Genomic DNA, 136,705 nt, shown 5'->3' on the forward strand with positions numbered 1-136,705 from the left:
GGTGCAAAACCTTGCTCATTACCTGAATCCCAGGTCACTGTGAGAGTAATTGAGCGGATTTGTGAGAGCTTCAAAGCTCCAGGCTTGATTCATTAAGGAGACATCTTTCCCCCGGTTGTTTAAGGCATTTCCTGATCCTGATCAGAAGTGTGTTTCCACCACAGTGCCTTTGTGATAACATAAAAAATAGACGTAAAAAAAAGAGAAAGCCTTTCAAAGTTTGAGGAATAATGTGACTCTTCACAGCTTTTAAAAACCTCTTTTTCCATGCCCCTGTGATAACTCTGAAAAAGTCTAATAAACAGGGACTCAATTTATCTAAAAAATGAAGTAGCAAATGGAATATACCTTTGGAATAGACAGTAGACAATAGACAATAGCTGCATGTTTTTCATTATTTCTGCTCCTTCTTAGATCTTCAAGGTTGGTCGTTACTCCTATAGTTTTAGTGCAATAAATAATACTCTAGATGTTTTTGGAATAGCCAAGTCTTACATTGCTGAAGAGGTTTTGAAAGAGTCGACAGGTTCAAACAATACTTTTTTAATTTCAGTTCTCTCATGACAAAAAGGGATGGATATGGAGGATTTAATATCAGACAAGGCCCTAAGAGATTACCTATAGTCAATACTTCTCTCACAGTTGACAACAAAATGGACCTAAATGTGGTGTGCAATAACAGCTTCTCTATACCATCTGTGTGACGGCATTTCAGAGTGTTTCCATGACAACTTCACATGAATTTTCACAGTAAATCTTTTAGAATATCTGCAGTTGTGAGGCTTGTGATGGAAGTCTATGCATAACAACAGTAAACAGACTCAAAACAAGACTGTAAATGCTGCAACACATCTGATTACTCAGCTTACTAGCAACAGAAGTACAGAACAACATGTCTGAATGGAAATCAACGTGAAGACTGGGTGAGCAGTCTCCTTTTTTTAAATTTTCTAGAAAGGCGATGACATTTTTATTCACCATTGTTTTGTTGAAACTATGACACTGTTTCCTTCAGCACAGTGGAAATGCTTTATTTTTTAAAAATACCCTTGGAGGCAGTTGGAGGTGGAAATTGCCCGCGGGTGTGCGTGCATATAAAACGGTAATGGGGACAGACGGACACAAAGCGCTGTTTGGGTGCTGTGCTCATGAAAGGGCAATCCGCTGATTGAGCTGTCACATTCACAGATGCAGTAATAAAACTAAACAGGGCAATTACTGTAGATGGAGAACAGTAGACGGCGGAGGGGGGCATGCAATATGTCCTCCCCTAAAATACCCTGATGGGAGACAACGAGACAAAGCAAATGTAGCCTTCTGTAATAAGACTGGAGGGGGGGGGGCTCTGCTAATGTTAACAATGACAAGCACAGAAACATCTCAGTGGATGTCAGTGAAGCTATCACCTAATCTGAGAGACTTAGTTACTGGCTGTCTAAACCTGATACCGTCTTTGGAAAATGAACCATTTATCAGAAAACTGTTCAACAGAGGGAACATCAAAAGCATTTTTTTTTTTTTAATTTAGGAAAGAAAGAAATAGCAAAAAAATTAATAAAACACAATGTCTGGCAGGATGACTGGCAATGTTTGGCAGGATATGATTATCAGTAATGTCTGGATAGAAATAAACTACTGCATTGCCATCTAGTGTACAAATATATGAATAACATACATTTGGTTAAAAATCCTCTGTATGGTTTGTATTTAAGAGGCACACATGTTAATACAGCAACCCAGTACTTATGATTAAATGTTTGTACGATTAAGAAGTAAACAAACGTGATAAAAGGAATCTGGGCCGGCACAAGGTGACCTTATAATTGCACATCTGTATTTTCAACAGACTGACTGGACCAATGCAATACATTTACAGTCAATGCCACCTATTAAACAGGAAGACAGGCTCAGGAGTTGATGAGGTAATCATGATCACATTTATTATACATCCAGTCAAAACTGTCATGAACTTTGTGGAGCTCAGATATGATACTGTATGTAAATTGGGTGAACAGGGTATTAATAATAATTAAAAAAGATGTATACTGTATGTCTAAAGCCATAATTTCTCTTGTCTGAGAAGCAGGATGCTTAAACGTGTTCCTGCTCTCTCTCTCTCTCTCTCTCTCTCTCTCTCCTTTATAAAGGCTGATGTCTGTGGGGTTATGGGCTCAGAGTCCTGGGCCTCCAGCAAATATGAGCTCCAGGGCAGCCTGGATGTCACCATCTGTGGCCTGCAGCGCCCTCAGCATCAGATCCTCATCCTGGATCCCCATGTCCCTGAGCTGCTGCATCTGGGACTGCCAGCGGCCCTAGAATAACAAAAAACACATTCACTGAATGAGTATTTTATCCAAAGACCAACCAGTCTAAAGCGACAATCCTGTTCAGTCCAGCCTCATTTTAGCTCTGCATAAATGATTTACCGCTGCAGTGTATGCCAGTAGGCCAGTTACCATTTAAATATAGTTTGATATTTCAAAGTATATTTCCTTAATGAAACCAATATGTTAGGTTTAGTCTGTGAGTCGACCTCCTCACCTGTAGAGCGGTCATGTTGGAGGCCTGCAGAGCTTGCTGTAGAGCCTGGCTGAAGAGATCGTTACTGACCGGGGTCCCTGCTGGCATCGGGGCTACGCCACTGGAGGGGTCCGACTATGTGAAAGACAGAAAAGAAAAAACAAAAGATGAATATATGTATCTGCAATAATGTGTCAGAGATTCTGTTTTCATTGCATATAAATGTATTTAATGTGCAAACATTTTAATCATAAGTCATTTCGAAATTGGTTCAGTAGTTAAATAGCGAAAAATAAGATAAGATAAAATAAGATATTCCTTTATTAGTCCCGCAGTGGGGAAATTTACAGGATTTACAGCAGCATAGAGGATAGTGCAAACAAGAGACATAGAGAAAAAACAAGATCAAAAACAAGTATTATAAATAAGCAAATAAGCAGTAAAAACAGTAAAGAATATAAAAAGAAAAAAACAAAAAGGTAAAAAATATTAAATAACTAAAATATTATATATACAGACAGAATAACTATTAAAATGTTTCTTATTCCGAATGTAAATACACCTCACCTGGCTTGAAGTTGTTGGAGTGACCGCACTGCTGTCAGGAGTGCTGGCGAGGGCCAAAGCTGTCGCCAGCTCGCTTTGTGTTATTGGTCGAGGGCCCGTCGCTCCACTGTGGCTCAGAGACACTGGTCGCATTCCCCCGGAGCCTCCTGCTCGGTTGGAGGGACCTGCTGGACTTCCCTGTCACACACATTAAGATAAACAGAAATAGCCCCTAGCATCATCAGTTCTCTTTTACATGATATCTGATGTTGAGTGTCGAGCAGAGTTACTCACAGACTGGAAATCGTCCTCGTCGTCAGACATGCCCTCAAACATGAAGCCCCCTGCCAGATAAAAAGAAGATTTATAGTGAAAAAAATTGATTAAAAGGGCAGAAAATGAGTTGTACAAGCCTCTTTTAACATATTATAGATTTTGCCTGTTTTTACTGCATCATCGTGCTTCCTCACCTGGCATATCACTGTAGGAACTGGCAGAGACGTTGCGAGAAGAGCTGCCGCTGGATTGAGTGGGCATGCTGCCTGCCACAGAGTGCAGGACTAGGATGATGGCATTGACGAGGGCTGGGTGGGAACTGATCAATCTACGGAAATGACAGAAGAGCTTGGCTGTGAATTTAAATTACCTTCCGTGCTGTACTCCCCAATTACGTGTCACATCAGAGCCAATAACAAAGAAAAGCCACACTCACACATCCAGCATGCTAGGGTCTGTGAACTGCACGAACAGATCTTTGTCTTGGAGCACACCTGAACACGTAAAAGGGCGTTAGGGGAAATGTTACCATTTGCATATTTGCATGGTACAATGAGATGGCATAGCAGTATTAAGCAGGTCTTACCGAGAGCAACCGGGTCCGACCTGAGCCCCGGTGTAGCCACAATGATCTGATCCAAAGACTCTTTATTTGTCAGCATTTTATATACCTAAGTGTGGGGAAAGACAGTTAGTCCCATTTGTAAATGTAGCATCAGGGGTAAAAAATCTACAGAAACTCAGTTAGTGTAGAAAAGTTGCAGGAATAGTAGCGCTAGTAATTGTTCATATAGTCAAACAACACTTAATGAACAATATGTTGGCTGTTACTGAACATTATTGAGTCTAATTTACATTATTATACTAAATCAATTCTAATTTAAATTATACATGACTGGTGCTGACAAGTATTTCCATCCACATCTGTGCCAATCTAAATGGATCAATATCAATAAGGGAGGAGCTCATACTGTATCAGTTTATGGCAAAGAAATATTTACATTCTCATCTGATCTGTTGGTTTTCTAAATCTGTTTGTGCCTGGTAGGTTTGCGCCACGGTAAGCTGCCAGTCTATAATAGCTAAACCTGTTCCTGTTGAAGAGAATCTTCAGCCAGCTCGAAGCTGCCAAGGATCCTGTTTACACGTCCACTGAAATGCATCTAGAGTGATCCAATCAGAGGTAAACGGCTGAGAACACAGGGTGTCTGTACGCAACGGACTGAGGAGAAACATCCAACCACCCAAGACAAATACCCTCAGGTCAAGGATGTGCTTGTCCAAAAATGTGTTAAGTCCAAACACACCAATGCATTCCTGCATTTGGCAGTGAAGTACAAATTATTTACCTATTAATTCACTTTTTACTGTGTGTAAGGCATGGCAAAGCTACCAGATTTGACTGGATACAGTGTATTGCCAATGTCAGATAACTCAGACAAGTTTAGATTGAAGAAAGGATGAATTCAATTTAACCAACTACCCTCTTCTATAGCTGTATGGCCACTTGCAAATGTGCAAATATATATATACACAGTCCCTGTTCTCCTAGGTATATAATTCAATTAGAAGAGAAGTTAAATCTGATCACAAGAGGTTAATCAGGGCGCATTTCAGATTATATTGTAACGGCAAGTCTGAATGTACCTGAGTAGAAGCATAACTAAAGCCTAATCCTTTGCCATTCAGTTAAAACTGAAGGCTGAGAGATTGAACAAAAGACCATCGAAAAATTAAATTAAAGATAGTTATTTATACACATTCTATCTACTACCCTAAAATAATGATCTAAACTTAAGCATGTAGGTAGATCAAATGGGACATAATTTAAACTTCATGGAGCACATTTTGTTCGGGGGTCATGGGCAGCATGCTGTGCTCGTTCCTGTGAGTGTTCCCTACTCACTGAGTCTCTGTAGGCAGAGTTTAGAGAGTGAAGAGCAGCATGAAACACCCTGAACTCCCTGGCTGCAGTTGCTCTGTTTACAGGCTCTAGAAAAGAAACACACCCACACTTTAAGTTTCATTGACAGTACAGCTTAAACACAATGTATCCCAATGCTTAAATGACAAACATGCATACCTGAATTGTTCGCTGAGTCTGGCCAAGTCTTTTTGAGGATGTGTAAGGTGGATCCCGATTGAATCCCACAGGCATCCAGAGTCAAGTCGTCCTTCAGTTTCCGCCCACAGTGGACCAGCTCTGATACGAGACATGAACAGAGACAGAACATTTAAAAAGGACAAAAACAATGTGTATACAACGTACAACAAAAGCACACAAACATTGAAACATTTATTAAACAGCTGATTTATTTTGCTGCCCCCGCGACCCGGCCCCGGATAAGCAGAAGGAAATGGATGGATGGATGGATGATTTATTTTTACACACCTATTAGTTCAGGATCTGGGATGGTGTCTGGGATCTGTGCTGCCACCAGTTGTTTCACAGTAGCGATCCTGTATCCTCCAGGTGGGACATCCCCTGGCATCATGTCCGGGAAGTGGAAGGTGGATTTGGGCCGATCCACCAGCTTCAAGGACAGGTGCCAGTCTGAAGAAGCCATCTCTAACTTTTTTCACAAACAGAACACAACCTTAACATGGCGTACAGATGTGATCAGTAATTACTGGTGTGAGACTGAGGTAGCTACAGTACCAGTCAAAAGTTTGGACACACCTTCTCATTCAACTACTTTGAAGAATCTAAAATATAAAACATATTCTGGTTTGTTGAGCATTTGTTTGTTTACCACATAATTCCATATGTGTTCCTTCATAGTTTGGATGTCTTCAAAATAAAAATAAAAATAAGGAAAAAACATTGAATGAGAAGGTGTGTCCAAACTTTTGACTGGTACTGTATAAGTAAAATGATATATTATAATTCCACTGTGCTTTCATTTGAAGATATATCATGTAAAATAATGACACTTCTATTTTAGTTCAGTACCCCATACTAAAAAAAAAATAAACATTAGACGAATAACACAACGATTAATTTAGAGGAGGGACTCATTTATCACCTCGTTTATTATTTGGGGGGTTTTGACATGAAACGTGACGTTAGCAGACCTTGGCAACCCCGGTTAGCTGCTTAGCTTCGCTAAAGAAAACATGCCGATTAGCTCAATTAAACGTTAACTATTCATAAACTGTGTCTGGTAAAGAACAATCACCTAATACAACCAACAGACACGTCAGTCATAAACACCACTAAAAGTGCTGTCTTCGTGAAAGAACAGCACACTCACTCACCATCTTTGTTGTTGACACTCGATTCACTTCCTGGTTTTGGTCACGTGGTGAACGATACGTTCACGTCCACTGGTCCAAACCGGTTTTTTTTTTTAAACATCCATGATCCAAACCAAGTTTTTTTTTTTTTTTTCCTTTACCTCTCCCTGTCTTTCATTGTTTTTTTTTTAACCATTTACAATCCTAAATCCTCACCCTTCTTCTCACTCACTCCTCTAGACAAAAAGAAAACTGTTGAAGCCAATTTAAATAATCAACCCCGGCTTTTATTGACACTATGTGTCCATAGTATGACGTTACCTCTATAGTTTTAAGTATACAATATAACCACCTTCACAATTTATTTTCTTGCTCCATATTCAAGATTTTCTTAGGTTGTCATGTCTTGGGCAAACGTGATTCCAGACAGTCATTTTATGGTCCACATGTCCCATTTTATCCTCATCTAACTCAAAGTATGCAGTTTAATATCTGGGTGTTTCAATCACCATATAGGCTGCGGTTGCAGTGATGCGTTTAAGGACCATATGATAAATGAAGATACAACTTATCCGGTATAAAGATTAAAATAAAAATACTTCCAGCTGCCCACAGACAAGCTCAGTGTGAACTAAAACGCACTTAAATAAATGCAGTTTAGTCTACAGTATGTGGTAATAAAACGAGGGAGATATCGGTGTGTTCATAAATGGTTAACTGGGGGTCGGGACTCCAGAGTCAGTTTTCTCCCCTCGGCATGACATCACTGCTGGACAAAGCAGCAAGGAGTGGTTACTGAGGAGAACCGTCCCAAATCAATGGAACAAACCCACAGACTGAGACATAAACCCGACGACCAGACAAAGCACTAGTCCCCTCGGCAGCAGTTTTAAGAGGAATTAACTACTCCGGGAAATAACATCTGCTGCTCCGCGCAGAGAAAATAGTCCCCGCCGGTGGATGGTTGGTGCTTTCTAAGTTTCGCCCTCCTAACATGGTAAGCCTTAAGATATAATGTGTCTGTGAGAAGAGCTAACGGTAATGTTATCATAATAAAGCATAACTTTGAATTTGTGTTATTCTCAAAGACGTTCAGCAGCTGTCGGGGAGCAGAAGAACCCCTTGAACTCCACGTAGGATAAACTGGTTCACATAGTTGGCTCCATTCATTGGCTCCATGTCATGTCTGCCAATTGTGTTTGTAGTTTGGCTAAGCTACACAGAAGGTGTACAGTTTCACATAATCTGTGAATGAAGTCGACTGCGCCCCCTCTTGACGGAAAGTCAACACTGCAGCAATGCAGTTAATCTGTGTGATGGCAACTTCCATAACTCAAAATGTGGACATAAAAGTAATAGTTACAGAACCAGTCAAAAGTTTGGACACACCTTCTCATTCAATGGTTTTCTTTATTTTTTATTTTTTATTTTTTTCTACATTGTAGATTAATATTGAAGACATCCAAACTATGAAGGAACACATATGGAATTATGTGGTAAACAAACAAATGCTCAACAAACCAGAATATGTTTTATATTTTAGATTCTTCAAAGTAGTTGAATGAGAAGGTGTGTCCAAACTTTTGACTGGTACTGTATGCGTTTGCATTTGGGCCATTTCGCTGAATAGGTGCTTTTTTCCCCCAGGAGATAATATGCATATTTTTTTCCCCCAGATAAGTAACTGTATGAACTCTCATTTATGAAGCAAAGTGTCCTTCTCTTTGTCCTGATTATACTACATCATGTCAAACCTCAAAAACACTGCAAAATAGGATTTCAGCCTGTCCCCATCTCTAACACTACAATTTACCATGAAATATAATGATTAAGATCCTTTAAACATGCTTTTTTGTGTGACTCTATTTGCAATTTAGACTTTTAATATATTATCTCATGAGAAATTGATAATATATTAGTTAAAATACACATATCCGTTGTGTCCTCAGTGAGGTTTACTCCCTTTCTCTCTCTAAAAAAAAAGACATCACACAAGTCACATGATTAGCCTCATTAGTCTCTTGAAAAAAGAAGCATTGTTGTTTGTTTATGTATGTCAATCTCAAAGTACACTCCTGTTACCTAAATTATTTCTTATTGTTAATATATTGTTTTTTTGTTCATTTAGGTACTAAGTCTTCTCATGCTATTAGAATTGATGTCATGTGGCTACTTTAAATGCATATGCCAATGTATTTGTGCTAAAATACCTAGGAAAGAAATGAATGAAGTGAATGTAGCATAACATTTGATACTTAAACATGTGTGTTAAATGTGTAATGAAAAAAGTAAAAAAAAAAAAGTATCATTTTGAAAAGTTACAACATGTAAATGGCATTGGTTGGGCAAAACTGCCTGTTTGGCACTGGCAAGTGATAGGATTGTTTCCCCAGTGATGCATTAAGGTCATATGTTAGTCCAATTGTTGCTTTTTCTTAATAAATCCTCACTCAGTCAGTGCAATAACTTAGTCCATACAACTACACGTATGGACTTGTATAAGCAAAAACATATATAAGTATGCTTTCTTCTCTCTCTCTCTCTCTCTCTCTCTCTCTCTCTCTCTCTCTCTCTCTCTCTCTCATTCATAAACTGTACCAGAATAAGCGAGGTGACAGTGGTTTCCTACTTGAAGTTCAGAACCCCACAAGGGGACCCAAGACAAATCTGAAGGGTCAATAAATAATTAACATAATAGAAAAGTATACAATACGTATACAATACATCTTCCTGCTACACTGTATTATGCTTATTTCTTTTCTGACCTATGACAAATGGAAAGGTTTCGGAACCATTGGGATAGGAGATGCTTTACTCCAGACTGTAATGAGGAGGCTGCCTGGCCTCGTGCTGCCTTTATCACATGATAGTGCAGCTGTGGTCTGTTGGCAGGTGCAGCTTCCTGTGAAAGTATGAGGAAACCGTTTGGATTTGTGTAGGAAATGATTTCTGACATAGTGGAGAGATAATGATGTTATTTGACTCTGTACAGCACGCTCGCTCGCATTTTATCTTGCCAGGGCTGTGATTGCATTGTTCATAGTACTATTTCATCTCCATATTAATACACATATATGTCAAGCTGCCTTGAGATAAAGGTCACTCTCAATTGGCTACTGTGGCTTTTAAAAAAAAGTAGGATGCTGGAGTATAGGTCACATTGCATACTGATCCTATACACTTGTCTGGTCTTAAGGAGAAACATAGGCCCAGTTCTCACTGCCTCATGCTACTTATCAGTGAGAAAAATAATGTACAATCTAATACTGCATTATCTTATATTATTGGATGCTGTATGACACTGATGCATGGCCTAGTGTGAATGGTCAATTTGAGTGCTTGTAGTTAAAAAGAAAGTTGTCAAGTAAAACCTTCACACAACGTCTGACCCAAACAGCTTTGAAGTTTAGTTTTCTTTTTTAGTTTGACAAACTACTGTATAGTTTGACAAAGTATTGCACTAATTGACTTCATTTCTATGGGGAAAATTTCCCTCCATGAAGTGAATTCAGTCGACCGAGGGATTGCTAAATTCTCCCCACCGCTGCCATATGGATTTGAAAGGCTCACTTTCACCCGACGACGTAGACCTTTTATGGAACCGGTTTCCTCCAGGTTGGAAATGTCCCCATAGCCAAGGGTTGAATGGTTCCCAATGGTTTGAGGAGCTATGGCAATGGTGCCAGCCATATGCCAATGAGACATTTAAGCAGAAGGTCAGTAAGATTAATTATTTTAATAGTTTTTAAGAACGGCTTTGTCATGTAGGAGAAGAGTGGACTAAAGAACAGTAGTGTCAGTAAAAAGACAAACTGTCCGATTTGCTCGAAAGAATACTGCAATGGTACAATGCCCATGGCGAAATAGTAAATCTTAATGTTCTGTGATACTTCATAGTCATTTCTCTTTCCTTTTGACCTCAGTAAGAAGCTTAATAATCCTTAGCGCAGTGTCAGAATGAAATACACGGGTGATTATGGCTCAAAAGCTGCCGACCAATCACTAAACGATTTTCAAGACATTCAGACTGTTACACAGTCATTCACTGACGTTTATTTTCCATTTTAATGGTCTTCAACTTAGAGAGCACCGTTATTAGTTCATTTCTTGAACAGCATTAAAATCTGAATAAAGTACCAGGAATAGTTTTGGTATGTTGGTTTGATATAGTGATAACATAGCCTTTTTTTCAAAATACAACTTTCAATAATCATAAAACTTCAAGTTTATTGTGTCATTATATTCTTAAGGTTGCTGCTTGTAAGTGTGGTCAGCTTGTTTTGAACTCACGACATTGAAGGGACTTGTTAAAGTTCAAGCATAAAATGAAAGGAAGTATAAAGAGTTAACTTGCTGGCATGGGGTCGGAAAAAGTGCTTGAGTCATTCAGTAAAATTCCCTTTGATGGCTTCCTGGTGTCTGGACAGCACAGGCCTAGTCAGACTGTGGTTTGGTGTGTTGGCACATTTCAGTTCATGCGATCCTCAGGGCACTGAGCAGATATACTTACAGTAATCTTGCCCCTTCTGCTCTTTCCTTCACGGAATATTAATGCAGATGTTTGAATGCCTGTGCAGTGAACAACCCTTATTCTCTGCCTCTGAGGGTAAATATCTTGGGAGATTCAGATCGTGTTACAAGCATCTCTTTTGAGTTTGTCTCCAGCAAGCTAATGCCGTCTGTGAGTCCAGGGAGTGAATGTTGAGTGTTCTGTTATGGAAACTTAGTGATGAAGCTGCACTCCTGCCCACATCCTCTCTGCTGAAGCCATAAATGGAAAAGGTTTTGGTTCAGCCTGAGGTGGAGCTACAGCTTTCATCAATATAATCATTCATAGTAATAAAATACCCATACTGATCTGTAAGCGGCCCTCCCCAATTTCATTGTATTTCTATTTGTCCAAAATGTCTAAAAAAACAAAGTCACCTGAACTTGTAGTTTGTAGATTTGTGTGACATTTAGCTGCCGTAACGTTTCTCTATTTTTGATTGGTGGGGCTGGACAGCTTCTAGCATCAGAAAAAAGTTGAGAAACAGCCACAGTGGTCACTGCAAATGTTGAATAAGAAGTGGAAAAAGTTAAAACAATTTTCTCAAGTATTCGAAAAAACTTTTAAAGGCGGATATATGCTTGTTTTATAATATTGTCAGACTAGTATTTTCTGTTTCCTTGTCAAACAACTGCATTTATTACTATCAATGGTCTTAAAAACAGAAAGAAAAAAAGTGTGTGTGTGTGTGTGTGTGTGTGTGTGTGTGTGTGTGTGTGTGTGTGTGTGTGATATGTGTGTGTGTGTGTGTGTGTGTGTGTGTTTGTCAACAAACACAGAAATTAAAGTGACTGTTTTTGATCCTTCACTCTGGATGTGAATATTGTAAATGACAGCATTGTGTGATCACAAAGTCATACACTATTCTTTTTTTGTCAACAAACACAGAAATTAAAGAGAAGGAGAGAAGAGATTTGACTGTTTTTGATACTTCACTCTGGATGTAGAACATTTTAAAGATCTAAAATCTAAAATTCTTTAAACAAACTTCTAAAAACACAACTTTAGATATTAAACATTTTCACACATCAAAATATAAATATTTAATTATCTAGATGGCTAGTATCTTCATTTATTTATGGAAAAGAAGATTATATTTTCATATTTATGGGATTTCTTGATTAATGGGTTGACTCACCATCATCACAGATACTTGGCTTTTATAAAGAGGAATTGAGAATGAAGTTAAACAGGAAGACATCGATTACAAACCACAAGAAAATGAGTGTAAAAAAAAAGCATGATCATGTGCTCTTGTGCTAAGAAAAGTTGTCACACCAACTCAGTTATTGACAGGAAACCAACAGTTTTTTTAACTGTTGGTAGATTATTGCTCACATTCCTTTCTGCTTGCATAAATGTCTTGCATATTATAACCCAATACAGATATCTGGAGAAGATATTCAACGACTCAAATGACTGTAGAATCTTTCTAGATATGTTTATTGGTGATCTAGATCAATGAAGTAGAAATAACCCATTTGGTTGAAATGCTGAGTCTGTTTTAACATCTTCCCTTCTCTGTTTTTGTCTTCCTCCTTTTTGTACTTGACTAACTTGCATCTAATACATTCTGTGTATCCATCTTTGTGCAGTGTGTCCCTCTAGCTTTGAGATATTCATGAAAATCTGATATTTTTCAAATTGCAAGTTATTAGTTTTGTGCTATTTTATTATGTATAATTAAAAAAAAAAGATCCTAATGAGTTCAGTTTTTTATGCTCAGAAATGTATGTGTAAGACATAGCTATAGTCCACAGATCATAAACCAAAAGACATGCAACAATCAAACATGGACACTTTGAAACTGTAGCAGTGAATTAGATTTACAGCCTTGCTTTTGTTTACACAATTATTTATAATAGTTGACTCTTGAACATTGGCTTACTATCAATGTTTTATCTAAAACACAATTACAAGTAGTTTTTCTCTCAACAAATACAGATACAAAGAGTGACCTCTACCAATCTCTCTGAGAATGATACCTCATAAATATTTCATGCTTGGTGGAGTGGAAGTAGAAGGACTGAGGATAGTTTTGTCTGCCTCTACTCACTCTTTAAGTAGTGTTTTCCCTCTAGAAAGCAGAAAGAATGAGTTAGCTTGGCAATTTCCTGTCAGCTTTGGAAGTCCCCATTTGTCATCACAGCTCCACTCCTTCTGAAAGAGAAAAGCCTTGAGGGGGCCGGAGAAAAGAAAGAAATTGTCTAATTCAGATAAATTTGTTAATCTAGAGAAAAAAAACCAAAAAAAAACATCTATACTGTCAAACAGACAGCTTCATGAAAAATGTTAATCTCAAACTCCACCCACTTGAGAGACTAAGCAATCTGAAACAAAGGCGTATAAGACACTCTTTTATGTCTCACTTCCTAATCAGCCTTCTATCCGCTTCTAGTCTTATTTTGCAGTGCTATTGTGTTTCCATGTCATTACAATCTTCCACCTCCTCAGACGTCTGTGTGTTTTTTTCCCCTGCAGCGCCGTGTCTGAAGAAGTTGACCTGCGGTTTGGAATCCACCCTGGAGACCATGCTGTCCCTCCTGCTTCCCGCAATGCTGGCCGTCCAAGCTATGGGTGGGTGTCGCCCCTGCCTGTGCCCTGCCATTAGATCAGAATCACCGCAATGGGGGAAAATGCCACTGACTGTTAAACAATATGCCCTGCAGGGTCTTTTAGTCTTCCCCCTTCAAAGGCTTCACTGGACAAAACAACAGTTCAAATGAGGCTACTCCCAAAAATAATGTGCCAATACTTTAAAAGTTATAAACCCTCCTCGTTTAAACTCTAAACCATCCTGACAAGTTGACAAAGAACATATTCTTATTGATATAGACTTCCTGCCTCAGGGAGTAAAAAAGGACATTTTTCATTTTTAAGTTGAGTTTACACAGGGTTACAACTGCGTGTGCTTTTTATATATTTTTGTGATAATTCAGCCTGTAAAACAGAATAGCTTTGACCTTTTCCAGACAGGTGAGGAATAGAGCTTGAGGCTAGGGTGAGGCCCCTCGATGAAAAGTGCTCCAAGTGCAGTTTTCTTCTGCTGTGACTCAGGCAGTGGGGTGTGGAAGTCATCCTCTTATATTTATAACACCGGGAAGCACTGTGGTGGTTGATGTTGCAACTGAAGATTCATAACTCATGCACTCAAAAGTTTTACTTCAGTAGAAATGGTTGCTCGAAGAAAAACCTGTGTCATCATAAAAGGAGAGACAAATAGCCTTTGCAGGCATGATAACGTCTCAAGACACGGTGAATAAAGAAGGGAATTGGTAATGTCAAAAGAGGGATCGGCAGTGCATATATTTTAACACCAGCCTTATCCCAGTCAGTGTGGGGCTAACACATAATGTAAATTAAAATCTGATAGCAAATGCTATTTCTTTATATTAATGAGGAGCCTAAAGAAGGAGGTAGTCAGCTCTGAAAGTTTTTTTTTTTTTTTTTTTTTACAAACTGGACTCTGCATACTAGATACTACATACTACCCACAAAGTTCACAAAAAACTTTAAATGTCCAAACCACCATCATTTAAAACAAGCTATTTTTCGCCTTTTCTGCTCTCTGGTTGAGCAGACACAACCTCCTATCAGCCATCAGTAGCACATTTCAATCTTGACTCAGTGGACATGAGTGTCTTCGGTGGTTCATTAGGGACCTATTCTCTCCAAGCACAAATGGGCCTGCGGCCTGCTCATTACCGGCTGTGTGGCATCCACTAACTCGCTCCTCTCACCGGGAGGGAAGAGGAGGAGGAGGTGTCGGGGACTGATGGAGCTCTTTAACTCACGGGTAATGGGCTATTGTAGCTCACACAATGATTCAGTTTCTCTCTGCTAACTGGAGCACTAAGTGAATTAGCTGGAGTCTAGTTTGATGCTATAGTCTGCATATGAGACATTGTATTATGACACAAAAACACTACTTGCCTTTCGAAGTTTATTTGACTTAGTGTACTATTTGTAACTTCAACTGTTCCACCATCTTCAAAGAGTTAAGGTGCAATACAGACAAAACAATCCGACTTCATTTTTCATTCTGTTTTAATTAATCTATGGAGTGCAGTGGAACAAACTTTGTAACATTGTTGACAGACATATTTATGCAGTCATATTTTTTTTTACCAGTATAGGACAACAGTAATTATCTGAGTAACTAATTAAAGGTCAATTTGGCTGCCTTTGATTTATAAACGGCCGTGTTGTGGCTGCTGTTGGTCACCCAAACAGAAACCCTGCAGACTTGTGTAATTATATGAGCCGCTGTGTGTGTGTTTTTGTATGTGTATTTGTGTGCATGTCTATGTGGTTATGATTCAGGGTCTCCCAGGTCCCCAGGTCCCTCCCTGGGATTACTGGCTGTAATCTTCCCTGTGTTCAACCGTGTCATTTCTCGATAACTCCTGCAAGTGCCCATATCAGTAGACCCGATTCCACTTTTGTGGTCTCTGGCGACACACTTCCTATCATGAGAGCAGTATTTGTGGAAGAAGAAAACACAAGGACAGCACACGCCAACACTGTCATCCCGACGCAGTAACATTGTCTGTGTAGCTCCCAGCTGTATCCTGACTCAGTAGTCAGATGATGGATCATTCTCTGTGAAAACGCTCCCTGATGTTGCACATACAGTGCTGCACAGCTGTTGTGTCACTGCAGCGGGGAAGAGGCTTGTCTGTGAGGGGGGGGTTATTGTGTCTGTGCTTAAGTGCACTATTGAGGATGCCAAAGTAAGAGAAATGTGCGTCTCCATCCTAGTCTGGCTTTGACCCTTGACACTGCCGATTGCTTATAATGGCTTCGTTTTTTTCTCATTTCTCGCTCTCATTATAACCCACACTGGTTATACAAATGTCAGCAAAAATGTGTGAAAAATGTCATTGCATATGTACAGTAATGACTGAACAGTAGTTGAATACAGTAGCATCCTTGGCTCACTCCAGCACCGCACACAGCAGTGTCAGCCAGTGGCAGAGCTAACAGGAGGCTGTCTAGCTAATTGCTTGTTGTTGTCAGTCTCTGTTCAGTTAGCACAGCCGCTGGGCTGCCAGAGCTCGCCTTGTGCAGCTCTTAGCGCCCAAACAATGAAAAGACAATTGTATCCGTGTAAATGCAGAAACGGAAAAGCTGACCCAATTTCACTCCCAGTGATGGGAGCTGTAAGGTAATTCAAATTAATTAGCATAATTGGATAGATTGCATCTAGCATAGCAGTCAGCAGGCACACATTATGGCGGGGCTGCGGAGCGTGAAAATAGGCCGCTCATGTCTGCATCTCTGGTGTACTTTTTAAAGGTCTGCTAACTCTCAATGCCCTCTTCCTGTCCTCCTTTTCTCTTCACAGCAATTGATTCCGCGGAGAGGGGACACTTTAGCGTGTGCGGAAATTCAATTTAGGGTTATTACCCCATATCTGTGATGTTCTTGCTAATTTGATTGCGTCCAGTGAAGTATCCTTTTAAAAACAATCGAGGACAGGCTCAACAAAGATTGGTTTCGCCGCAATGCATACATAATGAGCAGCCTCTGTTGGCCTGCCTCTGTCTCACCGTTTCCCCAGCTCTTCTTTTTTTCCTCACAGTGCGCTCACTGTAACTGAGTGCATTACCCAACAAGCACCTCATGATTATTTCAACAAGTCCTTAAAAAATTTTTTTTTTAGGACTTAATATGCCGAGATTGCAGTTCTGGAGGGGAAGAGGGGCCCGCAGCCATATGTGGGTCTGTTGTGTGCCTAGTGGGCTGTGATGAATGGGTTGAACGGATGCTGGTCTGTGCTTGGAAGGCATCACAGCCGCTGACTCGCTGAGAAAGTAACACGGCAGCTGACACAAGGGAGACACCCGCCTCCAGGGTGTTGCCCCGGTGACGTGGCGGTGGTGATGACAGGCGCAAGGGGCTCTGTCACCAAGACGACGAACAGCTGGCGGCAAACTGACCCCATGCATGACTCTGCAAAGGACATGAACCTGTGAAAGAGCTGGAAAAAATCATTTCATAAGACAGCAGATGGATAACACCTTCCTCATCAGAGAGATCAGAAAATATAAGTCTTTCTCATCAACTCTTTCTGGCTCCTCTGTAATGATGACCTTGGTGTTTGTAGGCCATTAGGATAAATTAGCTGCACTCGAGTCAGATCTGACATTGTGACCCTCCTACTACTTGCGATGCTTCATTTTGCACCACACCGCTCCTCTCCTTTCCATCACCGGCCTCCTGCTCATCAAAGTCTCTCCGTCTCTCAGGTTCGCAAGCCAGAGACTTGTCCTTTATCTTTCCACTGTTCTTCAGCCGGCCATATTATCTGACTGCCGGAGCCCATTAAGGGGTTATTGACGGGAAATGAGATGTCATACATCTATGAAGGAAGCAAGACAGAGGGAGCAGAGATAGGGAGCAAGAAACGGAGCGGGGAAAAAAAGAAGAGAAAATGGCACAAAAGTGAGTCCCATCTTGATTTATGACTGGAAATAAGCAATATCAGAATCCTTGTCTTCCCTATCTGCCATCACCTGTTTCTCTCCCTGAGTGAGGGAAGTCACACTCCCAAATGAGTTCCTCGAGCAAAAATGTGGGAGGAAGAGATTATGTTCAGAGCTTAATGTTGAAAGTGACCTCTTTACACAACAGAAGGCTTCAAGTCTCACTTAATCTCATCCATATTGTGCCTCTTCCACTGAGGGTCCATTTATATAAAAAAAACAAAAAAACAAAAAAAACTGCTCCAGACACAGGCTCTTTTTCAGATTGCTAATTTCCGACCAAGTCATGCATACTATGCACACACCCCTAATGTTTTCCAGATGCAAATTTTTTTCGAAGGGAGTATTATGGACATGTACGTCTGCTCCTGACAGCACGAAATCAAAAGCTAGCTCTCCCCTCAGACTTTTTTACAGGGATTGGTTATATCATAAGAATAATCGGTATGAAAGGGCTCACAGATCCTTTGAGCAAAAATCCTTTGATGTTCAGGTGGTGCAAAATGGCCAGAGTGGAAATGTGTTGAGCTGCAGTTACGTTCTCCAACAGAGGGGGGCAGTGTTGTAAAGGCATATCTCCTCTGCTTGTCCTCTAGCCCGAACGAACCCTACTGTCATTGCAGTCTGTTAGTATTGCACCTGTTTACTTTGCTGTGTCAATATTGCCCCCCCTCTCCATTGCTCGTGCTCAATTTTCTCTATGTGTGAAATCATAGTAATTCCTCCTTCCGTGTCATAGTTTTCTACAGGGTTTGAGACGGACCCTTTAAAATATGTGTATTTATTGTATTTAACAAATGGCTCCACTGATTGGCTGTTCACTGTCTGTTATTGAGTCACCGTTTTTACATGTGTGTGGAGAAGCTGCGAGGTGCTAATCTTTGTGTGGCTGTAGTTGGTATTTGACTGAGTTCGGTTGAAGTGAAGTTGTATTGATTATTGAGCTGGAAAGGCCATTGATTCAGTATTGAATTGCATGTTAAAATGTATATCTTCATGTGTGCCGGACATCAATATATGAAGCGCATCTGAAGTCAGTGAATTGTGGAAATAGTCCTTGCAGATAGCTGTAGAAATTACTACCTTGAATACATCTGCTTGCCTATTGTTTTTTTGTGTGTGTGTGTGTGTGTGTGTGTGTGTGTGTGTGTGTGTCGACTTGAGTACCCGTGTACTAGTGCCGTGTACATGTGTGTATTTGTTTATTTGGCTGTTGCTGGTCATGCTGATGGGAACCTCTCTGCTCCAGAGCAGCTTTGTAACAGCATCTCCATTGTAGTGTCAGAGTACCTCGTGTCCAATTCCTCAGACAGTGTGTTGCTGTGGAGCTGTCAGGAGTCATACAGGTGTGGAATATCAATGCGTTCTCTGGCCTGTGGGTGTCTGTTTCTGCATGAAATTGTGTGTGGCAAGGTATGTGTGTGTGTGTGTGTGTGTGTAAGACTGGATATTGTTAAGAGTATATAGACTAAGGCAATCCATTGCAGTACATGTTTAATTACTTCTTGTTACTGCTACTACACACAGTGCGAAGTTGTTCCTCTCTAGTTGTGAAGTCAATTAACAACGGCAGAACTGAAATAACCCTAATTTAAAATCTTGCATTCATACAGAACTGATCATTTCTGGCACGAGCAAGATTCGTATTTTGAAATGTGGAGTATTTTTTTCCCCAGAAGCGATAAGCTGATAGAGTTTTGCAACTATCAACAGTTTGATACAACTCACCACCACTGGAGCATGTTGTGGCTCTAGCTGAGCTAGGATATAAAGTAAGGATGATCAAAGGAATAATTTCAGCCTCTGAGAAAGACTTTTCTCAAGTCCTCTCTGTTGAATTGCTTTAATTTGAGTATTGTAGGCTTGAAATGTGGCCATAGGAAGATTATTTTCATGTCTGTTAACAGATTATAAATTAAACAGGTTTCCACAGTGGGGAAAAAAAGCAACAATTGAATCATTAAAATTCTTGCAGCATTATACACCTCTCTGCTGTTCATTTGTGTCCTCAGTATGTTTCAAACAGTCATATTACTACCAAAACCCTGTTGAATGCAAAGTTTTCCATCTCAGTATAGTTGCCCCATAACTCATGACATTATTTTTTCATACTTATATGTTTGTCAATCTCTGTGTCCATTGGAATTGTTAGAGAAAATATGTGGCACCACATTGGAATTGTTAGAGAAAATATGTGGCACCACTTCTCGAATATCATATCTAGCTATATGTACTTGTGTTTGGTTTTCTGAAATGGGTTGAGCTTGCCCATATTCCTACATCAGCCGTTTGTTGACTCATGTTTGGGGCTGCAGGATAAAAAGTTAGAAAGATTCATTGTAAAATGAGTAAATAGAACAAGGATGCAGCTCTCTGCACATTCTGCTGTGCCACACATTTGCCTGCCTGCAGAGTGAGTGCATTTGTGAGTGAGTGACAAGACGAAAGTGAGTTACTTTCCAGTAATCAGTCCACACTTTGACGTTTAGAGAGTCTTATTTACAATATTGCGCATGGTGTCTGCACCTGCATCGGTCTGGTTGGTTAATTTGTGGTCTGTAGATTCATATCTTACCTGGATCCTTGCTTCTGTTTTGCATTTTATGAGTCTATGTTCATTTGGTTAATTAATCATTTTTTATGCATTAATTTTTGTCTTTGTTTAGTACCTTTTTTTTTTTAATTTTACAAAATCAGATTTTAACAATGTATAAAGCTGCTGAAAACCCCAAAATACAAGAATGATATACCAGGTGTATATGACAATGTTCACAACTGTTTAGTGAAAATGTACAGATAGAAACCAAAAAATACAAATACAGCAGAATTTTATCCCAACACCTTTCATTGAAAGTTTATCATGCCTTTCTAGCCTTCTAGTCATTTACTGAAAATATTAATATATATATGTACAATTGTTGCTATAAATAAAACATGAATGAATAGACAAACTGACAGATATTTGATTGGTTGCTGATTAATGTCACAGTGTGGCATTTAGCCGTTATTGATTAGATATTACCACAGCTCTCTTGCTATGTTAAAATGTCTGCTGTAAAAAACAAAAGGCCTGTTAATAACCACAGTTTAAGTGTGCTTGTTAAGGAGTCACTGACCTACTTACCTTACTTCATGTAGTGACCATACAGTAGCTATTCAGTTCCATATCTTGTTATTTTAGTGAAATAGAAAATCTGAGGTGCACCTGAGCTGTTCAGGTTGAATTCAAGTTGTAAAACCAACACAGTTATGATTTGTTTTATTTTAGGTGTGCTCATCACATCAGTCAAATAACAGTAATAATAATCTCAGTCCATTTATTGGATTTTGTGTCTTTTTAAGTGCATATGAACTCACTTCTCCTATCAAATACCTACGTATCTGCCAAGGATGATGTGATTTTTATTTACCAACAGCCTTGTGAGTCATCCTCCAAGCACCCTCCCCTATAAATGCTATGATCCTCCTATTTGCTGTCTGCTTACATCCTACGCCGTCTCTGTCTCGCACTCAACCTCCGCGCTCACCCCACTTACCCGGCTAGCACCGGCTCACTATACAAATAACGTCGTGTAGAGGCAAATCCAGCATCGCCCGTGCCTCTCAGACCTGGGGAAAGCAAGATGGAAGGAGGTTTGATGGTGACAAGGTGGTGTGTAGTCTTGAAAGTGGAATGGAGAGCAGTGTGAAGATCACTTGCAGCCCTTTTTCTAGCCAGCCCTCTGCCTCGCTGCTAAGCAGGGCCCGTTGCCAGCGCTCGCGAAAGGCTGTAATGAGTTTATTTCATGTCGGCTGTGAAAGTGCCCGTCTCTGTCTCGCAGGCACTCAAACAGAGCTGAGGCCCATAAACACAAAGTGCAGTGTGTAAATCCCCCACAGCCTGACGTCTCCCGGCCTGCCCTCTATGGCTTCTGAGCATCTCTTTATCGTGAGGGAGAAGGGAGAGGCGAGATCCCCACTTACCCCTGAGCTGACACAGGCGGGCCTGGCTACAAGGTGCTGCCCGGCCCCCCTTCACCAAAGACCACTTGTGTTGTACACTTTAACCTCTGCTACTTACACTTGTCTCTTTAGAGAATGCATGTTTTTTTTTTCATGTCAGGAAGCAGACCTGAGGAGAGACGATCAAACACTCGGCTACCATACAGAGCGGGCTGTTTGGTGTAAACAGCGGCGGATCAAAAAAAAAAAACAGCAAAGTGCACAGTGATTCACTTTGGCTTGTGGTATTTCACCTCTGACGAATAGGACATTGCATGTGCGCTTTCCATGACGTCAGCTGGCCTAGCTTGCCCTCCTCTCCTGTCCAATGCCCTCAGTGCGCTGCAAAACGCTTCCCCTTGAATTCTCTTTCCAAGCGCAGGTCGGTGTCTCTACACAAGGTCCCCGTGTAGAGCTGCGTCCTCCCAGGGCCTTGGGAGCAAGCGGTAGGTCACTGGTTAAAGAAGCAGTGAGTGAAGAGATGTGGAATTAGAGAGGAGGAGTTTCTATCTCTTTCTCCTCTGTGACATGGCTTTGGTCCGTGTTGAGGGATTAGTGTGTGAGGCTCCACCACAGCCTCTCCCTTGGCTTGTTTCCAGATATTATCTTTAAGTGTGAGCTTGACGCTCGCCTCTCTTCCTCTCTCTGTTTCCCCTCCCTCCCTCCCTTCCCCCTTCCCTTTCCTGTATGAACTCAGTGGTGTGAGTCATCCCAGGCTGCTCGGGGAGTGATTTAATTGCTCTCTCTCCTCCTCCTTCAACATGCACGTCTCAAAGAGGGCTGTCACTGACCCTCCACTCCTACAAAAAAAAAAAAATACAAAAAAACACCAGCGACCTATTCGTTATCGCAAAGGTTGGGCCACCTCCAAAGACAGCATAAATACACACTCCTAGAAATTTGCTCGGTTATCCCTTTTTGAATGGCGGCACAATACCGCCTGCTCCTGCCATGCTTTGCCCTGATGACTCTACTGTATTGTTTGCCGTGCTGTAGCCCAGCAGAGTGAATGTGGGCACAATATGGGCGATATAAAAAACCCCCGCAGCACCAAGAGAGCTTTTGTAATCGCAGTAAAGGAAAAAAAAAAAAACCCTCTTCTGTTGTCGCCATGGGGGTCAGATAATTGTTGTGTGGCTGGCACTTGGCTGGAATGGAGTCTTTATTCACTCCAGGTCAAAATTGTAGAGCATCATTTTCCCTCAAAAAAAGAAATACCCCATGATTGTTTCCCCGACGTTTCCTGCTTCTATTTTTATGTGAAGCAATACTTGAAGAGGAAAATAATATGTCTGATAAGTGTCCATCACTTAAATAATTTTTTTATACCATTATTATTCAATTATTTTTCATCTAAAATACTCATTTCACTCTGAAAGGCATAACAGTTTGGGCCCGACACCCTGGTTTAGAGGGGGGATTCATGTGGTATTTGGAAAGCAATCTTTCTGCACTTGTGAAGTTGACCAGTAGGTGGCACTGTTCCTACAGACGAGCTGCTTGTTTGTGGCGTGATCGTGATGTGGAGGGGCTACCTAGCTGGGAATGGCTGAATGTGATTGAAAATAGGTCTGCCTTGACTTTGCAACACCCAGCCATGTATGAACCCACTCAGATGAAAGACTTGTTTGTTGTTGATAAGGGGAAGTAGTCGGTCAAATCTGCTTCCCAGCATTTCCACATTGATGCTGGCTGTGTGATGGACAAGAGCTTAAAAAAAAAAAGGGGGGTGAGAAGGCTAAAATGCCACTGTGATTACAACAATTAGAGAGGCTGAGCATAAAGCAAAGTGTATTGCTCCGGGGGCCCTGGCTGGCTTTTTTTCCCCTCCCCTGTGATACTGATGAGTGTCTCAGAGTTGTACAAGAGCAGGCAGAGATCAATGGAGAATGCTGACTCCTGAGAATACTATGGATGTACTCTGGACTGCCTGAGATGGCTACTAATTCAGAATGATTATGCAGTGTACTCTTTGCTCTCGGCCTAGTCTAGACAAACAATGTACACAAGTGCACACACACACACACACACACACACACACACACACACATGCATATGCACTGATGCACAGAAAAATCTTCTGCCTTTGAGTAGAAGCTTTTCGAGAAGAAGCGCAGTCACTTTTCATTCTCACAAAGAAACCCCCCCCCCACAAAGTCTTTTTAAAATTTTAAAATATTTAACCAAAGCTATCCAGATGTTGGGTGCTTCCATGGCTGAGTTTCAGCACACCGAGCCATCGCCAGGAGGCAAAAGCCTTTAGGAACGCAAAAAAAAAAGTCCCAATGCCTACCTCCAGATCCCTCCTCTTCTTCCTCCTCGTCTTCATCCTGTCTCACCTGCCCTAACATGCGGCATGTTTCTGAAGCAGTCACAGCAAATATTTCTAAATACTGCATTGGTATTTTTAAAATGTTATCTAATATAATTAGTTTTCAGTCTGTAACATTTGAACACAGCACACGGAATTCATGCTGTGATTCAGTAAATACTGTATGTTTATACTAGACCTGGGCAAAACGGTATTTACTAACACTGTTTATTGTCTATTTTAGTCTACCTAGTTGAAAAAGTCAGAGTCGTGTGTATTTAATATATTTTGCTGTAACAGCATACCTGACATTTTCTAATACACCTCTCTCTAAGAGGTTATTCAATTCAAGTAATAATCTTTTAATTAACATCACTCATATCTGTATGGTCTGTATATATAAAATTTCAGTTACTGTGGATTCTTTACTGTTTTTTAATTGCTCATTTGCTTATTTATAATACTTATTTTTGATCTTTTTATTTTTTATTTTTTTAAACTATGTCTCTTGTTTGCACTATCCTCTATGCTGCTGTAATCCTGTAAATGTCCCCGCTGCGGGACTAATAAAGGATTATCTTGCAATAATAGTTAAAATAGTTAAAATAGTTGTTGTTTTTTTCTCTGTCTGTAAATATAATATTTCAGTTATTGTTGTTTTTTCTACTGTTTTTTTTTATTTTGTATTGCTTATTTATAATACTTGTTTTTTTTATTTTTTTTTTAGCTTGTCTTCTTCTACTATGTCTCTTGTGTGCACTTTACGCTACGCTGTTGTAAGTCTGCAAATGTCCCCGCTGCGGGACTAATAAAGGATTATCTTATCTTATCTTATCTTATATGTGCCTATTCCTCTCTTCTAGCTGTGATGGAAGTGCAAGTCCCTGAGCAGCCAGTGGTGGCGCTGCACGGCAGCGATGTCACACTCAACTGTTCCTTCAGCCACGCCAACCCCTTCAACTTGTCTGATCTGAGCGTCTTCTGGCAGCTGACAGACACCAAACGCAGTGTGCACGGGTACTGGGAGGGGCGCGACCAGCTGGCCGACCAGGCCGAGAGATTTGCCAACCGTACCAGCCTGTTCCCCGCCCAGCTGGGCCTCGGCAACGCTTCGCTCCTGCTGAGCAGGGTGGTGGTGGCTGATGAAGGCAGCTACACCTGCTTCGTCAGGGTGCAGGACTACAGCAGCGCTGCTTTGCTGCTGCAGGTGGCCGGTGAGTCAAGCTGTGACGTCTATGATACGTGTAGAACAAGATGAACACACACACACACACACACACACACACACACACACACACACACACACACACACACACACACACACACACACACACGTGGTCAGTTTGATCAGTGGATACACACAAAGTGGAAATACACACAGTCACAAAAAACAATCAGGGACGGACTGTAAATTAGCTTCAGCTAGACAGATGATACAAAGTTAATTAAGGCTGTTGCATTGCTTTCCCTTATGTAACATTGTTTACTTGTATTGTTCCTGTTAAATATACCAACACACACAAACACTGACTTTAATCAACACTTATAATTGATGTTCACTTAAATTCTCTTCCACAATCATTAAGTCTTTCTATCAAGCAAAAAAGTCACAAAACAGACAACCTTAAGATCACTTTTGACATTTCTCAAAAAAATCCCTGATATTTTATAGATGAATGATGAATTGAATAATAAAGAAAAAAATAACTGAGGGATGAATTGATGATAAGATAGTTAGTTGTATTTATTTTAATTGAGCCCTTTTGTTTTAAAGGGACATTCAAGCAATTTAGTATAGCTCTTCCATAAAGATGGGGCTATTAACAAGAGACCGATTAAAATATGTAAGCCCTTTAATCTTGACCTTTAGTCCGTGCCGTGGTAGGGGTTAAACTCCGGAAAACGTCTACATGTCCCATTATGCAACCTATTAGCATATTTTGTTCGGCTTCTCCTGCCTGGTAGCTGCCTTTATCCATATCTGCCATATATTTTAATCTTCACACCCCCAGATTGTAATGCAGGCTGTCTATAATTTTCCACAAATTCAAGCATTGGTATACAGAGTTATCAAAACGCGAGATTAACATAAACACATAATACACACACACACACATACACACACAGGTTTCATTGTGTATAGATGCAGGGTAATTATAATGGTCCCATAAACTTATATATACTCTTTTATTGCCTAATGTTTGTTTATAGTTTCACTTTACACTTGAATTGATTGTACTGAAAGTGATTTGACCTCAGCAGTTATACAGACATATACACTAATAGTGTTCAGTAAAATGTTATTTACAATTACCTATGGAGATGGTGATTTATGATCATTTCCTCTCTTCTCTGTGAGCAGGTGATAAATAGTTTCCTCAGGGCTGTTGGGAATGTTTTTGGTCAATAAGCACCGATTGTGGTCTGTCATGGTCAATATCTGCTGACTTTGATTATTAGCTGTTGTTACGCTCAATCAGCCATCACTAACATCTTCTCTGCTGTGTGACTACATTACTCGCCTTCACAGCTGAGAGCCTTTTATTTATTTATAATGACACCGTGTGCCTTTTCCCTCCCTTTCCCATTGCTATATCTGTTGTTGGATTGTTCCTGTTTTCTCCAAGAATGGATGTGCATTAGGCAGTGTTAATGAACAAAAATTTATTTTCCTCCTGGCTTGGGGAGAGAGAAAACAATCCCTCCAACAGTGACGAATTGGTTCCATTTTAATGCATTAGATTTATAGATGTTCTATTTTTAGCCCACATTTAGACTTCCTTTATGATGTGCTGGAAGAAAATGAAAGGATCCCCAGTGGATATCCGCCTGTCAGTCAAATGGACAGCTGGGGAAGTTAGCGTGTACCACGCTAAATTCGTCTTTGTGTTGAGAGTCCACTTTGTGTTGAGAGTCCACTTTTCAAATAAGCAGGCAAACTTATTTCATCTCGCCCTCAGCTCCACCCCATTGTTTGCTGTGCAATGATTGGCTCTGGGAATACAGCAGCCTATTTCTCCCCCACCTCTATACTCATGTTTCAGCTCAAGGGATTGGAGAAGCGTGATTTCAGCCGAGTCGGACGACTCACCCCTCACCTCCACCCCTCCACGCTCTTTTCCATGTTATCCGCTGAGTCGTCCCAAATTTCTGAGCCTGCCAGTTTCACCCGAGGCCCGTCCACCTCCACCTCCACCTCCACCTCCACCTCCATCTCCCGCCTTGCAATGTATTTCCCTTTCTTGGGAGCGGATCGGTGCTTTGGTTCTCTAGAGAGAGCGGCATTGAGAGTGTGAGGATGCAGCATCAGGATGTGCCACAGATGCTGTCTGTGTCTGTGGGATCTTAAGCACTGTGTTATGCTAAGCTCCCTAAATATAATTAAGAATTTAATGGGAATCATGTCAAACAGTTCCCAGGGTGACTCTCACTACAGAGACTTTGACTAAATTCAGTATGTGTCTGCTGTTCTCTAATGCCCTCTCCATCCCCGCCCCCCCCCCCCATACCTCTTTTTCTCCCCCCCCCCCCTCCTCCTCATCCTTTTCCTGTGCACTCATACCTTGTTTCAGCCCCGTACTCCAAACCCGTGGTGACTTTGCAGTCTGAATCCAACCTGCGACCAGGTGACGAGGTGGCCCTGACCTGCGTGGCCTACGGTGGTTACCCAGAAGCTGGCGTGATATGGCAAGACGGAGGCGGGCGCAACCTGACGGACAATATCACCACGTCCATGGTGGCCAATGAGGAAGGGCTGTTCACTATCACCAGCGTGCTGACAGTTGTGCTGGAGCCCAATAGCACCTACAGCTGCGGACTGATCAATCCACTGCTGGGCGAGGAGGGCTACGCCTTCGTCACAATCACAGGTGGGTGTTGGTCTTCATCGCTCTCTCTCCATAAATAGCTCTCAGGTCTTTCACTCAGCGCTGTCACCTTCATTCGGTGCGCAAAGTAAAAAAGCTAATATTTACTGACTTCCTGTAGTGTTTGAATGTTACCAGCTCAGGCTAATCTCTTTTTCAGTCATGCATAAGCAGAGTTTCTTATTAAAGTCTGTTATGCTTTTGTGAATCAATCCATCAGTCAAATCTTTATGCTGTTGATACTTTTTTTTTTTTTTTTTTTGTCTTTCTGTTTCCTGCCAAGTGTAACAGTTCAGCTCCAACGAAATGACTGAGAAATAATGAAATGTCCAATTACGGTTTGATAAGCGAAACCCAATCGGTTCTTTTGCATCGTTAAATTAGATCAGTGGGTGATCATTTCCCTGAGGAGAGTCATTACATATTTCAAAAAAGGCAATACAGTATTAAAAGATCGACAAAAGATTGTGCTGGATGGAGTGATGTGTGTCCTAGCAGCTGTCCACAGGAAATGTTTGCCAACTAGGAAGTAGATTGATATGTTTGTCATTCTCTGATTGTTTGATCTAATCTTTAGCTGGGTGTGTGACAGTACCTGTTTGATAGGTCTAATGGTCTCCTCAACCTGCCCACCAGCACCACCCACACCGCCCATGTCCCCCTGGTCCTGCTGGTGTACTCTTATGTGTTAAGTGCAGGGAGTGTGCCGTGTAAGGTGGGCCAAGGCTGGGTCTCTAATGGGAGCAGCACTGTGTGAAATGGCTCATAAATAAGTAGAGGTGGCCTGTGCCTGCTCTGTGGGCTGGAGCTGGTGCTGAAACCTCGGGCTGTTGAGGCGGAGGTCGAGGCAGAGGTCAGGGAGTGCTGCTCCACTGGGCTGGGAAATGACTGTGCTGTCTGGAAACAGGATGGCCGATTGGCAAGTCGGGGCTTGCTGGACGGCTAAGGGAGGGTGGCCTTTCTAACAGTTTGGTTGGCCTCTTTGAAAACAGCACAGATAACCAGTCAGAGGGGCCATTGGGGGGTAGTGGAAATTCATCAAACGCATAGTGAAAATGAAATATGACTGCGTGGTACCAGTAGTAAAGTAGTCTGTGGCTGCTATTACCCTTTGACCCTTGCTGGATTGATGCACTGCTTCAGGTTTAGTTGAAATTGATATAATCGTTTTTTGTTTTTTTTACCTTCAATCTCCATTTTTTTTGTCTCCTCGATTTGCCCTCTACAAATGAAACTCTCATTTTAAAAGAAATGCTGATTGAGTCATCTGGATTGGTAATTTAAATAGTCATGCATTTTAGTCTCGTCTTTTTTTCCAGGGAATTGCGAGTTAATGTGAATCAGTGACAATGACATTTCCATTTTCTGTCTTTTTTCAAGGATGGCAAGTCAATGTGAATCAGTGACAATGACGTTTCCATTTTCTGTCTCTCCTTGTCTTCAGTCCCATGGGGTTTAAAATCATACATTTTTAGCCAAACCTTATAACGCTGCAGGTTGGTTCCCTGATGGTGGAGATTTTGACATTTCAACATAGCCACAAACAGTAAGTTATATAAAAAAAGTTGAATCATCTAGCTATATTCTTCTTAAATGGCTTCACAGTGTAAAACATAGTGGCTTGATCCTCGTGGATGCAATAATTTCATCATAGTCCAATGTCCCTGTCATCTCTCTTTGGAATAAAAAGTAGCGACAAACAGTTAAGAATACTTGTCAGCCTGGGTACCCTGCTGTGCTGTGTTGTGTGGAGAACAGGCCTTCTACCGTTCACATTGTCATAGCCAGTGTGACAATTGCTCTTAGTGGATGAATCACTCGAGGGAGAGGACACGAGTCTAAACTCCCTGTGAGTGATGGAATGGCAGCATTCTTCTCCTTCTTTTTTTATGTGCAACCCAAAAACTGTCAGTCTTCGACAGTAACCAAATAGTGCGTGCGGTGCTTTCGGAAGCTTTGCACTGTTTATTGTGGATGAGAAACATCGTGCATAGCCTTAATCCCTGATTGTGAAGTACAGAATGGTCCTCGATAAGGGCTGAAAGGTTAGTGCGGCAGGAGTTTGTTAATGGGGCCATCACCTGGACTGGATCCTCCCTTTTGAGAATGCTCTTTTTCTTAATGGTGCAGAGAACCTCAGGGTAGCCATCTAATTTGTGGACTCTTTTGCATTGAACAAGCAAGCTCATACATTTTTTTTTTAGCTAATGGACCAAACATTTTCTGTTTCTGTCCTCTTAAATGTGAGGATTTAATACCTGTCTTTGTTATACATGATTTAAACTGTATATAAATATAAGGTCTGAAAGAAAAAGACATTTGACATTGACCTGTCACCTTGGTCTTTGGGGAAATGTAATGTCCATTTACAAAAATATATATTATTTTTGTCATTTTATAGAAAATCAAAAAAAATCATCAACAGATTAATTGGTATTGAAAGCAATTGCTAATCGCAGACCTAATACTGTAAGGATCATAGCAGTCTCTAAAGGCTTTGATTGTCATTACTTTTACTCAGTGTCATGGTCCTGCTGTTCCCCCAAATTGAAAAAACTAAAGCAATCGGTCGGAACAGATCCAGTCAAAGAAAGAGTCCAAGAGCAAAATGGATGGTTAAAGACACGTCCGGCCAAAAAGCATAGAGTTATTGAACTGCGATGAAGTAAAGATTGAAAGAGGGACGGCGATAAGAGCAAATCCAGAAATAAACTGAGGAAAGCCCTTAATTACAGCCGTGTGTGTGTTAATCTTGATTTTCAGGAATTGGGTGTACATAAATAAGACTAGTTTCTCTGTAGCAGCACCAGCACAGCTTGATGATGGCCCAAGTTGCTGGTAAACACACTGAAGATTTACAGTAATTTTGTGTGCCGTTATACTAGGGGGCTTGTTTGGAATGAAAATGTATTTGCATTTGTTTACAACAGCTGTTGTGTGCTTAACAGCTTCTGTAATTAATTTTGACCCAGTAGAACTCTTCTGCTGTGGAGTAGCAGAGTATGGAGTATGCCAAGCTCGAGTTGATATAGGGAAAAACACACTGGGTTCCTGTATACACTTACAAACACAGAACACTGCCAACACACTCAGGAAGTGGAGGATCCTATTATATGAATGGGTCAAATCTGCTTAAAATTCTTAATGGACTATGAGAGGGAGGAAATAAAAGATACACAATGATGGACGATAAAAGGAGAGAGTGAACAAGCATGTTTTGAATTTCACACTCTCTCCAATCTATGATTGAAAAATTGCAATAGTAATACAAATCTCCCCCAAGTCCTAACAGGTGTCTGACAAGGTTCAGTTTGAGAAAACGAACCCTTTTACACACACTGAGCAGAGCACTATGTGGGCTGACATGAGCCACACTTTTAAGAGTCTGTGTTAAGTCACCCATGTTATTCTAACCTCTTTTGTAGTCACCACCAATTGAACTACCTCACCAGAAGCAATCTGGACTGTCAATAACATTATGCACACGCCACATGCACCCTATTATCAGGCATCTCAGAGATTTTTTTGTAAACACGCCCTGTGGAGTGCTGGAACAGTTTTTAAGCCGGGCTCTGCAATGGGCAGTGTTTTTGTGTGTAGCTTGGATATTGATATGTTTTTTTGCAGAGAGCAGCAAGGCTTAGTTGCTGGGAGACCCATAGGAACAGCTGGTATTAATGAACAGTCCAATGATGGAAAGGAGCAGCTTCAGTCCTCAAATGAACCGTGGCCAGTCTGCTTGCCTGGCCGGCCTGCTTATGTACCAACCCCCCTCCCCCTCCTCCTCCTCCTCCTGTCTTTATGACTCGCACTGTCTCACCCCCCCGGCCAATTTCGACCACTTTGTTCTACTCACAAAAAGAATAATGTTTTTGGATTTCCGGGGGATTAAGACTCTATATCCTATCATTTTGAGACTGATCCTTTTTTTTCTGAATGTGGAGCTTTAGCCGTGTATCCCATCTACTGGAGCTGTGTGATTGCTGCAGTGTGTTGTCTGATGGCTGGGTTTCAGGGCCTGTCAGTGGAACAACCCCTCCAGCGCCACCCCCACTTCGTCTGCTCCCTCGCTCTCTCAATGAGGATGGCGCCATTTCCCCGGCATCTCTCTCCGTCTCTCTCTCTCTCTCTGCTGGCACAGCATTTACAGCGAGCAGTGTGCGGATGGAGATATATAGAGTGGGGAGAGGAAGGAGACAGAGAGATGAGGCAGGGAGATAGAGAGAGAGGGAGCTCGGGAGACAGGGTTAGGAGGGGTGAGAAGTGGATGACAGAAAGCAAGATGGAGACGAAAACGTTTGCTGAGCTCGGAGTTGTGGCACTACGGCCTGACAGGCAGGAGATGGACTCGCTGGAGGGGGGAGGGAACTCACCCCACATGGTGTGGAAGGCCTTTTTTTGCTGAATTTTACAATCTAGCTGGCATTCTCCGGCTTTCACTTGGCAACACAGTGGCTCGGCGGTTAGCACTGTTGCTTCACAGTGAGAGGATCCCAGATTTCCTTCCCAGTCCCAGTCCTGTCTGTGTGGCATTGGCTTGCTTGCCATGTGTTAGTGTGGGTTTCCTTCCATCCCTTGGTTTCCTCACACGTTCATATTTTCTGTAGTTCTTGTTATAAATAGTCCATTTTTTCTATATTTTGTCACGCAGACTTAAAAATGTTAACGTTTTAGAATTTTGCTAATTATTTAACAATAGTAACGATAATAATAATACATTTTATTTATAGAGCGCTTTTCAAAGTCCTCAAAGACACTTTACAAACATTAAAATCATCATTAAAAGCTACGCACTAAAAACGTAGAACGCACAGCATTCGTCACGCATTAAAAGCAGTTCTGAAAAGGTGAGTTTTGATTTGTGATTTGAACATGGAAAGATCGTTGCATAATGGACCCATAAAATAAAGACCACTAATGCAACACAATCTCTTTTTTATAATGTGGTACAAATACAACTCTTAAGGATGTATTAGTTCAAAAATGGCACTTAATGTTTAAAAGGAAAAAGAGGTACAGTACATTAACAAAACTTAACTTCTAACAGAAGTCAGTGTTATTTGTACCTGCAAATGTAAACTGCTGTTGGTGTGTCGTGCCTTTAGGGGGCACAGCTTGATGAAATTGCATGGGCCACGTTTCAGTGGCTGTGCATCAACAACACTGTGTGCCCTTGTTTGTCAAATGTTTTTTTGTTTTTTTTTACCAACTCTCATGGCTTTGCTGCTACTATTAATCTCCCCTGAATCTACACCGACCCCACCTTCTCTAAAGAATTGCCCAGCTCAATCAACCTCATCAAAGGCCCCCGTGTGTAGGAATAAACATGGCCGCTTATTTCATGTTCATTGGAACGCACACGGTCGCTGAGAGTTTTTTTTCAAAGGTGACTTATTCTACTCCAGGTACCGCACTGTTTTTGTGGGGCACATTTCCCCCCGAGGAGACTGTTTGTTACTCTATGATTGTGAAGCATGTGCGTCATAAACCAACCTTCACTGTGGAAAAATCAAGGTTAAAAAACATCTTTAATTGCTATATAAACATTGACCTTTGCTGTGAAGATGGAATCTAAGACTTTCACTAGTGGTAGGTTGTCTGCGTGAGGGTATTTAGCTATTCATTACACTTAACGGTGTTTTTCTTCATTATTTGTGTCCCAGCTTGCTTTTTCTCTTTTTCTCCCTTTTTCCCCCGACTGTTATTATGCCTTCAAAGCTTGACCCCTGCATCACACTGCCATTTAAATAGCTACCTGCCATGCTTACTCCAGTCATTAGCAGCTCATTCTCCTTTTGTTTCTAAGAAGTCCCTCACTGAGTGTTTCCACTAAATATTATCATGTACGTTACATTTTCCCCGAGTATCTCTAAAAATGTTGTGTGGCTAACATTTTTGTGTCTTAAATTGAAGTTAACGCATTGCCAAAGGGCCAAGCAGAAAGATGCAGTGATCTACTGGTTCATTAGAGCAACTGTCGGGGTGAAATCGCAGTAATTCCAATTATTCCTGAAATATACAACAAACATGTTTGTGCCTTTCTCCGGTAGGACCTTCTATCAAAAGCTCTTTCGATCAACTTCGTGGTAATATATTGCCCAGTATTATGTTTTCCCTTCCAGCTTCTGTAACAAACCACTGTGCTAGCCCTTGTTCTCTACTGAACAAGGTCTAATTTAAATGCAATTAACAGAGCCTTCGGAGAAGCAGAAAACAGCAGTATAAATGAATCTGTTGTCAGTAGAGCAGCAAGCAGGCAACTTTCCCGACGGAGCACTATATTAATTAGTGTCCAGTTCACAAACAGGCCTTCTTTCTCTTGCTGAATGCTTGCTCTGTCTTATCAGGAGCCCAGCCAGGGAAAACAACCGAACAGACAGATGAAGTAAAGTAGGCAATCTAAAATAAATTCAGGTAGGCAGCAATGGCACCATTGTAAGCACATTAATTCCTATCAGGATTATTAACCCGGGCCACTTTCCGCTGTCAGTGCTCTGAGATGTTTGAGCGTTTTCTGCTGGGCCATCGGTATAGGAAATTTTATCCCTGTATTATGGGCCGGACAATGTTATTTGTCATGCTCCCAGTCTCACTGTTAGCGACTCTGAGGGATTGTTGGGTTGGATTCAGTCGTGGGCACTTTCTGGTCTGTGCGCTGCTCTTTTAGAACGGCACTATCCGAAAGATAAAATGAGCTCCTCTCTTTTGTGCTGGGATTTATTTTTGCTTTATTCTGCTTCCATTTTTGCCATCTTGACTTTTTGGCATTAAAGGTTTGTTTTTTTGCTCTGGTTCTGCTGAAAGCTTTTTTTTTTTGCCACAATTAAAAGCCATTTTGCTGTAGTATTTTTTCATTGAAGATTCTTTTTTGTCTACTTTTATTCAAGCAGGGTAATCCGATTGAGATATTGAATCTCATTTACAAAAGGGGTCCTGGCCAAGAAGGCAGCTTAAACGTTTCAGAAGCACCACATTAAGACGCAGTAAACAGACTAAAAAAAACGAAACTGCAAAAAGTTAAACAACAACATATGAAGTTTCAGATAAAAAAGAAACATACTCAAAAAAAGAAAAGAAAATTGCATCAACCAAAGAATTGTCATTCAGTTTAAGGACAGGTTTGGCATTTGTTCTGTAAGAAAAGGTCATCAGTGTCTGTGTGTGGATACATTCTGTACAGTAAGTGTTGTTTTTGTGTCTGTCACGTGCAAACACCTTGAGTCGATTCCTGTCTTCTGCATTTCAACATGCGTATGATCCAAAAATGGCTCCAGGTTAGCTCCTAGGCCATCGTATCATGGCAGTGTTATCTCCCCCCCTCTCAAACAGAGGTCTGACATCTTTATGCCCGTCCCCGGCCTGGTCTTTTTCTCTGTCCTCCCACGCTTTCCTTTTCAGGACGCCGTATTTATGATCACAGTAAACTGACAAAAGCCCTCTTCTCTTATTGATCGGGCTCATTTTGATTTGGAATCACAGCAAGGACTATCATTGGGACCGGTGGGGCCCTGCAGTGTACATTTCACACAGCTCCGTCTAAATCCTATAAGAGGGATTGGTTTCGCGAGGTCTGGCATCAGTCTTGGCTTCACGAAATATGAAATCATATTCGTTTCAGCTTTTTCAGAGTCACTGGGAGAATAGCCACCAACAAACAGCTGGGCACGCCTTCAAAGTTTGCTTATTTAGTTATTCAGCCCGTTTATTTGATGTTTAAACTCTGCACCCGATAACGGCATGAATTATTGTTCTGCAAAGGATGTTTGCAACCTCAGTAAATTGCTGTGTTCTGTGCATGCAAACAGTCCAAATTAGTGGCTGGCTAAACACAAAGAGCATTGTCTAGCAATATAATGTATTTTCAATTAGGAGGCCTTGAGAGATTTAGCTTATTCTCAGGATAGGTGGCTCTTTTCTTCGATGGCTCCAAAGACCAGTAATTGATTACCATGTGTGAAATGGAAGTTAAGAACGGCCTGAGTGTGGCTGTGTCCCAGAGGACGGGAGTTTTCAAACAGGTGTAGTGTTGGTACTGGCTCACCCCCGCCTGTACTGACAGCTTGACTTGAAAATACGGTAGCACCCACCGACTCACTGCGTGATAAGAAACACCTATTACAGAGCCCTTTATTTCAACCCCAGTGTCAAATATCACAGTAATGACTGTGATTAAGCCATGCTGCGTTCCTGCTCCTCATGATACCAGTTTGAACGGACAGCAGCTCGCGATGACTCACACCCTCTTCAGGTTGCATTAATGTCTTCCCACGGGCTGGGACTCTGTAGCCACGCCTGTCTCCCCGGAGCCCGACAACTTGCAGCTCATTACAGACAAACTGTCCATGAGGAAACAAACTCGCTCCTCTTACCTTATTAATATTGTCAACTGTGTTTAATTTCATCACTTACATTCTCACGTCTGTTGCCGCAGTAAGTGCAACTCTCCGTCAACAGCCGAGACAGCTCAGTGACCCACACCGCAAGAGTCTGTCATATCTATAATGTATCTGTCTCGACGCTTTCACCCACTTACTCTACCAGATGAAGAGTGATGCCATTTGTAATGTCGGGTCGTTTTCCTGATGCGGTTGTTAGAGGGGTTAAGCAATCCAAACAGGGTTACACTGCTAAGAGTCTCTCAGAGTACCGTGGCTGTGTGTTGGGGAACCGAGTGATTTAGTTCAACCAAGCTGAAGGCCGATGTTTGGAAAGGGCGTTGGAATTGAACCATTTGAAAAGGTTTGCTGATGCGTTAAGTATGATTTAAGGAAATATTTCAAGATTTTGGGAAATGCACTTATTTGCCTTTTGCTGGAGAGTTAAATGAGAAGATTGAGAGCATTTACTTTGGACGCTAGAGCCAACAGGTAGTTAGCTTAGCACAACGATTGGCTTTAACCAGGCTAGCTGGTTAGCTATTACCTTTGGATAGGCTACCTTTGGCCAGGCTCGCTGTTTTTCCTGTGTTTCCAGTCTTCATGCTAAGCTAAGCTAAGCTAAGATAAGTGGCTGCTAGCTGTTGCTTTTTTTAGCAGAAAGATATGAGAGTGGTATTTACTTTCTATTCTTACTCTGAGCCAAAAAGCATACAAGCCTATTTCCCAAAATGTCACAAATTCAATAACACACATACTTTTTTTGCACTATGCACTGCATACTCAAAATACTAAATAATTTCAAATTTACAATGAAATATCTCATTTGACCACCCACATATTGATTGTGTTGTTCCGGGCTGCCAAATGACTCACTATAGAGACAAACTGATGTCCTTGGAATTCAATATTTCACCTCATCTCCGTGAAGCCACGTGACATAGAGTGATGACATTGTGGGCTCGATGATGGAACTGGTTATAGTTTTGAAATATGTGCCGCTTCAGCAGAGTGATGACTTACATCCAGAGATGAAAGTAAGTGTGTCCTGTTTTGTATTGTGTACCACGAGAAGAATTAGTGCTGGTACTCCAAAGCAGGAAAAGAAGCTGTCAAGGTTACAGAGTAAAATAGGATTCAAGTTGTAATCCTGTACATTGTAAATCTGCCACTGATTTACAAGAATGTCCTAAATAATGTTTCTCCCAGAATTTTCTTATTTATCATATGTTTTAAAGCAAGGGGCAGACAGCTTCAAAGGAATGGCAGTAGTGTGCATCATAATGGTGTCAACGTATGATAAAAAGGAGGAAAAGAGGGGAAACTCATTTTTACAGTTACCTCAAGGTCTCCCTGTCATTCCCTTGCAGTGAGGCTTATTGTGTAACCAACCAAAGAACAATACAACGTGTCAGGATCTAATTGCTGGTAGAAGTAATGATCTCCCATTCTGTATGTGTGCAATTAAGGTGGCTGTGTTGGACACATTAGTCATCACATTTAGAAAATGGGACTTACTTTAGAGCTTCTCAGTGTTTTTGAAGTAGTTTGGATGTGAAATTGGTACAAAACTAACTATTACACTCTGTTGGTTTACCTGTAATTACAATCAAGCCTTGCTTCAATGTAAAAGTGGGCTGTTTGTAAACTTGTGACTGTAGTTACCCATGCATCCATTGTTCTGTCTGAAGAAGATTGTATCAAGGTCGTGGCCCAAGTGAAAGAGTCATTTTTGTTTTTATTTCCCCAGAAAACGCTTGCTTAGCATGCATGCTGTTTATAGCGGTGGCCTTGATCACATTCATTCACCTGGGAACAACCACAAACTTGTCATACACTGAGCAGTATACAGGAGAGTTTTAAGGGTTAGTGCCTAACTCAAGGACAGCTAAACAGTAGCCTGCAGCCTTTTAAATTGTTTTCTGCCATGTAAACTTTCAAAAAACAGAAAAGTATCTTATTTTCCCATCAGTTTTACCCTTCCTTGCCTCTCTCTCTTCCTCTTTCTTTTTCCGTATTTTGTTCTGTATTCATCTATTTAAGGCTAGCAGCCATTGTTATTTATTTGTTGACACTTTTATCATCATAAGATTCTCAAAAGTTGAGCAATATCAGGTTTAATCTTGCTCCAAGCCCTCAGTATAGATGTGGAATCAGAGAATAAAACGTCCTTATTTGTGCATTAGCTAGACTTGTTTTAGCCATAATGATTAGTTTTGGTGGGAAGTGCTACCTTTGTGGGACATTGGTATTAACATATTGTCCCTGACTCCTTTCTCAGCCAGCAGCTGAGCATTTTCTCAGGCTAAATGACTTAGCTACGCACAAGTTGTGAGACTGTGATTAGCTATATTCCACTGAGAGAGAGATTTTCATTCTTTCAGCCTGTCCAAGATATCATATTTTGAAAGTGCTGGAAGGAGACAAAGTATATTTAAGCAATAAGCCATGAGAAGCTGTACTTGACAGTGAATATGGAACAGCTTAAAGGCATTGTTAATGACATTTTTAAAAGACCTGTCAAAGCACTGCTCCAAGTAACTTTTTCCTTTTGTAAAATTACTGCAATAAAAAAAAGAATGTAAATGTGCCATTAATGTTATATTTTAATGTAATTTCTGCAATAAATAATCAAACTTTTAAAGGTTTGAGTGGTGGTTTAAGGTTACAAGGTATTTTCCAAGAACTTCAAAGACACTAAATCATCAAAATTGAGTGAAGAAACTTTTTCTATGATTCAATAAATGACCATACATTTTTAAAGGAGCTATATGTATTGATTCAGCTGAGCCCCTGTTTGACATTGGAAATATGTATCAGTATTTAAAAGTATTAAAAACTTTCTCTCCAAGTCTCCAAAGATCCAGTATGCAGTTATTTATTTAAGATAGCAATCCAAAAATCTTGATGTGAAACAAAGCTACGTTATGGCCTTTCGGCTAAATGGGCACTAATTAGACTACTCTGTCCTCAAATATGAAACTGTATCCCTGCTAGCACCAATAGTGTTAGGGGGCGTTATTATTAATCCCACTGAATTTCTTGGCAAGATCCTCCCTGCGTAGCTGGTTGAGACGATTGATTAAGGTTATGTATTGTAGTTATGGTAAGGATAGCCCATTGGTCAGGGCGTAGGACCTGAACAAATTTGCTTACCGCTACCTCGGTTAGCATGGACGCCTGACCAATCAGAGCACTTGAATTCTTCGAAGGGTGGATCGAGTCAAGAAAAGGAGGCGTTAGTCAATAGCTAAATCAGATCTCTGACCTCCCTGAAGACAACAGCTGTGTCGTTTCAACAGCGTACATTTAAACTTAGCAAATTATATTGCAATTATGTGGAGGGGTTTGTTCTTAAGATGAATGGCTAACAGGAAGAGCTGACCTTCTCCAAAGTCTGAGCTTGGTCCAACTTGAGTGCTTGGAGACTATTCATCTGTCTCTCCAGTAACCACCAAAGACTGCAGCGGAGGAAAATGAGAAATGCTGTTTTATAATGAGAGCCCTAGGCAAAGACATACAGAGACATGTCTTTTAAAAAATCTGTCATTATATATTCTCCTAGTAATACTGCAGAGGGCGAAGCATACTAAGAACTTGCGCTCTTTGAAGACTTCCAAGCAGTTCTTTAATGTTTTGATGGAACTTGCTTTACCTTGTGACATAGGGTAAATCTTATATCCGGGTCATTTTGTATTCAGATTTTATCATGTAAGCAGAAACTGTTCCAGTGTGTTTGAGCTCTATGGCTTTGTTTACTCATAAACAAACACTGATACTTTAAATCAAACATCATCCACAACGGCTGTAAAAAAAGATGGTGATTACAGTTTTACAACTAGACTGAGCACACTTGATACAAGTAGTAAGTGTTGATGCTTTTCAGCTGTCCCATTACCGATTCATAGCAATCTAAAGAGACAAAAAGCAAACATGAAAGTCTATTACAAAAGCTAGTGCAACTAGTCGCTGTGTTCCTGACTTAAATGAACACTCGAATGGATGGTTCAATAAGTGTCATGTTTTAGTTCATGTGGTGGGTGATATTTCTTACCCACTTTGCACTATACTGATGCAACACAGGAGTTGTTTCAGCAATAGGTGTGCACTTCACAGACTGTCTGCAGAGAGTTTCAGGCTGCAGTTTGTACTTGGTGCAATGAGCCATTGGAATGAGCATAATGTTGTGGCTCATCTACCATGTTAGTGTGGCTCGCTTGTATAGGGACTTAATATTATTTACTGTTTGTCTTTATGTGTCATTGAAGTATTCTATGTGTAATGAGCCCTGTTTATGCTTTTAGCTGTGCACTTTATCACTTAAAGTCGTTTCCCACAAGCAGCATGTGAAAACTCACTGATACAATAACGAAAGTAGGATCAGGATCTAAGTTTAAAGCTGCACCATTAATATTTTTATATTGGCAATGGATTGAATTAATTAATGTTATGTGAAATGAGTTGCTCGTTGTAACAAACCCACAGAGAATTCTAACCTCACTATGCCTTTACCACCAGCTCTACAGGGCTCTTTAGGAACTTTCAGCTCATGGTTTTGGGATTATTTCCCACAATTCTATTCTTTGGTTTGATCTCCTCGCTCTCATTCGTGTTGTTTCCAGCAGCAGCAGAAAGCAGCTATTTGAAGCAAAATGGCTCTGATAAGCCCAATGTACACAACTTGTAGAGCACCACAATTTGGCAAGCTGGCAATATTAGCCAAGTAGCTGGTGAACATTGAGCAGCTGAGACCAAAACAGAGCTACAGGCGATATATTGTATATTGTATAATATTTGAATTACATTTGTGTGCGTTGCCAAAAACACAGCTGCAAATTAATTCTTATATTACATGTTAATACATAGCTGTTTGCCATAACAGCTTGTTTAGATGATAATATGTCAATATTGTGTTTACAGCTTATTGAAATGCCCCACAGGGCTTGAAAAATAATTAATCCTGCCTTAAGAGGACCCAGATGTAGCTCAGGTGAAGAATTCGTTTTTTTGTTTTTTGTTTTTTTTGCAGGATCAATGCATACACTTAGTTTTAAATGGCTCTTTAATCCTTTCATAGCTATTTGTCCTTGTCACTCTGCTCTCTCAGCTCCTCTACTTGGCATTATCAACTAGCCAGATAGTCTGTTTTGGTACTGATAGCTGTCACTAGTGATTCTCTCCTACACATCCTCAGCATCTCACTGGCAGCTCTTGCTTAAAAGCTAATTAGAAATTTAGACACAACATAACGTTGTAAACCGACTATCTACCCAAGTTCCGCCTGCATTGCAAAGATGGCCAAGTGAAGAAATGGAGCAACGAGAAAGAAAAAAAAAAAAAGAAAACCCCAAAGAAAATCAATAGTCCACTCTGCCTCCAACATCTTAATGCCACTCTCAGTGGAGAGGGGTGTGTGGAAGTGATGGAGTCTCTGTCAGTTACTAGACATCAGAGGAGTTTTTAATTGAGGCCCCAGTGGGGCTGGAAGGGACATGGGAGATGTTGAGAGAGAGCTAACCCGGGCCAGTGTATGTGAGACGATATTGTCGCCCACTTTCATCCTTCTCCGGGGACTAGCATTTGGCAGCATGACATGAAATTTACATCACAGTACATTCTAAATATTAATGGTATATATTTTTCGCTCATCATTTCCATCGGATGAGATTCCAATTCAGGACAGAATGGTACAGTAACATTTTATTACCTGAAGTTATGATCAATTAACTGTTAATAAAGTTTACAGCAGTTGTGGAGGAGAGTTTCATACCTGGTGGAAATTAAGAGTGTGTGTGTGTGTGTGTGTGTGTGTGTGTGTGTGTGTGTGTGTGTGTGTGTGTGTGTGTGTGTGTGTGTGTGTGTGTGTGTGTGTGTGTGTGTGTGTGTGTGTGTGTGTGTGTGTGTGTGTGTGTCACAACAGCTGCAGCACAACAATGTGTAGTGTGTTTTTCTTCCACAGCAGTGTTGCCAGGGCTACTTGTGTCAGCTATGGAGCACATTTTCAAACATTGCTTATACTTGCTGACATGTTTCTACATGATTTGCTCCTGTCTCTATTGAGCTGTCTGACTCCATTTATTCACCCGCCCCTTTTCTTAGCATGCAAGTGTGCGTTTGTTTTAGTGTAAAAAAAAAAAAAGAAGCGTATGCCCACGGGTAAACATGCAGTAAGCTAAAGCTTGACGTGCAATTTTATGTGACATTTAATATCCATTCTGTACCAGAACAAATGATCTAGCAAAATTTGCATCTGGCATCATATCTCCACCGTGAAGTTTTATTCTGGTTGTACTGCCCACCTTTACCTCAGGCCATTGTTTATGTATTCCAGCAGAGAGATATTGTTACACACTTTCACATGTAACGTAGCCTCTGCCTTGCTAACACGACAACCATGCAGTTGACTCTGAGCTGTATATTCAGTTAATTAGCCAGTTCACTGGGTATGGAATTTCCTTCAACTGTAAAGATGAGAAAACTCCCTCTAACCTTGCCCCTAGCGTATCTGAGTAAGACGTGAAATCATTCCTTTAAATGTACCTGTGAGTTAGCTTCGCCCTGCTGCCCTCCCAGACGAATCACTGACTGTCGTACGTTGGTCTCGCTGTATATGACACTTGACAACACTTGAATTTCCCCCATGGGGATCAATAAAGGAATATAATAATACTGTAGGAATACACAAAAAGCTTCTTGGCAGTTATTGAGATTACTTCAATAATTCAGTTTCACTCTTTTTTTTTTTTATGGCTCTATGACATTTTTTGGGGGGGAAAAAAACAAACCTATGATGACCTTTTACTGATGTCCTATCACATGAATTATTAATGCCAGGCACATGTTTCTGTGTGAGCATGTTTTTTTAATAATGTGATATTTGTATAAAATGCACACATGATTTACTAATATAAATAGTTGCTAGCCCAATATGCACAAGTAGTGTTAAAAGTCACCAGTGGTCCATCTTAAAGAGGTACTCCAACCAAAACCTATATTTTGAATATTAGATACTCATCCTCTTATGACTTTACGTGGTCCGCCCACCTTGTTGTTCCACTTCCTGTTTTGTCTCTTTACTTTTGGTTGTTATTATTGTTCGTAGTATAAGCAGCAGTGAATAAAGATCAACTTCCCCGGCTTTCCAGGAACAGTGTTGTTCCTTAGTTGCTTTGTCTTCTGTCTCGAATGTCAGGTGATGTGGTGGTTGACTTTTACACTGTGATCTCTAGGCTCCAGCTTTATCTTTTTAACCTGTTTTAGCTGCTTTATTGATTTCACATCCTGAAGATTTCCTATAAAAGCATGTCGTAGAACCTTCTGTCTTTTTCATTTTTCAAGAAATTAGATCATATTTATTCAGGGAGTACTCTGCAACGAGGAGTAGCAGCATGGGTCGCGGCTTAGTCCATTTTAACTCTAAGCGCAGTCCGTCTCTTTGCCTCATTGTAACTTCTCAGCAGTGTGCGACCGTTGGATGGCAGGTAATATTCACCTTCATCGATCAGACTGAAGCTTAAAGATTAAATCCATAGCACTGCTCTATAGGCAGAGTACCTCTGGACTGGGAGCCAACTTTCCACCGAGGAAAGGTCAGTAGCAGTCTGACATGTGTGAGAGACAGCTTAGGACTTGAGAGTGGACTAATACCACAAAACCTCATTGTGATTCCAGCCCAGTCCAGCATTCACGCAGTTACCAGCTCAATGCCTGCTTGCTTGCAAACCCACAACCCCAAACTCATTCAACCGCTTGTTTTTTCCCCCTTCTTGGGTCGCGTGGTCACTCACCCGCTTACCCCATCCCTCCAACCTTCACTGACTCACTAACTCATCCTCCTTACTCTCCCGCTCACCCCCCAACACTTCCCCCACCACCACCAGATGGCTTTTATAGTTCTCCCGCTGAGAAAAAAAGAGGGCTGTTAGAAACTTTATACCTCTAAATGCAGAGCCATTACTCTGTTTTAATGTGCACGTCTGCACATCATACACTCGTGCTTGCCGCGATCCCACGGCGTCAGGGGAAGGGCAATAATGTCAGACAAATTGTGTAAGTAAATGGGCGCTAGGTCGTCCTAGAGACGAGCGCAATGCCTTCCTGCATGCCAATAAGACAGTGAGGTAGCATCTCGCTGAAAGGCAATTTATTGAAATGCAAAAAGAGGAGAGAAGGCTCGGAGCAAAGATGCTGACAGGACAAAAACCTGTCGCCATCCATCTCAGTTTGCCAAGTTTTCCCTTTATAAGTGAGCTTCTTGTCCTCTCCCAGAGAGGAGAGGTCTTTTCCTGGAAATATTGCAATAACAGCTGGTGTGCCTGTGTGGTCACACGCTTGCCATACTGGGACTGGATGGGGACAGTTCAGAGGATTTGATGGAAACCTTTTGAGGTTGATAATAAAGGCTTGTAATTGAACCTGAAGCTAACACAAATTAAAAGTAATTCGTTCGATGTAAGTCTAATATTCATGCTCAAGTTTTTCCACTGTGGCCTTGTCGTCTGACACAGAGGCCAACTTCTTAACCATTAGACCCTTGTTATTGTTTCTGCCGATCTCTTTCCTGTAAGATCGGCGGCGCTACATAAGAAACTGAATAAAGAAGTTTAGATCATCAATGTCGGCATGCCTGCTCGCACTTGCTGAGGTAGTATGCATCAATCACCTCGCCGGAGTTGGGTGAATGTGATTTAAGTGTGCGCTCCTGTTTTGTCTCACTGAGTTTTATATCTTATTCACTTTAATGTTTCTTCCCAGCCTTACTGTATTGTCTGAATGATTGTCTTTATCTCTGCCATGTGACTCATGTGATTGTGAGAGAGATATATAAGCCTATTTCGAGTGCTGAGTCTGGCTGTGCCTCTCCGGTCTCTAGGGCTGTATAGGCCCTCCAGCAGGGCCGGGCCCTGGTGCTGCTCAACCCCTGGGCCACCTCGTTCTTCTCTGATCAACACTCCTCCTCTGAAGGTCCCCCCCCCTCTCTCTTTTCCTCTATTTTCACTACCAGGCAGAATAAGGTCAGCTTGTTCATCCTTGACAATGAAAGAAAAACCTAATTGACTCTTCCTCTCCTCTTCCTCATCCCTCCAGCTTGTCTACAATGAGCCTTGAGGCTCTTTTTTAGCCTGAAGCCATCCTTCTGTCAAGGGATGTTATTCTCCTTTGGTCACAGCTTAAGAGGCTAGGTTTCTTCTAGGCAGGTAAAACTGGGCTGACAGTTGGAGGGAAAGCAGCTTTGATCTCCACCGTCTTCACGTTGCAGAACCAAGATGACAGGCAAGGGAGTCTTAGGAGCACTTTATTCCACCAAAGGTGCTGGAGAGAAAACACTCAGGCTTGTAAAAATGCCTGCAAATCTTGGCTTTCACATTCACTGAAGCCCAAACAATACCTAAGCCGGCCCCTTGCGAGTCCCCTATAGTGTCTTCCAGAGACTAAGGGAGCCTCATTTCTCACTGGTGATGTGCCCTGTGTTAGAGGCTCCATATGGAGCTGGTGTTTTATCATACTCTCGCCTGCCCCCATTAAATATCTATTTTTACCTTAGCGGTCTACCGTGGCCTCCTATGATACACAAAACACCTACGGCGAAGCACCACCCATAAGAAGTAACAGTAGAGGACGCGCCCCAGGTGTGGTCGATATAACCTGTAAAAAAAAAAATTGTTGCCAACATTAATTGAAGTTGCATTTGTAGCTACCAGTTGTACCTTTTCATAATATATCATTTTTATATACAAGTTTGATAGTGCTCAACAACAACCAACTGCAAGGGATGGACACAATAACAAATCACATTACGTGCACAATATAATAGAACATAATACAACAGCACCATTTTATAGCCTCTGAAATTGCCATAGTGTTTACTCGATGCCTTGCAGACACATTTTCAATAAAATCTGAACTTCTGGTAATTTGATTTTAAGGAGACTACTATATTGCATTTGCATTATATTGTGAAGGTGATCCTGTCATTGTGTCCACCTACTGGATCAGTATTGTATGAGACAGATGTGACCTCTACAACGTTATTTGTGGCATTTTGTGTAACCAAAGTTGATTGACAGACCTATGACAAATAATCACTGTAGATTTGTGATGTCACAATGTGGCTACGGGGAAGGATTCATGGCAAATGGTTGCAGCAAATTCTGTAACCACTGCATGCGGCTGCAGATAGTGCTGACATGTAAATGTTATCAAGTGCAGTTTTACTGACACACACATCAAACATATATAGTATATATATATATATATAGTATATAATAAAAACTAATTCATAAAGGAGGCACACAGTTTGGATGTGCTGAAATGTGCAAGGTTGGCAAGCTTTCATGTGGTACTAAATTTTATGAAAAACAATGAAAAATGTAGTGTTTAATGTATTTTATGTACGCTGACATGTTTATCCATTTTATGTTTACTACAACTGGCATTAAGTGTTGACATCAGCAAAAGTGGAAGCAAGTGAATACCGACAGGAACCCCGGTGACTCTGTGGTATTTAAATCAGTTATAATGATTGTCATTCTCTATTATATCATAATGGTTCGTTACACACACACTTTTCCACTTCTTTGATGTGTGCCACACATTCATAGTGTCAAGAAAACATATGAGTGGAGTGAAGTTTGGCCTGTTTGGTGCAGCTCTGAAATCTGCAGACTCTAGGTAATGTGACAGTGCAGCCAGAAGCACTCCATCCTTACCCTTGCACAGAGGGAATAGGGAAAGGGGGGAAAGGGAGGATAGGTAAACAGAGCCATTAGAGACAAATCTATTTCTGAAGAAAACAAAATCACATCATCAAACAAGAGAAAAAGAAAAATATGATCCTGCAGCCCTTTGGGCCCCGGCGTAGCAATGATAGCCGACTATGGCATTTGTCTTTATCAGCCTGCCTTGAGGGAGGGAGAGTGTGGTGGGAAGGTGTGAGGATAAAAGGAGAGCTAGAAAGACAATGGAAACAGAGAGCACAGCGTCTTTTTTTTTTTTTTTTTTTTTACTCGTCACAAGGAGCCAGACGCATTTGTTACTTTTCTGACTTCTAAGACGTGAACAGCTTGTTTATGATTATTCCTCTTTAATACATGTTTTGTGTTTTTGTTGTTAGAACAGAATGGCTCTCAGATGGTCATTCTTTAAATATAACAGAGTGACGGGCTCTGTGGACAGTGCAGCCACAGCATCATCCGTCATGACTAGCCTGGGGAGGCATACGCAGCTTCATCAAAATGACAAGATTGACTTTCCAGATTTCATCCTTTTTCTGTGACATTTGGTTGTTTATCCCGCTTTGCAGCACTACCAGAGAGTCTTTATAGGGCCTTGTGTATTTAGGGTGTCTTCTGAAAATAGATTTTGTGTATATGGTTAGTAAAATCAATCAAGATTATAATAATTATGTGAAATGTATGACATGTAATATACAATAATATCTACCTCCGCAACAAATTGTCTCTATATTATATTGGAGGAATTCTTTTGGATCTGTTGCTGCCATTTAACCAAGTAGTATTATTAACAACACTGAGTATCAGCCATGCTGGCAGCTCTGTGGGGCTGTACTTAGGCACAGCGGGGCTTTGGGCTGAATACTAATGTCATCATGCTAACATGCTAATGTTAAGCAGGTATAATATTAACTATATCAACCATCTTAGTTAAGCTTTTTTGCTTGCTAACATTTGCAAATTGTCACTAAACACCATGCACAGCTGAGGCTCATGGGAATGTACTTAGTTGTGCAGCTATTTGATCATAAACCAAAGTTATGGACAATTTACAATTTAAAAAAATGCTGCCTGATGAAAAGTGAAGGGATTAACCAAAATGATTACAGTTTAAAGGTGCTCAAAATCCTCAAATCAGGAATGAGGGGGCTGATCACTATTTGATGCCTCCTGTTTATTGTGCAGCATTATTTATTTATTTAACTGTTTAACAGCATTGTGTACTCTGTATTAAAATGAAGACATGAGAAAGTATCTTGACTTGATAAATATCTATTTATTGACCCCCTTTAGAGACACAACTTACAACTCTTGTAAGACCATTTTAGTGGTGAATAGAGACATTTTTTTGAGTGTTTTGCATCATCTAATAGTAGTTGAGATATTTCAGTCTGGCATTGCCATCAACAACAACAGCAGCATGAAGGCTGAGCTGACTTTTTAAAATCACCCTTTTCTATTGTTGGTAAGTACATGTTTCTCCTCTTCCTCCCTTCTTTCATAAATTCTGTTTGGTGGAACAATCGGATACATTTGCTTCTCAGCATGAGATGGACTGTATTTCCATTTGAGAATTGATCATTTCCAAAAGGACACCTCTGTTTGCCCTCCATCTTGGCTATCCTGTATTGTAGCCTATCTGTAAAGCTGATGCCAAGTCCTTACAGACGCTTCATCATTTTCCTCTTTCCAGTGCCAGTCATTTTTCAGCCTTTTTTTTTTTTTTAATTATTATCTGCCGTGAGCGGGCACTCTCTGAGGGAGGCCTGTTTGTGCTACAGCCAGGCTCACAGCTATTTAGTGGCTCTGCTGTTTTCTTTTCTTCTCGCTCTGTTCAGTCTGAATACCCAAGGGAAATTTGGTCTCTGATATCTTTCTTTGTCCTGCTGACCAGTTTCTGTTCCTCCTCATCAGTGTAGGCTGTTTGCCAACATACTGTCACTCATTTTGTTGTCTAATTGTCTCCAAAGTAATTTTTGTGTTGTGCTGAAAGATATATAATATTGTGCAGTAAAAAAAAAAAAAATGTGTAAAAATATGTACCATGCATATTTGCTTCATTTTTGACCTTTCTATTCAACATCACTGAATATTGACATTAGCTTCCTGTTGTATACTGTTATTACTGATATAGGAGACATTAAGAAGTTGGAGGACATTAAAGCAAACGCAGTCATCTGAGCAATGCGTAGCAATAAGCAGAGGGTTGGGATAGTTGGCGCCAACGTCCTCTTAATGCTGTGCCAATGCTGTTAGAATGAAACGACAACTCAGTCTTTTGCAACCGCTAAGCTATCTGCCATCTGGACTCAATTGAGAGACTCAAGTGCCTTAATTGGACACTAGTAAAGAAGCTCTTACTTCGTTCGCATTAAGCAAAGGTTGTCACTCATTGCTGTTTTCTCTGACAGTCCTTCTGTTTTTGTAAGTCACGCGTCATGCGGAGATGATATGACTTGGCTGACGATGATGACAGAGATGTGTCATCATGTTCTGCCGTCTGGATTATTCAGGATTTATATGACAACAAATGAAAACAGCAAAAATTGTCAAATTGTGAAATAATGGCCATGGAGACAGCCGTGACAGTTGTGATCTTATTTTAGCTCTGCGAGAGTGAATAATGAGGTTCTCCCTTCTCTCCCTCTCTCCCCCCCCCTTCTCCCTCTGCCCTTTGCTTCAGGTCAGAACATGGCGTTCCCCCCGGTGGCTCTGTGGGTAACTGTTGGCCTGGCTGTGTGTCTGCTGCTGCTGCTCGTTGCCCTGGCTGCTGTCTGCCGCAGGAAGATCAAGGAGAGCTGCGAGGAGGCCAGGAGAGAAGGTGAAGCGAATGGAAGAGGAGGAGAGGGGAAAGTTTGGGGGAGAAAAAGGAGGGAGGGGTGGCTCTGCACATTCAGCACCAGTGTATAGTCTCTCAACGAGTGCAATTCATTGGTCATGACTCTCTTGAAAGTCCATGTTTAATCCTCTAGGTTAGAAAAAAGCATGTTTTTGGTCCGACTTGCCTTCATTAGGGGCAATATGAAATATGAATGTCAGAGCTGTGGCAACTTTGGAGCTATGTGCACAAAAAATTAAAATCATGAAATGATTATGTGTTGGCCTACTGTATACACAGTTCAAGGGCCTGATGAATAATGGATGCTAACCTAGTATATTCTCAGGCCCTTTCAACCCTTCTCAGGGCCTTCATTAAAATGCAGAATGACTCCTTAAACTCTTCACATAGTGGTCCAGTAGATGATATGCATAATTGCGACATGTTGCCTAGATCATGTGGGAGGCGCAAGGAGGGCGGGGGAGATAGAGCAGAAAGCAGTGATGAGATGTTAGCTGCTCGAGGAACATTGCAATTCCAGAGGGAGTTCTGCTTAATGCGTATGGGCAGGATCTGGAATGGTGGGACACATATCTTCAGCAAAGAGGAACATCATTACTCGGGTCCAGTAATTAGCGTGGCGAAATAGCTGAGGATCGCCGCAAGTGCAAAGAGAAAAAGTTTTGAAATGAGATAGATAGTGCAGAGCCACCAGCTCTGCTGTAATGAGATCCGCTCAGAGTGAAGGAGACATTTAAATAAAGGTCAGCCAGTGTCTGCACCACGGCCCAGAGGTTTAAAAATAAATATGGAAGTGACACAGACTCAGAGGAAAGAGTAAATAGCTCCGTGGAACATATGAAATCAAATGAAATGGAAAGAGAGAAATATAATGCAGTTCCCCCCACAGGCAAAAAAAAGGCTCCTAAGGTTATGTGGCCCCTTTTTCTTCAGTGTGGCGGAATGGGAGCTGCGTTTCCTGCCTGCAGCCTGAACACCAAAAGGCAGGATTGATCATGTGGTCATCCACTGTGCGCCTTATTGAAATGTTAAGTCTCATTCTGTCCCCCTGCAAGCAATGCTTCTGGAGTCTTTGGTGATTCCCAAGCACAAACCTGAAGAGTGTGAACGCTGACTTATTCGCATATCATGCAGACTCTTATACTCGTGATAGAATGATACTGTATGAATACAGATGTGTGGGGGGGCTTAAAATAGGATTGCTATGCGCGTATCTACAGCTGTGGGGAGGACAGGAAGCTGGGAAGTGCAACCTAATTGTGGTTGTCTTATCTTTTAATGGCGTTCCGGGCTATGGCCAGATTGAAGTTGACTCTCTCTTCACTGTGTCTGGGTAGCGAGGGTGGAAGGGTCAGCGAATGTGGAGAAGTGAGTAAGTCATTTTTCTTACCTGTCATAATGTATGTGGAGCACCCGGAATGTGTATCGTAAGAGAGCAGAGCAGCTTGTGGACTCTGAATTCCTGGGGCAGCGTTGTATCTCAACACCAGCATGGCTCGGCGCTCTCTGTGGTTTCACTTCTTTCATCCTTCACTTCTTTCCTATCCTTACATAATTACTATGTATGTGATATATGCTCTCAGCGTCCATTTCGCCGAAGCATATTTTACATTTAGATAAGCATGTGATTTAATCAGGCTCGCGCTTGGTTATCATGTGTAGGCGACGTGGGACAGATCTCCGCTGTGTGACTGATGAAAGTCACGAGGGATGTTTCTCCCTCGGGGTTTTGACCACAGTGATGCACATATTTCACAGGGGTTAACCCCTTAGGCTTACCGTAGACCAAATGCTGTTGATTGATCGACTTTTGTGTGCATGCGACTCAGATTAAATAACAGACTAAAAGTTTTATTTAATTCCCATTCTATGGAGCAAATAGAAGCAGACATTTATAAAAACCCTGATCAAATTGTTTGCAAAAGAAAGCGGTTTGTTCCTCATGCTTCCGACTTTTTTTTAAATGAGCAAAATTCAATCAACACGAGTTAATATTCAAAGGGAGAGAAAATGAATTAAAACCTCCACAGCACAAACGCTGCTGTCATTAAGCCTTATGTCCTAATATGCACAAAGGTTTTCAAAAGAACGTTTTGCTACTCTAAGGGTGCAAGAATGAATTCATTAGGTCGACTCATCAGTGTATTTATAGTACAGTAACTGTACTAACAGGCCATTTGCTTTTTTCTCACATTTGAAACACTTGTGATGTCACAACAGTGTTTGAGGAGATTGAGAGTAGTGCTGCGCCGCTTCTGTGTAGAGGAGACATAGAGGCAGAGGAGAGGATGATGAGGAACAGTAACAGTCTTCTGGCTTCAGTGAGTAGCTTTCTTTTCCCCCCTGACTCTCTCGTCTTTTATGTGGTTTGTCCAGCTTTTGTGCTGAAGCCATAACCACCCTTCTTCTTACCCCCACACAGCTGGGATGCAGCCAACAGGGGCATAAAATTGTAACGCTTACATTGTACAAGGGAAGCAGTTCTCACTCTTTGCCCTGTGGATGCCCTCGTCTTCAGCCTGACTTTAAATGAGCCTCTCTCACTCCTATCAAAGCCCTGTCCCCAAAGGTATTCCCACTGCCGCCACAGTGGTGGGACTGTTGGTCCGTTTGGAGGTATAGAATGAAGCAAGGGAAGGTAAACAGGCTCACACATCTATATGAATGTTACACCACAGTTCTGGAGATGTGAAGTAGTGGTTTATTTTGCTTTTTTTCCCCAGGTGCTTTTGTGGATTTTACTCTCAAAGTGTACACATTATTTACAAGTGCACAACTCAAAATGGTATTCTAGACGTTCAGTTCAAAGTTGCCAACACAATATGAACTTGTCCGCGGAGGAAAAAAACCTCTTCTCTGATATTGTCTTGTAATAATATGTGGATATATATACTGTGGACTACAATAATGTGTTATTCTTTCAAATCTGATTTCAAAATATAACATATGTAAAACAGAGAAATAAGTGTGTATAATGTGGTTTGAACAGACGTATGCATACTGTGTACAGCCTGTTTGAATCTGGACACTAAGCATGTTCTACTGCTGTAATAATAGGGATTATAGTCTCTCTGCTGTCAAAGAAAACCAGGTAAACGTATAGGAATATAAACGTGGATTGTGTCTTTGAGTCCTTGACATTCAATTTGGTTCAATTATCAGTTTAATCTGACGTATCAGACACTAAATATTGGATCAAAAGCCCAATTGCTGGGAAGACCGTGCCATAGAATAAATATCAGTCGCTTGGATACCCCTGTCTCAGGCCTATTTTTAGCCCATATGTGTGTGCGCACATGCACCCCACGTGTGTAAGCGTGACAGCCATCACTGGGTCGCCTCCCTAACTCTGTTGACAGTGGGTTTTCAAAGAGCCAGCAGCTAAAGCCTAATATGATTACTGTCTTTGCGAAAAAGGCTGGATAGGAGGTTAAGGGGTGGGTACGGCTCTGTGTGTGTGTCTTTGTGTGTGTGTTTTTGTGTATGTGTGTGTGTGTGTATGTGTGTGTGTGTTTGATGTGGCATTGTGTGGAGCCTCGTTGTCATATAGCTCTCTCACCACAGCTTGTCCTTTCAGCTGTGAAGGATCAGCTCACCATAGGCTTGTGATGAAGTGACTGCATTGCGTGCCTGCCTTTGTACTGTGCTTCCCACTGATAATGGCTCCTCTGTCTCCCCACAGCTGAAGAGGCCAAGGAACTGGAAGAAGAAGAGTCAAAGACAGGTCAGCCAATCCACACCTGGGCAACCTCAGCCTCCGCATGTATCAGGGACCTGCTGTATGTTTGAGCTATAGCACTGCTGCACAGGTGCTTGGGTCAAAAGCTGGTCAAGAAACACTTGAAACTACAATAGTTAAAGTTCCACATCCTTTAGCTATAACCAATATTGAAATACTAAAATATATTTTGCATTCAGCAATCAGAGCAGTGTAATGATGCAAGGCTGTAAACACTGTCAGGAACAGGCAACAGTGCATTTTATCCACTGGAGCGTGGATCAAGTGGGCAGGAACACCACACTGAGCCTATAAACAGGGCAATTAATTGTACACGTTCAAAATCCCAGACTTGATCTAGAATTCTAATGTTATTTATTTGTACTGTGCAAAGCATGAGTTACATAGATATCAAATAATACAACCCACACACAGTTTAGCCTGTCTTCTTTAAAAAAAGAAGTCCAGGTGTGGCAGGATGGTAGGGACCCAACAGAACAAGTAACTGAATGTTAACTTTGTATGCTGAAGTGTGAGGGAACTCTGATGAAGCATGAGTGCACGTGAGAAACGCTACCAGCTTCAGGCACTGGATCCGTTCAACACAGCAACCCAGTGGCATAACTCTTGTGTGTGTGTGTGTGTGTGTGTGTGTGTGTGTGTGTGTGTGTGTGTGTGTGTGTGTGTGTGTGTGTGTGTGTGTGTGTGTGTGTGTGTGTGTGTGTGTGTGTGTGTGTGTGTGTGTGTGTGTGTGTGTGTGTGTGTGTGTGTGTGTGAGGGAGACGGGCGCACTAATTTAGTGATGCCAACAAGCTGTTTTACATTATACGTTCCCCCAAAGCTACAGCTATAACAGTGAAATCTATCTTGTCTATAAATTTAATGGTAACAAGTTCCAAGTTTCACAAAATGCCAGCAATAGCGCTGCCGTGTCCTGCACTCAAATGATCCTGTTTACCGAGCCCAATTGATTTTGCAGTCCTGACTAAAATGTGTGATGCATAATATTGTCACAAGTTGCTTTTGAATTTTTATGATGAATCATCCAGCAGAATGGACAGACAACACCTGTGACAGTCCCTGCACCACTTAATGCTACACAGAGTCTGGCAATTGCATATTTTTTCAAAACTTACTATTTTGATTCATTTAGCAAAGGCAATGCCCAGAAGGAGCTATATAGAATTGTTTTCCCCTCAGTAAAGAGACATTTCACGACTGTTCAAAGTCAAGCATTTATGGAAATAACAATGACCAAGACTAAGATTATACGGCCATACTAAACTAGAGTGGTTCTTCCAGCTAAATGTTAAATTCATGCTGACATTCTCACAATGACAAGTATGATGTTTCAGAGGAAAGAGTAAATAGCTTTACTGTTTACTTTGGGCTAAATGCTAATGCTAACATGCTCTCAGTGCTAATGCTAACATGCTCTCAGTGCCAATGCTAACATGCTAATGTTTAACATGTTCAGCAACTTAGTTCAGCATTTTAGCATGTTAGCTGATTACCCTTGATCACAAAGTGCACCGGAAGCTGGAGATGTTACTGGTTGCCTGGCAACTTCATGGCAATAAAAAGACTCCAGCAAGTTGAAAGAACGGCCAAGAAATATTCAAGCACATAACCCCTGTAACACTGCAATGTGTTTTTTCTTGCAGTTCTGTTTTTGTATGGTTTAAACAAATGAGACATAACAGCTAAATGTTAATCAGTGAGCTTTAGAGACAGATGGACAGAGCCAGGATGGATGTCTACACCTGTTTCCAGACTTTCTGTTAAGCTGTGCTTATCAGTTGCTGGCTGTATAACTTCATATTCATCATACAGACTCATGAGTGGTATTAATCTTCTCATCTAACTTTTGGCAAGAAAGCAAATTAGCATAATTCCCCATAACTCAAACTGTTATTGTTATACATAATCAGTATAGTTCACCTATATGTCAGGAGATTCCTATAACTTTAAAATAAGTTATAGATTTTGTTCTCATTACTCATCTTTTGCTTTTCATAATGCTAGTTAACCAGGCCAAAATGCTTCTCTGTGTGCTTCTTTTTTTATGTTGAGAGTGATGTGATTTCTTTCTTACCGTGACCCTATGAGCCCAGAATTAATTTCGCTATTAGCAAGCACGGCAAGCTTCTTCTGCCTGCCCGGCCTCAGCGACTAGCCCTCACAGTCCTGAGCAGTTCTCCCCCAAGCGTTAATGTCATTAGAGTTATTCATTTGACTCCTTCTATAGTCTGATTGAATTATTTAGCCTTTCTGTGAACGGCAAAGTTAATACCATGCGATTTTAATAAGCTGAGAGGTGAAGGAGAGTCTCTGAGTGAAGGGGGACAATGACTTTCACTCTCTAATGCCTCTCTCATGAATGTTTCAGAGAGATCTGTGCAGCCAGGAGCAGGGTCAGCCATCCCACACACACAGTGGTGAGACTTGTGCTGCATTTCCACTGCATGCTACAGGACAGCTCTACTCAACTGGATTCACTTGGAAATGTTTTTGGGGGTTTTTTCTTAGCAAAAGTTGTGTATAGTACTTTTTTTTATTAATCACCTCTGTCAAGGTTCGCGACATGGGACATCTTGTACAAACCCACCATTTTTATATTGCCAAGCTACCATCATTAGTGACCATCATACATTTTTTATTCACTCGACACAGTTTTTCCAGAATGCAATGTAGTGCAAAACTATGCTGCACAAAACCTACACTACGGCAAACAATTGAGGAAGTTCAGACGTTCCTCTGTTTGGTAGCCGATGAAGGATACAGTGAATGTTTTGTTGAAGGTGATGTCCCCGCAGAATCCCGCCTACGTAGATGGGGGTACTACCTGCAGTGGAAAACGAAGAGCCAGGGCTCATAATGCTGGGAGACTTTAGTATGCTTGTACTCCAGCGACATGGCAGCAACTTGCAGCCACCTTTGCTCCCGCTGCCTCTCGTCGTCGCCCATGCACCTGGTTGATCCAGGAGGACGTTGTGGGCGGTGAGCTGGTTAAATCAAGCTAATGATTCTGCCTTCTGAGATCACTATGTAAGCACTACAGACAGGAAGCTTTGTTTTGCCACCTGGCTCCTATTCACTGACAAAAGCAGAGGTTCCTGCATGAGACAAAGAGGCTGAAATGAGCCCCGCTTTAATAAACCCAGGATGATGGGGAGCAACGGTTGTGTGTTATCTTAATGAGCTGTCCAAAGGAGACCATGCCTCCACTTTCAAAGCCAGCCTGATTGTAAGAATAACTAGTGATAACTAGGGACCTGGGCTCATTCATTTGCAATGGGCTAGGATCCTTTTGTTGCCTTTACGGCGGAGGCAAATAATGTTTAACAAACAGTGGAGCTCAAACTCTGGATTTATTTGCAGGTGCTAAAGCCAAGAGCAAACCCCTTCACACACACTGACCGGTCTACACATACACATACATGCAAAGGGACACACACACACACCACACCGAAAGAAGCACCGGTATACCAAGCAGCAACTTCCAGGTCTGAAAAGCGAAGACTATACGTAAATGTCTTGCAATCGTACTTGTTTTTTGCAACTCGTCTGGTTTATGAGTTTATGGTGTCAATCGCTAAATTAAAGTCTTCAATACAGCATGATGTTCATTTCATGAGTAATCGTCCCTTTCAGAGTCAAAATTGACGACGCAGCAAGGTATGCTTTAGGGCGTGGCTAACTTTTGATTGACATGTCTGTTTTTTTGTTTTTTTTACCACTTTAAACCGTAAACAGTCTATTTTCATTTCATGAAAGTTAATTGTACCTTACTTGGTTGTCTTTAAATGTCCTATTTAGCGTAAGGTTGTACTTAGCTCCAACCTCTCGTGTCATTTCTGGTTGCAAAAAGGCAAGATGGCGACGGTAAAAATGCTGAATTTCGGGGCTTCAAAATGGCAGTGCACAAACCAATTGGTGACGTTACAGTGAATACATCCACCTCTTGTACAGTCTATGTGCTACACACTAATCTACATCCACATGCATGGATGTGTGCAGTGGGTACACTTCTTGCTGGCTTCATCCCTCACCTACCCACCTTCTCCCTGGAATGTGTTCAATAATCTGAGCATGATGTGCTGTTTAGAGTGGGCAGCAGTCACACTAGTGCAGCTCCTCCTGACAGCAACTGGCTTTAGTTTCTGTGCACTAGCCCCTGTCTCCCTAAATCCGAGACTCCAAGGAGTCAGGCCTTAGCAACAAGGAGGAAGAGAGGGTTAGTCAGTGACCCAGTTCTTTCATAGACAAAGAATTGTCTGAAAGGACAATTTGACACACCCTCTGAAAAGGGAGCTTCACGCGAAAAGCAGTTTTCCTAACCCTTCTTAACTGGGGCAAAGTCCCATGAAGGTGGAAGGTTAGGGAATATCGGGCCGTATAAAGCTTGAAAGCACAAGGAAGCCACACTCCTCACCATATTCTGGTTCCTTCATGCAAAGGCCACTACTGAAAGATGGATGACAGTTGCTAAATCATATTAAAGCTTCAAGCCCAGTAGCTCATCACCCTGAAAGATTTTAAGAAGCTAGCTTGCTAAGTCGGTGGAAAGGTGACTCTTGAGCAGACAGACAGAAACAAGGACAGATGTACCAGAGACAAAGTCACCTCTGTGCTTATTATATCCCCCTTTCTGTCCTGTCTATTGAGTTATTCACATAGTAATGAAAATACAGCACCTTAATGTGTGAGGAACATAATATACATCCTATGTCTCTCATGGGAATCAAAGTGTCGCATCTTGAGTGAATGAATTACCTTATTAAATATTTCAACACAGAGTATGGCGGTTATGTATGTGCAACTGTGGCTCAGCAGTTGGGTTGTCCTTCAATCAGAGGATCTGCTGTGCTGTGCCTGCACTATATGAATGGGTTTCAGTGGTTAGACAGTTCTGATGGGCAGGTATGGTAGCCTTGCATGGTAGCCGCTGCCATCAGTGTATGAATGGGTGTGAATTGGTAAATGACATGTAGTGTAAAAGCACTTTGAGTGGTCATAGGACTAGAAAAGTGATATACAAGTACAAGTCCATTTACTATTTACCATGTTCTCTGGAATAGCATATTTTTTATTGCCTCAGGTATTGTTTATCCATTATACATACAGTCAATTTGAATATAGTAACATCCATTTATCCATAAAAACAGCATGGTAAAGAATTTAATAATTTTAAGCAACAAGTAACAACTAAAGAAATAAATGTAACAAATTAGTTTAGTAAAATATGGTTATTTTTTAGCACTAGTAGCGCTATGGAGCAATCATTTTACATTTTACATTTGCAGGCGCCTCAATTCGCATCCTGCAGTTGGTTTCATACTATTCCACTGGCAGACGGTGGCAATATTGTGGCGTAATAGTTTCCCGCATAGAATGTAATTTCAAATGCAGTTTGCCAAAAATACCAGGATGTCCTATTCTGCACCTGGTCACATTTTGCAGCATGCAAGCCAGCATGCTTTGGTGGCTATTCTAACCCACAATCCCCTGTGCAGTGGATAAATGAGCAAGATAGTCAAAGTTTCGAGGTGCAACGTACTGCATCAGTAAATACTGTGTAAGGGCAGCTGCAGTATGTACTAAAAGTAGAAAGAAAACATATGCAGTTAGAAACACAATGAGGGTTGCAAACAGTGCATGCACTATTTAAGATATTTTGTTAAAATTGGCTTTGCAAATCCGGAAGGAAATTAAATCAACATGTTTATACCTAAAGGACACTCCCATTGGGTTTTAGTGACAAACACTGAATGTAATCTTTTGAATGTTTGCAAAAAGAAAACTCTACAGGGCACCTCTTAAGTTAGTTTGTTTTTTCTTATTTTCTGTGTCGATATAAATGAACAGCCCAATCCCAGCTACAGAGTATAGTTTGCAGGTGGTTGAGTTATAAATGCGTACTGGAAAAAAACAAAACTTTCTAGACACATGGCATTACAAGCCCAAGGCTTATTTAAAAAGTTGCATAAAGTATTCTTATAACATAACCCAGTTTGACAGACCTGCAGGTCACTAACACACCATTCCACATTACTTCAGTTTGAATTGAGAAGGCCTTGGAAAGCAGCCCCCAGGCAGCTCTGCTTGACATGCCCCCCCTTTTTACTGGCAGCACATATTCAGCCACTGGGCTCTCCCAGCGGTCACACATTACTGACTAAAGATATGTAAATAGAACATTCATGTTGCCTTCATTATTAGATGTGGGTCACTGGATAACTTCAAGAGCACTAATTAAAAAAGCTCCGAGCACACCACTGCTTAGTAGTTGCACACACACTACTCAAGCACTGCACTCATGTTCCTTGCTGGTTCAGCACCGTACCATAAGCTTCATGTTTACTACTGTGTTGTTTCTATGGGTGAACCCAGAGAGAGGGTGTTGTAGGTTGAAGGAGAATCGCATGAATCATATACATGTACCGTATTTTCCGCACTATAGGGCGCACTGGATTATAAGGCGCACTGTCAATGAATGGTCTATTTTCGATCTTTTTTCATATATAAGGCGCATTAAGCGAAACAAAACAGTCAGTCAGTCAAACTTCCTCCACTTCCGTACCATTGATTCATTAATGTTGAATTCTCTCGCAGCTGCTCTATTCCCATGTTCTACTGCGTGACTGATAGCCTTGAGTTTGAAGTCCGCGTCGTAAGCGTGTCTCTTGACAGGAGCCATGTTGGGTCCTTATACACACACACTGTAATATTATGGTGAAGCACAGTATGTATTACTCCGCGACGCTCCTGACTACGGTAGCCGTAATGCTGCTGCGGTGCGGCTTTGTAGTTTACCAAAGTCGTACTAAAACATTTTGACAGAGCGCCGTGTACCACACAAAACCGCTTCGAGGTCAGTAAACACAACCAGAATTAATCCATATATAAGGCGCTCCGGATTATAAGGCGCACTGTCGTTTTTTGAGAAAATTAAAGGCTTTTAAGTGCGCCTTATAGTGCGGAAAATACGGTAGGTTTCAAATAACACTGAATTCTCTAATTATGTACAAAGTCTTATTTCCTGTAGTTGCTTCTTTCTAGTATTTCAACCTTCAACATGACAAAGGGTGAGATTCCAAAAGGGGATTTTCAGTTGCTTAAAAAAAACAACTTTTCCTCTCTCCTTTCCTCCGTCCTTTGCTTTGAGTTCGGCAAGGAACTCATCAAAGATGTGCTGCACACTGAGCTACTTCTGCAACCTCTCAGAGGTTATCTGCTGGTCCGTGAGGAAAAGGCCAACTGATCATTGTCAGAAGAGATAGAAGAAAGAAAAAAAACAGCTCCTAAATCATTTGGAATAATGAATGTTGTCACAGTTAATACAAAGCAGTCAAAGCACTCAGAGTGCTGTGCATCACAACCACAGGCTAAACCCACTGCTGGCTGGTTTGCATATCAGACAAAAGTACCAGTGTAAGGAGTGCTTTTGTGAGAAGACAGGGGTGCTGTAGGAGTGAAGGCAATCCTTTTCCTGGGATGAGTCCCCCTGTACAGATGCCATTTACATCCTCCTGCCATCCAACCCCCCTCCCCCCCCCATTCCCCCTTCTGTCATGTAATCTACGCTCCTCTGACAGCACAGCCAAGGCCCGGTGGGAGAGTGCCTATCCATCTCACTACCCCAATCTGCCTCCCCTGTTTGGTTCCACATGAGCACTCAGCTGCTGTGACTAATTAAATAAAGCGCTATGCCCTCTGCTTCCTGTTAGCCATGGCAAGGTTGGTGCACAGAGATGGAGCAGAGGAGGAGGAGGGTTGCTGAAGGAGGAGGGGGACGCGATAGCAACAACCAGGCCTGTAATGATGCTTTGGTCCATGAGAGAATAGACAAAGTTACATTAATGCTGGCAGGACCACTTTACCATCATTGTATTTCTCACAGAACTTTCAATGACAAAATGTTTTCGAGCTGAAGTATTTATTCTTGTTTGTTTTCCTCTGTTTCAGCCATGACATTACTGAACAGCTAAGGCAGAGAGAATAAGGGTGAGTATGGGCTAAATGTTTATTCTGTGTGTCTTTAAGTACACCTTTGTCTCTATGTGTTGCTCAGTAGTCACACTTTTTTTTTCTGATTATCCCAATTGCCTGGTATTCTCAGCAGTAATGCTCTGGAGGACACAGTGCCTCTGTAGGATATGGGTAAGTGCTGCTGTAATGAGGCTAGTCTGCATTAATTCAGCAGACAGTCGGGGATATGGGAAGTCTTGACATTTTGATTTTAAGGAATCACAGGGTCACTGGCTGATGTGACAAATCAATTTCATTTGATCAGGCATGCAAAGCATAAATCCCCTGGCCTGCTCAAAGCCACTGTAAGAGTCTGATTAATGGTAAACATTTAAGTGTGAGTTGTGTCCTTCTATTTTGTTCTGTCTGAAACTGTGCATATTTTCTGTCAAACTCATGAAGTTTTCGATCTGCCAACTTTGTCTTGTGAGTTGCTGTGGCAGACCATTTTGGAGTATACAATACGAGCCTTACATAATAGGTTTAATAGCATGATTTGTATGGATGTCTCAGTCGAATGTAACAAGCATAGAGAGAAAGATATACTCAGGAACTTTCCCAATATCTCCTTTTTACCGGTTGGCATTGGTCACAATGACATTGAACACCTTTTCCGTGGAGAAAAGCCTTCAGTTTTGTTCTTTGCACAAAGAAATAATCTCCAGTTCTAATATTACTGATGCTATTGCGTCCCACTAAGCCATGCCTGTAGCTGCCAGTAGCTCACCAATACATGTATTGGTTAAAGCACTGTTGGTTGAGTGACACTTGAATACAACATATATCTATAGAAATATAGTATAATAAATATAAAAATGTCCCCAATTGTAGCAACACAAAGCATATTTTTCAGACAGATTCTTTGCTCAGTTATCAAAATCTACAAGAAATATATGCTTATTGCAACAAATATATATTTCTTAGAGTTAAAAGGCTAAATTGACTCTGTATGTGTACTGTGACCAGGCATTCAGTACCATGGACAGTTCCATTTCTCACTCAGTAGAAGACTGTGCTTGAAGGAAGGTGAGCAAGCTAATTCAAGTGAAGTTGATATTGCTTGTTGACATGGAAAGATTTCCTTTTTTGCATTTTTGATGTTACTGAAGTGTCCATACCCAAGAGGCAGACAGGAGAGTGCTTTGATTTGGATATATGTCTGGGTACTGGTGCTGTACTGTACTATGTGGATTGACTCACTCATGAATGGCCCCTGGCAGGTGTAGACTGGTCTGTCCTCCCTGTTTTAGCTGCTATTCAACACCATTTTTACAGACCAGAACACATCCGGATGTCGCGTGGAGAGCGGGAATATTTAATTAATAGGGCCCTCAGTTATGTTACGGTATTTGCGTATCATCACCTTGCTCAGTCTCCAGTTGTGAAAACAACTTTCTCCTGACCATGTTTAATTGTTGGGTGGCTAGTTGATTCTCAATGATGGTGTATATTTTCCCCCACTTATATTGTCGACTGCATAGGTGTATTCCTTATTTTTTAATGTTTCCCGTAAGTAGCAGGCCGACCTGGGACAGCGGTATAATAGAGCTATTTGGGGGAAAGCTACAATGCTGTAACCACCAAAGGACTTTAGTCAGGAGGCAAAGGGAGTTTTTTTTTTTTCTTCTAAAGATCAAAATATTTTTGTCCTTTTTGTTGTGACATGGTTTGCTGATATTTTTGGAGACATTTAAGAGGCGCTCCATCAATTTTGATTTGAAAGATAAATATTGAAGTTTTTGTCGCTCCCCTTGCCCCCTGACTAAAGCTGGAGTGATAACAGGAAGGTGTAGCTGGTCTGTCTTTTGTCAAAAAATGAGACACAATTTTATCAATTTAGTTATTGGACGATTGGAAATGTATTCTGCTAATAATTGAAACGTGTACTAGAAGTCCCCACCACTGTTTAAGAGTCACAGTTACTTCACTACTATGTCACATTAACATACAACATACTGACACTGTGTCTGTTCACTGTTCCTCTAAGTCTTCCTTAAATAACCAGCAGTTTGGTGTCAGTGGTGTGAATACATTTTATTACTAGGCTGGACAGTTACAGCTTGTTTTGATTATACCCTGACTGGTCATTGCCATCAAGCCGCAGCGTGCAGAGTGTGTAGAAGATGGTGGAAGGTGCGGAAAGTCATTTCCTGTAACTAGCAAAAAATAAAGTCTGTAGCAGTCAAAGAGAGGTCATTAGTCTTTACTGTAGTATCCACTGACCTTCACCGAGACTGTTATTGCTAGGTAATATCCTGCAAGCCCCTCAACCTCTCTGCTGCTGAATCATCCCGGATCAATTATTCTACTATTTGTGTGGCAGTTTTTCCATCGATTAATGCATTTATGCGGAGCGCGGCATATCTTATTTAATAAAGCAAGGCTCTGCATTTAATTAAGTTGTTTTTAGAGTGAGGCGGCACTTTGTTTTCATAAACCTTTGCCTCATCGATACATGTGTTCATTTGTGACTTATGTTCACCCACTCAAACTTTTATTGTTTCATTACTGGCAGCCCAGCACAGATAACAGAGTAAATGACTATCTGCAGCACAGTCAATCTTTTGTAGATTGTAGCCATCGTTAGTGGCTCTGTGTGCAAATCGTAAATACTACATACTGATTATTATGGCAACTTTGTGGTTCGGGGAACTTAGACATTAGTAGACAAAGTCATGTTCAGTGAATAAAACTTTCCCCTGTTCTCCTACTAAGTACAGAATTCTGTAAGCAGGCTTTAAAGGAAGGATGTCAGATTTTCTTTATAGGTAATCTTGATTTTATACCCATAACCTTTATGTATGTAGCAGGATGGTTGGTTGCACAAATGTACCTTCCACTTCATAATGACCTCATAAAGAGGTAACTCTTTACAGGCCAGGACCACTGAGCGAGCCAGCTGGTTATTTTCCAAAGTTCTCTTTTTAGTTTTAGTTTACATTTTCCTAGTAGAAGGTCACTCAATGATTGTTGCGTAACCACAGTGTCGAGTAATGCTGGTTCCAGCAACATTTGCAACACAGGGTATATCAGTCTTGTTGTTCTTTGGGCACAGGAGTTGGTGCGTGACATCACACAACTGACTAAAAAAAGAGTTATATCTTTGAAGTAACATTGTCTAGAGAAACCCAACAACTTTCCAGGTGAAGTTCTGCATTGACTTTTGTTCGTAATTTTCAATGTTCTTGTTCATTTCCATGTGTAAAGGGTCAATAGAGAATGATATTGTGCAGAACCCTGTCCTAGACACAGATGGCTGCAAATGAGAAGAGAGTAAATATTCAAAGGCAGACATGAAGGGAATAAAGAAATGAGGGGCAGCATGGACTATCCCTGTTATCTGCCTGATGACTTTTGAGGAATTGTAATGAGAGATTCCTTTATTTCTCTTTTTAAAGATAGGCCCTATAGGTGCAGTTAGTGACACTAAATGGTCCTTTTCCAGCTCTTTCAGCAGTGTTGTGAAATATTGATTTGATATACCCCTATACACTTAAACCTTGAAGAATATATCTCATTGTTATAGTCGTTTGCAGTAATAGCTCTGGGTTTACTCTGTTATAGTTTTAAGTACAGGAGGCAAGGCAGTCTATTCTCAAAGGCTGGGGACAAAGTGAAAAAGGGGTTTAATGGAATGAAATTCGAAAGAACACGAGTCTAAATTAAAAGCTTGCTGCAGCTAGGTATGAAAGATGGGACGGAGCTCCCTGATAACCAGTTTTTTTTTTTTTTTGTTGGAGGGATTAAGAGGGAAGGACTAGGAGAAACAGGGGGCTCCTCTACTTCCTTTCTGCTGTACGTGGCATGTGAGGCCCTGCAGACACTGATGATGTCAGACAGGACGCTTATGTTGGCCTCTCTCCAGGGAGGTGTCTTGAAGAGGAGTTTGACTCACTATTCCAGTATCTCTGATCTCTGCATTATTTATGCTTTTGTCTCAGACATTTATCAGCATTTTTATACCTCGCAGCCTCATTCTACAGTACATCTCCTGTGATGGAATAGGCCGCAGCAATGATAGTCTCTGAGGGGGAAGCCAATAACTGAATAAAGTAGCTCATATTGATATCAGAAAACTGTAGAATGGACAAGTGTGCTGCATATAGGTCTCTGCATACTGTTGAGCACCTTGGCAAACATCCATTCACATCAAAATAGTACATTGAAAAATAAAATATAATGGGGAAAATGCTGTGCTGGCTCCTCTTTCTTACCTTCATATTCATTTTTGAGACATGAAACTGGTAATATGCGAGCTGCGGTAGGAGTTGCGCAGCCACTGAATCGCTGATCAATGACAGCTAATGAACACGGCAGGAGTTCTGCTCTGTTTGCCTCTCGACAGAGAGCTGCCTCCTCCAGAGAGCTCTTTTTCTCCTGTTTTTTGCCAGAAAAGCACAGGAGCCTTCATTGAAACCAACTGCCTCTGGGCTCAATTAACTACCATAGATTACTCATAATGCAGATAAGAGACTGTGTACAAGATCAGCTGTGTGGCAAGGTTGAAAAACACACACAAATGGTGCATGCATGGATACGTACAACTGGGACACTGTGGTGCTGAGACATGCCATCAATGTATAGTTGAAAAAAAAACCCTGCTCCACAAAAAGGGCTATAACAAGCAAAATAATGTGCTTTATCCACTTTAATTAAAGTGATTATCCCAATAATGAAACAGATGTTTTCTGCTCGCACAAACAGATATTCTTTGCAGTCATTTTTATGGACATCAGATGGAGCAATGAAAACTGAGGCTGTCCTGAATCTATAGTCTCCACGATAGCCTGTAGTTCCGTTAAGCGTTGCATATATATAGACACAAGCAGCAATCATGTATGTTTTTTCTATGTTGTTGCCGGCTGCATGGTGATGACATGGTTTGCTTTTTGTGTGTTCACCAGTCCATGGCCCTTGTAATATCATATTAGCATCACTTTACATCCCTGGACCCTCTGCTGTTTTGGCAATGTGATGATGTCTGGGTCTCTAAAAACTCAGAATTTTTGCACATTGGAAATGTTATATTCATGGCAACCAACAATGCCGAGTATGGTTTTAAAATCTAAATGAGTCACAAGTAGCGGTTTTAAATGAAACCCAGCCTATTGTTTTACAAAGGATAGCTATCAGAGAGAGTCTGTTCAGCACCGGAGAATTTACAGATGGCACAAATCTAAATACTGAAGAGTCCGTCTCCCCCCCCCGACTGTGATGGGAATACGCATGCATCATGTTGCTTATACATGGTGAGATGACTTTTATGTGTAGCTTTTTGAAGTGTGCACACATTATCCTGAAACTGCAGGAGAAGTGGCACATGCTCATATAGTGGGAGTTTAAACCTGCATGTCTCTGTATGCCGACTAACTGCTTCAGTGTTTCTTATTAGTTTGTTTTTTTACCGTAGACGTAGAGTAGCTAACGAGATGAGGAGGACCATGATCAAAGATGCAGATCAAGCTATTCGAAATCAAGTGCCCAGAAATGATGCTGTTGAAATGCACTTGATGATACCGATTTGAGTGTTGCCTTTAAACTAAACCATCAGAAGTGTTTTATTGTGTCGCATGCAGCTAAATATTGGTGCATTAGTGAATATTTAAGCTGCCACTCGTTTAAAAATCAATCTTTTACTCCCATTTGCTCTGCTTGGACATTATTTCAAAGGACATGTGTATTCAGACCACTGTTAATAACTTTTGGCTTTTTTTTTGTCTCATTACTGTCTCCAGTTTGAGCAATTACCTGATTGTCTGTGTCATTTCCATGTCTACGTTTTAGAGACGGCAACAACAAGGTGTAGAGACGCAGTAGGGTATCAGCAATAGTGCATCGGGTATCAATGGCCGAGTGGTATGAAATGAATCCCAAACTATTTTACACATCATGAAACATTCTCACATGCAACATTATTCAAAAATCGTTTAAAAAACCAAAAAGATATATTTGCACAATGCAACTGAAAATGGTAACTGTCCATATACTATGGTTTGTTGTTGTGTTGTCACTGCAAAGTGCCGATTTGACCTCCATGCATACCGATGATGGGCTAAAGTGTGCAATGAAATGGGGCTGAATGTAAACCCATCAACATGTCACAGTCCTTGAGCAGCTGTCAGGTCTTCTCCGTTCATCTTATAGGGTGACAGTCACCTTCATGCTCCATCAGGGAGCAGCACAGGTGGAAGAAGGACGTTCATGAAAAACCTGTGCGACTCTTAATATTCATCTAGATTAACATCCTGAGAATATTAGTGGTTTAGGGTAAATGACTGACTCTCTTCTTGAGGAGGCTGGCGTCCCTCTGTGAGCACAGAATAAACTGTGACTTATTTTACACTCCTTCTACCTTCCTCCTTTTCTACTGAATCACCTCGCCTTTGGGGCTTACCACAGGAGTCTCTTCAAATGATCCTTAAGACTGAAGTGGAGAATCAAGATTAATGCACTTTCACGTCCCACCCAGGCTCCAGGGGGGAAAAAAGTCTTATAATTAACACCAGGGGGCTGCAGGTTGCTTTAAGAGAGAGGTCGAGGGTGGGGTTCTTTGAACCATAGAAAAAGAGCTGATAAAGGTGTGAGATTTTTCACAGGGTGATGTATGCAGTTACTTTGGAATAGTAGTGGAGGGGTAACAGAATTGCCTGTCAGACAACTCACTCCGGCTTATTGTTATTGGGAAAAAGTGGATGGGCCTGTAGCAAGAGCTTTGGCATTTCTGCATCATTCATAGTGATAATTGTTATACGTTGTGACCTATGTGAATTATCACTTGGGCAGACGACTTAACTTTTTTTCCCGGTACCGTGTAGGCAACCCATTCTCATTCCCACTCGTCACTTACATACGGTACCCCTTATGATTCCTTTCACCTGGATAGTTTGGCTCGACTAGACTCACTTTTGGTACAGGGTCATTTTCTGTATTTCGTTTTTCACTGGATACCCCCTCAGTCTACGCAAAATTCTCAGCTTATCTCCGTAGAAACGCTGTGTTACATTGACTCGACTTCATCAACGCCATACTAGATGATTTTTTTCAGTGGCAACCCTACAGGGGAACGACTGCACTTTGTTTATTGAATGGCTTAGTTTTGCAGTCTGCAATTATTGCACAGGTTCTAGCAGGATGACAAGTCACCGTTTTGTACCAAAAAAAATCTCCATTTCGCGTCACTGCTTGCGAAGGGAATGTTAGCTAGTTTACAGTGAGAAAACATGTTTGTCTGTATACCTGATGTGATTTTGTGGTGATATTCAAGGTTTCATTTTAATTACTATGTTTTTTCTACTTATATGAATTATTGCACACATTAAGATGTAAAAATGAATAGCTCTGTGAATTAACCCAAATTTCTTTATTGTTATTATCTAACCATTTGGCAGTACCTACGCAGCCCACTAGAAGGTGCTCTGAGGCCCACCAGTGGTTGAGAATACCTGAAATAAGGCATTTGTTGTAATGTAAATGCATCCATAAAAGCAGATCTTTGAACAAGCTATGAGTAGTATCATTATCCATCCTTGCACAGAGAATTTGTCAAGGTGTGTTTGATCATCTGGTAATGATCTTTAAGTATCACGAAGTTTAGCTTCTTTCTCATTATCCTGAATACTTCTCCAAGGTTATTCCCCAACATTTACTTTCATAGTCCCATGCCTGCTGTTTGTCTTTGATAGTTAGTCTGATTGTTGTTGTTTCTGTCTGTGCAGGCCTGCTGTTTTTAGGTTTTATGTTCCACCCGTATATAAATATAAAAACAGGGCACAGTTACCGACAGGGAGAATGAAAGATGGCACTTACATTTCAATGTAAATGAGGAAAGAAATGGGCACAGTGTGGATTTACAACGGTTCATTAGATTGAATCCACTGTGCCGCTGTATCTTTCACGTGAACAATCACCTATAGCCCGAGCAAATTAGTGTGCAATCTCGTGAACCAGCTGTAAATGAATCCGTCCATCAGCTCCTGTCTCAGGTGTTGGAGAGAGTGCGAATGGTTGTGCACCGCCTCGGCTGCTTTGGATTCTCAGACGGAGAGAAGCTGTTTGTTAAACACTTAAGTTGGAGTTTACTTTCTGATTGCCTGTGTTAACAATCCCAGACAAATTCTTCTTTTCTTTTCAGGCTGGTTGTTCTGTAAGATTCTAAATGACTGTGCTGCAGATGCTCATCCAGTTTCTCCATAAAGGTCTTTCATTTCACCTCTGACCTCTGGACCCAACAGCTAGCATGACTCCTCTTTGAAATACAGATCATTAGATCCCCCAAGGGATATGTATATGATGAGACATTTCATGTGTGCATGTGTGTTGTGTTCATTTGGGTGACGGATGAGTTGGCAAGTGGAATTACCCTCTGACAGGGAGCAAATGGAAGTGCACTTTCAAATCTAAGGCTGCTCCGTAAAACAGATATTCTCCTGCAAGTCTTGCAATATGCAAAGACTCAAATAATTTAGAATGACAGACTTTAATAACTGTTTCAGTTTTTGCTTTGACGTTTTGAAGCTGTTAGCAATTCCCCTTAGGGTTTTATGTAGGATTTAACCACATCACACTGGCCTGTCATGTGTAAAATGTAATAAAGGGATGATAATGATTAAGAGGTAGGAGAAGCTCACTATCGGAACTATTTTTGTCTCTCTGTGATGAAATATCAGGATAGACAGAGGGAGCGCTTCAAATGTGAGGATACATGCGCGAGGAGACAAAGCTAGTCAACTTTACAGTATATCTAAATCAAAACGTGTACTCATGACAGGTTTAGACAAGTGCAGCTATGATCTTAATGGGATACAGAGCCTGAGCAGGGTATTTCATGTTGGATATCTCACCAGGAAGCACAAATTAAAACGATCCACAAGTTCACTGTTTTCATTTAAAAGTCCAGTCGCATGCAGTCATAGCCGACCGGCTTGAATGATGTATCTAAAAGCCGAACCTCCAAGCATATAGCCGACTATATTGCTTTTAAAAGCTTCAAGTAGGGGAGCTTCATGTGTGACATAATTAAATTCCACCCAAGTTAATTCAAACTGTTTAATGATGCAGGGAGAACAATTTCTTTCGCTTTGCCAGTGGTGGGCTGGTCCGCAGGGGCTACGAGTGAGAGGAAGCATTAGAAGTTCAGAAAGACACTCGTGATACAGAGGGGAGGATGTGTAGATGGAGACAGACTTGAAGGTTGTAGTATCCTTGGAAACGCAGCTTCCTGTTGGTGTGATTGTTCATTTAATAATGCAAAATTCCCTTTGTTTTTTGTGGATTTTACTTTTAATTATAAAGATGCTAATAGACAATTATTAGTAATCTGCACGAGACCAACATTTTAGTAGTGGGAGTGCCTCTGCTTTCTGTAATTGTTGGGTTTGCTGTCAGTTACTGTAACCATACTGCAGTGTTTCATTATTTTTCAAAGCTAATAACCTCTCCTACGGTGAACCGCCTGACATTATACCTATTGTGTTTTTGTGTTTTTTTTTTTTTTTTTTTTTTTTTCCCAGGAGTCGGGGCTCCGTGGCGGGGAGGAGATGAGTCTCGCGGGTAATCCCACTCCATCTATCCATCAACCTGGAGACTATTTGCAGCGTCCCCTACAGAATGTCAAAGCCTCGCTGAGCGGCAGATGAGTCCATCATCCTCTTTCTAAGACTTTCCCCTCAAGTTTCCATCAAAACACATAAACACATCATGTGGCGTCATTTTCTATTGCCCTCTCCCTTCCCTTTTCTGTCGATGGAGGGTCGCGGCGGTGAGCGAACACAGTTGAGCGAGGTTGTTCCATGCAGCATGCAAAACAGAAGCTCTTTTTGAAACCCACAGGATGTGACAGGATCCTTTCTCCGTGGATGACATCACTCAGTATGGGCTGTGATGGGGCATGTGCCAGAGATCTCCTAGGAAGTGAGACAATTAAAGAGATGACCCTGCCTCAGTTGCCATCACTGTCTTTCTGCCAGAGAGAGAACTTGGCTCTCCCATTACTCCTGCACTTGCTAATTAGCGTCTGTCGCTGGAGTAACTTGTACCTGTCAGTGTGTGCCGCCCTCCTATATTCAGTAACTTGAGGGAATTGAAATTGAATGCCAGCTAAGCTCCAACAAACTGCAAATGGCGCATGGGATACACCCTGATTCTCTCACTGACCTGACAGCCTTATATGTAAGAAATTGTTTTTAATGAACACAAAGTATCGCAGCAAGGTTTTTACTGCTGGTGTGGAATGTTTCATCTCTTCCAGACGATTGGACGTACTGGTCGTTTTATTGCATTTTTTTTTATTAAGCTACTTCAGCAAGTCCCTGTGCCATATGTCCATGTATGAATGCCAAAGCTATTTCTGTTCCAGATAACCCAGTGCCTATTTACATTAAAGAGACATGGTGAAACTGCCTGGTCATTGGTAATTATTGGTCCCATTCCGGGGGCCACTTTGTGCCTGTTCAGGCAGAACAAGGTCGAGTTTATTACAGACATTTCTTCACCCACAGGATTAGCCATGCTGCTCAAATTCATCCTTCCACTTTTCCATTAGTTGATTTATCTGCCGACTAGACCATTCTACGTAATGAGCAAAACATGAATTATGGTCAAAGCAATACAAATATTTCATTTACATGCAGATCAACACTGACATGTTGAATTGTTCCAAGTTAGATGCAGTCCTATTTTAGGGCTAATCCCTCTCTGTTTGCAGATGCTCAGTCATCCCAAACATTTTACTTGTTTTGAATAATGGATTTTCTCTGTGATTGTTTGTTGCTGTCATACGCGAAATAGCTACTTTGCATCAAGTCTGACTTATAAGTAGTGCAGAAATACCTCCCCAAACACACACACAGGCACAGCAGCACACGCACATGTGTCTTCCTGCTAAGCTGGATGAGACTGTTGATCAAACCCCAGGCTGTGCCCAAACGCACAGATCTCTCCTTACAGTAGCCCTTGACCTTGCTGTGTGTCCTCGTGGCCCAGACACCCGCCTGAAATTAAATTACAGATTAGTGGCTCCAGGCCCAAAGAGGGGTTTATTTGGTTGGCCCCTCTCTGAGAAGTGCTCATTCAGGGAAGGAAAAAAAATGTTTTGGGATTTAAGGAAGTAAACGCCTGAAAATGTCTGGAAGACATTTTCTTTTGACTGTGAGCGCATGAGCCAATGGTCCCCTAAAACTGAAATGTCTGCAAATACTACTAAATCTTACATTGTAGTTAAGAAGGGACATGGGGCTAGTGGAAATTTGGGATTTGGGAAATGAAAAATTGGTTTCTTGGAAGCAAAATAAAAGTAAATTAGAAAGAAAACCAAAGTCGAACTGAAGGAACTCTGATGAAACAACAGCTCACTGCTGAATGAACACCTTGGGAATTAAAAAATCATTCTTGTGAGACAAAAGGAGCAAATGCCAAGCCCTCATTAATTTAGAAGTCTGTCAAGCCTTTCAGAATCCTTAATACCAATTTACATTCACTTCCAACAACATTCAAATACGAGTGACCATCAATTGGTTACAGTAGGAAAAGTGAAGTTCAAACAACTCTGTTAATAAAGTTACTACATGCAACTTCTAACGTAAGAAGAATAGGTTCAGATTTCTTACTAAAAAGATTGCCTTTGGAAAATTCCCACTTGATTACTGAAGCTTCATATTTGCTTCTCAAGTTCAAACACCCTGAAAGCTGCTAACGTGTTGTAGCGGTGTTTGTATGCAGATACAATGCTTACTGAAATTTAGAGGTGGTGTGAGTTCATAAAAGTCAGTAAAGAAACCCAAACAGAGGCAAACAACAGAGATTTGTCCTAGGCAGCACAGGTTCTGGGAAACGTGTGTGCTCACATTGGCAAAAAGAATGTGCGGGTATACCAACGTTAAAATACTAGTTAAAACTGCCATGCTCTTACATATAATCATACTTCACGTACTAAGTTCGAGCATATAATTGGGAACACATCGGTCGGCGGGTTAATGGCCAAAAAACACAGACTGAACAAACACTGCAGCTGTCAATTTCACTCAAATAAAATGAGGCAGAAATGTTCTATCAATGCAGACCGGATCAAGCAGTATCTTGGAGCGTGAGAGAACACCGATGCAGCTATTTTTCAGAAAGCTCTTCACAATCCGCAGAGCTCACATACGCTGGCTCAGACTCTGGTCCAATCATGCCGTAGATTTATATTAGCACTTCTGCTACTCTGCATTTGACTTGATTTGAACATGAGGTCCCAATAAAGTAGTCCTCTGAAAATGGGCCAGATGTGCTCCTAAATTTTAGTACACAGTAAATGCTTTGTGTGCTCTTTAGTGAATATCCTCCTTTATCTTTTCTCCCCAATTGTTTAGTAGATACTTCAACGTAAGCATTTACATCCTTTCACTATTACAGGAATCATTTCTTTCCCCTCTATCAAAAAGTGACTGCAGTCAAATGGAGAGGAAGCAGCTGTCAGCTAGTGGGCCCATGTTCTGTTTGGTTCAGGACACCTGAGGTCAGTGGCTCTCAGTCCAAGTTCTCCGCGCCCAGAGCTCTGCTGGTTCTATTCTAGCAGTCTAATCAGGGACTGTTTCACACCAGGGACAGCAAGTGAATGCAATTAAGCACTCGGTAGTAAAGAAGAAAACCAGGACCGGGATTGAAGACCACTGCGTAATTGGTTTATTCATGGAATGGTGGGATACTCTATCACAAGTTATCAAGGTGCATGTAAATAGCTTGGGCTGTGGCCAGTAATCAGTTAACTCTGGATGTAAGCCCGGTGTGTAAACACTTACTGCGAATTCTGCTCACTGCGAGCATCCTTGCATCATTTTTACGATCTGCTGGGTTTGTTTACCGCTTAAGGAGGAAACACTGCCAGCATTTTACGCTGTTATATTTCTCCTGAGGAGGTTCGATAATGTAGTTAGTATGCAGAGGCGGGAGCGAACATAAAACAGGCAAATCAACTGAGATAGCGATCCACCATTATGAGGTTTTGAAAGCTGATGCTGTGACCAATATTAACGCTCTGAGAATATTCATGTTACCTTTATAATACATGAATTAATTAATCCAAATTTAATTTGAAACATTTCGGAACAATCAGCTATTGAAATAACTTCCAGAATAACTATGTGATTATTATAATATGCTGTTTCTGTGGAATTATTATAGGATTTCCAATAATGTCAGACTATTCATCAAGTTCTTTATAAGGTTTCCAAATAGGAAAACTAAAAAATAATGTGCGATAGAAATATTGTATAAATGGGTAAGACACAAGTACAATGATCGTTATAGAAGTGGGGTTTTGGGAGTTAACGTAGTATCAGTGCAGACAAATTCAGACAAATGTACCTCCATGTTTCATTAATCACTTTTGTGGTGCGATGACACATTCATGTTTAAAATACTGACCTTTAATTATACCTCATTAAGCCAGTAAGTATAATGTGTAACGATAGCTGGGAAGAAAAGCTGTACGTCCCTACTCGTATATCTTCAAGGACAAAGGAGTTGCTTTCGAGGTTAGATCAAAATTCCTTGAGTGAATCACATTGTGAAAGTAAGAAAAGAACCAAAAAAAAACTTGAAAGCACCTGAATTCATAACCTTCTGATCCTCCACCCTGAATGGCAAGCAGCCTTACTGGGCATGAGATGTTGACATAAGGATTTAAGAGAGTGAGAAAATGAAAGTTACTGTTGGGAGAGCAGAGCTGCACTGAAAGAAGAAGAGAAAATTGAAGTGCTGAGAATTAAAGCCCCAATCCAAAACTTTCAAGAATACAAGCTGTGAATATGAACACAGGGATTTTTGTAAAGCCTTCAGGTTGTGCTGTCACGTCAGTCTCTTTGATATCTCTACCATTAAAAAAACTGCGTAAAGACAACTAATATTCGCAGCAGCCAGAGAGAGAATAAGATCATGGATCGGCACAGCAGTAATAACATGGTGGGCGTTTTACTGTCATGGTGAAGAGGGAGATGAGCCTGAAAGAAAAAGCTCTTGGTTTGGCAACAGATATCTTTCCAGAGCTCTGAGTAATTCTCTGTAGTGACAAAAGGGATAAGTTTGCATGTTGAATCAGAGCTCAGACTTTGCTCCCCTGCTACTTTGCATCAAAGGATGAGATGGTACGGGGCATCTAATCAGGATGCCACTGGGAAACTTCCCCTTGGAGATGTTCAGGGCAGGTCCAACTGGGAGGGGACCCCTGGGCAGATGAAGAACACAACGGCCTGGGCAGGTCTTAGGATCCCCCCGAGGTGGCTTGGGAGAGATACATCTAAGCCAACAACTCTAGGTAAGCAGTGTAAAACTCAAGCGTTTGGCTATTCTATAATGTCAGTTGCTGAGAACTACCGGGTCAGTATGTACCGCAGTTCTTCATCTAGTGCTCTTTTCTCTCAAAAGGGTTTTGAATCTCATTTAACATTATTAATAAAACATTTTACTAATTTGAGCTTTAAAAGTACCAAGCATGTGGTCAGTGTGATTAATAAAGTCTGCTATAATGATTTGAGGGTTGATAGCAAAATTACTGTTAAGTGCCATTTAATTTTGAATTTAAAATCAACTTCTGTGAAAAATGTTAATGGTTATCATTAAAATTGCACAAATGACCATGCTTTTTTTTGTCTGACTGACCCACTCCGTTGAAGTCCATCCATTTCTTCACGGTCAAAAGGAGCTAAGACCAAACTCAGTATGACCGTATCGGGGAGATAAAACGATCAACACTTCAGTGTAAATTGTGAGTATTAAATTGTTTATGTAATTATTGGTAAAAAAAGTCACAATGGGAATAAAATCAACCTGAATTTTGAAATGCACCCGGACATGAAAGATGAAGGACATTTTCCCCATCAGCAACTGCTGTTCCTTTATATACTACACTCAAAAATCAAGCACACATGCACTCATATCAGTATGCAATCTGCACAGACTGCCTACCTACACATTTAACAGGTGCTAACTGCACCTGACCTTTTTTTCACTTATTCTGTTGAAACCTTGGCCACGGAAATTGGCACCAATCCAACTTTTGGCTCCTGCAAAATGAAATAAAACGTCTGAAGCCCCCCCGCTAACTGAACTTGGCAGGAGAGTTCATCAGAATACCATGATTTGCCAAACGGACGAGTCGCAGCACATGCACTCTTCACCAACATGAACGTGTGCTTTTTTCAGTGCGCTGCAATTTCAAAAATCATTTATGTTCTCTGATCGGTGTTCTGTGAAAAATGCAAAGTCAAATTGTGCCATGCTAAACATGTTAGTCTCTGAAGGAGCCAGTAGAAAAGAAAAGTTCAGCTGGTCGTGGTGTATTCTGTAGAATCGACATCAAAGACATGTAGGTGCAACTGGTACAAAGGATAGTTGAGCTGTGACCATTGGGCACAGAGGGGTGGACCCCTGGAGTGGCACAGTATACTATGTAGGTGACTGTTGACTGGAAATCCCTTGATAGTCCAGTAAACATGAAAGGAAATACCTCTGTAATGAAGGTCCATGAAGTCAAAGGTCCAACAATCGGGAAAAACCCATGTGCATAGAAGAAATTCAAAGCAGTCATAATATATTTTTTTACATTTTTTCACTTAACTTTGCAGACAATAACACCGGTCCCAAACACAAAATGTACACAAGTAGTTCTTACAGTAGGATTATATGAATGAACATACACATCTTAAACAACAGATACAGTTTTACCCAAATACTTTACCCAAATACTGGAGGAATACATGACATCAGGCTCAAAAAGTATACCAGGCATCCATTTCAAAGGTTTTATAGCTAAGATATTCAGCCACGAAATCCTAATCAATATAACCCAAATTCACGACTCAATATTTTCAGACACTTCAGCCAATCAAAATGCTCCAAATCCCGTTTATTGCACCTTTAAACGTAGCAGTCAACGATCAGAGAGCACTCGTATGAATAGCTTTTGTAACTGTCATATGGGTAGTTATGGAGGGCACATAGAAAAAGAAAAACAACATGCAAATAACTGATGAAATTGTGAAAAAAATAACTGTTTCCTCTTGACCTGCAGGAGATGAACTTGGACACAACCCCACTCTCTGAGTAAACTACTATTACAGTCCAATTATTTCTCACTAGGCTCCAAAAATAAGGTTTGGCTGAATTAATTTGATCCTCGGATAACAACACAAATAGTATATTATGAAAGTTGTATAACACAAAAGCTTGTATATTTTTGTGAAGCCAACCCCAGTTGCTTTACCTGAGAAAACTTAGTCAATATGATATAATAAATGCACTTGGAGCAGACTGTTCCCTCCTGCTAGTCCATATACAGAATATTGAATACACACAAGATCTGGTTTTTATTTGTCTCCCAACTGTACTGTATCTGCTCAGAGTTTTAATATTTCATAAACAAAGATCAATCACCTAGTGCGTCGAAGAGCAAATAAGTAATGACACTCCTGCCTGGCCAATGAAAACTGCAGCTTTTATTTGACTCCGCCGTTGCATATTTGATTTTTCTTCTAAATTCTGTTTAAAATCTCATTACCTTTAATCAGGATGAAGTGGTATCTTGCTAGATTCTATTCCCTTTTCAAAACAGCTTCCTCAGAGGCCCTGAAGTAAATCACTGGTCCAGACTTTAGAAAACAAAAGACAGTGCATAAGCAGAGGCTTATTTTAGCAACTGAAATGTGTGCTTTGTCAGACTCATCCAGTTGTGCTGGGCTAGGCCGTCCCTAATTAAAGTGTTCTGCTCTACAGAGTCTCTGACTGGTCCTGGGCATGCAGAAGCCGTCTTATTCTTTCCATCCATCACATCTACTGTAATTACTTTTGTTTACAGTGGAGGAAACGGCAGCTGTCTGATTAGAAGTTATTGAGGAGATAACTCATAGGTAATTTAGAAATGGCGCTCAACTTCTCTGCTGGATGCAGATGAATCATTTCCTGTATGAAGTGTGGGGACGACGTAGAGACGCTCACGGAGAACGACCCAGACAAATTACCACAGGGCTGTCAAATCTCCAAACCATTTTCCTCTCGAGCCGTACATTGTTGTTTTCTTCCAATGGTGATGATGATCTCTCTTTTCCTGAGGCAGAAATAAAAAAGTTTGCAAAACAGTGTAATTAGTTGCACACCCTGTTAAAACATTTTTTCTCATAAAGTGAAGGAATATTCTCATTATTATATTATTTTGAAGGGGCAATCTTAGGTATTTTATGCTTTTTGTGAGATGGATATGGAGATAGAGGATAATAAAAATCTATTTAAATTGTGGATTGAACGCACATTAACAAACTGAGAATCAACTAGGAGTCCCACAGTGTCATCATTGGTTCTCTATGACTCAATGTTTTACAGAATGCACTATATGACTATGCAATATCCAAAGATTGTCATAAAAAAAACATGTCCTACTGTGAAATGGATACTGAGATGTCCATTACTGATATAGAAAATGGATGTGCATTATCAAAATGGCAAATCGATACTGCATACCCACTTCCAATATGGGAAATGGATCCTGCAGCAGAGATGTGATATAGGATTTATTTTTTTAAATCCACTGCAGATTTGGAAAATACTGTAGATATTGCCCCAGTATTACCTGTATTTTAGTTGGATTGGTTATTAAATTTAGCATATTTCACGCAATGAACAAAATGTATAAACAGTCAGATAGATGCAGCAAGTTTTACTTTTTTCAAAATAATAACTTATTGATGTTGTACACAGTGATATATCAGTCAGTTATAATATATATCAGGAAGATACTGATTAAGCTTACAGCCTGTCAGTCATGATGTAGGACACAGATTTACATGGAAGTGAGAATATATATTGTCATGATATTTTTCTAACTCTTACAAATTTGCTAAATAGTAATAACATTACTGAAATCCATGATTATTAAATATTTGCACATTAATCAAACAAATGTATAGTCATTTATTGTGATATCCTTTTCAAACAAAAAAAAGTTGGCATATTTTCTGTCTTTCACCTTCTTGAAAGATGAAAAACCACACCCAAGATGGAACTGGAGGTTACATACAGTGTGGTCGTCAAGACTTTCCTGTTGTCCTTGAGAGCTGAGTGGGTTCACTCAATTAATGGCTGTAATTGGACTGTTTGGAATATCAGCACTGCTAATGTTACTTTGACAGTGATTTAATTTGACATGTTAATCAATCATCAACATAGCTGGAGCACCCACTAATATGTTAACAAGGGATATAAATAGCATTTATATTGCATGCTGACAACGGTGTAGCACACAAGGCATTGAGTATGATCATAATATATTAGCATTTTGTTTATTGATTTATTTTTTGCTCTTTCATCTTTAGCCACTGCGCCAGGGGTCGTTGTCTCAGCAATGGAGCCGGAAAATAAAAGGAAATGTCATAAAATAAATAGTACCTGATAAACTATTGTATTGGTGTACCTGTCATGAGTACTTTCAGCTCTTTGTACTGCCTCACTTTAGTCATTGCTTGCCCTTTTCATTTCCAATTTAGTGCATCTTCATGTTTAAAAATTATAGCTCAAAACCAGTTTCAATGAACTTTCTGTTCGTACAACAGATTCCCTCCGTCGCCAGAGTGTTAGATTAATTACTTTGTTTTAATGGGCCCAACTACTGGGTACTAGTAATTAAAAGATAATGATTGTTTCCTTTGAATGTTACAAATAAAGATGCACAAACTCATTTGTGCTATTCAGGTTGTTCAATAAAAGATTAGTCCCCGCGTGGGGGTGGGGTTAAGGGTGGGGGTGCTGGGGCTACTTGCTATTTCTGCCAAATTATCTATGCCTTGCTGTGGTGTTTCGTTGCTCCCAGCGATCCATATCAGATAAACTTTGGATTATCACTCTGGATGAGAATAATGAATAAACATGTGCACTGGCATTCATCTCCATGACCTCTTTCTCTATGAATAGCTGGAGAAAAACAAAAGTGAAGTAATTTAAGTTTTATATTGAGGACTGAATCACTTTTTCCTACATGTTGACAGCTGTGTTTGATGATGAAATTCTTCCATTTTTTTACGTGTCTACTGACCTGCTGAAAATTACAGTAGAGCTATTACAAAAAACTGTAAGGGGTCAAGTACATATTTGATACATTCAAGAAAAAAAACTAACACTTACAAAATGCAGAACACCAACACTTCAAGTACAGCAACAATGTGTTGGGATTTGGGGAGATCTCTGGAACTCAGAATCCTCTGATCCCTCAACATGGCTACATTTCTCAGGAAATGTTTTATTATGAAAGCTGAACTCCAGTGACTCTTGATGAACTTGGTAGTGCACTGCTGGAGAAGAAATCTTTGCTAGTTGCTGTTCTGCTTTATGAAAAAAAAACAAAAAAAACTGATTAAGAATGCAACTTGTGTTGTTGTCACGCAACAAGGCCTTTGCCCCTTTTAAAATCCAGTTGTTATTATGAGCTCTTGTGCTCTCGAACTTTTGTAGGACATAATTGGTTAATTGTTTCCTGTCCAGCTTCCAAGCTCTTATACTAATGACAGGGGCTAAATGTAGAGGGTAGGTCTAATATTTTCATTCTGTACGTGTAGAAAAAGCAACAAACCACAACATTAGTTAAATTTGTATTCTGATGTGTAGCTTCATCTCTGTGGTGCAGAACTGCGTAGTCAATCCATAACTATATTCATCGCTATATATACATGGCTTTATAGTACTACGAGGTAAAACAACCAGGGGTTGATATACAAACATACTCTCAGCCATAGTACAATGAAGAAAGTGGTGATTGAAGTGGTTCTGTCTGGTTGGATGGTTTAACACTTATAGAGCCAGAAGGGGACCAGGTCAGCTTAACCTGTCATACAGGAGGTTCTGTTCGGGAGATAAATAGCCATGGCAACAAACACAAATTATTATTAGTGGTGTCTTGAGCACTGTTCCTTGAACAGAAAATCCTGAATTTTATTTTAATTGATTTGTTTTTTTCCCTATTTTACTTAGAACAAAGAAATAAACCCGCACTCAAAGTCACATTTTCTTTTTGTTTTGTTTTTTAATTGGATGGATGCGTAAAATAAGGTCCAAAAGTGGTGTTCATTTGTGAAGAGTATCTTGCTGAACAAGAAGCTCCTAAGAGACATGCATGTTAACTGTATTAGATTTGGCATGTCGGGTAAAGCATCCAGTAAAGAAAATTACATTTGATTTTCATCATTTCTAATGCAACCCTTGCCATTCTCAATACTTAAAATGACATAAGCAGGATAAATGATTTCTTGCCAACAGGGTTAATGTATTACTCCTATTAGCTGACTGCAAAACTACTGATAAATGGCCAAACATGCCATTTGTGATCAGGGCAGGTCATGTGACCTGCGGACGTCTTGGTAAGCAACTGGGGAATCATGAAGAGCGAAGGAAGGATTGCTGCTCAGGCCTCATCCACTGTCAGGAGTAACAGAAAGTGAGAATGGATGCAGGAACTCATGAACAAAACAAGTAGTTAACACCTGGTAGTTAATGCACATGACAGGCAACATGTTGTGTAAAGACTCAGCACTCTTACACTTGCATTTGCATCTCAGCAGGAGAAGAGGCAGGAGGCAAACGAAAGCACTGCTGAGTTCAGTCCTTCTTCCTCCTGTTTGTAATCACTGGACACACTAGAGGCCTGAAAGAAAGTATCCTCAGCCACATGACAGCCTGTAGCTCTGTGATGTAGAAATATGTTCATGAATCTTAATTTTTCCATCGACAGATCCAGTCGAATAATTTAATTATTTATCTAAACCACCACAGAAACGTTGCACTTACAACCAACTGCAAGGATGAAGTCAAAGAAGATGATTTATTAAGCCCTCTGACAAGAAACTTCTATTCTTGGATATTGTTACTCAAGTATAGCATCAGTCTGTGATGTTCCTTGTGTTCCATATGTTTGTGTTAAGTCCTGCTGTTCAATAGAATTTGAGTGTTTCATGAGGGAGTACCACTGAAAATTTAATGTGCATCAAGTGAAACAAAAACTAAAAGTACAACATCACAGCTTGTGAAAGCTGAAAAAGAAATGTACGCTCCTAAAATGAATACAAAGAGTGGGTTTTTAACATGGACTCATCAGGTGAAGTGAATTGGATTTACCTTGTTTTTATTTACCAAAACCTTCCATGTCTGCTTTTGTTTTAATTAATGAGCTGGATATTTTTACAGGTACACTAAAAGACGCTTTGCCTTGCCAAACTGATTCCACGGGCGCAGAGCTGTGCGGGGCTTTGGAACATGCCATGATTGTACTTCAGATATTTTACAGATTTGGGCAAAGAGAGAGAGAGAGAGCTGTTCTCATTGGGCCAATTTCTAGTAGTGCCCCAGTATGATATACAATTGTTTGGACATGTTAATATAATGCAAATCATAGCCTTCATCTTCAAATATACAGACATTTGAATACATTTTTATTGAGTGATCTAAAATGTGTTAAAAGTAAACTTACCACATTATTCGCACAAATGCACACTCTTTGAGATTCTATCTCAAGTACAAAACCTGTGTGGGAATTACAAATGGAAAAAAAGTAATTTTGCACCAACAAAACATGGTGGGGATGAAAAAAGTTTGAATGTTTGCATACTGTGAATGCCTGTATCATAAATAATAGATCTTTATTTGCCAAACTATCGATCTCCTCCTGTACTCATAAAAAAAACAACAACACTATTTTGCACCAGTTAGTGGGCTTAAAATCAATAAACAGCATGATTAAACTGATGTTTACACTAGCCAATAAGAGGAGGAGGGTGATCCTTCAGTGGGAGGAGGCGACAATTGTCCTTTGACCTCTATTGTACCAGGCACGCTCATTTTAATGGATTATTGCAAGTTTACAATACTTTGTTTTAGTTTTTAGTAAAGCGTCCTTATTGAGCTGTGCAGTGAAGGTTACTTCATAGTTAAGTCTCACCTGTTGGTAGCCAGGCCACCACCAGACATGCTTGGAATAAGTTAGATAGTTACCAAACATGGCACTTGTCGTTAGCCAAAATGAGCCATGATTAATGACGGATGAGCCGATGATGATGATGATGATGATGATGATGATGATGATGTCCTTATCTCTTGTTTGCTCTGGCGGTGATGGACATCTGATCACAGCCCTAAACCTGGAGAAGGACGCGATCTACTTTTAACTCGCGTGGACCCTGGTGAGTGGAACAGCTGACTGACATGTGACGCTACCTGGCGTTTTTCCAATGCCCCGCAATGCATGTAAATACATCAGAGGTAAAATCTATTTTTTTTCCCCAGAAATATAAATACTTAACTACAAATTGTGCAGTGTAAAAATACGTTAATGTTACATTGACTGGACATGTTGAATGCTCCCAGATATCTGACTGTATGACAGTTACAGTTGTCATGCTTCTACATAGTAACTGAATATTCCTTTATGATATGTAAAATAACATATGTATGTTTAGTTCATAATATATTAAATGTCTGTTTAAAAACACTTAAATATATATCACATGTGTTCTCAAATGGACTTTCCATTATTTTCTGCCCATTATATTGTACCCAGGAAAGGACTATGTTGGACGTTGGATCCTTCTCTGTGAGACTTGTCCAAGATGAACTCCAGTCTTGTCCGGTAGGCTGTTTTCATCATCTCTTTCTTTTGGATGTTGTGTCCGTCTGATTTCCCAACACTGTAGTGCAGTGGTTCTCAATCTTTTTTCAGTGATGTACCCCCTGTGAAATACTTTTTTAGCCAAGTACCCCCTAACCAGCGCAAAGCATTTTTGGTTGAAAAAAAGATGTAATACACAGCGCTCTGCCATCAGTGTCTGATTTATTAAACTGTCAACACTGACGATTGCATTGTTGCATTAAATTCAGTTTATGAACTTACAGTTATTGAATATTTATTAAATAACAATTTAACAAGGATTTTTGAATGGATGCTAATTTTAAATATATTTTTTTAAAATCTCACGTACCCCCAGGAGTGCCTTCACGTACCCCCAGGGGTACACGTACCCCCATTTGAGAACCACTGCTGTAGTGTTTGTACACGTAGAAGCAACATCCTATAATGTGATAATCAAGCAGTATCATGATGGATGGTAAAACATATTTTTTGAAACATACATGACTGACAGTAGATATTAATCCTTACACCAAGATGGACATTATCATTGTACTTCTAACTGACAAGCTGCATTAGGAGAGCAGTTTTGAAAACGGTGTTATTTGGAGGCTGCAGGAACAGGTAATTGTTTGATTGCACTTCCAACATGTCTCCGTAAATGTCTTTTGATTTCAATACCAGGCAAACTTACCCGAGCTTTCCATTAACAGCGTTTACTGAATCAACATCTTGGGGCGATTATGGACATGTTTTCCAAGAGCAAATGCTGTGATGTTGGCTCGACAGAGAGTGTTGATAATTACACAGTGGATAATGGACAGAGGGCAGTAGCACATTGCAGGAGGTGCTGGACCCAATGGGCCATGATAATTAACCAAAATCTTAATGACACTGGGCAAAATGATTCCCCCCTGACTCGTATATGATAAATATTTAATGTTTCATTACAATAATGATGGGAATGCAAAATGCCAAACCACTAACTGTCAAACTTTTGCCGCTGTTGTCTTGTAATTAGAGGAAGCTCTAGCTGTCTCTGTCTAATTTCCCAGTGCAGCCTCTGCCAGCATTTAGCACTCTCATGAAAGAGCAGTGACAGGGAGGGGAATTGTGTGTGGAACACTGTTGGACTGCACATTGAAGAGTTTAACATTAATTCACTACTTGGCTGGTGTGTGTGTGTGTGTGTGTGTGTGTGTGTGTGTGTGTGCGTGTGTGTGTGTGTTAATCCTATTGACAATTATAGGGTTACAAGTCATAGACCTAGTTACAAAGAAGGCAATCCTTTGTGTACCTATGTTTCCAAGACAGTTGTCTTCTGAAAGTGAGCCAAAGTTAGTTTTTTCTCCCCTGAATAGAAAAGCACTTTTATGTAACAAGAGCAATCTATTACTAAAAGCCTTACAGAATTTACTTTTTGCAGTTTTGCCAGATGGACAAACGAGTGGGCATCTTGTAGAAATGACAAAGTGAACCAGAGTGGTCTTATACAAACACATTAGTCAAGTTATTTCGACCACCTTGCCCCTGTGTAAGCTTGCTCTACACAGTTGAGAAATCCCAGTTCAATTTCCGTCCTGGCTGCTCTAACCCACATATACACCAGAGGGAGCGGTGATCAATACACTGTACTTGGCTATCATTATCAAGACTTATACCCCCTTCAGCTCAGGGCCCATTAAATCAGAGGACCACATTCTTCCCTCCCAGTGTCTCAACCACGACTCTCGAGTCACATTAGTGTTTGATTTACGCGTCTTTAATGTCAGGCCACCCTTAATTAGCTGATGGCGCAAAAACACAGCCACTGCTGAAAGGATGACCATCTAATGCTGAAGCTGATGTTTGCTTCGGGCCGCTCGCAATCTGTCATCCATATCAAGCCGCGCTCACATTTGAAGAAAAAAAACCCCAGCTTCCTCTTGAGGCTGTTGCCATACCTCATATGTTGAGGGATGCCAGTGGCGATAATGAATCCTCGCCGAGACGCCTAATCCCTCGCATCAATTCAGGGGTATCGGTTATGTGAGACTTTTGGTCCACTGCAAAGTCTGCAACTTCTCTTTCCTGAAGTATTTGCCTGTCAAACAGTGGACTCTGATGACTTCTTCCTCCCTTGTTTTGGTCACAATTCATTGGTTCCAGCCTGAGAGGCTCTCTATATCATTAGCAGAAAAATAATTTGGTTAGTTTAATGGAGTGACTTAGACTAACAAGTTGTTGCAACAAGAATACCCTGAAGTGACTTGAGATGTATTACCACAGTAGTAGCGGCTGCTCATTAGCTCCTTGCAGTGTTATTGCAGTTAGGCTCATAAGAAACCTGCATAATATCCATGCATGGCTGTAAAAGAGAGACGGCTGATAAATTGCATAATAACCAGATTAGCAATATGTCACACTAAGCCTCTGGCAAACGGCAAGAGAATTGGGAAGATTCTTCCCTCCCCGTGAGATGAGAAAGATATAAATAGAAACCTTGAAGCACAATTTGTCAAGTTACATGAGCAGAAATGCATTCCCGTTTTCCACCCCACCCCGAATATGGAAGGGTCCTTTTGAAGCAGATTTCATCATGTCAAGTCATTATGAAAATGGTGATGCATCTGTGAAAGCATTGACAAATATCTAGTTTAAAGGTCACATTCATTTGAAAACCTCCAGTTTGTGAGCTGTACTTTATAGTGTGTGACTGCAAATATCACACAGAATATTACAATCAAAAGATTTGACAAAAAGACAAACCGGCTATTGCAATGTGCTAATGTATTCCATTAGGTAAATTACGTCTGGTTGTTTCATCATTGTGGTGGTTTCGAAGCTAGATGGGAAATTGGATTGTGCACTTTTGTCAAGGTCAATGGCCTGGCTGAAGACTTTGGTCACCAATAAAGTTGCAATGGTCATAAAATGTGATGAAAGGTACCCCAACACTTTATTTTACTTTACAATGGGACTTATTAGGTTTTGATTTATTGCTACATAAACAGTACATGAATAGAGGCATTTTTCAAAAGGCACAGTTCGCTATTCATAAGGCACTTTATTCCTCGAAACACAATAAATGTGGCGGGTGACGACGACAGAAAGAGCTTTCAGCCAGTTTGCTGAATGAAAAATGTCTAAAATTATTCCAATTTTTTTTCACAACAATGCTGACAAGTGACAATGTCTTATGGGGTCCACATGTTGAACAAACACATTTTTTTTTTAAGTAAGCTCTCCCTACAAACTGCTATCGTAATAAAAAAACCAAACCGAGCTTTTGAAGCCTCTCTTTGAGCTTAATTTACAAAGCATTTTTGGTCCTCATATTCTGCTTCTGGAGACGTGTGTTATTAATCAAACCGGCTCACTGGCCTGGAACTTCGGTTTATTCGTCATCAATTCTCCAGCTTTTATAAAACAGTTGCAGATTTGGGCAGGTATATTAAGTAAGGAGGTTTGGTGTGAGGGAGAAGAGAAAATTCAATCAACCTGTATTATATAGAAATATCAATGACAACAAACAAAGAAAGGGCTGCACGGTGGTGTAGTGGTTAGCACTGTCGCCTCACAGCAAGAGGGGCCTGGGTTCAATTCCCGGGCTGGACAACCTTCTGTGTGGAGTTTGCATGTTCTCCCCGTGTCAGCGTGGGTTCTCTCCCGGTTCTCCGGCTTCCTCCCACAGTCCAAAGACATGCAGCTTAGGTTAATTGATGACTCTGAAATTGCCCGTAGGTGTGAATGTGAGCGTGAGTGGTTGTATGTCTGCCCTGTGATAGGCTGGCGACCTGTCCAGGGTGTACCCTGCCTTCGCCCATTGACAGCTGGGATTGGCTCCAGCACCCCCGCGACCCTTAACTGGATAAGCGGTTTACGGAAGATGGAACAAACAAAGAATGGGAAAGTCGCAAAAAAAAAAAAAAAAAAAGTGTTTACGGCGGCCTCTAAGAAAGAATAAGACGATACTGTACTTGACTATTTCATGACTCCTCAGAAAGCATGCAGCAATATGGCTGGTAGGAACTTGTATTCAGATATAACACTCACTGAGCCAATAACTTTTCTTCTGTTTATTTTAATCCCATTCAGTCTCTTTCACCTCCTTTAGAGCTCAATTCAGTTTATCACATCGGATTGGATTTTTCAAGGCTTTCTCTTTTAAATGTCCTTATGGAGATTTGTGTGTCACCTTCATATGAATATGGACATTTTGTTTTTAACAACAAATTATGAAAAAATGTAAGTCATAGTGATTGTCTTTATGGAATACGTATAACAGAACATGTTTTATCTTTCAAAAAAGAATGAGAGTTATCCATTGGCTCAGTAGATGGTAGGCTTGCTGTTGTTTTGTCCTCTGTTTGCTCAGTATTTTGGGAAAGAAGTTCACTGCGGGTCGGTTGGTTTGCTTCTACTTCTCAGAGGAGCTACATCCTTAATTATTCCCCTACATCTCTTCCCCGCAAAGTAAAAAATTGGCCATCTCAACCTGTTTGTTTATACTTTACCGTAGTGCAGAATATAGTTGGTTTTGCTTCCTGGTGTCAGTGGAGCTGCAGTGTCTCTGTTCTCCACAGGGCAGCAAATGAAAAACGTGTGTGTTCCAGTGACGTTGCAAACAAACCAAGCTATGAATTTAGAACAGGATATTGGCTAGAGGGGAGCTGTTTGGAAAGTAATTACATCAAAGGCTGTTGTGGGAATATTTGCCGCACAAAAATTGCTGCTGATGATAAGCAAGGCCCCACAAGGCAGTAATTAGGGACTCCTGCCTTATGGCCAGTGCATTGTGGCTCTTTCCGAATAATTCTTACATTTATGAACCTGCCAATGTTTCGGAGTTGCGGTGAGGGCTGAAATCTGTCTGCGTTATTGCCCCTCATGCCTCTAAATGACTACATTTTTCGAACTGATTCTCTGGAACAAGAGTTTATGTATGTTGTGAGTTTGGATCGGAACATAATTCTGTACTGTAAGCGGATTTTTATCTTGCCTTTTTATCTCTGAGCAAAATTGTAGTGCTTCCTTGATACTACTCACATTATCTTACTTTAGTCTAATGAAAGGAAGTGAGCTGTGTGCTGTTGCTGCATCCTCAACTTCTACAATGCTGTAGATCCAAATTAGCTTCTTCAGAGTGCTGGGATGCTCGTGACGTGTGTGTGTGTGTGTGTGTGTGTGTGTGTGTGTGTGTGTGTGTGTGTGTGTGTGTGTGTGTGTGTGTGTGAGAGAGAGAATCTGTCTTTCTGTGCATGAGCTCCGTCCACAATGTTCAGCTACACCCCCCTAAGCATATAGAGCCTGTCAGAGGGTGTTGACCTACATAGTCGCTGTCGAGTCATGGATGCAGAGATGGGTTTTGACAGCCTAACATAGTTTTGGTTGGCAAGAAATAGTAGCTTGTCCTGGTTGGGCGTCCATGTGCTTCTCCGTGTGGGAGGATGGTCAAGTCTGTTTTCACAAAAATAGCATTCCAATAATTTTGTACAGTTAAATTTGTCAGAGAAAATCCTTCATCACAATTTCCACCATCCTCTGTTTGCCCACGCACATCATTCATGTCATTTTGTGCTGAGACAGGAAAGAGTTTCCAGTGAGTGATGACATTCAATAAATTTGGTTCTGACAAGTACCCTTTCATTTAGAGCAGTATGCAAGTTTTATTTTATTCCACAACAGAAAAAAGTATGAATGAATGCTGTTAAATTTGCATGACTATTGCAATGGTTTGCAATCCTACTGCGGCACATGGGGTTTCAATAATGGTCAATCTTCTGTTTCCCTGTGGGAGAAAACTGTTCTTGTGTTGGAGGTATTAAGTCCCAAAGCAGAAATATTGTATGCAGCACCCACACAGGAAGATTATGTCCCATTCTATGTTTAATTTATGTTTCCAGCGACGTTGAAATTCTTGTTTCAATGATTTTGAGTAATGATGCACCCAAGACAATGCTATATGTGCAATTTGTAGTAAAATATCTATGATATTGTTTACTTCAGCGACAAAGAAATATGTTATTGTCAAAATTTGGGAACATTGTAGTGCACAATAATACCAGTGAGGCATATTCTGTAAGAAAAGAAACCCAGTCTTCAAGGCATCTATGGCACATTATTTCATAAATTGACAGGCCTCCACAATAACATTATATGCACTACATAAAATATGATTTTGATTATCTAGAGAAAAGGGTTTTGCATCAAAGAAAAAAAAAGTGCTCTGAGCTATTTTAGGGGGATCAGTGTGCATCAATCTTTATACAATCTGAGTGAAAGTGATTTGAGTGTATGAAATAGAAATCTGCATAGAATAGTCAACTTTTTTGGCTACTCTATGCATTATATGATTATTCTATGATGTGCAAAAAGCTCAAGGGGTCATTGACTTGTTCTACCAGAACTTGTTGCAGAGTTGGAAGATTTAATTGTAGCTCCTATGTGGTGTGGGTCGTGAGTAGGAAACGTGCAACACAACCCTGAAATGAATGCAGATGCCGTGCACGTATGATTGCTGCTTTAAACCCAATTGAGAGGTATGACCCTTGATACATCTTCCAAGAAGTTGTGAAGGACTGATTAGCAGCATCCTGAAGGGGACACCTGACGCTCTGTGTGAATTACAATTAGACACCATATCTGTGAAAAATATCTAGAATGAGATAACCGAAGGCAAGATTTATTTTTGTGATCACACAATATTAATCAGGCCCCTGATACTCGGCAAATGATTTGCCAATTTGACTGAAAGTATGCAGCAAAAATACAATGATACATTTACACAAATTTGAATTTAAAACATTTGTCCGTTTGTATCAAAACTGTTGGTTAGTGTCAGAGAATACATATAAGGTGGTGCAAACTCTTGATTTGTGTGGAAAAATTGTATCAAATGAGGTGTTTTTTGTGATGTTAGAGAGGACTGTTTTTGGTTCCGTGCAGTGCTTTTAGTTAAAGAGAGTGTCTGTCTGCATGGGCAGTAACGCAAGCCCAAATTAAAGCCTAAATTGCTACCCACTACTCCACTGTTTCACCTTATCTGCAAAATAAAAACGTCACCTCAGCTAGAAACTCCACTCAGCAGTGTCAGTGTCAGCTTATGATTAAAGGTTATCTCTGTGATATTCAGAGCGTTTAATATTGCATCAAACAACTACTTGCAGTAGAGGAGCATCACAGCCAGGCCGGCCTTGCGTGCCTATTAGTGCATGCGAGTATGCCACACTGGCTAGCTCAAGGCTACCGCTCTGCACGGTGCTCATACGGCGGTTATAGCTGATGATGACATCCTGACCAACGGCGTCATCAAGAAAGCGCGGCGTCCACCTTCTGGCTCCCCCTCAAGTAAACACTGTTAGCTCTGTTGCAGTCATTTGCACTGTTAGGGCCGTTAGCACTATTCTCTGTGAGTCACAGCAAATAGTGCCTATGTGGAGGTCCTAGATATGCTCTGAATGTACAATTTAGCACCTTTTATAGATATAAGGATTATACTCAGTGCTACAACAGCTTTTAAACATGATTGATATTAAACAAACTATTCTGAATTACTCCTCAATGAGATGTCACAACCTGAAGACCTAACGATAGTGTGTATAACTTTTCTTATTTAGGTTCTGAATTAGGTTTATACTGCTTCTTATATTAAGTTATAGACCTTGGGTTTGCCATCAAGATTTTGTAAAAAATAATTTCTCAGGTCCATCTGCATGCAAATTAGATTATTTGTCTTCTTGGGGTATTTTGTCCTCTTTGCAGCAGTACTCGAGTTATAAATAGAAAATATTTTATTGAGTGGGCAAATATGTAAAGATGGCTGACTATGCAATCAGGGAATGTTGTTATTGTTGACTTAAATTAAACATTGTTTTTATTAGCTTAATATAGCATAATTTTGTCAATGACTCTTTGAGCCCAAAGAGGAACTGATACATGATTCAAATGGTAAATCCAGACTTAAATGTCCTAGGAAAGACATGCATGTTGGACATTTAGTACTGTGTTTGTGAATAACATAGCCTAACACATTTCTATAAAATGGTTTGTTCATTTGTATGAAAATAGAACTAATGAAAGGTTATATAAGACTCATTGTTTTGATGCTTTTGGTCGTAAATTTTAATTTCACAGTGGGTGAGCATAGGGATAATAGCAACAGAGATATGCATTACAGTTCTATTTTGATGTGAAAGAAGGAAATTAAAATGTGCCTGATTATTTAACAAAAATATGTTATTATTTTGTTCATTATTATTAGTGTTTACTAGGTTTGTGTCATTGGCTCTAGTGTACCAGAATAAGGCTTGTGTATATGTGGGAGTTGAATTGGGATCTGTGTACAGAGGCAGATGTTTTCTCAGGGGGGGTGCGGCACGCTCAGCAGTGTTTGGAAAAAGATGCACGCTGTGCTCGCTGTAAGTGGTGCATGTGTTAAAGCCAATCTATGCTGAGGTCCCTTGTGCAGTCTGTTATCCTGCGTCCCCACCTTCATCCCAGTGGATTGGAATCCAGGTCGTTGCACGTCAGACATAGTAACTTGCCTATAGTAATTAAAGGGGATATAGGGGGACTCAAAGACACAGATTTTTACCACAGCAGTTACTCCTTAATACCTCACCATCTAGCTCTTCTTTGCATGTGTATATTGATCACATTGGTGTTGGATTCCATGAGTTAAGTCATAGAAATGATTTAGTAAAGGTTTCGTTTTTTCTGTAACAAACTACACATTTGCCTTCGACCTTCACAGTTGACTTTCACTCTAGTTTGGTGACTCTTGAACCACGAGCATTTGAGAAATAATTGCCACAAAAAATGAATTAAGGCTGTTTACATTGCACATTACAATAATGTATCAAGGGATCAAACTTTGCAATGACGTGTGGCGAAATGTTATTTACAAGGTGCTTTCCTCTTGTAAAAACGTAAAAAAAACAGCAGTTTGTGACACAACAGATGATGCTGGATTGAAAATGTCAATATTTTACACCCTTGGTGAGTTTCAAGGTGAGACTATGATCATTTAACAGGAATGTTAGAGGAAACTGTTAACAAAAAAAGTATTTTAAGGCCAACTTACTAACTTGCACTAGCTAAGTAATAAAGATTCCGATTAAACATGTTGGGCAGATTTCACAAATATAATGACTAAGACAAAAAGCTATCCTTTATTTGCATATATTTTTGTAGGAGTTCAGTTAGGATTTTCCTACCGTGCCTCGATTTTCTCCTGCAATTCAAAGACCTGCATGTTTAGGTAAACTAAAGACTATAAATGGCCCCAAGACAATATTGAAATGAGTGTGGCAGTGTTTCCCATGTCTTGGTCCTGCAGTGAATGGTGATCTATTCTGGATAGATGGATTGTTCTAGGAGATTTATTTTCTGCTGTTGGTAATACCAGTAAGCTACTGACCTCAACACAAACTCTGAAAAGCCATCCAGAATCTCTCAGTAATGAGATCATTATCTGTGACAATAGACATATATATAGTACATAAACGGGCAGATGTACAGTAGATAAGGGCCTTGCAGTTGCTTTACAAAGCACATTATAATGTTGCTGCAGAGCTTCAAATGAATATGGATATGGACAATGTAATGACAAACAAAGAGATATTTGGAATAGTGTGGCCATAGTGTGAATATAAATGAACAAAGCAGAACATAATATGCTGTAGAGCGTAACAGACCAAAAACAGCCATTCTCACTGTAAATGCACATTAATGGGATCGCATAAAATTCTCTCTTTTCATGTTCACATGGCATAAACTCAAATTCGCATTTCAATAGCTGGGCTCTTTCTGTGTGAATATCCCACACCAAATAGCGTATTAATGTGAATGATACATTCTTCTTGGATAAAAGAGGATGAAACAATCATCAACAGAACTGCAGTCATTTACTGTACGACATGAGCCAAACAATGGCTGTCTCCTCATACTGATTTGCCAGCGCTAATGATCAGCGAGAAATCTTTCATAACAGCCACTGATATTCCTCAGGAGATTTATAATATAATGCCCATATTCCTTATGTGTTTCATTGAGGCTCTGGCAGCTGGCTGCTTATGATGCTCCCTCTGTGCTTGTCAGTTTACAGGCAGCCTAGACCCTGAAACCAGGAGACTATTTTTAGATGGCTAATAAGAATTAATTTAAGGCGACGCCTTCATTTGAAACAATATGTTCAGTGAACAACACTGTCAGGGCAGTAAAATGAGCAAAATGATTAATTATCCCCACGTCTTTGTTGATATATATATATAATAACAATAATAAAAAAAAATGGGTCTGGTTCATCTTTTACTCATAACTACATGTGAAACATTAATAGCTTTCCATGGTTTTCAATCATGTCACACTTGAACTACAGCAACTGTAAGTGTCTATTGTATCAAATAAATATTTCAAGCTTTGACATGATAAGGCCCTCTTCCTCTGTGTCGCCTCTCCGAGGCAGCTCTTTGATACCAGATTTCTCTTTGCTCAGAGACGTCATGATCCGTCTCTGACCCAAAAGCACCATCTAGATGCACTGCAGTTTCACGCGCCGTGGCCAGCTGTCATATGTAGCCCAATAACACACATCTGGAGCATGCAGTATTCATAATGATTTCCACAAAGACTATTCCACAGACACAACTGTTGCAAACAGCTCTGCTGCTTTCACAATAAACTGATGCCATTTAGAAAGGACTTCACTATAGGTGGATGGAGAAATTATTCCTTAGCCAATTGAACATTTACTTAATTATATCTAACCATATTCAAAATTGCATAAGGTTAAAAAAAGCAAGATTTTTATGATGGACATTAAATATGGTCCAATGAAAATCACCAATGAAAAGGGGATAGCAAAATACACTTTACTTTTTTATATTTATTTTGCTTTGAGATATGACTTTTTTTGTGTTAAACCTTTATATAAATTGAACCACAACTGTATTTGTAGTTTAACCTGTAGTGGGCATTACTCCCTTTACATACAGATTAGTATGTGACTACACAAAGAAACCAGAATAAGTAAAGGATGACTCAAATGCAATTTTAAATGGCATCACTGCTTCAATATTGCATTGAATTGATCATTTTCCCATGAAAATCCTTTTTGAAAATTCAAGCATTTTTCCTCTTTGGGTAGGAATGGTACCAGCTGGTGCTAGCATTCAGCTGAGAAGTTATGAGAACAGAAGTGTGTTATAAATATGTATTACCACAGATACAAGCTCATGATAGCCGACTGTTACACAGCCAGTTGGAAGTAGTGTTTTAAAGCAGAAACCATTTGTTCTTTTCATATGCCTCATCTACTGTGGCATTCAAACGGCACAGTGAGGCCCTGAACAATAAACAAGTATTTGGAGGCTGGACCACAATACTCAGGCAGCCAATGCACCTCAAAGTGTCTATTGGCACATCCTTATAATACTATAATATGCTGAATTCTGTTTTCTTCATTTTGCCTTTATCACATTGTTGTTGTCCTCAGATGTTACGACAAAATAGGTTGCTTGTCCAAAATGACCCATAGGACAATTTTGGAGATCTTGCACATATATTACTAGAACAAAATCAAGCCAACAGAACTGTTTAAAGGCCCTGAAAATCCATTATCATTTTCAGTTTTTTTAAATTAGTGATGGGATGCAGCTATGTTGATGTGACAATATGCCATGTGTGTAGCATTGTAGTCAAAGACACATTTCTCTATGGGGACAATAAAGTATATTGTATCGTAAGAACAACACATTTTCTGCCAAAGTTTGAGTTTTCAAGGTTCACATAGCAAATGTCTTTGTTTTTCCCTGTGCTCTTCTCACTGGTTTGAATTGGTCTCTGTTGGGAATAATGAAGTCACTTCAGTTTTGGCATTATTTGGTAATAGTTTGAAATGTTTGGAAACCAATTTTTCAGATTTTGGAGGGCAAACAAAACAAAGTACTTGTTTAAGAATAGAAGATCAGCTTCATGGTTTACAGAAACCAGTGTTGACTGTACACAGCGCTGTTGAAATAAATGACCAATGCTGTTGAAACAATGATTTATTTTCCTGTTTCTATATTGTTGAAGTTAACAGAGATGTCACTGTTGGGTCATTTTCATGACAAAGGTGACAAGGGCTGAGGTGTCAGCAGCTGTTAGTTTGAAAATGTTAAAAGCTTGTCATCATGTCAGTCTAAATGTCATGTGCAGCTTGAACAGCGAGTGCCATATACAACAACAGGACACAGACACTGAAAACATAATAATAATTATTAATTGAGTTGGGGAGATAGAGTACATGGTAAACATCTATAGAGCGAGGTCACTGCCACAATTCATTGCTGGTCAATTATTTTAGTAACCATGGAGGTAGAAGACATCTCAGTAACTAAATATTGACCTTTGAATCTTAAGTGCTTATGTGTGCTAAACTTGCATAATTGATTTAAGATTTAATAGCAAAAAAACACAATAGAGGCGATCACTAATGCGATGTTACTATGGTATGCCTAGATTATTGCAATGAAATGCCACATGCACACTGGGATTACAGCTCTCTCATAACACAGGCTTTATTTGAGACATTTGAGCATTTCAAAGTTGTTCCTGGTGAAAAACATTACAAATAGAACCTGTTTCACAAACATTGCATTGATATATATCGGCAACAACTGATGTGCTGGGGTTTGTAGATGACCTCAGCTGTTATTCCCATATTATTCTGTCGTGATCCACTTTAAATAACAGTATACCATGTTCTGTGTTGCTGTAAGATTGTACTAGACAGCAGCATTCTCTGTGACCCGAGAGATAGTTAGCTGTAAATTTAAAATGTCATGGATGGTTGTAACTAAACAGGACTGACTTTAGTTATGCTACATCATCTAATAACAATATTTCATGAAAACTCCCTGTCCTGCAAAGGCTGTATGTTTTAGATGATTTGATATTGTTAAGCATTTGAAAGATCAATTTGGTATGAAGGTGAAGGTGGATTAATAAGCAATGCAAATTGACATAACTATAATATATGCATGATTGAAAAAAAAAAAGAAAGAATATAATCTGATTAGTTTCAATGAAAGCCTCTATTCCTTTTGTAATTACAACCTGCTATGCTGAGGTTGAGTGTTAAAGCAGTTGGCATATATCATAAATAAGCAGCAGCTACAGAAAAACAAAATGGCTGAGATACAATAATAGTTACCACATCTCAGAAGAATAGCTTCAGTGCATTATTGTAATTCACTAATGAGATCAGTTCTAAAATGATTATAACACAGCCGTGAATTCTTTTCATCTGACTTGCCGCTTTCTTTGTGTAAGAAATCATGACACGGTGCTACAACTTCACCTTTAAAGTTCTTTAGCACCAGTTGGAAGGCTATCTGTCATGCTTGGAAACAGCTTTCAGGGAATGTAGCTGTGGTGGAAAAAAATATCTATGAGGGGTGGTGAGCAAGAAAGCGGTTGCCATGGCGATGCAGTGGCGGACGGGCCGGGAGGTGCGGAATGTTGTTTCCATGGGCCACAGGACATCAGACGGGGTGTGGAGTTGCCGGGGCTGTAATGAGCATTGTGAGGCGTGTTGACCGGACCTCTGTGCTGCACCCTGGTTTGGGAATTCATGGAACCTCCGTCCCTTAAATCCCTTTAAATAGGCCTGTTTGAAACGCGGGCCAGGGTTGCATTCACCGAGCTGCAGATTTTACAGGCCGCGCTTCATATGCAGATGAGTGTGTTTTAATTGTCGCAGCGCCTAATTCCTAATGTACGAGTGGCGAAGGAAATGCATTCGAGGATGTGTATTCAAAATGAAATATTCAAGGCTTCTAATGAAATATTCTGTCAGTTTGGAGTTTCTATGGGCGACTCTGCCAGTGGAACTGCTTTTAAGAAGAGAGGCACGCTGCTTTAATGAGCCTCTGGGCAGCCTCAGCCAGCCTTTTAAACTCTGCCTGTTTGTTTAGTGGCCTTTTTTCTCGCCGGCCGTGGACCTTTCCCTGCAGGATGATGGACCAGACATTGCATTAATAGCTTGTTGAAATCCTTTGCACCCCATTTCTGTCTTGACAATACGCAGGATGAACATCCGACATTTTTGAAGTCAGCTTCCACGTTTTGATCTGTATTTCTGATATGTTCAGTCACTGGGATAATCCTGTCCTGAGGGCATAGAATATTTAGTATTTTATCTCTGAAACATATTTTCAATTAACGGGGAGATGGAAATTGATACCCGATCAAATTTGGTAGAAAAAAAGGGCGAAAGATATTTTTTCAATGTTCTTTTTTTACATGTTACTAATGGGCATATCCAGATTGCTTAATTAGAGAAACACTGGATATGTTAATTATGCCAAGAAGAAAGGAGCTGGAGTGTTAAATTACTTCCCAATGCAATGGCTCATCTACTAAAAACAAGAGGCATTATTAAGGTTTGAAATGTAATCACAAGGGTAAAAAGAAAATTTGAATAACAGGGGCCTCGATTGTGTCCTGAGGTTAAACTGCAGAGAGGATGAACATTTTTTTACTCTAGGGAGGTGGTTGTCAGTGTTGGCTATAACACATTTCCTGTTGGTGCTTTAAAATAATTTCTAGTGGATGTACTAATGAAGCAACTGAACTTTTGATTATGCAATGCAATCAAAATTCTTTGTTAAAAAAATGAACTGATACTACATTCCCCTCTGAACAATTACACGCAGTAAATCAGGACCTAATCACCAATTTACTTGCTTTCACTCAGAGGAAAGTTGTTTCATTTTGTAATGTTTACTATTAAATTATGAAGACCTTATTTGGAAAAAAACTGTATGTGTTAAGGAGGCAAGTGCAAGTGCCTCTAGCTTTTTCCCTGTGAGCTGTTCAGGGAGTTGATCAGAAACAAAGACTTTCCTATTGCATTCACACTAAATACTCAATTTAAGATTTCAAAATATTAGTGCAGATTCTGCATTGGAGCTGAGAATAATGTGCAATTGTGAGTAAATTACTTCATTTCTCATCATCCTTCATTTTCAATTCTGATTTGGTGCTTAAAATAGAATAGTTTATTTTTATTTTGGTCACTGTCAAATTGAATTAGTAGGGACATGAATCACACAGTTGACAAATGAACAGTCACATGTTCATACACAGATGTGTGTTGCTAGGATGAGCTAAAAACAGGTGAGAAAGCACCTATTGCAGTCCTTTTGTTTTGTGTTTCTGTCTGGAGCTCAACGCCAGTGGCTACTGACAGTCTATGTTAAAGATTTGTGTGTGATCAATTCAAGTCTTGGAATTTTAAACAGTTTTGAAAATCTGTTGGTGATCCCAGATATTTGCTAATTTATTCAACTGCATATTGTTAATATACATATATGCTACTCCACCAATTAAAGCAAAATAAAAGCAGAATATTCATTAAAGTTTATAAATTGACTGATTATTGAGTAACTTATCTGAAATGCTAAGCACATAATGGCCTGTATTTATTATAGTATACAGTATCATTGTAGTTAGTTGAGGTTTTGATATAATGTGAAAAATCGGATCACTGTCTGGGTTAAATTCTTGAATAAATTCCCATGATCTCTGGTTTTGAAGAAATTGTTGACAGGTTTAGGCACCTAGTAAATACAGGGATGAATGAAAAAAATATATATATAATACTCCGTATTTGAGGCTGTTAGTTGAAAGATCCGTGGCCTAATTATTCAAAGCTTGGAAAAACAAACAAACAACTAACTATATGATTCAACAGCAATCTGATATGTGGTTTCTTTCATATTCATCTTTTTTCCCCGAGTCCAAACATGTTTGCATCTGTAATACAACATTGTTTCTATGGAGCAACATAGAACCTAATTAATCACTGCAGAAAATGACCTAATTCTATTTATAATGCACTGTAATTAGTCTGCATGCATATAATGAAAATTAACAATATTTGCATTTGGTGTTTGGTGATTAGAGATGATTTATTGGGACTATTTGAAGAATAGAAATTAAAACAAGAACTAATGTGATGCACATTCTTGCTAAGAGATATTGAAAGATATCCCAAATAAAGTTGAATTTCACAACTAAGGAAAACATTGTAGCATTTAGTCCCATTTCTTTCACAGTAAACAAACATCGGCAGTCTCAATTTGATTGTTTTGTCCATCAGAGCCACCGACTCAAAGTATAAAAATCACTCTTCAAAGTCACTATGCCATGTGTCTTGTTTTTCAGCACTGTTGTGTACTTCTTGCCATCATACAACAACCCTGGGACTCAGATGTTGCAATAGTTGTTTGAGAGTGACTGCGCAATGTTGCCTTATTTATTTGTGGATATAGAATCTCTCCCCCGTGTACACCCTCTATCTTTGAGGTTTAACTGTTCCCCTCCGATATTCAAGCCCTCCTTCCCCGCCTTAATAGGACCAGTGTCGGAGCAGATGGAGCTTTACAATGAAGCGTGTGTGGAAAATTAATAGTCCTGAGGCGCAGAGCGATGCATGATGCTTTTATAAGTTAACAAATATTTAATGTGTCCTTCTGAGGAGAGAAAATGCATGAATAATGCATGCATCCAAACTAGTGTGTTATGCTATCTGGGTAATAACTTCAGTCAGTGGTTACATTGTCAAGCCTTTTCCCCTCACACTTGTGATGCATACATTTGTTTGGACTGTGTGTTAACCAGGTTACCACATCTTTGTTTGTGCGTGTATGCACCATATGCAGAATCCACTATGTGAAGACTAAATGTCTTAGAAAAGGCCAAGATTTAATTTGAGTAACACGTCTGTCCTTCTTTCATTATGTTTATTCTATTGACTAACTTGACTTAAACCCTTTCTTATCTTGTGAAGCACGCGCCATCCATGCTACTGCTGTTACCACCAGTATTGTTACTGTACATAGTCATTTTAACCACAATAAAATGTTATTTGCTTAGAATTCAACATTTACAATTCTGATGAGTTATTGACTGTATGCCTTTGGCCAAGGATTATGGGAGCTGCATTAGCTGTAGTCACATGCAAACAAAACAATTGTTTTGTCTTGGTAGAAATTATAAGTACATATTACTAGTAAAAAAAACAGTAGACACCCATTTGGCTTGAAATGTGCATAGAAAAAATGCCATGATGTTTCAGCTTTTTAGTAATTATTATTTTAGATTTAATTCCATAAGGTGCCTATACTGAAGAATTTCTGACGACCATTTTACGTCTGAAGTTATTCAATTATGTTATCCGAGTGTGTTGATTGTCATGTATTGCGGCGGAGAGTGATTTCAGTTTACTCAGTGCTTTGTGTAGATCAGGGGCACCTCCCTCAGCATCCCAGCAGTGGAGACATAGATGCTGCATTGGAATGAAGACTTCTATTTGACATTGATGCACCTTTGTGGTATTATATGCAAATTGACGGGGATGAAGGCGGAGGCTCTTTGATGTTCAAATGATGATTTTGGGGCACTACAAATCTGCACACCACTGCTTTTCTGTTAATTGCCTTCCCTGTGGAGTCAAGGAACTTTATTAGAGAAGGAATGAATGTGAGCCTAAAGAGAACGAGTTTTACCTTTTTTACGGTTTGAACTGGTGGAGGACTGAATGTATTCAACAGCACGACACTGATATAAAATCATAGCCGGTAATTGTAGAGGGTGCTCTACATTTTTATTGGAGGCTATACGTCTTGCAGTGAGGAATTGGCTTTTAAATAGAAACAGAAGTGGAATTTGCAACACTACAGTCCTTTTTGAAAGAAGAAGTAAACAGTCATTGTGAATATAGCCAGAGTTAAAAGAAACGTAACATGTCTAAAGCAGCAATCTTTACTGATCTTTAATTCTCACACTAAAACTATAATAACGAGTTGTTATTACACTCTATGGCCTTATCAAGTTGCACCATGGCCTAGTATCTTATATTACACTAGGAAAAGGTCAGCCCAGACATATAGTTCACAGTAGCTGCACATCAGTGTAAGCTGCTGCCTCACATTTGCTGGCACTATCTCTGTGCATCCTTTGCTATTTTCATAACTGCAACCTAGCTTCCTATCAATGACCTGGTAAACTGAGCTGAAATGAATTATTTTGTCGGATTTATTTGGTTTGAATTTGTGAATGACCCTTTGATCAGCTTCAGATGGTGTGTAATCAAAGTCACAGTTTATTTCACTTGCATTATGCATTGCCAGTTGGAGTCAACCAGCTGTCAAACATATTGCATAGCAAAGAGGCCGACACATGCCATGTGTTCGCCAACCACAGCTTTACAGGCAACTAGCATCCAGAGCCTTTCTGGTGCTGCATCTGAGTCAGTAAGTCAGTAAGTCAGTAAACCATCAAAAATACAAAATTGTATCAATTGAGTCCATTGGGGCTGCAATGAACAAGGAAATGTTGATTCATGAATCTGAAACGAGGACTTGTCTATACAATACCAACTCATTTAATTACAAAAACCTTAATGGGGTGGCAGCTGGCCCGAGAGAGATCACAAAGAGATCACCTGAATGTATCCATCTTATTGCTGGCTATATTGTATGTCATTTACAGTAAATATCACAATATAAAACTTATATTCTGTTCTAAGAGTACAAATGTCTGAAGACAGCAAGTTTTTTTACACAGCTGTGAAAAATGCGCATTGAATTTTATAGACATGGATGATCAAAAAGATGATTAACACACTCCTGACTAACTTTTTACGTTGGTTGCACTGCTGTGCCTAGCTTTTTCATTTTGGGGCACCAGAACATAATTTAATGTTCAATGTTCCTTTTGGCACCAAAATAATACATTTAAGCTCATCAATTGGATTAGGGAACAGGAGAGACAGGTGGTAGAGTAGTTACCTCTGCCGATGATGTTGGGTCCAGGCCTTTCAGTTCCAGTGATAGGTGTATCGGGTACCACAGCATTTTTCTTGATGAAAAAACAATCAATAGTTATCTTTATTTGAAATTAAAGGTACTTCTTTTTTTGGAGGGTGTGGTTTCACACATTAACACACAGAGACAGACCTGTCAAATATCAGGCGCAACGGTGGGACCAATGACAATGTTTAGCTGTGCTTGACAGGTTTTTGGTCGCTTTAGCTCTATGTTGCTACACATGTGGAGCGGGCCTCTTTACTGTGTCAGTTGTGTTGCACAGCCATGTTTCTACCGAAGCCTAAAACGGACAAACCAAACATTGGCTCTAGATAGGCCTTTTTGTCTCGGCCACCATAGTTCTCCTACAGGCTTGGCACACGGGAAAAGCTTCAATAGTTTGCCATCTGTAACCTGACTGCTAGATGCCGCAAAAGCCTACACACTGGCCCTTTAAACAGAGTATTGCTGTGTTTCATAAACATTTCTCAAGCAAAGGTAAAAAAAGTGAACATTTTGGCGGACTTTTTCAACAAGTAAATTATGACATTTGGTGAGCATTTACAGCACAAGGTTAGTGTTTACTACATTGGAGCTCCTTCAAATACTTTAGTACAATTTTTGGCGTCGCATTACTTTCAGTAGAATTAATTCATTATTGGTTTTAGTCTTTGGTCTTAAGAAAAATAAAAGAATATAGCCATCTTTATCCGATTAAGCAATTGCATGTTAAGCGTTTCCTTTAAGACACATGCATACATTTCACCAGTGTCATATTGTATCCATCAGACATCCATTGTGTATAGGATGTGTAGAAAGACCATGGTTTGTTTTGACTGTGACTGCACCAGCAGCAGATTGTCTAATAGGAACTCAGCCAACTTGTGAATTCTCAGCGGCCTGTTGATGTTCTCGCAATGTGCTTTTGGTCAGGCGCTCCACCACCACAGCCTCACACTTTCTCGCTGCAGGGAGATTGTTGTTCAACAACATGAGCAAGTCAACAGCTCTGTTTTTGCAGTATTGTTGCACGGTAGTCAGGATTGGGGATAGATTCGGGTTTTGCCTCATAACCTCACAGGAAAAATTACATTTTTAATCTGTAACAACACAGTTAATTGTAATTCAGCTTCAGATAGTCAGTTTGTTAATATTCCAGATATTATGTGCATTATCAAGAATTTATTTAAATATGTCCATTATCAAAATGAGAGCGTAGCGACACTTAAATGCTGACAAATCCGATGCATCACAGGCCAAGTAGTGCTGTACTGAGGAACTGAATCATTTGCTCTCTTAGCACGCACAAAGCTGCCTGTAGATAAGGCTTTGTCTTGTGTTTTAAGCAGATATTTGACGCAAAGATGGGTGTTTTCTGTGCCTTGGAGGAGCTAGCAGTAAGGAGTGCAGTAAAAATTGCCAAGGTTGACGTAGGACAGATAACAGCCACGAATTTATTATAATTAAGCAAGCTGCCCCTGCCTCTCAAGCTGTTGTACTATCTACCTCCATTAAAAAACAGACCAGACGAGCAAAGGAAGGCAGGGAATGATGAATAAATGCTGGTCAAATCTGTTTAGCTAATTTAAGGTAGAAGAGATTTTGGAACATATCGAGGATAATCTTAGCAATTGCGATCACTTGAAAGTCTTAAGAAATTACCTTGAAATATTATAGAAAGATATTGGGACACTTCTATGGCAGGTGTACTAGGAGCTGTATGATACATTAGCAGGCTGAGGTGGAAAGTTGTTTCAGCTACTATACACACTTTTGCCCAGCATTCCTTGTCAAATATGCTTTGTTGATCATAAATTTGAAAGCTTTTAGGTAATTTAATATACCTATTTTACAAGATGAAAAACAACATATTTAGACATTTCTCAATGTCTTTTAAACCCAAATTCAAAGCATACTTCTTGTGATTGGTATTTTCCTATTGGAAGGGAGGGAAACAGCTTGAGGTGAAGTGTCTTGTTCAGTTTACCATTTATGCCCTGCATAGTTACTGTTGCTGTTACAGTTGTTACCGCTAATATATATATAGTTGTTTCTGAAAAAAAGGCCCTTCGATTCAATACAGTATAGGAATCTATACTCATCAACTGACAAAACAACCACTCTCAGGCCATGTCCACACTATTAGGTTTCAATTTTTTAAAACGCCTATCATTTGCTATGTTTACACTCAGCGTCCACACTAGGCCGGGGGCACCGAAAAACGGATTTGTTTAAAAAACGCTCCCGAGTACGGATAAGTTTGAAAACTCAGAGGTCACCCTTAGCGTGGACAGGAGTAACCGCATACGTTTTAAAACTATGACGTAGACACCCGTGTTGGCTACTTGATGGGGTCTTAGCAGTCACAACGTTTCCTTCCCTGATTCGTAATGCCTCTATCACGTGACCCTTTTTTGGAAGAAAACACAGCCGTGATTATGGATCGACCATCTTCCAGTGGTTAATTCTGCATGGATAACGGATTATAGGTTTTACTGACCTTGTTGTCTATACTAGCAGTGTGTTTGAGCAAGAGATAGAGCAAGACCTGCAGGCTTGTAACTAATTCTGGAAAACAAGACTTCTAAAACTTCCCACGATATTTGTTTATTTTATTTTATAGAGGAAAATCTTGACAATCAAGCACTACCTTTTTATTAATAAAGAGAACTATAATACTGTGTCGTATTTTCCGTAACTAAGCAAACAATCTTCTTCCCTCTAACACCGGCACCCGCATGCCCAGTGTCCGTGAATAGTCATGTGATATTCGTTTTCAGGCATGCTAGTATGGAACAAATCATTTAGAAAACGATGCTGAAGCGCCCGTGTGGACGGAGATCGTTTTTGTTTTAAAACACTGATTTCTAATGAAAATACATAAGTGTGGATGTAGCCTCAGAGAGAATGGTATCTGAGGCCTGGCACTGCAGTGTGGTGGGCTTGGTGATTAATATGGGGGCAGTGCAGGAGGGCTGCAGAATGATTAATTGAGCTCAGGACCTCATCTGCAATGTTTTGATGAAAATGAAGAGAGGATGAAGGGTTGTGGTGGTGCGTATATGTTGTGGGGGAGGGAGGAGAGTAAGGTACCTTAATGAAGCTTGTATGTGTTGGTTTACAGTAGGTGTGTCTGTGCGGATGGCTTTGTGTGGCTATGTGTGATGACTCTCTCTGTTTGCCCACCTCTCACTTTCTAACATTAAAGCTCAACATGGATTAAACACAGAGGGATCCAAATGTCTTCTCCTCACCAACGCAAGAATCATCTAACCTTGCCAAGCACAAACCTGGAGTTTACAGTTTGGCTTTTGATAAAGTTTAATTTAACCTTGCCTGAGGGGAATGACATTGTGCACCAGTAACTTTATCTCATTCTGTTCTACTACTTCCTGAAGTCATACACAGACAAAAAAACAGATCCAAAATGGCAAACTGTGCGAACGTAGAAGATGCAACTTGAGAGGGAGCTCAAGAGGAGCTCTCATTTAAGAGGAGCTGCAATTATCATTCAGGGTGCGAAGGGCTGAATTGTGCTCAAGAGAAAAGTCACTCCGCTGTGTTTGCCTGATTAAAAATCAGTTCTCATAAACGGCGCAATCACCTTTATAGTCTCCTCCAGACGTTTTGATCCTCAGGGGCTGAAATAACCACCCAGGGGAATACAAGGTGACATGCTGGTGGGGACTTGTGATACGAGAGAAGTGATAGCCTACTTTGTCGTGAATGCATTTCTTTCATTTGACATTATAGACTGAAGGATCTCATTAGTATGTAAGCTAGACTGCAGCTTACATACTAGGTTGGTCTGCAGTTTATCAAAACCGATTTTTCAAACAGGCAGAATTTTCTGCTCCTTCAACCACTAAATTGGTATTTTAGACACTGATGAGTGTACACTATGTTACATACTTCTCTGTAGATAGCCTGTATCCTTTCGCAAAATGAAAATGTCCTGTACATTCTTTCAACCTTTTCATATGTTAATTCTTGCTTCCAACTCATCTAAATCATTTTCTCCACCCCTGCTATGAGCTGAAGCTCAGCCTGAGATCTTAATGCAGTGCTGTGCTCAGTTGAGCTTGGTCCATTTCAGACCCTACAGGCTCTGGAAGACCTTTTTCTCATAAAGCCAGCAAGCCATTTTCATTGTCTTTTAGCAATTACTGACTTTTATTCTGCTTTTAAAGAACCATTTTCTACTTTCAGTCTTACAATAGTTAAAGGCACAAACAGCGCATTACATTACATGACATTACAGTCATTTAGCAGACGCTTTTATCCAAGCATGTGTGCAGGAACGAACTTTAAGTGTGGCTTTCGGAAGAATATGATTTTCTGTTGTAAATTGATGTTGACATTAACATTGAGTATGTGAAAACATTTTTTCTGCTTGTGAATCTGCTGAATAGAAAGTAATCTCCGAATGCAAATACACCAATGAAAATCTAAAGGATTATAACGATATAAATATCATATATTTATAAATGATAATATATATTGTAAGATCTTTCAGTAAAATACTTTCATCAGTTGAGTTATTTATTTTTAGAAATTAAAAGCAGTTCTCGCACTTCTTGTTATTTATTAATGAAGAGAGATATACATAATTAGGCTTGACTGAAAGCTTAACTAAGCATTGTCATTTGACCTCCATGTATCCAAGCTTTCGTTGTGAAACACTTCAAAAACCTCTCTTGAGAAGCAATTAATGCTAAAAATAAAACTTCTATATGCAGTTCAGTGCATCATCCCCTAGGTCTTTGGAAAATGACAGAGGTGTCCTTCCTTTTTGGTAAAAAAAATTAACAAAGTTATAAATAGAAGCTTATATGATTATTCAGAATTAAAGTGGCATGTTGCATCCGCTCAGAAGAACTGAATGTGACATGACTAACTTCAGCGCTCTTTTGTTTTTCCTCGGGCCAGTTTAAATGCAATAGAAATTGAGACTTAGAGAGGAGGACGAATTCTGTTCCTAGGGTTGCTCTGACTGTATATCTCAAAGAAGCGGGCTTTAAACCCACTAAAATGGATCCAATTACGAAGAGGGCTTTTTGGTGACGCTTGTGGAACTGTGTGTAATTGTGTAACCCTAATTTTCCTGGCACGGAGGCTCTGACAGAGGCCTGTCATCTCCCCTAAGCCTCTTCTCTCAGGCACGACGCTGAAATGAGATCTCGTCTTAGCTGCAGAAATGTTGAAAGTAATATAACGGACACCAAGAGAACAAAATCACCTTCTTACAGAGAAATCTCTTAGAAAATAGGGCTTCAGCTTTCATATCTACACTGGCCTCTCAACTGACATGATGCAGTGAAGAGGGACGCGTGATATCCACTCATGGTATGTTCCCGCTGAGGACACACAGAAAATGTTTTATCTCTGTCAGGAGTAATTTATTGTCAGGATGTGCTTTACTATATATTCGCTAAGTCACATGAATTCTTCCATGTGCAAATATTCCTTAAATATTTTTGTTTTTGTTTTGAGAAGCTTAATTTAAAATAGTTAAAAGAAATAGAGCAGTGTGGCTTGTGTTACTGGCTAAATTCCCCCGGTGTGCATCCCTCCCCCCCTACCAATGCCTCCCAGACTTCACAAGCAGCAGTAGCAGCACCCTCTGGCATGGCAGTCTAATGGCTCATAAGTGTTTTATAGCCGTGCATGATAGTGCAATAACATCTGGCTACTCCCTGTCTACCTCAACAGTGGCTAGTTCTTTCAAAAGAGCTCAAGCAGTGACCGCCTTTTCACATTGCATTAAAATATGTCTTGCATCAAGATTGTATCTAGATATGACTTAAAATGATTCCATGTACACTGGGCATGGTACTGATATGATACACAACAATGAAATCCCATTGAGATCTGATCGCTCTGATTGTCTGAAAGGGCTGAGCGGTAGCCTCCGGAGGCTGCACCATGCACAGGCAATGCCGGAGAGGTGTTGCTTAATGCGCAGCAACATCAGTCTGAAAACAAAGTCGTTTGAGTGGGTGAGTGGGCCCCGAAGAGTGACTTTCAGGTACGTCTACATTGCGCTTACAGAGGAATGAGGAGAAGAGACACTAAACGCAGACAGAGCGGTGGTGAAAGGTGTAAAGGGGGTATGTGATGAAAAGATGTCTGTTGTCCCTTTTACTTCAGTAAATCATTGAAAACTGTCCAGAATTAGGTTACATTACATATATATACATTTTACATTATAAGGGAAAACAGTCTACAGATTAATTCTATTATTTTATTTTTCAAAAGAAAAAAACTCAATGTTCACTATACGTTTTTTTTATTTTTTTTATTTCTTTACATTTTTTGATGAACATGAACTCAATAGAATGTTTGGTTTAAGAAAAATAGATTACGGGAGGGTGAGTGTACAGAGAAGTGTGCGGGGGGGCTATGAAATTACTGCAGATAGTAGCAAATCTCCTGCCTTTGATCTTTGCAACCATCAAAGAGATCCGTCCTCCCAAAGTCAGACACCCAGCTACAAGCGGTGCTGCATTTCATATGCTTTGAGAGGATGTCAAACAGCATCTCTCCGTTTCTCTCTTGCTGGTCAGTAATCTCTACACAGAAATACTGTGAGATTGTTGCTTCCTAGATCACAAACTGCCAGCCACTAGCCCACAGTTAGCACAGTATCAAATGTAAAGGCATAACACTGCCTGTAGCAATCAGTATATGAATAACAAAAGAAGAGAGATAGATGCTTTGTTTGGCTTTTTCCTATACAACTGACAATGAATCAAACAGTAAATCCATTTTCCAAAATGAACTACTCACTCCAGACATAGTGCTTTAAGGCGCTATGCTTATGCCTCCTCGCACTTTTCTTTTTCCACCAAAATGTTGATAATGTAAAATGATCGATTATGCATCTTTAATCCAAACGACCAATGGCCAGTTTGCTGCTTTAAGATCTAAATTACCCAATGGGTCAATGTTCTGTTTGTATCTATTACACAACCAGTTGGCAGTCATGTGCAAATAAAAGGTAGAAATGTGCCAAAGAAAGCATGAAAGAAGACTACAATTTAGTAAACATAGATGTGAAGAATAGAGGATTCGACATATTTAATAAGTCTTGTGTTTTATGAGGAAGGTAATGTGTTCAATGCCTTTTGGTGAGTTGTTCACATGAAAACTCCACAGGGAAAAATAAAATTCTTTTTATCTTTTTTAATGTTTACTATATGAGTTTTTACAACAAATAAATTGAAATTGTACTATATCTCAGTACACATAGCACCAATAACACATTTTTGAATTTCGTTATCCTCTAGTATTAATGGCTTTTGACAGAAAATGTGCCTTTCCATAAATATAAAACACCAAACCTTGTAGAAGGTAGTACTGCATCTACCGATTCTAAATTGCGCTTTCTGCGTAAATGTTAGAACGTTTAAATCACCTTTCCCTCCCCCATGGCTAAATTGCTGGACTACAGCCCAAAGGTTCCCATGGCTATATTGTATTATTTTTTTATTATGTCACAGTTAAAAAGGTATTGAAACCCTTTTCTGTACCCTAGCAATTTTTTTGTCACACGACCATTTTAGGGTCAGAACAATATTAAATGTTTTGTCATTAGGGTTGCAGTTAATCTGTAGCTTGCACTACTGCTGAAGTGACTCCCTCTTCTTTGCGATTGCTCCAGGAAATTAAGCTTATTCGACTGTTTCATATTGTGAGATTCACTCAGAGGCAGAGTGTGCAAAATATGGAAATGTGAATGAAATTAAACCTAAAATACTCAGGTTGTGATAGTTTTGACTTCTTAATTTGTCTCTACAGTATGCAGTTTACCTGACGTGACTTAAACATTCTTGATTAGTGGTGGTTCCATGGGGACCTTGAAGAGACAGCGTGAAATGATCCGTCTTCTGCCACATTCCATCCCTCATGTCACTCTTCATTTAGGGGACTTGCAGCCATTACTGCAAATCAATGACATTTTAATGACAAAAAAGGCAACTAATCAGCCTTACCAGTATACAGTAATTTGTCCCTTACCACTGTGAAGTTCACCATCAACAATATAGTCTCACTCCACCCACCACAACCATCGACCCATCTTCTGTTGAAATGAAATTTATTCAAATGTTGTTTTGGAGCTTTTTCAAGATATTGGCTATAGCCTGCTACAGAAGGTTCACAGTACTAAATGCAGACAGTGATGGCTTGTTTTTTCCATAATGCAGTCGATGACTTAAGTGAAGAGCCAATTAAAATTGATCTGTTTGCTGAGCAATGGAAATCCAATCCACTGCAGGATTCAATTGCTAGACTTCGTTAATGTGAAGGTAGCTGAACCTAAACGTTTCAGTGGAGGCTTTTTTGTCATCAAGCAAAGGTTATGTTTGCCTTTAATGTTGCTCACCAACACACATTGTATATATCGTTGAGATATAACAAACCTGGTAAATGCATTTCCTTCTTTTTAAAGTAGTTGCAAAGCTGATTTTTCAATATATTTAAGTCATGCATTATTTAGTTTACGTCCATGTTTGCTAGCTTGCAATCTTCTCTTAATGCTTATTTTGGTGCGTTGGTGACGTTTCTTTTTCATGTTGCCGTTGCAAACTACCATCAGCAAAAAGCGTTCAACCAGTGGCAGGACTGTATACCTTGCCCACATGGAAATTCAAAAAAGTGAGGATCCAAAACATTGCTCCATAGCACTGCTGGTGGTCAACAATGCCAAGTTTTTGCTCATCTTGTTGGGGCTTCTTTTCACCTTTTTTGATCTGCTGAAGCTTTTAGATTTGACTTACAGATCCATACCACATGTTGATATCACATGTTGATTAAGCTTAGATGTTTATTATTAATGCAGTCAAGATTGAAGATTAAAATAAAGAATAAAGATTATGCGGATCACATAGGACTCCTTGTATTGGTGGTCAAAATGTTATTTTGTCTGAAACAACATGAAGTTTAAGTTTTCCTGTTTTTATGCTCCTCTCAGTCTATGTCATTAAGAAATAAAAAGACTAATGATGTTAAAGGCCTTCAACTCCTCTTGCCCTGCTGAAGGTAAACTTAGTCCATCTTGTACAGCTGTAATGGCATCTGTCTCTCCGTGGAGGAATAGTAACAGATATCTGCCAGTAAGGACTAAATCACGTTGATGAAGGAGAATAAATAAATGTAAATTCAATTACCCCTTGTGCTTTCATCGGCATTCACGCGACATTGGGAGTGTGCATGTGGGAATTTGTCGTTCAGGAGACATTGATTAATTATGCCACACACAATTAGCCCATCAAATCGAGTGTGTCCTCCTCTCCTGTGGAAAGGTGATGTCAGAATTTTATGGGGCATTAGGCAGTAGTGCTTCTTGTGTTTTCTTAGAGATCACCAGAGAGTAAGAACACCAGGGCAGAGGCACATTTGCAGGCTGTTTTTGTATGGATAGGAAATGGTGAGGCCTGCAGGGTAAAGAGAAGGCTAACTGATCCTTTTAGACCAATGTCAATACTGATACCCATCACTGTTTGCACTCCCAGCAGGGTCCATGGCCTGCCTGTAATGTCTGTGGCGTCTCAGTGATTGAGAGAAGAAATGACAGTGAGACAAATTAAGAGAGCAGACAGAGATGGCTGCCCCTATAGCTTCTCATTCCCGAATGCAAATTGTCTCCTAATACTTTGCTTCTAGGTTTAGCCCAAAAAAAAGAATAGCCCTGAAAACGCAAAATTATTATTGCTCTTTCTGCTAATGCTTTGCCATGGATATCAAGATTTGGTTGTATACTCTCCATGAGAGTCCAGGACAATATATAATCCACCACTACTATGTCACACATTCCCTTATTATGTATGGACTGTCAAACATCAATTTGCCAACATGTTGCTAGTTTAAGAAAGTCTCGTGGAAGTATCTGCAATCATTTTTAAAATGCGTTCATCTAATTTCAATTGCTTTATGCTGAATTACCAGTTCTTTTATTTCTTCAAAAACCCATTGTTCTCACTGCATTAAGTGTAAAACTCATTAGTTATTATGCTCAAAAGGATGTTTGCCCAGTTCCCCTACCAGATGTATAGCAAATGTAAGAGACTGAATGTACTGGGTAGATATTCAGTTATGATGGGGATGTACAATGTATGTGATGTTTCTTTCTATGATATTGCAAATCATTCACTTCCTTATTTATGTATTTTATTTTAGTTGACCACTCTCAGCAAGTGGGCCATATTTATACCTGTTTTCTGCCATTGAGGAATCGGAGGCCATAAAAGAGCATCATAAAGTATCAAATATATTTCTCAGGGAGCTCATAACAAAACTCCCTAAGGCAGCTTTTGTGCTTTTGTCTTTGATTTTGCAACGCCAGACATTATGGCTCTCTGTCCAAAAAATGTGCTGGAACTTCACTGTTGTCTGGAAAAAAGGCCTCAGTTAACCTTGTCATCCTTTATTTCTTTCATACTTCACAGCTATTTTCAAGATGACAAACCCGAATTTGAGGGTCTTACAGATAGCCATCAGTTTCTAGGGCTTTTCTAGGAACTTTAGTGAAACCACTGCTTCATTCTTTTTTGGAGGGGATTGCTGTTTTTGTCCTTTCACCAGTTTCCCTTTCAGATGATTGTATTTTCTATTTTGAAGGTCAATGTACAGTTAATCGGTACAGTTCATGGTCTGGAAAAGCATTTCCATGACAACCATTCGCAAAGGGACTGACTATGAATACAGAAGATAACTCGGTAATCTGCACACATTGGTTCTGCATAAAAGAAAGTTTCTGGAAGGTAAAGAAAATCGCAGCACTTTCAGCAAGTAAAAAAACCCAAACATTTGTTCACTTCCAGAAACACTCGTGATGATAAGCGAAGCAGTTACGCTGCCTCTGAATAAGCCATAGCCTTTCAACCCACTTTACTGTGATATTTGGAAAAAAAATGCACAGTGAGTGTAGCTTCACTGTGATAGTGTGTAAGGCAAGCAATGCCTTTGCGTTGAGAGTGTGCAGATAGCATGCTCAAAGTAAATACTTGCTGCTCGATATCAATTTCAAAATGGCTTCTGTATACGTATCTTTAGATGCAGACCACACTATGCAGATTTTTTAGTACGGTACATTGAAATAAGAAAGCTGAGATGTAAACTGGACCTACAGCACCATTATAGCCTGGAGCCTTATTGCGGGAGCATATTGATTTCCCCTTTAATATGAAACATGGATCTACACATTTTATGTGTGGTCAAGCATAATGGCTTGATGAAGTGTATATAATATTTGCCAAGATTCCATTTGGAGAGCAGTTTTCATGCGAATGTGCATGAGCTGGCCAACATAGGTTATATCTTTACAATGGTTTTATATTACATGCTCAGATGAATGTTGGATTTTATAGTCATTCAGTGCATGGTGCTCCCTCCTGTGCAGATGGCTTGGAGGGATACAAGCTGCTTTAGTGTCGGGGAGGAATACTTATTTAATGTGATAAATTCTACTGCCATGTCTTTATTATACTTCCTTTTTTCAGGGTAGAACCATTACTCCTTGAAGCTAATGCAAGTGTGCACACGTGCCTGTCCATGCAACCATAAAACATACTACTAGAACAGCACCTAACCTGCTTTAGTCTGATTCTGTAAAGACTAAAGCAATAGAGTCTGATCCTAATTTTAACTTAAGGCATTATCGTCTGTTGAAGCTTGATGTTTTAACATTAGAATGAATCATATTCCTCCTGGGAAACTATTGATTATAGGGAATTAATTGAATGCATTCAAAGTGTAAAAAAGAGCCAAAAACTGGATCATGATCATCACAATGACATTTAAAAGCAGATGATTCACTCTTTGTTTTTATTAATGAGATTCTGCTTTAACCTGGGCTTTGCTATTGGACTTTAGTGATTGATAGAGGTCTAATAAACTAATGTATGTGCCCAGTCTCCTAGAAGGAGGTTTAAAAAAAAGCCACGCTGAAGGTTACAAGTGTGTGGATGGGAAAAGGAAAGCCCTGTCAAATCCTTATCCTGTGCCTGCAGTCAACTTCTTCTCCAATTTCACAAAACTCCCAGCTCCCCGCAATTAATCCCTAACACCTAAAACACATCATTATTTAATTCCAGCTGCATTGCACTTTGAACTTAACTCAAAGCGTTGCGATGCTGAACTGATTATCTGTAACCTTTCTTGAACACTATTTAATGGCAAAAAATATGAATCATGATCATTATCATCATGGTTATTAGGCCGTATTTTGGCTATTCAATTTGGCTGAACATGCTGTAGGATGTGACTACATTTATTTGTGTGTGTGTGTGTGTGCGTGCAGTGGATGCACAGTATTTTTTTCCCCGGCCTCTTTTCTGACATAGCAGGCAATAAATGTGTCACTCAGACCAAGGTAAGGCTCTAAGGGAAATCTCAGATCGCTCTCAAATCATCCGTTAGAGAGAGCGAGAGAGAGTCAGAGAGGTCACTGAATTCACAGCTTTTTTTCTGTCTGTCCCCCACTTACCTACAACCACCTGCCCCACGGCCCAGCCCACTTAACCAAACTAAAAGCCTTTAGGAGAAGAAGTGGGCCTCCAGCTGTAAGGTTCAAGCTGAGGCCTGCAGTCCTGTATTATCAAGAGTCCTTTAGTTTCAAGCTCCAACGCTAACGCTCAGCTGAGGGATGTACTCAGATTCTCAACTATGACATTCCCTTCTTGTTAAAGAGTACTCTACTCATGTAGCCCTGGACTTCTATGAAATTGTCCGTCTCCTAATAAACAGCTTAAACAAAAAAAAGATCCTGCAGAACCAGATATATGATCTTTTTATTCCACATATTGTTCTTTGTTGTCTAGAGTTGGAGCCTACATTACCTACAATGCAACATACGCTGAAGTAGTACTGCAAACAGACTTTGATGTGTAAAATATAATAAAATATAAATATTATATAATAACATAATATATGCTATAATACGAGCTGTGCTGAATTCAAAGACTGTATATGGACGTAGCCCCCTGATGGCCGGTAGGGAGAATGCACCTTTAAGGCACTTTAACTGGAAGTTGCCGCATGGCAGCATCCACGTGTTGATTTAGAATTTGATTTGAATGTTTGAATGTTGAATGTCAGTACATTTTTAAATGTCTGAAGTGATTTATCAATTATCAAATGCTAAGAAGTGTTTTGAAGATTAACTTAACAATAAATCAACCAAATCCTGCAGCTCCAATACTGGGGAAGGGGTGTCAGTTAGCTAACTCTTTGAGACTTTATATGAAATGTCATTGTTTTCCTTTTACAAAATAGTTCTATGTATTGTCTATGGATACTTGGCGTGATAAAATGTGTATTCTTACAAACCCAACTGAGAGCATAGACTTGACATTTCACGCATTTTCAGCAAACATGAGGCAGTTCAGTAAACATGATTAACGTCTTGTCTTTGATTACAAACACCTACTTTTTTGATTACAGACACCTTTTGTTTGCCACTTAACATTTGCATTGCAATGAATGAAATGCAAAAAGTATATGTATAGAAAAGTTACAAGGCCTTGCTTTGTCAGGGAAGCAGGGGAATTGCCAGGGAGTTGGTGGCACTTGCGTCACACTCCAGTCTCCATTCAAATGGCACCAGATCTTTGATATCCCAGTCTGTTTGCAGGATATTGGGCCATGTGGGTCATGACATATGCTGCCCTCCATGAACACACTGAAATAGCAGCACATATGTCAAACATGGCTTGCGTTACGCTGTAGCTTGTCTGGCACAGTCAAGTCTCAAATGTTTTTCCTTCATTTTCCACCGTTTTGATATGGTTCCATCTGGTCACACTCGGCAAGGGGCTGGAGATATTACCGGACACCCAAGGTTGAAAAGGCTTTCAACCTTTGTGAAATGCTGGATGTGTCTCTTAATCTCTCAAATATCAATAGCTAAAAGAATAGGAAAATCAACACTACACGCTGATTACAGCTTTTTATAGAACAGAAGGCTTAAACATCCTACAGACTCCTTAAAAGAAGAGCTAGAGTGAAGACATTAACATTATACAATATATTATTTTAATGATATAGTTTTCTATAGGCAATGTACCAGATACTGTTGCTAATACCGGCATGTAGGCCTACTGTATCAAAGATTTAGGATGATCAAATGTCTCTTTCAAGATAACCTGTAATGCTTCACAAACAAGATAATTACAAGTGATTGACTGAAACACATCAAAGTGAGCGGCAATCCCTTGATGAGTTTGAGTTCAGAATGCCAAGAAAGGACACGGTACTTTGTAAATTTATCACTGGATATGTGCAGGCACAATACCTGCAATCTGTTCATCTCTTCTCACCAGGTTGGTGGGAAGGTAATTAAAGCTGATGATACAAGTAAAATATGCCACTTATTGGGCTTCTGTGTCAGAGTAGTGTCCAATCAGACTAATGAGCAGCACGATTCCAGAGGGATCCTCCCCATGCTCTGCTGATGTGTGTTTGAAGGAAACATCTGGCCTTTATCAATGCTCTACGCCCCTGTGAGAGTGTCACTATGCAAACACTCATGTCACTAAGCAGGGGGAATATTACTGCAGGAATCAAGTCCACTGGAAATCCAATTTACACGTGTAAACATGTACCAAGGAAATCTGGAATAGCAATATTTGAACCTGTATACAAAATGGAGTAGGCGGATGTTTCCCTGATATCAAAAGCCCTCAAAAAGCTCAGTACAAAAGTGAGAAGCGTTGTAAATTCTGTGGATTGAGGATAAATCATAAATTAAATTAAGGTGGGAGTAGGTTGACTGCTATTTTTGCATTTAGGGTCTAAGGGTTTAAGTCCTGGAAGAATTAAGAGATAAAAGTTTTCATTTGACAGCAAAAGAATGCTGTTGGCCTCATGTGCCACTCCGCACATTAACTCTGCTGTGAAACGATTCTGCAAAAACGAAGCGGTGTTTTTACTGTGAAAGCACGACTTGGGATTCTGTAATCAGGTTTCGTTTTCTCTACAGCTCACAGTTTTCTGCAAAATATGTGTTGACAAATGCTGAAATGGGGCTGGGACACCGGGAGGAAGTATGATGCACGATGAAGACCTTGAAGGGGAGTAAATCTCTACTTAAGTGTTTCCTCCTTGCGTGCCATACTCTCAGTGGTAGTGTAGCACAGGTGCCGTGAGCAGTAAGTGATGCTCAACACAAAGGGTGAAGTGTGTGGGAGAACCTCCATGAAAGGCTGATGGATTAATTATTTTCAGTTTATCCTGGATCCTTACCAGAAATAGTCCCGTCTGTAATTTCATTACCAGTCTTTGGTCTATCTATTTATTTAGTGACATCAGCGCTGGAGTTTACTCACCGTGCGAGCAAGAGACACCGGCGCTAACTGTGATTTTTAATAAGATGTGTACTTAGTTCCTGTTCCAATTAGCATCATGCAGAAGCCGACTAATGCACATTTGAGTTGACATTGCTTATATAATTTAACATTACGGGTTTTAATAAAACACCCTCTTCATGCTTCATTTCCACTGATCACCAGCTGCTGGGTCAATTGAATAATTAAGAATTTAATTAAGCTTCAGTTTGGATCACTATCTTCTAACACAGTCAAGCCTTGTACTCTAAGCATCAGTAGCAGAGATCAAATAGGGAAGGGATGATGTGCCAAGCAAGAATTTAGAGATGTGAGCTCTATGATGCGCTGAAATGGAAAGGTCTGAAGTGGCTTATCTATTTGATCTCTGAATCCTCCGGTTCCACTCCACAGAGTGGGGCTGTTCTTTTTCTGCTTGCCCACATTATACTGCAAATTCCACTGTAACCCTCTAAGGTATGCAGCATTTCAGTCTGTATTATCCCTTTGGACTGCTCCCCTCATCATTGCCAGCATGTAATACAATACATTCTATTGACTTCTTGGGAAGCAGCTCTCACACTGAATTGACTGTGTTGCTATGGCCTAAAGTAGGCTAATTTCACTCAATGGTGCATGAGTAAATGTTAACTGAAGCGTCTGAACCCTGCGATATGAGAATATTGTTTCCCTCACTGTGTCTCCATACGGTATGTTAACACACATGTATTAATGTTTGTTGTGTGTGCAGAACTGACGGTCTATTGGGATGCTGAGGATTGTAATTGGCTGTACTATTAAACTAAGCATCACAACACAGATTTACTGTATTTCCAATTGAAAAAAACAAATAACTATATAGAATAAACATTATCAAATACACACTGTGATGTTGAAGAGGAGATCTTCTCTAACACACTATTGAAAATCAAAATTTTAAGTGTTGGACTTTATGTTTATACAATTATGCCGCTGTGTTACAGGAACTTGGACGACTGATATTTGAGACAGTCGGGAACTGTGTGGGCTTACTTCTGAGACTTATTTCCATCAACACAGGACCACTAAGGGCTCAGAACCAAAATTAGGGCTGTGTGCTTCAAATAACTTCATCATCACTATTGTATAGCCTGTTAATTCAATGTAAGACCATAAAAAAGTTACACAAAATAAACATACAGAATATTTACAGAGCTGTGCTAAACTATTGCAGAAATGTGACGAGTGCGTAAATCAACGGTAAATGTGTTGATAAGATTTAGCAAATGTACAGCAAGTTGCAAGTGCTTATGATGATTAATATGACTCATTTACTATAATAGAGCGTTTCAAAAATCTATTTACAAGCTAATAAAACGATTTTTGCAAGTATATGATTCTCTAAAGAGCTATGTGCCCATGTAATGTTTATTGATATTAAAATAAAGTCACACATAGTCAATTCATTTTGATGAGCTTATCAAAATAAAACTTCCAAACATACACAATATGAACACGTCAGGCACTTCATGTCGCCCTTACCAGCTGATTTGTCACTTAGGAGCTGTTTATGAAGTAACTAAATAGCATTAGCACCCACCAGAGAAGGAAACAACAAAGCAGCGTTTAATCAATTGTAATCGCATTGTCTCTTCCAACTTAATGTCAGTGGTGGCTCCAGTCTGCACATGGTACCAATATACTCTTCAGGCACACACACACACACACACACACACACACACACACACACACACACACACACACACACACACACACACACACACACACACACACACACACACACACACACACACACACACATGCATAAAGCCTATCTGATTTACTGCTTTGTACACATTGTACTGACATTGAAAATCACACTAGGCATCACAGCACCTGATGAATAGACCCAGTGTGAAGTTATAGTTGGGTTATAACCCATTGATATATGCAGGTAACAAAGCCGTATGAAGACTGCTTATGCATAAAGTAATATTTCTGAACCACTTAAACAAACTTCATTTTCCAGGAGCTGTAGTGTATTAACCCATACACAGTTGGCAGCTCCAGGGGCAAGACTTCAGATTAAAGGTGACTATGATATGGGAAAATAACATCCTTCTTATATAAAAGATGTGGATGTTACTAATGATTGGACTTTGATTCATAAAGTTCATCCTTTCCTTAACTATATGTATAACATCTACAACAACTTATCAGAACTTTTGTACTAGGCTTACATAAGAACTTTGCTACTTGTGACAACCAATTCTACAGACCTTTGGACAACACCACAGTTGTAGCCTGGTACTTCTCTGCTCAGTATTTTTCAAAATCCTGCTACAAAGCTTCAGTTTGTCCCTTGCAGAGTTAGTTGGTAACATATATCTTATGCAACTATGTTTGCTTATGCTGGTCATTAACAATTGATGTAAACTGTTAATGCTAATGTATACCATGAGCACAAACACGTCCATAATAGTTGATCTAGTTACATATCATAAATACAGGAAGTATTATGTAAGTAGGTACAAAGAAATCCCATTTTGAGTGTAGACCATGACCTGTATATAAGCAGTGAATGTTCATAACCCATTGGTTTGTGGACTTCCATTTTGAAGCCTCTATTTTAGCATTTTGGCCGTCAACATTTTTTCCTCATTCTTCAACAAGATTTGACACGAGAGGGTGGAGCTAAGTATAACAAAACGAGTTAACTTTCATAAACTGAATAATGCTGGTACTGTATCTGTATGGAAATAAAAACAAATGAAACAATTTGGAAATTCAAACAGTTTTGACGACTAAAATAAATAAATATATATTTATGATTAAATACAACATATTTCATGATTTATTCATTTTAAAAAGTTAAACTCAATTCATAAAGGGATCAATTACATTTGATCATATTTCACCAGACCTCTTAGGTCAGTGCAGACAGATAATTCATATAAACAATTGGATACTGCAACATTGAAGAATTAACATAATATTAATTAAAAAATATCATTCAAAATTTTCACATGGCTAGAAAATGGTATTCTATTCTTACAAATAAAACAGTTTTGTTGTACTACTGTCAACATAAGTAATGCTTATGATGTTTTTCCTAGGTTGTTTCACCTATAGCTTAGAATATATATGTAAATGTTTCCCCCTATGAGACCAGGAGCTACATTATATTCATGAATTCATCTAACATAAACCCCTAAATGGTATTAAAAGTATTCAAAATTAAAAGTTTCAAGCTGTGAGTTTTCTCTGAAGACAACCTGCTATAGACAACTTTTAAAGCTGTGGTCAGATTACAGACCATTTTTTCTGATTTATCTGCTTTCGAATCATTGATGCTCACAAACTACAAAATAAGAAAATAGCAGAGCATCACAGACTACAGGATATTATAAAGATTCTTTCCAGCGGGAAGTACGCATCACTTAACTTTGTCTCACAAACATTCTCATCTTTCTCCTTGTCTGTCTATCTGCACCTCTGTCACACATCCACACACATACTAGCTCTTTTTATTTCACTCTGTCCTGCACACACATTCGCTCTCACCTGCGGGTCTCCATCTCTTTATCTGTACACTGAAAACACGGCGAAGCTACATTTCTATCAGCCTCTCCCTACCGTACCGCTGTCCTTCAAATCCACAGGATACTCCAGCCTTGTGGTTTCCATTTCTAACATCCTTTCTTGTCCTCCGTAATTTATCTCTACTGCTGGTTCACTTCAATCCACTCAGGGACATTAAATCCAGATTACAAACATTGAACAGTTATGCCATTATCTGAGTGGTTGTGATTGCGTGTTAAAGCAGTTCAGGTGGAGAAAATTGTCCAGAGTAGCTTGTAATCTGAACCCATTGTATGAAATTGGGAACATTATTTAGCTAAGTGAAAGGACAGTGATGTTCTTGTTAGTATGGATGATTGTTTTGCATAGTTGTGTCTACTTAGTAAATTGTACTTATGTGTAAATAGGGGAGCAATTTGTGTCAGTGAACTCATATTAAGATTTGAAGTTTTTGGTATACTTTTGTTTATCCAGATTGGAGATCTTTGTGTGAACTGTACAACTCTAGTTTAAAAAGACAACCAAAGTGAAAACAATTACATTGTGTATGTAGCCAGAATAAATAGGAGGTGAGGCCACATACTTCTGTAGCTCCAAAATGTTTATTAACAAATTAATTCTATGAAATTATGAGCCTAAAAAGCACGTGGCTTCACTTCCTATTTGATTCAACAGAGATTCTTGCAAGATGGCACCTCACCAACCTGATTTCATTACACTTTTTCAGCCTAGTCAGTGCAGAAGCGCTGGAAGATCACCGTTTACATGTTGCATTTAAAAGCCTTGATCAAAACAGAATATTATTCTTCAGTTTAGTTGTTGATTGAAAAAAACATTTAAATAGGATCACTTAAATTCTCTACTTAAACCCAATTTAAGTCATGAAGAAAAGTGGACAAGGAGGTGTCTTCCGCTCATAACTTAAGGATGGCTGTAATGCCATAACTTATTGTTCGCCATCTGAAAGAGCAGAAAGAAAATAATATTTTTTTGCCTTTATTTTTTAATTGTTGATGTGATGGACATCTCAGTGTGACAATACCATGCAGTTGTGATGCAAAAATGATGGATTGTATTATTTCTTTGTGCTTCCAGTGTGCAATCAACAAACTGATATGAGGCTGATCTAAATTCAATTTGATGAAGGAAGGATGATGGCATCTTTATGAGGAGTTAGTTGCACACATGAAAAATGAAAAAAAATATTAATTTCATCATTAATAGCTGAAATCACAAGTTAGGCTAGTGCAGCCATTTTATTTTATTTTCATGAACATTTTTGCTAGTATGGTACAGCCATGCATCCCAATAGATGCATTTTTAGTAACATATATAACATAATTAAGGATTTTTATTTTTTTGTCATAGTTGGATAGATGGAACAATTATTCTGGAAATAATTAGTCACCACAACTAATTTGCTACATTTAGATGCTGGATGAATATGAGCCCAGGTTCCGTTTATTTAACTGCAGCTGCAAGTTGGAAAACAAGCTGAAATATTGCAACCCATTTCCTCGTGATTAGGCATGCTTCTCGGCTGCTAAAGGGATTTAAGACACGATAATAAAGATAAAAACGAGACATTAATAATTTTGTTATGTTAATTAAAGGCAAAAGGATTAACAACAACACAGGAACCTTGTAAAGCAATGAACAGACAGGGACTCTGACATTTTTCCAAAACCATTAATAATAAATGCATTTGGTCCCTGCTGCGATCAAACAAATCATAAGGGATGAAAAAAACACTTTACATTCTCACTTCACTTAAGAGACACTTTAAATTTTAATTCCATGGTCTTCAAGATCTAGTAGCAGTAGATACACTTTCTTTTGCCAAATAATCCTAATACTGGAGCCTTCACCGCGCCTGCGTCAGTCATCTAGCAGTATTCGGCCATAATACTGTATGAGTATTTAAAGTCCCTGCTGGCAAAATCTAATTCCAAGTAAAGATGAAAACAAACTCTGCAGTGACTATTCAGTGTAACCACAGCTGTTACTTATGGATCTGTGCCATAGAATTCCATATTAACAGAGCCATAATCCTACATTACAAAAAACACAACTTTCCTCTTGGCAGTTCAAACATGGCACTGCAACACTTTTAGCATGTGCAGTGATGCTTGACATGGAACTATTGTCAAGGATTGAAAATGCATCAGCTGAGCTGTTTAAGAATAAACTACTTTGGCCATGATTATCTTAAGACAATCATTACAGCCTATTATTGAGGCTGTTAATCAGTCTTATAACCTGCGGATGTGCTTGCCTGTTTATCTGAGCCAGTCTTTGTGCTTCACCAAGGCAAGCGCTAAAACTCCACCTGCCATTTCTAGACTGTTAAGATTGGACAGGAAGGAATTCCAGACATGAAGGTCGACCACATTGGTTCATAAGGAGGTGCAGGTCCAGTCTGTCCTTCAGGTCCTCCCTTCATGGGTTGGGTTCTTTTTAAAAGATCCCCAAGCTCAGTCTCATACCTTTCATGTTACCTGAAAGTAAAGTTTCACTGGAGTCTTTTTTTTTTTTTTTTTTTTTCCAATTGGTCCATGTCCATTATATATATGGTATCAAGGAAACGTCTGTCTTGATGTGACATCACTGTCCAGCTGTGTTAAGATCAGTGTCCAAGCAGAGTATTTATATCTTATTCTTCTAACATATCTGCCTTTTGAGATGAGCACCTTTTGAATAATTACTATAACTACATCAGATTACTCTTACTCTGCTCCTCTTTTAAGCATTTGGAATACAACTGTTGCAATTGTCCTTTTTCCCATTGACTTTTCTGATCATTATTTTTATGTAATTTCATTGTCTGTCATTTAATGTTACCTTGTTTTTGCTCAAATAGATAACAATCTAGAAATGGCCTTGCTTTGACCTCGATGTGTTAATAACACCTGTGTGATCAATACACAATATATAACATGCTTATTTTTTACCCTTGCTGTCCAATGGCTCACACCTTCATGTTACAATAATGTTATCAGTTACAGCTGTGCTATTCCTGCAGGTAAAAGTGCCTGCTGTGAGAAAATGTCTATTGGTTGTTTAAAGGTTAATGGTGTGTGGACAGCAATAGATGCTTTGTAGTAACGCCACCTGTTGCTTTTTTCTGCTTTCTAGTGCTCCTCGTGGTCACTGATTTGTAGACAAATGTCATGGAGAGCTGCAGAAAAATTGAAATGCTATCTTCTGGAAAATTACAGATAGTGTGAAATAGAGCTGTGAGGAATGAACAATATTAGTGTAACTGCTGCAGTCACTCCATATGGCACAAAGCAATGTGACATTAGCACCAGTGACATGCGCTTGGGGGGTTTAGCCTGCTTGATGCATGAGACTGTGTGGTATGATCCGCTCAGATATGACCTCAGCGTTTTAGGGGTTAATAGCTCAGGCTCTAGGTTGATGCTGATTGATTTTTGCAATTGTTAGCGTAATGAAATGGCCTGGTTGAAATGATCTTCGGTGGTTTTTATTGACAATGAAAGGCTGATGAATATTTAACAAAAGTAGCAATATATGCTGACCACTAGTAGCCAGAGGTGGATTACACATCTACATACACATCCCAGCTGTGTAATAGAGGGTTTTTAAGGTTGAGGTTGGGGCCCTGGAGTCTTGCAGCTGGTGTTGTCCGTTGCGTGATCTGGCATCAAATCGTCCAATTGTGGTTAATCAAGATCGCCAATAGTTGATCCGATCACCAGGGGAGATAATGGAACATTTAAGCTTTTTACAAGCAATCCAGGTAAAGTTACATGAATACATCTTTATGAATTTATTAAGAATATATATACAATAAAAGAAAAAATGTAATACCTTTTTCTCCTATTCAATCAACAGCTTCCTTTTAAAAGTCCGTGTCTGCTGGGACAATATCATGGCATTGAGATCCGTTTATCATTATTTTTTCTTTAACATCAAAATTCCAAATCAATTCCATAACTATGGTTGTACCAAATAGTTTGAAGCTTCATTGTAATGTTGACATTCAAATTCTTATTATTATTTTTAATAACTTACACAAATAATCATTGCAGTAGTCCACCTTTTCTTCCTCTCTCTCTCTCTCTCTCTCTCTCTTATATACAGTCACACACGAGCGACACGGTACTCTTCGTCTCTGTGATTGTCTCTCCTCTTTACAAAAATAAAAATGTATTGAAAAATGATTTCAATGAAATTCAAACAATCTATACCTGATGGAGTTTAGCTTTTCAAAAACAACATTTTGGTCAAGGTCATAAAATAGTCTGGCATCACCGAGGCACCCACATGTTTTCATGGGGTGGTCCAGCAGCAATCTAACAGCACCATCAGTTACATTTATATAACCACAATTTAACAAAATCTCATCTTTGTAGGTCCAGTCTTGGCATGTAGCATTAAGATGTAGATGTTTTGCATGAATATAGAGTACTCAGCTGATCTTAATTCTCAAACGAATGTTTTAGTGCTGTGAAGATGTGCACTTTTGTTTAATTGATTTTGTCTTTAGCCCCTGCTTCTGTGGGCGGTTAAAGCTTTTTACCAAGCCAAGATAAAAGCTATCACTGGTGTGTTCAACTATTTTAATATATATTCTCTTTTTTGATTTCAGAATCCTGGCTGTGTGTCTGAGCAGCTGTGCATATTTAGAGAACAGAACGCATTATTGAAATCATATTTACACCTGGGCAGTGGGCGACTCTCATCATTTAAGTGATTCTAATTTCCGAAGCATTTGAATAAATGTCACAAACGCTGTATTCAGCTTCAGGATTGGCTGCCTGCAACAGCTGGCACAAGCTGCAAGTCAGTGTGCCATAGTTGATTGTGCCCAGGCTCCCACTGCCATTCAGTTTTGTTTTTTTTTTCCTCTTCATATTGGAGAAAATGGTTTCTACATCACGCCACACACGCCGCCTCTAGCTCCCCCACATTGAGGAAGGTTTTTGTCCATTGCTATCAGAAGCAGATGGTTGGATCTGGATGTAAGGACTACTGAGGTGTGGGTATCTGATCACAGAGCATGACATGTTTAATGACAAACTTGCTGAAAAGAAAGGAAAAGGCTTAATCCTGAATGGAGATAGTGAGCTGTGAAAAGGGCGTGGAATAAGTGAGGTGGCTACCGGGATGACCCTCCAGGGAGCCCACCCCGCCCTGGACATACCCATAAAATGTATGAAAAATGATTAGGCTGTGACTAATTACCCGTTTAGTGTCGCCCAAAGTTGTTAAACAGACCATTGCCTTTTAATACCTAAAGTAAGGAATGGGATTAATTAAGCAGAAATGTATTCTTCTACCCTGCCAAGTCTCTTTCTTCCAGTCTCTAAAAACACTGTGTGATGGGGTTTGCACCTCTGGGAAATAGTTGGTAATGGCCTGAGAAAGGGATCTCTTTTTCTCAACTCACTACTTCTTTTTGGGTGGATGAATGAATGAATAAGTACATGAGCAGCTGCATCCATAAAACGGAAGGCGGAGGGAAAAATGGAGGTTTAGGAGAAAAAGGATTTATGGCTGCACAACTGTTCCTTCGAAAAGCATGACCTTTAAGGTGAAATCCATAACAGTTTTTAATAAATATTTCTTTATTAATATCCATCTGTATGGTAAATAGTAGGGAAACACTAAAAATGGCATATATAGTGTGCTTAGAGAAAGTCAGTTCTGTATTCTGCTTCTGAGAAATTCTGATTTTGTTTGTTGGGGTACACCTATCCGGTTGACAATACCAATGCTGCCAACTTCATCACTTCAGCAAACACTTCCATCAGTCAATGACATTTACACTGCATACCAAATGCTAAAAGGTAACTCAAGTTCATAAACGCAAAGCTAGATGCTCCATTATCCTTGTTGTATTGTGAATTATGGAACCCTGCAAATTGTAGCTATAATCACTTAAGCATATCAGGTACTTCCTCTTTGAATACCTAAACTTAAATTTTTTTGGCAACATTATGAGAAAATGTTGATTAACATATTTGGTAAGTTGCATAATTGTTGATGCTGAAAGTATCTGCAAATCATTCACAACATACTTCATTTGTTAGAATACGATCTGTCTTAACTGAAAGCACTTGTTTAAAGCTAGGAACAGATCAAGGTCTTTACTGAATATTAAACATATCAACAATGACCTGAAGAACAAGACTCATCGTATTTACTTTATTGAGGTTTAATCTAAACTACCATCTTTGTCCAATCTTTTAAAAACAGTCTCATAAACTTTACTACTAAGCTAGTAAGGTTTAGGAGACTGTTCTCTTATTTCCTACGTTACTTAAACGTTCCACCCCTTTTGCTGTAGAAGATACAGGCATGATCTTACATTGACTATTACAGTTACCTTTGTACTAGTCTGAGTCCGTTTCGCTATTACCCCTAATGTCATCTGCCTTGCATCTTTGACGTGTGGAATTCAACTACAAATGTCTATCAACAGCTATTTACCAGCGTGATAGAAACACTGGTATATATTTCACTTTGTGAGTCTACGTGTGTGTGTTGTCCTGGTTTTGAGTATTTTGCCAGGTGTTTATATTTCACTGTCCTTGGACAGATTTAGCCATTCCTGGTGTCAAAACCGTGCAAGATGCAGTCAGGAAACTTTTCAGGTGTGTAGTTGAAATCAACTTAAGGTAGAGTTTGAAGATCGGCGTGGTTCAAGCAAGGGTGAGAGAAGTATGGGGTAGAAAGTAGGAAAGGGGCCCCCCACTTTACTCACCTGGTCCGATTTGGCGTTGCGGTTGATGTGATCCCATCACAAGATGGTCTCTAGTTATTAACAGTTGACAATTAATATTTAAATATGCACTTCATGTGTGACTTTGCTCTACAGTGTGCCATCTGTATCATAACCTTATCTCATGGTTGATCATTATATTAACTGAAATTGGTTGTAAATTGTATATTCTATGGATTACATCTCTGGCCTCGGATTTGAAAGTAGTGGTGCACATTTCAATAGCATTGCATATTACACGCTTGCTAATTTCTTGCTCAACCAGCATCAGGTTCCTTGGAAAATGAACACAAAATCTGCTACATTTTTTATTTTAGACTCTAGTCAATATCTGTAACACACCAGTACTTGCTTGTTATTCTGTTCCCACATGACCAAAATGGTCCGACCATCAGCCAGCTGTCACACGTAGTTTGATCACATGCTTGACAATGAAACAGATGCAGCCGTACCGCTAATCAAAACTTATAGATGCATGTGCTGCTTTTTCCCGCCCAAACAGATTTCTGTCAAAGTAACTGACTAAATGAATATCTAGTTATCTGGGTTATGCATTAGGCAACCATGGCAACACTGAAGCATGTCAGCATGTGTGTGAAAGAGGATCAAAACAAAATATGTTGTGCATGTATCATACTGTGAGTAATGTGTCTGCCCCTCATTAAAAGTGAGTGAAACCTAAGCAGCGTCTACACTCGTTATTTGACACTTTCCCCAGCAGTGCCTGGAGCGGTGTAATTTTAATTGCAAGACAAATAGGCCTATGGCTGTGGCAAACATGAAGCAATGCAACAACATCGCCACAATGAATCACTTGTCGTGTAAATTCATGTAATGTCGTGTAAAATCAGTAATTACGCGGAGTGGTGACTTTTTAAAATCATCTCATATTGTAAAAAGCAGATTAAATCCATGTTCAGTGCCCCATTTTCCAAATCCTCTACACAGCCCGCAATCAAAGTGTACTTTATATGATCGAGTGTACAGAAAATATGCACTCAACTGCATAGCCTAGTTAAACCATATGACTGTTTGGGGATTTGAATGCTGTAAGTGGGTTAGGGTTGTTCACTAATGATTGACCTGCTTTTTGTGTGAATGGAAACTGTAGCCAAATGTGACTGATGGGCCTTTTTCATCACAGACATTTTGACTTATGCAATGCAGGAAAAGCATAGGTGTGACTAATAACTGGTGTGACTCTGGCTACTGGTACACTTATGAGAAATGGTGACATTATTAATGGTATTAGTTATACCATCATTTGACAAGTAACAATGTCCTCCCTTTGTCTTTATGAACATTTAAGAGCAAGACAGGAATACCAGCTACCTCTTGTAGGATCTTATACTTCTGTCAGCTTCTGATATCACTCACTGCTTTTAAAAAAGGAAGAGGATGAAAGGAGCTTAATGCCAGCATCCAACACATTCAATGATAAGGTTGACTTTTAACTGTTATTATCTGCACTGCTGATACGCACAATGTCTAATGTGTATTGTACCTTTTCCCAAACTCTGCTGTGTGCTATATTGGACCACAAAATAAAGGGAGTGCAACATGCCATCCATTATACCTTTTGAAATATTCAGTGGTCACTGCAGTGCAATTCTGATATTTTATGGGAACTGGTTAGGGTGCTCCAATCAGGATTCTTGGGGCCATTGCTGGAAGCAGTATTGGCTGATCCCATCACCGAGCTGTGATCACAGGGTCTATTGGAAGCTATTTCTCTGCGATGGTCCACAAGCAATTCTGCTCCTCTGCTCTTTGTATTTTTAGTGTGTGTCTTCTTGTCCCTCTAGCTCTCTGTTAAGACACAAATTATTAATATGTGGAATAAGTATGTAATCCAAAAACCCAATTACAAACAGCAGTGATACTAGTTTGGCAGGAAATAAAACAGACCTGACAGACGGCAAAGGTATCGCTTCAGATTGCGAGCCGGTCCACGCCCGGTCCGAACTGGTTTTCAGACAGGACCCTCCGCAGCGGGCTCTGTGGAACTGGGCCCAGTATGTGTGAGAGTTTGTTTGTTTGTATGTGTGTGTGTGTGTGTGTGTCCAGCTGTGTTGCTCACAGAGCAAATTAAACAGTATCCAATTGAGTATTGAAGACGTTTCTATTCAGAATCGATGCGCCATCTGAAATTGTTTCTGATTGGCCTTCAAACAGACCACCAATCAAACATTTAGTATGAAAATTGTACGTTAACGATCGGTTGCCGATTGATTAGAGCACCCTTAACCAGAAGTGCGCAGTGCAACTGGATGTGATTAAGAGCATTCTTATACAATACATCATCAGTGGGTGCGCTAGGGGCTGGTATCAATGATGGGCAATCACATCAGCCCTTCTTGGCTCTCTAAAAGCAGGGCCTTCCTCTCTGTGACGTATTGCCAGTATGTAAAGACGTAGAGAGTCCAGACTGGCTTTTACTAAGAGTCATTTAATATTATAGTTCTGCCAAGAATATCATTATGGAAAATTATCCAAAACCTCCATTTAAGTCTGCAAACATTTTTAAGATTCCCTTGGTTTATTTTGGTACTATGCTGTGCTTTAGGTCAGTGAAATATTGCAGTTATGGTCTCCCTGGTAAAAGTAAGACTCTCTCCACACAAACCTTTTCTTTCTGCCTTGCTAAACATAGGACAACCCTTTTTCTGCATTGTCACTGTACATTGGCAGTGGACATACAATTGTGAGATTTGTCCAATATGGAATGTAATTCCTACTGGGATACTGGAAAGGTTTTTGGAGGTAAAAATATATGGCAACCCAAATTTGAATCTATTGCACCAGAACATGCTGCCAACAGCAGACAGTGTTTCTCTTTGAAATCCATTCAAGTTCTAGAGGCATTGCACAACAGCACAGAGATGTGGATTTAAAGATAGTCACGCATGATTTCGTCAAACATTTTAGCTGGTTTGGGTTAATTGCACTGTACTGTGAAGATGAACGGCATGTCCCTCAAATTTGACACTGACGATGGAACAGTTTTACTTAAATAGAAAGGCATTATGCAATCTACTAACAGATATTGAAAGCAGCATGTCATATGTACATAAAAGGTTGTTGTGTACTTTTGGAGCATATGCATCTGCCTGCAGTTTTGGAAATTGCACTAAACAAAAAGGTGCACTACATACAGTTTGACCTGACTCATGCTGGTGAGCACTCATTGGAGAATTCAGTCATCCCAAACACCAAAATTGCAGTGGATTGCCAGTTGAACACACCTCTCTCTGCACATATCCGCCTACTCTGGTGCATCATAAGTCCCCAAAATACCAATTTGGGTGGACAAAGTCTCACCACAAAACAGTAAAATGTCACTTCAGAGACTGCTAAGGTAATTTTCCGACTTTAAAATTGCACTGTAAATTCAGACCATTTGTTTTTGTTTGTCATTATGGAATAATTTCCTCATGCAAATTTTATAGACTGAAGTATTGTGTGTTGTCATTGTTGTTAGTATCTGTGAAAGGATCTCCATAATGTCTAATATATCTTCCTTGTAATGTGCATGTTGGTACAGCTGGCTTCTTATAGCTCATGTGCAAGGTGGTAAATCCGGTCTGGAGCCAGCAGAGATCAGTCTGTCAGCCGGGAGATTTACACTTTACATGCTCTTAAAGTCCTGGTCCGACACCGAGGGTGCCAGAAACCCCTGCCAGATTGCCAGACACCAGGCTAGCAAAGGGCCCAAACAGCCATTTAACGACTGTGCTTTCTAGGCTTTATAGCCCATGCTGATGCACTGAGGACACAAGCAAAAGAGAACATTGATTGACCACTTGGACAAGGCCAAGATGCCATAACTTAAAACTGCAGCCTGATTGCTTTTTTATCCAAGCTACATTACAGGCTGTTTGATGCCTTAGGATCAATTTTAAAAGAAAAGCTGTGATGTTTGTTTGTCACGTAACTTGGCATCTGACCAACTCATACTATATCCCACACTGACTCCTGCTTAATACCTCTGTTAGAAGAATTATCACGAATGTTATCCGTAGCAATGAAAGTAAATAATAGTCCAATTCCAAATAATAGCAGATTTTAATGAACAGAAAATATAACAATATTTGGACTTCTGCATTTCTATTGAATGTGAAGGACACCTATAAATTAGTCTGAGAGCAAATATGTTGCAAATTATCAATATATCACACTAGATGCCTTCACAGGCCACCAGTCTCGGATTTGTACATCAATATATCTAATATTGATCGTGTTGTAACTCATCACCACATGGGAGGATATATTTTTGGAAATCCATAGCCTATGAATGCTATTACATGACATTTTTTGCATTTGATAAACATATATGATATTGTTTAGTAATGTTTTGTATTCTAGTATACCTAGTTGGCTATAGTATGCTGTATTGATGATTCAGGAGGTGAAAATAGACTTTCAATTTTGACATTAGTTTCTGTCATGTTTTATTTGTTCTCATTGCATTTAATTGAAAGCACATCATGCTGCTGCTGGTATATATTAGGGTCTGTTCAGGTCAACCACAATTTGGATCTTGATTCAACTATCCTCGGGCTAACTGGAATTGGATCTATTTGTGCTCAGATCCCCTTCAAATCAGGTCTGTTTTTTTTTTAATGTTAATTTATGCACACCAGGTTCAGGTCCCGCATACCACCCAATCAGAAAACACCCACTCTACTACACACTACACAAATGATTTAATTTTTAGGAAGGCAACACCACTCGACCAAAAACATTTAAATTATGCTTGACCCCTGTGTGACTGTCGATTTAGACACAACATATTTTGCAAACATTCATCATATTTTCTTCACTAAATTTCTAGTTCTATTACGAATAACATTGTTTTTAATTCTGTTTTTAAAAGGAACTTTGGAATGCAACTTTGCATGACCGGTTTTATACAAATAAAGTTATTTTTTCAGATGTGATTTGTTTTCCGTCATTCATCTTCGATAAATAAATAATTTCAACTTAAACTGACACGATAAAAGTAGTAAAGAGCTGCGGCTGTAAAGTGTGACATATATGTGGCCTAGATCAATGGCGTAACCTGTTGACAGATATTTGTTGTGCCTCTGTGCCTAATTATGGACTAAACTTAAGGGAAAGCACTGAAGTTTTAATTAATCTGTGTTTATTCCTCCTGTTTCTTTCAAGCACCTGCCTTAATGAAATCCCATAGCTATTAATCTTTTGACACACCACTGAACTACTTTGTCAGCAAGCCACCGTGAGAGTGCAAACCCAGCCTGACATTCGACTAATTGCAATCATTTGAGAAAAAATCACTACCATAATGTATTGGAAATGCACAGCGGCGTAACATAAAATTCATGCACCCCTATCCGTCTGGTGACCCATTTTACAGACAAAATATGGAGCAAGCTGTTGAACTACAAAAAGAACCCCAAAACCTCCACTGATTGGAGCAAGTTATTTACAAAAGTGATTAATGCAATTATAGGGTCCAGTCTGATTTTTTTTTTTTACAGGAATAGCCAAAGACGGGAACCAATCCATTGTACCATCAATCATTCAGCGCTGCGCCTTAACTGAACTCCACCTTACTCCCCTCCCTTCAGTTTCATAGTGGAGCCTCATAAGAATGACTCTTACCTGTCCTTGGCCCCCTTGCGAATTGCTCTGCGTTTGATGAAGACCTCAGTCACACCTTTGTGGGCAAGAGTGGAGAGCTCATTACATCCAAACGAGACAAGTGCATGGGAAGGAATGAATGGAGGAGGATGTGCATGTATGAAAGAGAGGCATAGACAGAGAGATATATGGAGTATGGGGTGTAGACTGTGAAAGTGAAAGTAGTAAATATGAGCAATAAGGAAAGCCCCTTTTTTAAGGTGAAATAAGGGCCACTTAGGGACTCGCCTTGTACATTGCACCTGTCTTATCATTTAACTCTTATTTGTTGGTTTATTAAACTGTCAGCAATTCCCTGCCTTCTTGGCCTTTACCTGTAAAATGCAATGGAAATGCTGACAGGCTGCCAAACAAAGTCTTTGGGCTTTTCCTTTGACTTTTACCAATGGATTGTCACAATTCGATGTACACGCAAAGCGCTGCACTCACTATTTATATACCACAGTCTGCCTTTCTATACAAATTAATTTAACAGCGCCATTCTATAGATGACGGTCTCATTTCACAACCAAACAGTAACTCTAACAGTTGATATATTTTCACTGAAAAATGCCTCACCCATTCATGCAGTCTGAGTCAGTGATGTTTCGTGTAATTGTGTATTTTTCTGCACCGATTCAATTGTCTCTTGATGTATTCCTTGCTCAGCTGAGCATGTCATTACACACATCATTTGGGTGCAATTTAATGTGGTTTGCAACAAGGTTACATTTCTATGGTGGTTCAATTCGAGGACTTGTAGCATTTCTGCTGCAATCATTTCTCTCTATCTCTCTTGTTCACTCACTCAGTAATTTCTTCGTCTGTGCTTGCTCATGCCACAATTTCAAGTTCACGTTGGGAGATATTCCAATTATCAGTCAGGTAATGTGATGAAAATGGTAACTTTCTCCCTTTGGCCTGGGTGTGTTGATCAATTTATTCCTCAAGTGAACTGCATCGTGAAATTTTATCCATCCGTGGCTTTGATGTAGCAATTGTGTTCTCAGTGAACGGTGAATTGTGATTGTTCTTAAGTGTGCATTTAGGATTACCAGAAACAAAGGACTGCAGTTACCCCACGTCAGTTAGTATCAGCCAATACATTTTAACAGTTACATTTTACCTTTAATAGATTGCAAGTGGACAGTTTGTTCTTATTAAAGTCCGTGCAACAAAATTTGTCCGGGCATAGGAAAGTAGTCAAATATCAAGTTTGGGTATTTTTTTATGGCAGTTATCTGACCTACACTTAAACAGCTTTCCCCAATCAGGGTCCAGTACAAACACTTAAAAATGATTCGGCCTTGATATTTGATCAAGCATGGTTGCCGTCTCTTTGACCTATCATAGGATAATTATTGCCTCCTATTAGCTTTCTTTGTTTTGCTTGAACACACTGTTCAATCACAACGCCACGCTGTATGTGAAAAGTGACAGGATTCTCATTAACTTTAATTACTGTGTGCCAAGTCATCTTTAGGCAGTGTTTTTTCCCAGGAACCGCCCAGCCCCCCACTCTTAGCCACAGGCCCTGTCCTTCATCACCTGTGAAGGTCTAATCTTATCTGCGGCTGTTGCATGGCCCTTCATTAATCACACCCCCGGCAAAATCAAATGGTGACCGATGCTTGGCGTGGCCTTGTCCAGCCATCCCTCAGGTGATGGGAGCCGGTCTTTGGATTGGCCGGGGCGCAAATGTGTTCTCCATTCTGTGGCCGATTGTGACCGTTGTCTGTGTGTGCATAAAACTCATCGATGTCCTACACATGGGGCACACGGCATGACATGTAACCCTCCGCCAACCATCCAGTCCACCTGAAGTTCAACACATTGTTCCACTGCGGCTGACCTTGTCTCATCAGGAGCAGTGAGCTGTTCAAGCTGTGATCTGGGTACTGTACATGTTTTTGCTCAATGACACAAAACTTTTTGACCTGTTTGAACAAAAACTAAGTCCTGCAATTGTCGCCCCCATCTCTTTTATGAGCTCAGTCGAAGATGTGCATTGGCCGACCAATGATATCAAGAATGGAAAGCGAAGTGTGTTGAAAAGAGGCTGCAGGTCTGTGGGGGAGGAGGAGGAGGAGGAGGAGGAGGATGAGGAGGATGGTGGAATATAAATAGTTTGTTGTAGTAGCAGCAGGATATAAATGGCACAGAGATGAAACAAATCAACCTTAGGTAGCCCCGGCCGTTAGCAAATCCATAGTAATCAGTGAGGCTGCATTGAGCTCTCCGCTTCATGGACCCTTACCAATCAGCAGAGAAAACAGAGATCTGTCATCTGTTTTCCTCTGCACACTGACAGGGTCAAGGGGCAGTGAGAGTGAGGTACAGTAATTATATATGAAGTGTGTGTATGGGATGGGTTCGGGGGGGGTGTATATTTTCTGTGTTTTAGTGTCATAATCACTTTTTTTTTTTTTAAGTGGTTTTGCTCCGTGCTATTTGTCAGTCACTCATCAGAGGGTGTCCCGCTGGC

The 136,705-nt window shown here is 40.0% G+C and overlaps 2 protein-coding genes across 4 annotated transcripts; one reads left to right on the forward strand and one right to left on the reverse strand.

Annotated features, from left to right (window-relative positions):
- Positions 1–1,904: 1,904 nt before the first annotated feature.
- Positions 1,905–6,691, reverse strand: ubl7b (ubiquitin-like 7b (bone marrow stromal cell-derived)). Of its 3 annotated transcripts, none has more exons than XM_054612753.1 (11): positions 6,601–6,691; positions 5,735–5,915; positions 5,426–5,545; positions 5,249–5,334; positions 3,929–4,013; positions 3,779–3,836; positions 3,537–3,670; positions 3,361–3,410; positions 3,088–3,264; positions 2,542–2,655; positions 1,905–2,312 (listed from the first exon to the last, which is right to left on the reverse strand). In XM_054612753.1, exons 1-11 carry the CDS (start codon positions 6,601–6,603, stop codon positions 2,172–2,174), a joined length of 1,149 nt encoding a protein of 382 aa, XP_054468728.1. In that variant the 5' UTR covers positions 6,604–6,691; the 3' UTR covers positions 1,905–2,171. The 3 variants fall into 3 exon arrangements, with proteins under 3 accessions (XP_054468728.1, XP_054468746.1, XP_054468737.1); XM_054612771.1 differs by lacking the exon at positions 6,601–6,691 and adding an exon at positions 6,522–6,543; XM_054612762.1 differs by lacking the exon at positions 6,601–6,691 and adding an exon at positions 6,369–6,478.
- A 577-nt stretch (positions 6,692–7,268) lies between these two features.
- Positions 7,269–71,853, forward strand: cd276 (CD276 molecule). Its single transcript, XM_054614897.1, has 8 exons — positions 7,269–7,576; positions 13,610–13,705; positions 24,772–25,122; positions 27,481–27,777; positions 49,566–49,703; positions 53,404–53,445; positions 61,408–61,446; positions 70,980–71,853. The coding sequence occupies exons 2-7, from the start codon at positions 13,660–13,662 to the stop codon at positions 61,428–61,430; spliced, it is 897 nt and encodes a 298-aa protein (XP_054470872.1). The 5' UTR covers positions 7,269–7,576; positions 13,610–13,659; the 3' UTR covers positions 61,431–61,446; positions 70,980–71,853.
- Positions 71,854–136,705: the final 64,852 nt, after the last annotated feature.

Source organism: Anoplopoma fimbria, chromosome 2, assembly GCF_027596085.1.
Source record: "Anoplopoma fimbria isolate UVic2021 breed Golden Eagle Sablefish chromosome 2, Afim_UVic_2022, whole genome shotgun sequence".
Lineage (NCBI taxonomy): Eukaryota > Metazoa > Chordata > Actinopteri > Perciformes > Anoplopomatidae > Anoplopoma > Anoplopoma fimbria.

What these genes read in the sequence shown, in the direction of transcription:
- ubl7b (XM_054612753.1), bottom strand. An exon ending in CCCAGATCCTGAACTAATAG is followed by an intron (nt 5,546 to 5,734) that starts GTGTGTAAAAAT and finishes GTCTCGTATCAG; the next exon opens with AGCTGGTCCACTGTGGGCGG. An exon ending in AGACTCAGCGAACAATTCAG is followed by an intron (nt 5,335 to 5,425) that starts GTATGCATGTTT and finishes TTTCTTTTCTAG; the next exon opens with AGCCTGTAAACAGAGCAACT.
- cd276 (XM_054614897.1), top strand. Translation starts at nt 13,660, where the DNA reads ATGCTGTCCCTCCTGCTTCCCGCAATGCTGGCCGTCCAAGCTATGG. An exon ending in TTTGCTGCTGCAGGTGGCCG is followed by an intron (nt 25,123 to 27,480) that starts GTGAGTCAAGCT and finishes ACCTTGTTTCAG; the next exon opens with CCCCGTACTCCAAACCCGTG. An exon ending in CGCCTTCGTCACAATCACAG is followed by an intron (nt 27,778 to 49,565) that starts GTGGGTGTTGGT and finishes CCTTTGCTTCAG; the next exon opens with GTCAGAACATGGCGTTCCCC.